The sequence below is a fragment of the Eupeodes corollae genome, chromosome 2 (genome assembly GCF_945859685.1).
Source record: "Eupeodes corollae chromosome 2, idEupCoro1.1, whole genome shotgun sequence".
In the NCBI taxonomy this organism is placed as follows: Eukaryota; Metazoa; Arthropoda; class Insecta; order Diptera; family Syrphidae; genus Eupeodes; species Eupeodes corollae.
The window spans coordinates 73,929,768-74,062,736 of NC_079148.1; the positions used below are offsets into that span (position 1 = coordinate 73,929,768).

Below are 132,969 nucleotides of genomic sequence, written 5' to 3' on the forward strand. Positions count from 1 at the left end.
CAGATCTCATCAAAACATCTAAAAATGGGCAGTTTTAATTTTTTAATTTTAAGATCAGCGCTTTGTATTTATCAAAAACGTCACTCTTCCAAGTTAACAGTACGTAATTGGGGCTGGGCGAAATTTCTCAGGTTCATCTTTGAATTCATATTTGCAAAAATGTAGTAACAATATTTTTTTCTTTTTTAACAAAATAAATTCAAGAGTAAAGTTTACGCTAAATTTTATAGGATTTAAAAACAAAAGACTAAAAGTGAATCAGCTAATTGTTTACTATTTGAACATCTTATAATCTCTTGACAATTTTCTAAAGTTAAAATCACGGAATCAATGACAATTTTTTAAAGTTAAAATCACGACATCGTTACTTTAACTTTTAGCAATTTACTAAATCCATATAACATCTGTCCAATTATTCTTATAAGGGCATTGGATCGAATGGTCTAGTTTACAGATGAAAAATTCAATTAGTAGGTCCGTTGTGTATTTCATTTGTTAATTTTCACGAACTGTCACTTTTTAGACATGTTTAGGTGTTCGTTTTTTAATAAATGGCAATTAGCAATTTACTAGTTAGCAAAGTTTTAAAATGCTAAATATTTAGTTAATTGCTATTTATTTCCATTTTGTATATTGAATCTGAATAAAATAAGAACTGCAGACAAAGGGTTTGTTCGTTAGTTATGGTCTAAGTATAATGGTTCTTTACGTGCAACAGATGGGGTTATCGCTAATAAACTATTTTTACAATAAACAACAACTATATTTTTAACTTCCCATACGAAGTTATGTAATCGTTTCGATTTGTCGAAATGAAAATGTTGACAGTTCTCGATGTTTATCGCTGTAACACAAACATGCTTCAGGAATTTAATGCATGCTATCACAATAAAGATTTGACCTTACGTTTTTTTTGACAATCGTAAGGAAAAGAACGTAATGTGACTCCAAACAGAAGCTCTAGTTCAAATTTGCTGAACATTTGCTTTGTCTGACAGCTCCACAGCTGTAAAAAAAAAAGTCAACAAACAAAATACATTTACTTTTGGACGGATTCCCAATGGTTATTATAGAAATGTCATTCAAAGCAATCTCGATGCAGACCCGTCCTAACGCAGACGAAGATTTCAGTTTTTTGATGTTTTTTGTCAGTTTTCGTGTTTCGTAAAAAAAAATTGTGAGTTGAATTTGAATCTAAAAGAATTCACTTAAGGTTAGCAACAATATTTTGCATGTGATAACATAAGTTTTTTCAATGTTTGTTTTTGTTTCTGAGATTTTTTGTTGAAAAGAAAATTAATTTTTGACAATTTTAGTAGAATTCTTTAAAGTTTTTGTTAAAAAAAATAAAATCATTTTGAAGTCAATACCTTCATCTTTTCTCGAAATATTCGAATCGAACATTTCGATATTTTTTGTAGATTTGTAGATTTTAATAAGTTTAAAAATAATATTTTGTATAAGGTGAAAGGGGAGCTCATTTAGCGCTGGTAGTTCCAGCACTTGTTAGCAACCCACAACCACAGGAAGTATAGGCAGTGCTATTCATAGCTCATGAGCATAAAGCCAAGCGGACAGGACCTGATCCGCGGTCTTCAGAGGCAAAATCCGCTAGTCCCCATGCACGATTGGGCTGTAGTTAAGGCAGAAGAACCGCAGAAGACCAACGCCTCTTAATTTCTGAGGATTAGTGAGGAGAGTCTAGGGGCTCTCGAAAAGGCCGAATACAAACTCAGTTTTGGCATAAGGAATGCCAAGATTAAAATTCTGCAGAGTCGGGGAACAGACACCGACAAAGCTGATAACAACGTCGAGGTTGAATATGTTATAAGCGGAGTCGGCATACCCTTTAAGGAAGTTCTGTGATCAACGAACGAGGTGAGTCACTTTTTGATTTTATTATTGAAAAAAATATAACCATTTGTAACAGAGGCAATACTCCCACGTTCGTCTTTCCGAGCTCGGAAAATTTTGATAGATGGGAGGATGTACTTCATGTTACTTTAGTATAAACAACCGCAATTTATTAGTGGAGAATTGGAGAGTTTCCCCTTTGAATTCGTTTTCGGATCACAAGTGGATTCTTTTTCAAATTAATTTCGATTTGAAAAACCCTCCGCCTTACAGAAATCCCAAAAGAACTGACTGGACAAAATTCAATCAAATTGCGAATTCCAAACTAAGCAACTTACCGAATCCCACTGGATCGATAGGATAACTTGAATCAAAGGTGAAAACCTTTGAAACTTCTATAAATAAAGTTTTTAGAGTCTCTTGCCCAGTCAAATATAGCCGTAAAACCCTTCCTTCTTGGTGGAATGAAGAACTGTCCAGTCCTAGGAAAAATTACGAGGACAATTTTCAATATCTGCCACAAACATAAGTTGTCATCAGCCAAAAGACAAGGCTCGAGAGAATACTGTCAATCAATCGAAGACATAAAGGACTCCGCAAGGCTCAGCAAAGTTTTATCGAAGGAACATTGTAATCCTTCATTTCTAAAAAAGCCTGATGGAACCTGGACAGCCTCTCCAGCCGAATCTCTTTAGCTACTGATGAAGCCGCACTTTCCGGGTTGCGAGAGTGATAACCTCGAACCGCTTAAAACCACAGAGCTAAACGTAGCTCATGTGGAGCAAGCCAATTCCGTTATTACCAGAGAAAATATTTTGTAGGCCATCAATACTTTTTCTCCATATGAATCCCCAGGCATGGTTGGCATACTGCCAGTTATTCTTTAAAAGTTGCATGATGTGGCAGCTCCATGGAAGGTGTTTTTAACAATGTCCTTACCGAATCCATAGAAGATTCGCTCGTTAAGTTCGGTGTAGAAGACTTCATTCGAAAATGGATTATTTCCATGCTCAGTGGTAGGAAGATTTGAGCCACTCTAGGCAATACAATCGCAACAAAACACATGAGTAGGGGAACACCCCAGGGTAGCGTCCTTTCGCCTCTTCTATGGCTTCTGGTCATGGATACAATTCTCGTTAAATAAGAGAGATATGGAGTGAAGGCGGTAGCCTATGCGGATGATTTGGTGCGCTATTGTTGTCAGGAAAGTACACCTCTGTGATAAGTGAAATCACGGAGTCAGCTTTGAAGAAAGTTAGCAACTGGGCCAAGAGTTGTGGACTAGGAGTTAACGAAAGTAAAACTGAACTGTTGCTCTTTACCACCAAAACTAAAGTACCGCCCTTCACGCTACCTCGACTCAACGGTCAAATCCTATCATTGTCTTCCAGTGCAAAATATTTGGGAATTATACTCGACCCTAAACTAAACTGGAAACTAAATATTGAAGTACGGGTTAAGAAGGCCTGTGTTGCCTTTTACGCCTGCAGCAAAACTTTCGGCAAAAAGTGGGGACTTCAGTCGAAGATGGTTTTATGGACGTACACAGCCGTAGTACGTCCAATCTTAACATATGGTTCGATTGTGTGGTGGCCTGCTCTAAGCAAAGCCTATAATATTGATAAGCTAAAGAAGGTTCAGAGAACAGCTTGCGTGGACACCACAGTTGCCATGCGTACTTGCCCAACGGACGCCTTAAACGTTATTTTGGATCTTCTACCAATCGACCTGCAGCGCTATTAGGCTGAAGGAATCAAACAGCTGCTTGTCAAAACCTTATGGTCACAGCAACACAACGAAATTGATTCCCCCAGATATTATCTCCGTAGACACTGACTACTGCACTCCTACTTTGAGCCTTAGTAAGGGTTTTAAGGTTATTTTCCTATCCAGAGAAGATTGGGATGATGACATCGTGTCGATAGGTTTCGACACAACCATCTTTACTGACGGTTCAAAGATGGAGTGCGTAGTTGATTCTGGGATCTTTTCTGAGTCCCTAAATGTAGCTAAATCCTTTAGGCTTCCTGGCTTTGCTAGCGTGTTTCAGGATGAACTGCTAGCAATAAGGGAGGCATGTAAGATACTTAAACAAAACCCAAACCAAAACCGAAATGCGGCTATCTTTACAGACAGTCAGGCAGCTGTCAAAGCCATTAACTCGGCCATATCCTCATCTTAATTGGTCCAGCAATGCCGCGATGAGCTTACGAGCCTGAATATTAACTTCGGTGTCACCCTGATCTGGGTTCCGGGCCATAGTGGTATCGTAGGAAATGAACGGGCTGACGAGCTAGCCAGGCAAGGATCGGCCCTGCATAGCTCACTTGCGGAAATGGTTAACATTCCTCTTGGTGCTATGAAGGGTAAAATCTTTTCTATCTACCAAACTGAATCAAACCGAAGGTGGAGCAATTTACCCAACTGCGTTACTCGTATATCTAGGAAGATATGGCCCACCTATAATAAAACAGGTAAAACGAGTTTATGGTATCAAAACGGCGCACTACAGCGCTAGTTGGATCTCAGGCTAGGTTGCCTTGAGATCGCCATTTCTACCTACCATAAGGTGAAATTAATTTGAAGCCCATATGTTTAATTTTTGAAAAGATGTCGGGTCAAAAATCAATTTTTACCAACTTATGTTATTTAATGTTTATTTTTGTGAATAATAAACTGTTCGAAAACGTTAAAGCACACCCACTCAATATTTTTAAAGGTCCTTTCTGAATATTTTTGTGTCATTATCAGTAAAACAACATTTTTTGACAACATTACTGGTTCTTGTGATATGGACGATAAAAGGCGATATCCCGAACGTACGGTCGAATGAACGTAAAACGTACTCCCTAATAGTCTTTCATTTAGATTCTAGGGACCATAGACATATTGAATATAGACTACTAATTGATTCATATCCCCATAGCAAATCCTCCTTAAAAGTGATTCCACCTCTTTAGCTATGTTTAACCTTTTGTAGACATATCTTTTTCAGTTGTGTCAATTATACGGCTAGTACCCGTGTCGTGATGGTTAGTGTGTTGGGCTTACAATGGTCTTCAACAGGGAGCGGTGAATTCGCCGATTCTCTTCAGTATTTACACCAGCGATCTGATAGTAAGTCTTACAAAGGCAATTGCGTACGCCGACGAACTCATTGCGTACAGAACTGCCCAAAAGATTGAGGTTATTAGTATTCTCCTGCAGCGTGATTTCGACTAGATTCACCGATATTGCGATGACTGGAAACTGAAAATAAATGTTTAGAAGTCGGACACAATTCTGTTCCTGACTCTATTGGTTAGTTCCACGAGTGTAAGAATTGGCGCAAGATGGTCATCGTTGATCTTCACTGGCAGCGATTAACGAGCGAAAGTGTAGTGAAGTACCTTAGTATCTAGTTAGATCAGTATTTATATTTCGACAGCCATATAAATGCTGCTCTGACCAGGGCCAGAGGAGCCTTCGCTCTAATGAACCGGCTGTTTTACAGCAGTCGGCTTGACCCCAGAGTGAACGTAATTTGCTACATGGCCCTCATCCGGCCGATGATCGTTTATGGTTGTCCTGTGTGGTTCAACGTTGCCTCTCCCAGATGGAGAAGTTTCGGGTGTTCGAGCGGTAGTGTTTACGACTTATATCGAACAGCCGAGTCTTCTTATGTGCATTATTTTTCAACAGAAAAATAATCAAATCAAATCAACAGAATTGACAATTTCGTGATAAAACTCGTTCGAGGTCACATTGCAAGAGCTATGTCTTCGACCAACAATTTAATTTTCGGGGCGTTCTATCCGAACGACGAGTATTTTGAAAGTGCACACTTGAGCGGCTTTATTCCACCAGAGGCATTCCTCTTTTTAGACAAATGATACAGGATAGATTGGCAGTCCCGTTAATCTACCACGTCAGACGAAGAACCGTGAATAGGCGACTCCCGTACAATCGGGACGTCATGGTACAAGGTGGAGCGGAGCTCCTTCGGTTCAGTAGGGCTGTGTCCGAACGGGACCGAGCTGATAGGGTGAGGCAGGAGAACCAGTTCTGGTGGCTTCAATCGGCACTTGATAGTAGGTAGTCGGGATAGGGTTCTAAGCCTTGGCCGGCTTACATACTTGTTTTACAGTTTAAGGGTTTAGTTCGAAGTAGAATAGCCATGGTGACAAAAAAATATACAAAAAAATGTAATTTGAAAAAAAATGTAAATTGAAAATATAATAAAAAAAAACATGGAATAAGAAAAAAAAAGACAACAAAATATGAAAATCAAAAAATGTTGGATAATTAGATTTGCTGCTGTGGTTGTTCTAGTTTTAAGTAGTTTATATGTAGAATAAGAAGCTTAAGTTAGTTTTAAGTTTTATTTTAAGGACCTAGTTTTAAGTAGTTTTTTAAGTAAAAATAAAAAAGAATTTAGTTTTTTTTTAATTTTCTAATAAACAAAAAATAAATAAAATGAATTACAGTAAAATAGATCTTAGGGACGAAAGGCATTAGAATTAAGTATTGTTGTTTAACTTATTGTGTCCGTATGAGACCAGTAAGTTACTTGTAAGTTACGGATAATTAGGCTAGTTTTATGAATGCATTAGAGTGGAAAGTTTTTTTCTTCACGAATACTACCTCTTGACAGGAATTGACAAATGTTTCGAATTCCATTAGTAATTCTTGTCGTTAAAAGTGATTTCTCAAATTAAACGTTCGGATTCGGACTAAAACTATAGGTCCTCTCCATCCCTGAGATCATTACTCGCACTCACGAGTGATTGAGAGTTGTTAGTCACTTGGCTCTATTTCTCAACTGACTGTTGTGCCACTTAATTTATTTTGTATATAAAGTGTAACAAAATAAACAAAACACAAAATTCAAGTTCAAAGTGTCTCCGTATTTCATTTCCTACATTTTGGAAGTGTACCCAATCTTCTCTTAAATACTGTATTCTTTCTGGCTTACACTAGCGCCCTCTTCTGTTGAATAGCATATGCCGACAATTGTCAAATCAAATAATTTTAAACTTCAAAATTTGCATTTGTTTTTTTGATTACGTTATAAATTATTGTGCATTCCATGTCCATCTGCTCTGCTTCTATATTTGCATGTAAACAATTTAATAATTTGTGTCCAATCAAAATCAAAATGTTCCTCATTTTGTTTAATTTAAATACAAAATAATTTAAGCATTTATTTAAGATATAAACAGAAACATTCAAAAGTGTAAAGTGTTTTATTTCTAAGCAGCAAAGATGGAACAAAGAGCTAACTTTCTTGCCCTTTGTTTATTAGATGCAATGGAAGATGAGGACCCAAAGTAAAAACAAGACTTATACTTTATTGTCTTTCTGCTTAAGTAAATTTATACCTACTTATTTTCTCTTAGAATGATTGAAGATGTCTTAAGCAAATACGATGTCAATCCGAATATTATCATACAAGACAGAGGAATCTCTCCGATACATTATTCTTGTGGCATGCCCAACATCCAATTAGCTGAAAAGACCACAGCAATGCTTTTAGAAAGAGGAGGTAATTTAATGTTCCGTTCAATTCATTTAGTATAATGATTTTATGGTTTTTAGCTGATCCCAACGTTTGTTCCGAAGACAATATGACTCCAGTGCATGTAGCAGCAATTCATGGAAGAGCTAACATCATTAAAATGCTTTTGGTAAGGTCATAGGTGTCTTGAAATCAATTACTGAGAATTTTATCACTGTCTTTATTTATTGTTTGACATCAATACCCAAGTTTCTGATACTACTTTGCTTAAGAGTTAAAAGTTTTTCAGGTAAATGTAATCCAATATTGAATTCAAGATTGGAATTGATAAAAAGGTTTTCTAACAGCAATTTTAATTTTCTGAATATTTTGGCTCAAAATCCAAGATTTCTTCTGTTTGTCAGACATAAATTAAAAAGAACTATCTTGAAGTCTGGGCTCATTCCTATCAAGTCAAGATTCTTTACCTATAGGAATAAAGGTTTCTTCCAATATTTTTGTAAATTCATCCTAGTTGGTTGCTTCGGATATCGAAATAGCAAAAGTAAAATAATTTAATATTAAGAAAAAGACCCCCTTTAGCAAACTTTAACTAACTTCTGCTGAATTTTTTGTTTATAGAAAAAGGGCGGAAAGCTTGACGTCCTCGATGTTGACCGAAAAACTCCTATCCTCTATGCCATCCACGAGTGCCACTTTGATGTGGTGAAAGTAATGCAAGATTTTATATTCGAGCAGAAGTATCAAAAGAAAACCCAAGAACTAAGCAAACCCGACACCCCAAGACCTTTAAAAAACAATCACCTTTCTATCAGTCAAATGGAAAACAAGAAATTTACTCCCAACCGCATAAATTACAATTACGATGTGACAAGCCCTTATTACATCAACATAACCCATCGCCGTAAAAAGGATCCTTGTTCATGTTGTACGCCAACAAACGATAATAATGATGACGAAGACACTTTAGACTATAACAAAACCTCCAAAGATTCCCCGCAAAACATCTTCGCTTTGACCAAAGAAAATATTCAAGAACTTTCAAAAGATCTTTCAACAGAACCCAATACATCGCCAGTCTCATTGATTCAAGCATGGCGTGAAAAAGTCCAACGGGCCAAGAGCAAACTATCGATAATCGAAAAATTTAATGACATCGACTCTCTGCTCAGTGGGATAATGGACAATGAAGAGTTGGATTTCACAAACACCCTCCTCAATCTCAATCAAGAAGAGGAAGTTGACGAGGAGCAGACTTTGCAACAAAAACCAAAGTCATTCAATAATACAAGTTTTGGTCGGATTGTAAAGACAATAGAAGATGTACCAACAGAGATCGAAGATAGCTTCCATACAGTTCCTGATTCGTTAAATCCCCAAGCACAATCTACTCAATTAAATGATACAAACTTCATACGCTCGCCCAGAAATTCAGAATATATTGTTCAAATGACAGAAGCTTATGTTCATACGGACGATGAGAACGGATTGGTATTCTACGAGACAAAGCTACTGAATAATCAAATTAAAAGGGATTCGCCAAAGAAGTAAAAATAGATCATTGGAAATAATTTCTCGTTTTACTAAAGTTCATTTTTTAACAGGGACATTGGAAATGGAAAAATTCATGATGAGTCTGTAACAAGTGTGTCGACGAATCTAACCGTGCCCTTAGACTATGAAACAGAAGCACTCAGAGCGGAATTAACACAATTTGGTGACCCTCCTGGTAAGTTTTTCATATAATGAATTTGAAATTGATTGTGGGTAAAGTAAGTAATAGCAGTTTGCTAATACAAAACTTAAATACTTGAGATCAACATAAAAACTAACGATAAACAAGCGTATTATCCAATTTAGCTAATTTAATAATCTGTCCGACTTCAATTCTACAAGGCTTCTTTCTGGCTAGGCAACACCCCAAAGAAGGTATATTTAAGACTTTGGCGAATTGAATTGCTTGTCGACGAGTCAACTCGAATTCCTGACGTTGCAGGTCAATCCGCTAACACCTTAGACTTGTTTCTTACCTGTTACCTTGATAAATACCTGATTAGTGTACTACCTTCTTAAGACTTACTTAAGGATGCGCTACAGTCCGGGCGGACCTGGGCCTCAACCAACATGCGTCTCCAGCCAGCTTGGTCCCTAGCTAGCTGTCTCCAGTTTCGCACGCCAAGTTGGTTGAGGTCCTCTCCCACCAGGGTGCGCCACCTGAGTCGCGGTCTTCCTCTACTGCGCCGTCCCTCGGGATTGGATTCGAAGACCTTCCGGGCTTGAGCGTTGATGTCCAACCGCTCTACATGACCTAGCCATCTAAGCCGTTGGACTTTAATTCTGCTAACTAGGTCAGTGTCGCTGTACAGCCCTTACAGTTCGTCGTTATATCTTCTCCTCCATTCTCCATCTATGCGTACGGGACCAAATATCACCCAAAGAATTTTTCTCTCGAAGCATCCTAAGACGCTCTCATCTTTCTTTGACAGGAGGGTCCATGCCTCAGCGCCATAAATAAGAACCGGGATGATGAATGTCTTATAGATGGTGATTTTAGATGCTCGAGAGAGGACTTTACTTCTGAATTGCCTTCTAAGTCCAAAGAAGCAGCGATTTGCAAGAGTTATTCTTCGTTTGATTTCAGCGCTGGTGTCGTCGTCTGTGTTAATAGCGGAGCCTAGGTAGACAAAGTCCTTAACTACCTCAAAGTTATAGTTGTCCATGGTGACGTTTTGTCCAAGACGTCGTTGTTCAGTGTATTTTTTTAATGACAGCATATATGTACTTGGTCTTGCCCTCATTGACCACTAAACCCATCTTCTTCGCTTCCGTCGGAATGCTCAAAAACGCTTCACTGACATCACGCTTTGATCTTCCAATTATGTCAATATCATCTGCATATCCGAGTAATTGGATGGACCTTTGGAAGATTGTGCCTCTAGTGTTGTAAGTTGAGTTTTGCACAATTCTTTCCAGAACGATGTTGAAGAAGTCGCATGACAGTGCATCGCCCTGTCTAAAACCTCTTTTGACATCAAATGCATCGGTAAGATTTTTTCTGACCTTGATAGAGCAGCGTGCATTCTCCATCGTCATTCTGCACAAACGGATAAGTTTGACAGGGATGCCAAAACTAGACATTGCTCGGTAGAGCTCTTCCCTATAGATGCTGTCATACGCGGCTTTAAAATCGATAAAGAGATGGTGGGTATCGATTTGAAGCTCCTGGGTTTTTTCCAAGATCTGCCGTAGTGTGAATATTTGGTCGATAGTGGACTTTCCTGGCCTGAAGCCACACTGATCAGGTTGTTGACGAATGGCTTCAGACGTTCACATAATACGGCAGAGAGGATCTTTCTTAAGACACATCAGACAAATATATCATATCTGCAAATTTCTCACGAGAACCGTTTAGCTATATTAGAACCCGAACTGGGACGATTTCAACGACTTCTTCCGTAACTTTTACTGCTTACGATGCTTCCTCGATGTTGACGAGAATTTCAGCAGAGATATGGTTACGAATTTAATTCTTTGTGGAATGAGACTATTATTCCGAATAGGGTAGGTTAGGTTAGGTTAAGGTGGCTGTCCAAGATGGAAACGGTCACTCTAAAGCCAGTTTAATGGCCCATTGTGATACCACATAAATCTTGAGGCTTCCTCCTAAGCTCAATGGAACCAGTTTGAGTCCCTTACTTTAGATCTCCTAGGTAATTCTTGTGTTTTCGAGCCAGAGCAGGACATGTACAGAGAAGATGAAGAACTGTTTTCTCCTCTTCCTCGTTCATACAGCTTCTGCAAAAGTCATTTGAGAATACGCCTAGTCTCGTGGCGTGCTTTCCTATTAGACAGTGTCCGGTTTTGATACCTATTATCGAGCTTATATGCGATCTTCTTAGAACCTTGAACGTTGTAAATCCATTGTTGGCCAAATGTTTTTTTGCGACCTGACACGTGTTGATCAGATCAGATGTTGATATCACATTTTCTTTTAAGCCAGGACAAGACTTCCTTCATTGCCAAAAGTTCCGCCTGGAACACGCTTCAATGATTGGGAAGGCGGAATGAGAGACTTAATTTCAGTCGTTCAGAGTACACACCTTCACCAACCCCTTCTTTTGTTTTTGACCCAACTGTATAAAAATGAATTGACTCATCCTCCAAGAATGTCGTATCCTACTAAAACGATCTGGGAGGGAATTGATTCTAAATACCTAAGAATTACGGAGTGGCCAATGTTGGTTGTTGTTAGTCCACTGCGACGAAGCTTTGAGGCGAATAGCAGAGCTTGCAGCTATTTGTTTGCTAAATATGTCAAGAGGTGTTAGGTAGAGTAAAGTGCCCAGTGCCGCAGATGGGGTCATGCGAAGCGATCCGCTTATACATAGGCAAGCTGAAAGTTGGACTTTATTTAACTTATCCCTGTTTATAACTTTATCTAAAGCAGTCCACCATACTGCCACACCGTACATTAAAATCGGTCTGATAACCGATGTGTATAGCCAATGTGTGATTCTGGGTTGTAAGCCCCATTTATTACCAATAGCTTTTTTGCAAGAAAAGAGAGCTTCAGCAGCTTTTTTGACCCTTTCTTGTACGTTGCGTTTCCAATTTAGTTTTTATCTAAGACAAGACCCAGTGATTTAGCTTCGTCTGAGAATTATAATTGGATTCCTTAAATATGTGGAGGGTTGACAATTGGAATTTTGTATCTCCTCGAAAATAAGACCAAATCGGTTTTGTGTGGGTTAACACTCAGTCCACACCGATCAGCCCAAAGTATTAGTCTGTCCAAGGCATTTTGTAAGAGTTCTTTTAGGGTGCTAAGATGCTTTCATGAAACTGCTATAGCAACGTCTTCTGGATTTCATTCACCACTAGGTTCCAGAGGAGAGGGGATTGAGTTAATTATTCTGCTAGTAAGCATTAAATGAATTAACACCCGAAGCGAACTCTCTACATTTAGAGATGTTAGTGCAGATGTGTCCACATTGTTAAAGGCACCTTCGATGTCAAGGAAAGCAACCATAGTGAACTCTTTATGACGGAGCGAATATTCGATGGTGCGTACTAAAGTGTGTAACTCTGTTTCCACCGATTTACCTTTACAGTAGGCATGTTGAGACGAAGACAGAAATCTTGTATCGATACTTGCCCTTAAATGGATATCAATCAATCTTTCCAAGGTCTTGAGAAGGAATTATGATAGACTTATAGGTCGTAGATCATTAGGATTGACTTGCGAGCATTTACCTGCTTTGGGTATAAACACAACTTTAACTTCTCTCCATGCCGAGGGAACATGGACCAGGTCTCAAGGATTGGTGCAATTATGTTAGAAGTCTTTTGTAGCTCGGCTGGTATTATTCCATCTGGTCCTGCAGATTTAAATGGTTTGAAGCTGTTGAGAGCCCATGGTAGCTTGCCCCTTGTGATCAGACCTTGTGGATATGATGTTTTTGAACTTGAACGTATATAATTTTTGCAAGTTTCGGTAAGAGAACTACCAGGAAAATAAGTATCCAATAGTAAAATCAGCGATTCATTACTTAAATTTGTCCAGGAACCGTCTGCGTTTTTCAAGCAGCTTGGCATCGCTGGACTAGTTGAAAGAATTTTCCGTAACTTAGAGGCTTCAGAAGTTTCTTCTATCGTGCCACAAAAGGATTGCCAAGAAGATCGCTTAGACTTCCTTAGTGCCTTCTTGTAAATTCTTAGGGATTCTTTGTAAGAGTCTCAGTGAGATGCTAATCTTGCGGCTTTGGCCGGTTGAAAAGTTTCCTGCATTCTTTCCTGAGCGAGTCAAGCTCTGAGGCCCACCATTGTGGTTTCCTCTTATGTGTATAAGTGGACAAGCAATTTCTAGCGATCTGTTCATAGCTGAGGTAAGGTCATTGACTTTGTTGTCAAAATCATTAGCGTTAGAGGAAGGACTAGATAGTCCAGGTTCTAGTAAACTCTGTAATGAGTTCCTGTATGAAGCCCAGTCAGTTTTCCGATAGTTTCGAAAATCAATGGACTCGGGTTATCATCCACATTGATATTCAACTGGATATATCTATGATCAGAGAACGAGTGTTCTTTGAATGCTTTGCAGTCCAAGTTCATATGGTGTATAGTATCTAAAACAAGAGTTATGTCTAAGACTTTTTGTCGAGGTTTAGTTATGAAGCTTGGTTCATTTCCAACATTATTTACTAAGAGGTTAGTACCAAGAATATAATCAAAAAGAGACTCACCTCTGTCGTTGATATTCGTACTTCCCTATACCGCTCCCAATAATAAGCGACGATTCTCTCAATGGTTTTTCCATGGAGAGGGTCAAGGTGGTCATGGCCAAGATACACCGACACTAGCCAGAAACTTCCTTTGGTTGTTTCCAGCCTAACTACGTTGGTATCTTTGACACTGAAATGACAGAGTAAAAATAAATTAATGCTACATTTCACTAGTATGCAAGATCTAGGTTCACCTTTATCTGTCACACACAGTGTGTAGTACCCAGGAGTCCTGAGTGCTCGAACAACGGATCCCACAATCCATGGCTCTTGTAGACCCCGAATAGGATAAAGTCTATCCAACCCAATGAAAACTCATAGTTTGATCCGAACTATAAAGAGGTTACTAGGATCAGAGATGTAAGTTTCCGTTGTTATAAAGCCAATCCCACTGGGGAAATCCGGAATAAGTTCAAACAAGCTAGAAAGTCCTGTAACGATCATATTCGTCGAACCAAATTTTTGTATGACTAGAAATTACGGCAAAGACTAGAAATTACGGTTCCAAAGATAGTACAAAATTCTGATAATTTGTAAAAAAAACGAACGAAATACCATCATCCTAGGTTCCAATGTTTGTTCTGAATGACACTCCCCATGTAAGCTCGATCAATAAAGCAAATTTGCTTGCAGCACAGTTTGCTGTTAATTTGATGCTAGCGGAAAGTGTATTTAGTCATCCTATACTTGAGAGCGTAAAGGATTTTATAGGAAGAATCTTCTTTCGCACTCGTGCAGTTGCAGAGTACTGAAAGACCTTGACATACAGAAATCCGTAGGCTCGGGTAGTATCCATCTTATTTTTCTGCAGAGGTGTTTTAAATCGTTCTAATTTGCATTACCATATGGTACGTGCAGGATTTGTTTTTGTGCTGCATTTTGCACTTATTCATGAAGTAGACCGTTCTGGCTTTCCGTCCGTAATTCGATCGGAACTGATGGCTTGTCGCGTTTTATGGAGACAGGTGCTGGGCAGGAAGGCCCATTACTATTGAGGGAACGTCTGGAAATTGAATTTCTATTCGCCTTTGCTGTTAATAGTATCATTTCGTAAACAGTTTTGCGGGAGTCTTTTGTATTTAGTAAATCTAATTCTGGGCGATGTTCCTTTCGGAGTTCTTTGTAAAGAAAAAGGCATTTGGGACTGCGCAATCCAAAAAGCGGAAAAAAATTCGATGCCACCATTTGTGGGACTTCCTGTCGATGGCATATGTGCTCTTTAGTTGGTCAAATTTATCCACATAGCTCATACAATCGCAATTATTATATTATTGCGTCACGGGCGTCTGTACAAGTCACTTCAGTCATGCCCCCATTGCGTTCTCTACGACATACAACACCTTTTTTTGTCGGGTCTAAACAGTTCGTTAGAATTAAAACGGATCTTTTATCTCTCCATTTTATAGCTGCGACATTCGTATCGCTTACCTTATAATCAAACTGGACTCGTGTCAAATTTTTGTCTTCTTTCAATTTTGGTAGATATTTCCGATTAGAATTCGCAGTTCCATACGCTAATATATTGTCTTTCAGTAAGTCTACCTGTAGGACGTAGCTGTTAAAATAATTATCAAAGAATATTCTATGATTGTACGACTTTAAATTTTCGCAAAATTTTCGAACCACCTTGCCGCCGAGATCAGTCTGAACTATGTTTCCTATTTTTCCGGTGTATATTTTAAAATCTAAACAATATCCAGACTCCGCACACTTTATCCAAACCTTATATCCTCGCTTAATTGGCTTTTTTGGCATATACTGCTTTAGAACGTTGCGACCTTTGAATTTGATCATACTTTCATCAATTGCGATATTTTTTTGAGGAGTAAAAGTTTTGATCAAAATTTCGTTTTAAAATGCCTTACTTTATAGAGTCTGTCAAAACTAGCATTACTTCTATTGTTGTCATTCAAATGCAAGTTCTTTAGAAACCAGCCAAAGGCATAAACGATGATATATAGGGGTCATGCAAATCATGAGCAGAAGACCAGTAATCCTTATAACTAGGCATTTTTTTTATACCCATGACCAAATTTAAACCAATATTCCTACTTTTTCAGGTGTGGCAGGTAAAAAATGCATTCCTTGCTGCGTAGCGTATACATTTGTTTGAAAACAAGTTAGTTCAACAAGATTATCTGACCAAAACAAACGAAAAGACTGTGTAGTTGTAACACTCCCCATACCTGATATATTATCTGGTATACCTCCATCTCCAGAAAATTCACTTAGTTCCACCATTTTTAAGTTTTTTTCCACTTCGGTTCCACGAAAATATTTTTTGAGCCTAAAAATCTTGAAGTTTTATGACGACCTAAACTGCTAACTAAATTAGACAATGGTTCATCATCTTCCGAAGAAAAATTATCTACAAGCTCTCAATGAAGGTTGATAGGTAGGTCACCAAGCACCGTCATAGCTGGAGGCCTATCATTGTGATCGTCGTCCAGGTCTAAACTGCAAATACTTTCATCGTCTGATGGAAAGTCTTCTAGAACAAATTTTGGCATCAGCTCTCTTATCGAAAATGCGTGCTTTTGGTATTGATGAATCTCTTATTCATTGGATTAGAACTCCTTTAAAGTCTGAAATTCACAAAAAAATGCTGGTGTGCCTCAGGGCTCAGTTTTGTCACCGGAATTCTTTTTTTTGAAACGATCTCTTGTCGGCCACTTGTAGTCCATTAAACTGTTTCGCTAACGACATTACCCTCAGCTTTTCATATTCGTTTCTAGGTTCATATTATTGTCCTTCGGATGTGGAACTTCAACGACAACGTATGATAAACTTATTAAATTCCGATCTCGACTGCATTGTCCAATGGAGAATTTTGAACCTTGTAGAACTTAATGTTTCACAAAATCAATGCTGTCTTTTGTCGTTAAAGCGTAACCCACCCCCGATGCCACTATCCATGAGTGGCACTTGCTTAGAGAAAACTTATCAACTTTCAGTACTCAGTATGTGTATGACAGATCACATATTCGACATTCCCAAAAATGCTGCAAGATGCAGCGATGCAAGAAATTTGTCACCCCCTATGATCTGGCTGGAATTTATAAAGCTTACATTCGTCCAAAATTTGAATGTATCTCGCTAATATGGGCAGGTGCCCCTAAAACAGTTTTAAAAGGGATCCAAAAAAAAACTTTGAAAATGATACCTGATTACATAACTTAAACACCGCCGCAAGGTTTCATGCATTTCGTTGTTTTACATATATTTGTACAAACAATATTCTTTAAATTAAATTAGGTAGGTAGGTAAGTAGAAATGGCGATCTCAAGGCAACCTAGCCTGAGATCCAATTAGCGCTGTAGTGTGCCGTTTTGATACCAAAAACTCGTTTGACCTGTGATTGAAAGGGATAGATGTATAGAGAAGCTTCATAGCGATTATGTTAGAGCCATTTTGTCGCATTGAGAAAAAAGATTAGGTCTCTAATCTTTGTCTCAGATAGCTCATCAAGTTCGTGAAAGAATGCTTTTCCAAAGTATTTCATTTTAGTGTTTGACAAAGCAGGACATTTGCAGATCAGGGTGACACCGAGGTTAATATTCATCGCGACATTGCTGGACCAATTAAGATGAGGATATGGCCGAGTTAATGGCTTTGACAGCTGCCTGACTGTCTGTAAAGATAGCCGCATTTCAGTTTTGGTTTGGGTTTTGTTTAAGTATCTTACATGCCTCCCTTATTGCCAGCAGTTCAGCCTGAAAAACGCTAGCAAAGTCAGGAAGCCTAAAGGATTTGGCTACATTTAGGGACTCAGAAAAGATCCCAGAACCAACTCCGCACTGCATCTTTGAGCCGTCAGTAAAGATGGTTGTGTCGACACCTATCGACACGATGTCATCCTCCCAATCTTCTCTCGATGGGAAAATAACCTTAAAACCCTTACTAAGGCTCAAAGTAGGAGTGCAGTAGTCAGTGTCTACCGAGATAATATCTGAAGGAATCAATTTCGTTGTGTTGCTGTGACCATAAGGTTTTGACAACCAGCTGTAGCGCTGCAGGAAACTATGTATTTAATAAAAAGGTCGATTGGTAGAAGATCCAAAATAACGTTTAAGGCGTCCGTTGGGCAAGTATACATGGCCCCTGTGGTGCCCACGCAAGCTGTTCTCTGAACCATCCTCTTTCTTTAAAATTAGTCTGTTCTATTTGTCGCACTTCCAGGAATGCTCTACCCATGATTTAACCTTGAACTCAATTTCGGACGTCTAGAAAAGAGAGTTTTTCTAAACCGCACATCGATAATGTGGAATGCTTCACGCAACTCAGTTTTACCCTCTCATTTTGATAATCATAACAGTAAGACCAATGTGCACCGATATTTCTTCTTTAATCCTTCCCTATTTTCAACCTCGCACTGTTGATGTGCCTGTTGATTATAAAAAAAATCGAATGTTTATCTTTCCCTCGTCCAACTTTTGATTTCGAAGAGTATACTCAATAATCAAAACATCAATAAAATGTAGACTATGTAAATATTTACTAAATAACCCACAACACTCTCTCAAAACAAACCCATTTTTAGTAATGTAAAATTAAATGTCCTTTCAGGACCTATAACAAAAAGTACAAAAAAACTCTACATAAAGCGCCTCACCAAGTACAAAAGAAACACTGCCCAGATGAAAGCACAATTTAACACCAACGAAGAGAACAAAACAAGTAAGTACTCACCTCAGACTCAGAAATTACTCACCCTTGAACCCTTCCTACCTGTCCCAACATCTTATAGAAAAAGTATATAGCAAGACTTGTCATATCATCACCAAAGTAGTAATATAATTTAAGATCATTTCTATTCAAAATGTTTGTTTTGTTTTCTAAATTCCAAAATCACGCCAAATTAATCTTATCTCGATGTATTTCAACAAAAGGTGTGTTGAAAGATGAACAAATATTTATAAACAATTCTTTTTTTTCAATTTTATTCCGATTTAGAATTTTCTGTAGAGCTTGATCGAACTGTTCGCCGAGAAGAAATCTTTGAACGTATTTCAGAATATCGAACTTACGAACAGGAACTAGTTACATATTTTCAAAATAATCCCAATACTAAACGCCTTCGTGAAGGTCACTTAAAGCAGAGTTTTATTTATATGCTAATTGATCCGAGAATATCCAATAATTTACCTGGCGAAAGTACAGTAAGTAAAGAAGAATCAATGACGTAAAAATAAAGCAGTTTGTTCTAAATTAATTGGAATATTTCAGTTCTTGACAAAATTTGAAGTTTGGAAAAGATTCTTGAGGTCAATCTTTTACGTCGGCAAAGGTAAGACATCGAGACCATATTCACATTTGTATGAAGCTATGAAAAAGTTTTCTCGACTTCATGGCACGGGTCAAACTAAAGGAAATGGTTGTAAGTTTTTTTTAGTTTTGTTTTTGTTTCCACATTTTTATTCAATAAACATTTGTATTCTTTTGAAGTAAAATCCATTCCAATCGAATCATTCAAATCGCCAACAAAACAATCGTATGATAGCAAGAAACTCGACAGGATTCTTGACATATGGTCAAATGGAAAAGGCGTTGTTTGTTTACATGTCTTTCATAATATTCTACCTGCAGAGGCTTATACCCGGGAAGCGGCAATTATTGATGCGTTAAGCTTACAACATCTAACAAATATGAAACGTGGTGACTATTATGGTCCAGCGCAATCATGGACAATGAGAGCTAAAAAATGCATGGGAGTAGCATTGCTGAATAAGGCAATGCAAATTTATGTAGCCGAGGGAGAATCTCAACTCTCACCAAGTGATCTAATTTAATGAGACGATATTAATTATTATTGTTAATTTTAAAGACTATCTAATGTACAAATATTTTTATTTTAATCAATGCTTGTGTGATATACTATATTTCAAAAAAATCAAAAAAGTTTTAAATATAACGTGATTTTTCGATAACTGTGTTTGATTTTGTTCATAAATGACAAGGAGCATATCCAATCTAACAATGACTGCCACTAATAGTTAATTTTTAATGGATTCAATGTTTTTGAATATATTCTCTAATCAAGGAAGAATGATTTTAAAGATGTCTAGGTAGCTATTAGATTTAATGAGAACTCTGTTGTCCAGCAAGGTATAGTAGAACCATCAATATCGGATCCAAGGGGGGGGTGTGTCCTAGGGTTCATAAATAGTGAACATTGAAGTGACTTTTACTTGCGACATATAAGAACTATATGGTATGTTTTGCATTAATAAACAACTTCGAACTAGAGCTTTTAATCAAATATGACATTACGACGGTAGAGAAGTCGAAAAAAGTGGGGACCCCGATTACTTCCGTCTGTATGTTTTTCCTGGCTCCAACAGTCCAAACAATTGTGTTGATTGAAATTAAGGTTTTAAGCCGATTAGCGTAAGGCTTTTTTTTTATTTTATAAATAAGAAACATAAACATTTTTTGGTTAAAAGATGTGATTTTTTTAAAACTTTCTCTAAATTTTGTGATCTTAACTTGGCTTCTTTCTACAAGAAAAACATATTTTAGTTTTGCTTCAGAAGGGTACCCCTCAAAAATCTGTATTTCTATCTTTATATATTTGTTTTCTCAAGAACTAATTTATTTATTTATTTATTTAGCTTAATACAAGCTATCATAACTTAACTTAACTTAACACTAGCTTAACATTTTTTTTTTTGCAGTTCTTGTTATCAGTTTTCAACATTAATTCATGTGGGCCCTAAGGCCCACATAAAAGCTCTTTAATGTACAAGAACTAACAATTTTGATTTTATTTAACTTAAAATTACAAGGGACGGGGAAATTCGGACTCAAAAAGGGAAAAAGTAAAAGGTATCTTTCAGATGGGATTTGGAAATGTTGAAATCGAAAACTACCATAGCAGCGTTGCAGTGACGAAGAATTCTGGACATTGGTTCAAAGTGCCCGTAATTAGTGCGGTGATGAGGGATATAGAAAAGGGAAACAGATCGCAGATTTCGAGGGTTGGTGTTAAGATGAATATCACTCAGGAGTGCCGGGGAATCTATATTGCCCATTAACAATTGGTGAGCAAATAATATAATATAATATATAAGGGCTGCAAACCTATCAGTTTTAGTCGATCGATATAAGGAGGCAAGTTGGATGTATCTTCCCAGGGGAGGCCACGTAAGGCAAATCGAACGAAACGTCTTTGAACATTTTCAATTCTGAGTGAATGGTTTTTATAAAAGGGAGACCATACTTGGCATGCATATTCAAGATGAGGACGGACTAGGGAAATATAAAGCGCTTTAGTTACATAGGGGTTGGAAAATTCTTTTGACCATCTAAAACCGAGAGATCTATTAGTTTTATTAATAATTAGGTCAAAATGGGAATGGAAATTCAGGTGTTTGTCACACATAATACCAAGATCTCTAATAGAATCGACTACGTTGACGGCGTCATTAAGGAAGTAGTATACTCTATGAGATGGGATTTGTTTGCGCGAAAAGGTCATTTGTTTACATTTACCTACATTTAACTCTAGGAAATTATGCAAGCATCAAACAAAAAAGATATTAAGATCATTTTGTAAAAGTAAAAATTCTGATGGAGTTGGGATAATCTTGAAAATTTTCTTATCATCCGCAAACATTAGGATATCTGAGTTTTTTAATTTAAGACAGACATCGTTAACAGATAAGACGAAGAGAAGGGGACCAAGGTGAAGGTGGAGTCCCTTGTGGGACTCCAGAAGTTGCATGTATAGGACTGGAGACTGAGTTTCGGAAAAGGACTCTATAAGTTCTATTCGCAAGATAGGAGCTTATCCAGTTTATAAATATAGATGGAAATCCTAGAGCTCTTAGTTTGAGATAAATTATGTTATGGGATATTTTATCAAAGGCTTTGCTGTAATCAGTGTATACGACATCAACTTCTTTGCCATTCTCAAGGGCTGACAAAACTTTGGATATAAATTCAATTTAATTAGTCGTAGTGGATCTACCTTTAAGAAAACCATGTTGAGCGGGGGAGAATAAAGGCTTGCAATGGAAATAAACGGAATCATAAACTAAGCTTTCAAAAAGTTTTGGAATGCATGAAAGTTTAGCAATAGGTCTATAATTGTTAATTTCAGTTTTATTGCCTTGTTTATGAATGGGAAATATAAATGAATCTTTCCATATAGCAGGAAACACACCTTGGGAAAGAGAGAGTTCAAAGAGTGCAGTTAGAGGCTTTGACAGAGAATGCATACATTTTTTTAGAACAACTGATGGGACGCCATCAGGACCAGGGCTAAAGTTTTCTTTGAGGCTTACGATTTTTGCAAGCACCATTTCTCCAGTTATTGTAAACGATGAAAGGGAGGTTTGAGTGCAACCATCTAAATAACTAAAGTAGTGTGGATCAGGATCATGCAGATGTTCAGTATACGATTTGCTAAAGTAATTAGCAAATAGATTTGATATGGTTGTTGGATCAGAGGAGATTATGTTGGAGAAACTCATTGAAGGTGGAAACCCATCAGATTTTCGTTTGACATTTATAAACTTGAAAGATTTCCTTGCATCAGAAAGAAGGTTATTTTCCATTTGGTTAAGGTATTGGTTATAAAGGGATTCCCTTAATTCAGAGAAAGAATTATAGGCGAAAAGATAGTTGTTGTGATCAGTATCAGATTTGGACTGTAAAAATATCTTCCAAAGCTTGTTACGGGTATTTCTTAGGCTACGGAGCTCTCTGTTGTACCAAGGGGGAGCAGAGGTGAAATCTTTTCTACGACAAAACGGTACTGATTCTTCAATACAGTACGAAAGAATCAAATAAAACCAATTTGTAAGGGACTCAATTGTTAAGTGGAGGGATCATTATTCAAAGTCGGCTGAGATAGGGAGATTGTTAAGTTTGGAGAAATCAGCCCTACGAAAATCATAACAGTAATTCTCCATTTCAAAAAAGTTGTTTTCTAATTCAATGGGGAAGGAGAGATTAAGGGGTGGATGATAGCGATCTAAGGTTGAGAGAAGGTGAGGGCTCGGGGAGACAACACATTTATCGCAATCAGATGAGAATATGAGATCAAGGTGTCTCCCCATAAAGTTTGCTACTTCATTTAGTTGAAAAAGACCACAATCAGATAGACGATCAATGAACAGCGATTCAGATTCAGAAGAGATGTTATTTGGAAAGAAGGATGTCTGATCATCTGAGGACCAATTGAGATGGGGAAGATTAAAGTCTCCAAGAAGGATGATTAAATCATTAGGTTGCACTAGTTCAAGCAGATAATCAATGGCATTAACAGCGGCTTGGTATGCTTTAATTTGTCGGACTGGTCGAGTATAACAACAAAGGACAAAAAAACAAAACTTAGGGAGTGTAACCTTAGCTGATACACTTTCAAATTCGATTGAAGTGGGAATACGGAGTAATGAACTTTTAAATTACTAGTGATAGCTAAAAGCACACCACGACCGTGTGTATTACTCGCATATTCCACGACATCCATTCGATAGATGGAATAGTCGTTAGTAAAGAGTTCAGTACTAAGGATATCAGGTGTGAGGTTGGTTTCGGTAAGGGCAAAGATGTCATAAGGAAGGTTTTGGGAGTTATTAAAAACGGCAGAAGTTTTAGACCTTAACCCTCTTACATTTTGATAGTAAAGGCTAAGACATTTAGGTTTAGTGGTCTTAAGGTTAGGAGCGATAGTATTTCTTCATATCCGCACGGGATTTTTGGATATGAGATAGTCGTTTTGAAGAGATAAAAGACGCAAAAGAGGTTAGGTCTTCTCTCACTTTTTGAGGAGAAATTTCAAGGCCATCATGAAATTTCAAGAAAATTTCCATAAGTGCATCACGTTTGGTAGGGAGGCCTTCTTGGGAGATTAAAACCTTAATGTTTGTATTTGTTTTACCTTCAAAGCAAACAGAATCTGGTTTGTCGTGCAGGAAAGCTAGGTAAAGACGAACATTATTGTAGATTTTGTGGTCTCTAAGACGGGACATAACCTACCGATCATTAGTATTGGCCTGAGATAAATGTTTAGTTAACTTAACATTTGGAGGGATCATTGGGTTAAGGAATCCTTCAGGTTCTTGGGAAACTGATGAAGAAGAAATAGGATTAATGGTGTGAGAATGGATGCAATTTGTATAAGCGGGTGTTTTAGCAGGAGTATCAACCATCGGAGAGCAAAAACCAAGACCCGGATGAGAAGTTTTAAAAGAAACTCGTTTGGATGGAGGCTTCACAGATGTACGAGAAGTTTTCCGTTTAAGGGACGAAAGTTGGTTGGAGAGAGAAAAGTTTGGAAAGATTTGTGTTTTAAGATTTAAGGGTCTAATTTAATGAGACGATATTAATTATTGTTATAATTTTTAAAGACTATCTAATGTACAAATATTTTTATTTTAATCAATGCTTGTGTGATATACTATACTTCAAAAAAAGTCTTAAATATAACGTGATTTTTCAATAACTGTGTTTGATTTTGTTCATATTCATTTTTAAAGGATTCAAGGTTTTTGAATATATTCTATAATAAAGGATGTTATAGACCTAGTGTAAATCCAGGTAGTTATTAGATTTGATGATAACTCTGTTGTTCAGAAAGGTGTGGTCTAACCATTTAATTTGGACGACTCCCACCCAACATATGAAAGCATTCCAAGATTAGAGTTTAGAGGTGTTTGTGTAACTTTCTTCTAAAGGAATCAGTCGTAGTAGTTGAAACGTTGCTTTTTCCAAGAATAATGTAACATGTTACCATTTCTGTGAATAGGAAAAAGCTTCAAAAATGTATATGCGAAAAGTTTGCCAGAAAAATGTGATATTTTTTCTGAAGAAAATAAAAGAATGCATTATTATTAACGTATCATAAGCAATCTAAAAAGGCGGCTTAGGTTGTGTTTGGTTTTTGTCATTGTAAATTTCGCATAGAAAGTATAACCTAACAACACACGGACAGGTCCCCTCGGATGTAATTACAATTTTTGTTGAAGTCTGCTGTTGTTGCGCCTCCCCTTCTTCTGGGTTTTCATTAAAGTGCTATTCCGGTTCAAGACAATTCAAGTAAAAGCAGAACAACAAATCTGCTCTCTGATAGGCATCCTCAACCTCTGCACGGCGTATTAAAAAACCATAAAATGAAAACCAAACTTATTTAAATCCCCTGTACACAAAGCATTTAATTAATTTATTAATATGTTTTCAAGAACTTGGAACAAAATCATTAGCTGACATAAAAACGAATTTGCATTTTGGAAATAATTAATAAAGAGACCTCTCGACCATTAATAGATTCATTTCTTTTGCTTCTTCTTCTCAGCCTCTTCTTCTTTTTCCTTTTCGATGATCGCTACGTACTTTTCAATGGACTGAACATCGAGCATTTTTAGTGGTTTGTCTTTTTCCATGACAGCAATTTCAAGATTCTTCTGTCCAGACTGCGCCACCTCTAGAAGAGCTTTGATAGCCAATTTAACGGCACCGTTTTCATCGGCCACTTCATTGTCTTTGTAATGTTTCTCGAGGAATTCACGAACAGTCTTGGCCGAGCGACCAGTCGCATTGGCTTTCCATTCATAATAAATGCCAGACGGTTCGGTCTGATACAAATGTGGGGTTCCATCGAAATCGAAACCACCGATGAGACACGAGATACCAAAAGGACGGCGACCGTTGCTCTGTGTGTATTTTTGTTTTAACTGGGCAATAAATCTAAACGTGAACAGAAGAAGAGCATTTACTCAAATTTATTCACAAATTCTAGTCTGCATTAATATTTACCTAGTGATGTACTCCAGTGTGACCGGATCTTCTACGTTGAGTTTGTGACTCTGACACTCTACTTGTGCACGATTTATGAGAATTCTGGCGTCGGCGGTAAGGCCGGCAAAAGCCATCACCACATGAGAATCGAGGGCGCAGATCTTTCGTACTGTGCGCTCTTCTTGAAGTTTTGCAACTGATTTCTTTTCCACGCCCAGGACAACACAATTAGCACCGCGAACACCAACCTTTTGAATTTTAATTTAAACAAAAAAAAATAATGAGAATCTAAGAAATGACCAGACAAAAATTTGAGTTTTCTTTTCCTGTATTTAAGGTTATGGTTTGCTTTGTTTGGAGTTGAACTTACTGCAGTTGAACCTTTTCGTACGGCTTCTTGGGCATATTCTACTTGAAGCAAATGGCCATCGGGTGAGAAAATTGTAACGGCACGATCATATCTGGCAGACATTTTTATTAAATTTTATTAGAAAAGTAGAAAACTTATTTAAAAAACTCGATTTTAATTTGCAAAAATCTCAAGCTACGATGACAATGACAAGATGTGAGTTGTGTAGCGAAAACGAACGAAAGATGAAAACTGTTTGTCAGCCTAAATGACAGAAACAGATAATGGAACTGCCAGAGTAGAATTTATGAATTCGCAAATTATAGTATTACCATTCAAAATAAAGAGAATATTGGGCGTGTTTAGTAGTTAGTTTTTGAAACAAGATAAATTTAAGAAAGATTTTTTTTATTTTTGTGTGGAAAACAGTTTTTGCAAAGTTTTTCCACAATTTTGGTTTTGTATACAGTATGTCATGAAAAAGTTAGTGAAATAGCAACCTGAAGGTCAATTACCACTCAAAGTAAGACAGAGTTATTTCTTCTTTTCAAATAAATCTTCCTTGGATACATTTTGTCTGCAAATTAAGACTTGAAGTTACCAAATTCGTAAACCATTGACGTACTATAGATGGACTTCTATTTGAATAAAAATGGTTCCACTTCAAATAAGCTACACTAGCCCTTCCAGGCACAGTGGCAAAAAAAGTTATGAAATATTTAGCGACATCTGTTTGTATTTAGTTGAAATATGCTTTTTCTGACATAGAAAGTATTGACATCTAGTATAATTTGTTGAAGACAAACGATGCCATGTTTTTTTTTTGTTTGTATGTTATTGAAAAATGTTGACGTGCAAAATGAAGCAGAAGCATGCTGTTCGCTGTGCCTGTGAGTCTTATATGTAAACGTTACACAATGTTTCCACATAGCCCTCTTTGTGCTAGTATTTTGTCCGTTAAAAGTGGAACCATCGTGAAGTTGGCAACTAGCAGTCTATGTATAGTATGTCAATGTCGTAAACAAAAGTATTCAATTAATATTTCTGGATTATTTTGTGAGAAATATTTTGACAGAAAGCCGAACAATCACGATCAACCGTTTACCGTCATGTTATCACTGTACACATTGGCTGCGTTTAATCATAGCTTGTATCGTGATGGTGAGTTCGTAGGATTATTCAATACTTATTTTATTCTCATACAAACCACCCTTTAAAAGTGATTCCACCTCTTAGGATATGCTTTCCTCTTTGTAGGTTTGGCGGAAAAAATCATAAGTAATTTTAAAACGTTATCTGTCATTATAAAGTTTGCAAAATAAACAAATACGAAACTCAAGGTTTAAAAGCTTGTTCATATTTCCGCAGATCTAACAGAAAGCAGAGCAGCGTTAAGAAATAGATGACACCAACTAAAAGTTGGCTACATCGTACGTAGTAAATAATGTTAGCCCATATATTTGAATATAATTTTATACTTTCAGGTTTTATCAAAGCTTATTAAGTTCCCCCTATTAAACTGTAGCTGTCTGCTTCAAAGCCTTTTAAGCTTTTCAAGCACTCTAAATTAATAGTGAAATAGCTTCGTTAGAACCTTATGGAAGTATCGCTACTGTGGAGTTACAATATTGGTGTTGAGAGTACATATGTATCTAAGAGATCAATAATATGAAAAGGTTGTGGGTGGTTGAACACATTTTTTTCAGTCAATTTTGTTTAATTTGGATTGAGCAGTTAAATTTTGAAAAAATAAATTGAATAGTGCTACATCAAGGAAAGAAATAAAGCCCAGTAAATTATAAGTCTCAACCGTTCTTGTTTGCGAGTTATGTCAGAGATGGACTGCAACTATAGTTTATACACCAATACTCATTCAAATAAGCGCTTTTCATGACAAGAATAAACCTTAACAAACAATCCCTTCAAAAGGCAGTACAAACTTTAATGCTTGTTCTGACAATTTGCATCGAACGTAGTATTTATTTATCCTTGTTAATATAGCGACACTCTCTGCTACTCCTCCAACTAATAAAACAGCGTTTAAAAAATACTCCACTAGAATGAAGCCAATTGCTTATATTTGCTTTTTCTGTTTTCAATTGAGTTCTTTTCAAAACATTTGTATAGAATATCCAAAATAATGATGAAAACAACTGTTTAAAGTTAATTTGAAACACACATGGGCTCTGAGATGACTTTGAGAGCTACAAAAAGAGCAAAAATATACGTTTTCAAGGATTTAGGACACTAATGTGAAATAGCAATAGAGACTTTAAAGAAGCAAGAAAATTGTAAGGTAAAGCGACAAAATTAAGGGTCAAAAGCTGAGTATCAGCCAGAATTACAATGGTTCAATTGTGTAGGGAGCTATTACTTACTTTGACACAATCGATATTTAGTTGTTGTCCACAATACTGAACGGTAACAACTATAAATGTTTGATGGAGCGGTTACTTCCAAATATGAAAAGCAGTTTTGGACCTCTGTCTTAAATTTTAGAAAAAGGCAATGCCCCAAATCACACTTCGAGGTTTGTTAGAAGTTGAATTCAATCTGCAGAGGTGGAACTTTTGCCAATTCCCCTTTATTTCAACATTTACTTCAACTTTATTAAAAACATTTGGGCATAGCATTTTCATTAAGCTTATTAAGTTTTCGGACAATTTGAAGACAAATTAAAGCTTTTCGTGATTACTGGTTCCATATTTCCTGTGATTATTAAAACAAAAATAATGCTTCTATTCCAAACTGTCTTCTAGAGATTATATCCGAAAATGTAAATATTTTATTAATGTTGTTGTTTTTTTTTCTGAAATTTTGCATATGGCTTCATCTTAATGGAGAATTTTTGTATAAGCAGTGGTTCAGTATTTGATATTTTGAATTCCAACGCTCGTTTCCAATTTTTCCTTTAATTTTATAAATTTGTAATGAAAAAAAATTCGTACCTTTTCACAGTAGTAACATTTTTCGGGTACAACACTTCCACTAGCAATAAAAAAGTGAAACTCGATTCCAAAATGTGTCGCCTCATCCTAGTAGTTGGTATATGTTACTTCATTTAGTAATAAATAAATATTCAAACTCATTGGGGCGTAGTCATACAGAATTACTAAAGTCGTGATTTCTTGATTTATACATTAAGGTTTATTGGTTATATAAACCAGCTCTTATTCATAGTCAGTTTCCTAGCTGTGTTTAGTAAAATCCTAGGTTAAGGCTGTGCCCTACTACAATTATACTTCAAATAGCAAAAAATACCGTTATATTTCCAAACTTGTTATATTGTGCTGTCATTTCTCAAATTGAGTGTCAAAAAAGTAAGTAAAACAAAACTATTTAATAAAAAATAAAAAAGTATCTAACAACGTTTTATAATCAACAGCAAAGAAAATATAAAACGCAGACGACAGAAAAGCAGGTCGCAGTCAGAGAAGCGATTCGTGGCACATTAACATTGTCCACGGTATGGATATGATGTTATACGATGATAATAAAAAAAAGGATGTTCGTTCGATATGAGGACTGCTGTCTATAATAGATGCTATTAAAACCTGGAGATTTCCAGAAACGTGTTATCCTCTTTTACTTCGTAGTTATCCAATATTCAGTAAATTGTTAATAAATGTGACTGTTTCTATTTATAAACGATATCTTTTGCAGAAATCCTTACAGATCACGACATACTTCAAACTCCTCTAAGACATCTATACATTCTTTAATTACGGTATCAATCGACATTTTTTTGGACAGTAAGTTTACGTTACATTTATTTGTTATGATTTACTTTTGAAGTTTTGCAATTTACAAACAAAGATCAAATATGACATTTGGCTGTGATAATAACTACTTAAACACAGCATTTCCTATGTTTATAGTTAGACTTTAGATTAAGCCCTAAGCTTATTGGCTGAACTGAAGCTGTAGCTGTAGCTGTAGCTGTAGCTGTAGCTGTAGCTGTAGCTGTAGCTGTAGCTGTAGCTGTAGCTGTAGCTGTAGCTGTAGCTGTAGCTGTAGCTGTAGCTGTAGCTGTAGCTGTAGCTGTAGCTGTAGCTGTAGCTGTAGCTGTAGCTGTAGCTGTAGCTGTAGCTGTAGCTGTAGCTGTAGCTGTAGCTGTAGCTGTAGCTGTAGCTGTAGCTGTAGCTGTAGCTGTAGTTGTAGCTGTAGCTGTAGCTGTAGCTGTAGCTGTAGCTGTAGATGTAGCTGTAGCTGTAGCTGTAGCTGTAGATGTAGCTGTAGCTGTAGCTGTAGCTGTAGCTGTAGCTGTAGCTGTAGCTGTAGCTGTAGCTGTAAGGATACAAAAAAAATAGTTTCGGAAACAAGAATACAAATGCATGTATTTAGGTATAAACATTTTGGTTTTGAAAATTTGTTTACAAATTTGTGTTTTCGTTCTCGAAACTATAATTTTTTTGTAATCAGATAGGTTTAAGAATTAAAAAAAAAAATATTTGCTCCGCTTAATATGGCTGTGGAATCCTAAGGACCAAATATATAGCCACACATACATATGTACCTTAAAGTGCTTTATATGTAGTTAAAATTAAATAATAATTTATGTAAGGCTGATGTGAATCAAAAACCTGGTGCCAAGTGCAAATAAATAAAAAAAAAACATTTTGTTACGAAAACAGTTTGTGTTTATTTAACAAAACATAGCTATGCATGCATATCTTCAATATACATGTACATAAAAGAGGTATGTCGTTAATGTTATTATCAAATAAACCTTTGTAGTTGATGAACTTAGAACCAAAGTTTAGCGGACGTTTGATAGCAACGTGCTTTCCATCGATGCTACCGACGCAGTGGGGCATATGCCATCGTCTGTCGAACTCGTTGCTGAAGTCTTTCCAATCTCCCATGTTGCAATTTGGCATATAAACCGGAGATAGTACGTCCCAAAATACTTCACAGACTTCAATGATGATTTGTCTAACCGTGGATGCTCCCATCCTGAAAGACCAAGTAGTTTGGTGAAACTCCTTGCGCCAAGTACCTGAATAGAGTGGATATTTAATAAATACTTTCGATTTTGAAATATGACTTACAATAATGTTACCATCATCCTACACTCTAGACTTATTGCAGTTCTAATGAATTTTTTTTGTAGGCTTGAATTTATAAGAGACAAAAACAAATCATATTGCGTCCTGGTTAGCCGAGTAGTGGCCTTAAAAAATAGTTCTTCGTCATTGTTTTTGATAAACTGAAAGGTTTTATGATAATTTAAGCAAGACCATTAAACATTTTACCCCACCTGAAAAGTTGTTTCAAAGAAACCTTTCGTAGGTCTTTCTTGGTACAAAGGACGTACCCACCACCTTCGTTTTCTCTTCGTTTGAAAATAAATTGCCCAAAAATTACAATAGTCACAAAACTAAACACAAATGTATAAATGTCAACAAAAATGACAGCTGACGTTCTTCCTGCGCTACACTATTGTGGGCGACCTCTGCTACATTAGTGAGCGATTTTTTAGCTACAGCTGCATCTCATTCTGTTCAAGGGTTTAAATTTATTTATAAATAGCTTAAACTTTGGACTTGCTTCAAAACAAGTTACAAAGAGTTTCGCAAACATCTATGAATATGCGCCATTCAAATCAGGTAAAAATAATTCGAGGCGATAACTTGCTTTTCAAATACTCATCAAAACAAGCCAACTTACTTACTTGCTTAAGGTGGCGCTACAGTCCTGCCTCACCAACAAACTTCTCCATCTAGCTCGCCAACCCCAACCTTTTTAAAAACTCCTTACCACCTTGGTCGACCTCTATCTTTCAAATAACACACCTTTCTAAATATATCTTTCTGGCAACATTGTCATTTAAAAATCAATAAAAAAAACCATCTCATAAAAAAAACATGAAAAACTTTGTTTTTTTTTTTTAATTTTCTCATTTTGGAAATGTCAGTTAATTGTTCATTTTCTTTTGATCTTGTCTTTATCGGCTCGGCGTTTTGCCAAAAAAGCCGTTTTTTACATATTCTCTTTGTCTCAATTTTCCCTTTTGCTTTTTGTGATTCTTCCTCTTCTACATCGTTTTCACGGGGTCTTTCTTATTCTCAATTTCAGTTTTCTTTCAGATGTTTTTGACAATACCAAGAGAAAAGATTAATTTGTTTTACATTTCACTTTATTTGTTATTTGTTGTTCCTTGTTTTTATCTTTCTAATTTCAAGTTCTTTTAACAATTTACAAAAATTTATTCAAAAATCTAAAGTGTTTCCTAAATAAAATCACAATAACACCAAATTAGCTAGCGGTCTGCTGCTTTGCTCTTTGGCTCTGTCTTAGACGAAGTCGTTTTCGTTGTCATCGTCGTCGTTGTCGTTGTCGTTGTCGTCGTCGTCGTCGTAGTTGTCTCAGTTGTCTTGTCTTGTCTCGAACTCGAAGAAAGACAAATAAATTTAAAAAAGAATTATTGTGAACAAATTGCAAAACGAAGACACAAAAAAGAATAAGAAATTCTAAAATTCTCCACATTGACGCGATTTAAAATAAAAGATTCCAAGCTATCAAGTTATGGCATTACCGCGGAAATTAACAAAAAAGATATGTAAGTCTCTCGTGTTGGTCAACAATAATTACCTACTCGCTACTCTGCGCCCACAACTCGGCTGCGTGCGGGCGCAGCGATTCGATTGGAATTCTATCCATTTATAGCTCTCTCAGCTGTACTGCTTCTCTAGGAAGGTTATGCAAAAATCAATCCCCGAGGAAGCAGCCAGCTTGAGAATTAAGTGGGAAATGACATTCTAATTGGCAAGTTCTCTTCCAGATGAGATAAAAGCTCACAGCGGAAAGGTGACCAGTCTAGACCTTGGCGAGACAGGCCGGGTTTTAGTAACAGGTGGACAAGACCGCAATGTAAATCTCTGGGCAATTGGTGAAGAAAAATGTTTTATGGTAAGCTCCCCCCCCCCTTAAACGAACAATACAAACAACTTTACTCGTCAACTTGGTCAAATAAGAAAATTAAAAATCTACTTCCACTTCCGTTTCTTGGTTATTCTTTAAAGTCACTTACTGGACACAATGGATCCATCGACTGTGTTAAGTTTGCGTACAATGATGATTTTGTCTACTCGGCCGACGACATTGGCATCATCCGGCGCTGGGACCTCAACGCTCAAACGATATGTTCCACTCTCAATGGACATATGGAAAGCGTACGAACGTTGGACTTTAATCCGTCGGGGGAGTATGTGATCTCCGGCAGCAATGACACCACAGTAAGGTAAGTAAGATTTAAAACTCTAACTCTAACCGGTGCAATCAAAACAACACCAAAAAAGTCCAAAGAATTCCCGGGTTGGGTCATAAATCTTCGATGTTAGAATCTCGCATGAAATGGGAAATAGAAACAATGAAACGAACGGGTGGCTGTTAAGGTCACGTACGGCAATGGCTACGAGTGGCTTAAGTCAGCAGTAAAGCAATCGAATCGTTATTCTCTCTGTGTCGGTCACTGTCGATTGTTTTGTCGGTTAAAATTCTTACAACGCAACGATTGGATTTTGTTGTTGGGTTTCTTATAATTGTGGAAATTCAATAGGCTCGTCGATGAGACTTTTCTCAGATTCATTTGTCAATCATAGTTTTTGTTTAGTTTGATGTTTCTGATTTTCATTTTATAACGATTTTTTCTTGTTCTTACTTCAAAAGTACAGCTATGCAGTTTATATTCTGTCCTTGGGTTGTACTGGGGTGTTCTTCTAAGCTATAACTCGACTCGATATCGTGGCCAGGTATTCGAATATGTTTGCATATCTCAGGGAAAATCTAAAGCAACTTTAGCTGTGATTGATATGTGGGTGGGGTTAAGTATGATAGGTTTGTTATTATGTTTTTGTGTTGTGTATTTTGTGGTAGCCAACTTATTTGGGATATTGATATGATTTTACAACTACTAACGCGATTGATGCAGAAATTGAATATTGTGTGTCATATTTATTTTACAACCTATGACGATTAACTCGAATTAATATTTAAATTTGTTGCCGTAGGTTTGCTTTGTGTGGTTTGAGTAAAATTTGGTTATTTTTGTTTTTTTTTTTTTAGGAAAAAGTTCGTTTTCTTTAACTCATTACTCAATTAAGTGCAGCATTTTTGAAAATTTCAGTTTGATGTTTTTCAAAAACTAAGTTTTGATTTAAATATTTTTTGAATGAAAAGCAAGCATGTACAGATATGGACATTAAAATAGACACAGAGACAGTTGCTTAGAGTAAAACTAAATAAAAACAACAACATGCATTAGAAGTAGTTCTAACCTTTATCAAACAAAATTTACGAATCTCTTATGCAAAATAACGTGGGTTTTATTTTTTGTTTTGCTTGTTGATTGTTTGGAGATAAACCGTTCCTTAAGTAAGACCTTAATACTTAACTTCATTTTATAAAAGAATTAGTTCACTTTAGGAATTAAATTTAAATTATTTTAATACTATTACAATTAATTCTAAGTTCTAATTTGGTTCATAGTTACCATTGTTCCCTATAAGAGAAAGCTGTTATTTTAGTTTTACGAAGTGAAGTGAATAGTTAGAATAATGAGCAGATCTCTCAAATTGATTGCAAAAGCAATTTGAGCGCAATTTTGCCAAAAAACAGCAGGGAAATCGAAGCAAAACAACGAGGAGAGAAGAGTGAACGATCATTTGTGCTTAAAAACAGATCTTTACAAGTCTTCTACAAATAAAAAAACACACTACAGCTTCCAATAACTTCCCGAACTATTTATAGAAGACTTGTTGAAGCTAACTTGCTAAGAAGGATCGCAAGAATGGTGCCCTTTCTAAGGAAAAAAACATAACAACACGGTTTGAATTCGCCTGCAATCATTTTCATTGGAGTGGGCCAAAAGAAGGCAAATGGTGGAGGAATGTTTTGTGGATGGACGAAACAAAGATAAATTTGTTCGGAAGTGATGGCAGACAAACCGTTAGAAGCTTTCCTTTGAAAGAACTAAATCCCGAATTCATCCAGAAAACGGTCAAGAATGGTGGCGGCAGTATCATACTTTGGGGATAATTTTTTTGACATGGCTTTGGACCAATACATTTGAATGGGTAAAACGATCAAAATATGAAGATGAATATCATGAAGGGTACGATGCTGCCTTATGCGGGTGAACAAATGAGTTCTACAGCAGGACAACGACCCTGAGCATACATCCAAATCTGCTCAAAAGTATTTTTAAGCCCAAACAATCAACGTGGCCATCCCAATCGCCTGACTTAAATTCTATAGAACATTTTGGGGTATATTTAAAATGCACGGTTAGGAAACATTTAACAAAAAATAAACCCGAACTGTAAAGCATGGTTCAAGAGGAGTGATACAATATTTCAATTGACAGATGCCGCCGATTATGTGGCTCAATGTGCAACAGATTTTACATTGTAAATAAAGCTAAGGGCCATGCTACCATATATTAAAATAATTTTTAAATCAAAAGCATTTAATTTAATTTTTTTAAATCTGTGTATCTATTTTAATGTCCATGAAATTTGTTCTTTTTTTACATTTGTGAATTTAAAATATTTTAAGTTATAGTTTTACTATAAATAATTGGTAATTTTAGTTTGGAAGAAAAAAATAAGAAAATGAAGGACAAATTTGAACAAAACAAATCTTTAAATCTAATCAATAAAAAATTGAAGTTTTGGTGTTTCTATTTTAATGTCCATATCTGTACAACTGTTTTATCCTTGGAAATAATTTCTTTGAGGTCAAAACCTATTTTCAAGTTGTTTGGTTACCTTTCGTGTCGTGCATTTTTTTTCAAGCAGTTTTGTGTCCTTGCGAAAGTAAAGAGTTTATTAAATTTTGAACTATTGACCAACTATTATGTTCATTAGGTTATTTATCAAAAGAAAATACTGGAAAAAGATATCATAAAAAGTATCGCTTCTTGTTCGTGGTAAGTCGTATACAAAAGTGATGTAGTCGATTGAGTGCACTGGCCAAAACGGTGTTAATTGTTTTCTTGCTGGATTTGTAGATAAATGGCTTTTACAACAGTTAATTGTAAGAGTTTTTATTGAAAGCGCTATTCAAATCTATACATGGCTGTTGATGATATCCCAGATGATGGAAATGGAGTAGATGTAGAGGATATATGTGAGAATGACTTGCTTGATCCCCTTCCCATATACCTGTTGATATCCCAGGAGAGTAGAGGTTGAAATCAATGATGGATTTGAAAGCGAAGACGGTATCCCACTTTCTAATCCGAGGGACGAAAGCTCACAAAGAGGTGGGCCTCAAAATACTACTCCAAAAAGCTCCAATCTTGTGGTTTATTCCACTGAAATGGCTGACACATTTAAACATTTGGAAAGTCTTACCAAAGTAAAAGAACAATTGGAATTGGAAGATGATGTTCAAATCTTTGATGATATAATGAATTTGATTGTGGGTTAAAGTGGGGTATAGGCACTGGACCAAAATTGTCAATTATTCTTAATTACAAAAGAATATCTAAGAAAGTTTGTTGGCATTATGCTTTTTTCGAATATCACACTTCACCCCAAGAATCATTATATTGGTGCTTAGACGAAGATACTAGAATTCCGTTGGTAGCTAACGCCATGTCCTGCAATCGGTTCAAGAAAATTAAGCGCTTTATTCATTTGGCCAACAATTCACATATTGAAAAGGCGGATAAAATGGCAAAGATTCGGCTTTTGATGAAAATGACTTGCCAGAATTATCAAAAATGGTGTTTCCTTCTTGATAAACTTTCAATTGACTAAACAATGGTAAAGTACTTTGGTCATTATTCCGCAAAGCAATTTATTCGTGGAAAGCCTGTTCGTTTTGGATATAAGGAGTTTATGCTTTGTAGAAGCGATAGATATTGCCACAATTTTGACGTGTATTGTGGTGCTAAAAATGTGAGTTAAATAAATAAGTGCTTACCCCTTGGATCACGCGTGGTGCTTGATTTACTTGAAGTAAATAACTACACCCAGTGACCACAGCTTTTTTTTCGATAACTATTTTACCAGCCATGACTTTATGGCCACTTTACGAAGAAAGGTATTTCGTGCTACAATTACAGTTAGTGACAATAGGACAAAAAAAAATTACACTCAAATCATTGAAGACGGTAATGAAGGCAAATCGAGGGTACTTCCATTAAAAATTTGACAAAAACAACAACATCCTTTTAGCACATTGGAAAGATAATGCTGTTGTAACCGTTGCAACTATTTACGATCTTAACCTTTAGGAAAAGTCAAAAGATGTTCAACAACAGAGAAACAAAAGGTTATCCTTCCTCAGCCAAAACCATTAGTGTCATACAACAAGGATATGGCCAATTTGTCAACAATTACCGAATCAAAGTAAAAGGTCAAAAATGGTGAATGCTTAACCTTTGTACAAACCATAACGAGAACTTATTTACGTACAGGGCAATGAAAGCTCCAAATAAGCCAAATGTTCCGAAAACCGTGATTCGCTGAGAAGGAGGACACACATATCAACTACGATGTAGGTTTTTCAATTAACAGGTAACTTTTTTTGTTTTAAGCACCTTGGGGCTGTTATATAATAGCTGAACAAGATATGTGCTTTAGATAGTTTTCCTGTTAGAAGAAGAAATTGTTTTGTATTCCGAGCTTACTGACACTAGACCCTGGTTGGGTTCTGGTTAATGTGGCTGACCGTGATGGAGTAGAACACACTTAGGCCACTTGTGATAGCACATGGATCTTGAGTTTTTCTTCTAAGCTCAATAAAACCAGCTTCGAGTCCCTTACGCAACGTGACAGACTAGTTATGTTAATATGATTGAGATTGTTTAGATCGTTAAAGAAGAATTCTACTTGGTAATTCTTGCGTGAAGGTGAAGAATTGTTTCCTCCTCTTCCTTACCCATACAACTTCCGCAAAAGTAATTTGAGAATACGACAGGCTGTGTGGCGTGTTTGCATTCCTTTTAGACAGTGCCGATTATCGAGCTTAAGTGCGATCTGCTTAAAGGTAGCTAGCAACTTGAGTGCTTTAAATCTAGTGCAGGCCAGGTGTTTTCTTTGTGACCTGACCTGATGTTTGTCTTTTTCATAGCGTCTTCCATTAGCAATAGTTTAAATGCAGCGATTGGTATGTTAAAAATGGTATAATATTTTGTACTGTAGCATTTCTTCGAGGTAATTTGGCTTAAAATTTCCTGGAATGTCTCCTCGAGTGAACAAAACCTGCGTACGTAAGAACCAGATTCCAGAGAGTTTCAATGCAACTCGCCCTAGACGAAGAGAAATCATAAAGGTAATGGAAGACTTCAATGCTAGGCATAGAGTTGGCAGTTGCAACGACAATGGTGAAAGGTTTGCGGAATTTTGGTAGGATTGGTGGCCCTATGTTTGGAGACAAGACATGCCAATAAATAAGCTGGATGTTGACAGATAGACAAGCTTTTTTTAACCAATTGTCAACTTAGAGATAAATTAACGATTCAGAAGCAGTATCTTGGATGTCAGAAATAAAAGAGGTGGAGACTTGGGTCATGGCTTTCCGAGAAAACTTGGACAAAGTTCAACGAAAAGAGCCAACTAAAAGCTCATTTAGCAGCAGCTGATTCCAGGTGAAGAATAACAAGGCTTTTGGGAAAAAGATTCCAACAAATAGATAGATGATGCGTTTTGCTTCATCCGCCAACAAAGTAGCGATGATTGTTTTAGGGCGTAAACGGGAACTACTCGAAGCAACATAATGTCACTGAACAAGCAAAGTTCGCACTGAATCAGCTCAGTTTATCAATTTTAATAAGGCACTCGTACAATTGCTAGAGCTCTCGATATTCACAAATCCGCTTGCCCGGATAGTATCCTTGCTATTTTTCTGAAGAAGTGATCTTTAACACTGGCACAACCCATGCGAAAGTTTTTCCAACTGTGGAATGGATGTAAAACAACATTTGTCCAGTTTGTCATTTAACTATATGACTGTTGTAGCAATAGGTCAACTGATGATCTCATGGTTTATCTCACCGACCATTAAAACAAATCCTTAGTAGTTTTGGAGAAAACAAGATTATTATACGGCATTTGATAGAATTCGGCATCAAGCTCTTTTATCGAAAATGCGTGCTTTCAATATTGATGAATCTGTTGTTAATTATATTATAAACTGCTTTTCCAAGCGTTTAATACAAGTTTAATTGGATAATTTCAAATCTGAGACTCATAAAATAAAAGCTGGTGTCCCCCAGGGTTCTGTTTTTCTCCGACTCTCTTCCTTATATTCATAAACGAACTTTTGTCTGTCACTTCTAATCCATTAAATTGCTCCTCTGATGACAGTACTCTCAGCTTTTTCATATTCATTTCTAAACGTAAACATGTTAAAGGTATTAATAACCCTAATGTAAAAAAGACGTCGGGATGCAACCCACGCTGATAACTTCCCATCTCGTCTGTCGATTTGTCTTACTTAAAAGTTTATATCTGTTCGTGTTTTGTTAAAAAAGTTGTCTGTTGAATTATTCTTAAAAAAAATTAAAATTACTAACAACATTTTGCATATAATGAAATGGTTTGATTTTAAAATCTATTTTCGTTTAAGAGATTCTTAGTCGAAAACCAATTTTTACCAATTTTAGTAGCATATCTTAAAAGCTTTTATTTCTTATTAAACAAATACAATTTGGAATTATGAAATGAATTTGAAGTCGATACCTTCTATTGTTCAGGAGATATCGAGAACAAAACATTATTTTTTACCAAATTTCCGAACTATTTTTTTCAGATTTTATTTTTTATGAAGAAACTGACTGTTGAATTTTTATAAAAAATACACTGAATATCGAAAAAAATATTTTCTGTAAGATAAAATCAGTTTGAAGCCAATATTAATTTTTGAGTTAAAAGTAAAATGCTACCAACTTTTAGTAATGTTTTTGTTTGCGCGAACGTACGAACGCGTACATATACGTACACACGCACACTTCACAAACCTCTACTTCAAGTTCATAGTACAAAAACTACCAAAAACGTTATTGTCTACAAAACACTCCTCAGGCACTCCTCAGATTTTTCTTGACTAACTTTCCCTTAAAGTTGCCTCAATTGGAAGGTAATTTTTTGGCAGCTGGCCAATCAGATACTTGAAACTTGCCTAAATTTCAAGTCCCTTATGTCGTCTGAACCTGCCCAATAACTTCACATGAGAAGTTAAAAAAAAAACTCTAATGCTCAATTCAAGACGGGTTAAAATCAAATATTTACAAAATCATTTTGTCTGCGACACTCTTCAAAAATTTTGTACATGATCAACAAAACATTGGAATTATTTAGAATGAAATAGCCCCATAGTTGTGACAATAAATGCTCACTTCTGTTTGTAAGTATATTGCAATGCCAAAGCCAAGGTTTTTTAGAAACTTAACTCAAACCCAGTAAGTTATACATTCTCATTGTTTTTTTGATCATTTTGTTTTGTTAACTTCTTTTCGTCTTTTTCAGTACATTATTGCTTTTGAAATATAATTTTTGATGTAATTTAAAAAAGAATACCCTGCAAATTTACTGTCAGAAAGAAAATACTTAAGGTTTCTTATCCTACCTTACACATTGTTTGTGTTTATGTCAATTGTATGTAATAGTTTATTGTGAAATTTGTGGAAATCATAAGTTAAGATACAAATCACAACCACTTTACTGATTGTATTTATTTCTTACGTCATTAGAAAATAATTTATTTTACATATATTAGATTGAATTCCGGAAAGTATAACATTTTATCGCCTACAAACGCCCACAAAAATAAAATGAATATTTCAAAAGTACGAGTATATTCACATTGACATTTCGATGAATTTCTTGAAGCAATCATTTCAGTCCCTTGCAAAACGGTTTCTTTGCGTCTTATCTTGTAATTGCCGACACAAATTAAAATACCTATTTCAAGTGATTAAAAGAATGTTAATGTTATTTGTTAAACGATCGCTTTTAAAGTCGCCTCACTATAACCGGAAATGAAGACATACAAATGTAACCCTGCCCTGATGAAACAAAAACTCTATCTTCATTCGATCGGTTATAAAGAACTCACATAAAAATTACTTCAGCTTATTGTGTGTCATTGTTTTCTTTAACTTTGTACTCATTAACTCTATTTTTTGTTTTTATTAGTATTTCTTACCTGGTTTAATTTATCTAGAGCTTAGTCACTGTGTGGTTCGCAGGTATAATCAAACCCCTACCTACACTCATCATGGCTATAGCCATTGTTGTTACAACGATGCTCATAGTAATTATTCTCTCTTGACAACCTCGCCTTGCATCTCCCTTACTTTATCATTTAATGTCCAACATCCAACTGAAGAAACTAGTTATTGTGCTCCAGAAACGCAGATGAACCGGAGACAGATCAAGAACCTCTCAGTCATTATTATTTATCCCGTTCAAATGCAAGAATAAAAACTACTAATGATGTCTTTGTTTTCTTAGGGAAACTATTCTTGTTTTTATTTTTGGTTTTGGATTGGTAATTGGTGGCAAGTAGACTTTTGAATGTTGGGAAAGATCTGTTTGGATTTAGAAATTGACTGTTTGGGGTTTTTCAATATGTTAGGGAATCTCACATTCGCATAGTTCCTTCCTACTTCGTAGTCTTCTGTGGTTTAAATTAGTTTTTTTTTTTTTAATTTGATATCAATAAATAATTGCTTTAACATTTTAATATTCGTCTGCTGATATTTCATTTAATGGGAGTTTTATGAGCAAAAAAACGTCGTATAACGTTCATAGCTGGATATGGTGTGCGGCTTAAAATTTGCACATGTGTTCCCCATGTTGACGTGATCTTTAGTAGAAAGCCAAAAGAAACTAATGTAATGTATAAAATATACGAAGGAGGTTTTCATTTCAATTGAAATTTAATGGAGTTATGAACTTGTTTCTTCATCATCAGAGAGACACACTTTTCGTAATTTAATAGGCAAGAGCATTAGACATTTTGTTTTCGTTTGCTTGTTTCATAAAAGGTTTACTGGTTTTGGGCGTCTGGTGTCTAATGTCTGGTGAATGACTCTTCAAACTGAAATGGTGAAAGCATTTTTTGAGTGTACATTTAGCTCGTCACGATTTTGATTCATTTCATAAATGCACGACCTTCAATTTAAGGTCTAACACTAATCGATTTTTAGTTTTTTTTTTTCGGATATATCATTTTGTTTGTAGTTTTAATTGATTCATTCTCATCAGAGGTTAAGGTCATGACTTAAAAGTTTTATATAGTTTTTCCTTTTGTGAGAAACTACATCTTAAAACTTTCTGTTTTTATTGACAATTAATATTAGGCATTATATCTAGTTCTAATTGTTATGCTAGGAGCATGTGCTTACTTACTTACTTAAGGTGTCGCTACAGTCCTGTGTGAACTAGGGCCTCACCCAACAAACTTCTCAATCTAGTTCGGTCCCTAGCTAGATGTCTCCAGTTTTGCGCTCCAAGTTGGGTGAGGTCACCTTCCACTTGTGCGCGCCACCTGATCCACGCTGTCCTGTGGGTGCGGATTCGAAGACTTTCCGGGCCGGAGCATTGGTTTCCATGCGCTCTACGTGACCCAGCCATCTTAGTCGTTGGACTTTTACCCTTCTGGCTAAGTCTACGTCGCTGTACATCCCGTACAGCTCATCGTTCCATCTTCTCCTCCACTCCCCTTCGATGCATACGGGACCGTAGATCACACCAAGAACTTTTCTCTCGAAGCGACCCAAGGTGCTTTCATCCGCTTTTGTCATGGTCCATGCTTCTGCACCGTATAGCAGGACGGGGATGATAAGGGTCTTATATAGCAACACTTTGGTCCCTTGATAGAGGGACAGCGCTGGTGTTGTTTTCTGCGTTTACAGCGGAGCCTAGGTAGACGAAGTCCTTGACTACCTCAAAGTTACGTCTGTCGATTGTGACGTTTTGACCAAAACGACGGTGTTGTATGTCCTTTCTTGACGACAGCATGTACTTTGTTTGCCCTCATTAACCGTTAAACCCATTTTTGCCGCCTCTGCCTCAATACTCACAAAAGCCCCATTGACATCACGCTGAGTTCTTCCGATTATGTCAATGTCATCAGCATATGCCAGTAGTTGGACAGACTTTTGAAAGATAGTGCCTCTAGTGTTGACGTGTGAGCTCTGCACTATTCTTTCATGCACGATGTTAAAAAAATCACATGACAGCGCATCTAAAACCTTTTTTTACATCGAAAGATTCTGTTAAGTTGTTTCCAACCTTTATGGAGCAGCGTGAATTCTCCATGGTCATCGTGTACAAACGGACAAACTAGACATGGCTCTATACAGCTCGTCCCTGTATATGCAGTCATATGCGGCCTTGAAATCGATGAAAAGATGATGTGTGTCGATTTGGTGCTCTTGGGTTTTTTCCAGGATCTGCCGTAATGTGAATATTTGATCAGCTGTGGACAATCCTGGTCTAAAACCACACTGATAAGGACCTATCAGGTTGTTGACGATGGGCTTTAGACGTTCACATATTACGGCAGAAAAGATTTTACAGACGATGTTAAGTAGACTGATTCCTCTATAGTTGGTGCAGTTTAGAGGGTCCCTTTTTTCAGGGTCGGGCAAACAATACTGAGGTTCGATTCATCGGGCATGCTTTCTTCCGGCCATATATTACAGATAAGTTGGTGCATGCATCCAACCAACTAATCTCCAGCTGCTTTAAAGAGCTCGGCACTCAAGCCATCCGCTCCAGCGGCTTTATTAGACTTCAACTTAAATATGGTAATCTTTACTTCGTCTAAGTCGGGAGGACGGGATTGTAGGCTTTCGTCGTCTATATTGAATGGATCATCCTGCCTGACAGCGGAATTCAGTTCTTCGTCGCCGTTATACAGTCTGCAGAAGTGGTCCTTCCATATCCTCAGCATTGACTGCGGTTCCATTATGATGTTTCCACTGGGATCATGACGAAATCTAGAATGCCAAAAATCTCGAATGCCGAAAATCTCGAAAATAAAAAAAAATTATCTAGAACGCAAAAATCCCGAATCCGTAAAAATCCAGAATTAACAAAAATCTCGAAAGACTCTATCTAGAAAAAAATCTAGAAAAAAATAAAAATTCGAGATAGAAAAAAATCTCGAAAAAAAATAAAAATTCCAAATTTTTTTTGTTACAGTTAAAACTCAATAAAAAACAAATACATCAGTTTCAAAAATCAAATGGGGTGGCGCAACAGTCCGTTGTGAACCAGGGCCTAGTGATTTACAACTCATGTGTGCGAGTAGTGTTGTCAGGAATGGAAGGGACCTACAATTAATGGCCGAATCCGAACGGCTAGTTTGAGAAAGCACTTTTTCATGACAAGAATTACTCTTGAAGGATTTGTCAATTTCTCGCAAAAGGCAGTACCCGCGAAAATATTTTTTTTTTAAATTAAGGTGGCACAGGCAGGGATTGAACCCAGATCCCTTGGATGACAGTCCAACGCACTAACCATCATGCCACGGGTACTACCCACCACGGGTTTACCCAATATTTTATTTTCTGAGCAAGAAAAATAGTTGCAAACAATAAGAAAGGTGCATGTATAGCAATGTGTAATTGTATGATTGATAACTTTACTTGTCAACTTTAAGTTTGTTAAGGAGAAGTAAGTTATCCAGAATGCGTGTTTGAATTTTTGAGGCAATGTTTAAAATTCGCGCGAATTTTGAACATTGCCTAAAAAATTCAAACACACATTCTGGATTTTTGCATTCGAGATTTTATTTTTCTAGATTTTGACATTTCGAGATTTTATTTTCTAGATTTTTGTTTTCGAGATTTTTTCCATTCTAGATTTTTGTTTTCGAGATTTTCATATTCGATATTTTTACTTTCTAGATAATTAATTTCTAGATATCGTGGTAGACCCGTTTCCACTTTCGTCTTTGCAGCCTTCGGTTCTAGGTTTATGTACCTGTGAATTTCGTTTCACCTGTTCATAAAACTTTACCTCGTTCCTGCTTTTGAGCAGGAACATGTGCGCAGAAAACTTCGCAATCTAGCTAGATGTCGCGCACTTCGAGTTGAGTGAGATCACTTTCCACTTTTTTTTTATAATAAACACGCACTCAAGGGGATATTGCTACCCTTATTATGCAGAGGCACATTGTGAGCACTGGGAAGAGGAGAGAGGGTTTAAAAGGAGATGTCGGTGCACATTGGTTTTGAATTCCTGAATATTTCAATGACTAAGAAACACAGAGTGTGGTAAGGCATTCCACATTCGCGTAGTACGGCTAAATAACGAATCTCTGTATTTGTATTAGTACGGCCGAAGTTGGGCTCGAGGGTATACTGATGAGCATTCCTAGAAGTGCGAGTATTACGGTTGAACTGTCTAAAGGGAGGAATGCAACTGGCTATTTTACTAGAACATAAGCTGTTAAAATAACGGTAAAAAAGGGTCAGACAAGAGACCTTACGACGATGTTCAAGCGGAATCAATAAACTTATGATGATATTATCATCTATCAATTTAAATTCTCTACGTTCAATACTATCCAAGAGGCTTAAGTAAGTTCTAGGAGGACCAGCCCAGAGATGGGAGTTATACACAAGCTTTGGACGTATGTAAGTCTTGTAGATAACAGATTGATCAGAAGGGGTGAAATGTTTCTTGCATTGCCTAAGGAAACCCAAATACCTTGCGGCATTTTTGGCGACATCGCGTATGTGATCATTCCACAAGAGGTGGTTGGTGACACACATACCGAGAATATCGAGGTGTTCAGTCTCATTGATGCAAGTGCCATCCATGCATAATGGCAAAGGGGGTATATCTCGCTTTAACGATACAAGACAGCATTGGGTTTTCGAAACATTAAATTCCACGCGGTTTTTTAATCCCCATTGAACAATGTTGTTTAGGTCGGAATTTAATGAGCTTATCACATTTTATCGTTGCAGTTCCACATCCGAAGAAGAGGGTTGTGAGTCTGAAAACGAATATGAAAAGCTAAGAGTACTATCGTCAGTGAAAAAATGTATTGGATTAGATGTAGCAGACAGGAGATCATTAATAAAAATAAGAAAGAGTGTTGGAGATAAAACAGAGCCCTGGGGTACACCAGCATTTATTTTATGGTTTTCAGACTTGTACGTGCCAATTAATCCGCGTAGATTTTACAACTATCCGGGCCATATCATTAGTTTACATGCGCTCTACGTAACGCAGTCATCCCAGGCGTTGGACTTTAATCCTTTTGGCTAAGTCTGCCTCGCTGTATAGCTCGTCGTCCTTATAGAAGCTGTCATATGCGAGCTTGAAACCGATGAAAAGATGTTGATGTTTTTTTTTGTAATGTAAATGTTTCATTGGTTGTGGACTTTCATGGTCCAAAAAGCTCTGATTAGAACTTATAAGGTTGTTGACGATGGGCTTTACACGTTCACATATTACGGAAAAGAAAACGTTCACGAGATGTTCAAATGTCATTTCTGAACCTCTCAAAATCTTCCATAGCACACTTCTCATGCTCTCCATTTTTCCTTCTTAGAAGTTGGTGTTTCTCTCTGCTCTTCTGTTCATAGAGCTCGTGAGCAGGGCCAGTCTTCTATGCTGCGTCGCTTTTTGTTCCCGTTGTTTCGCTGCATTTGCCTGCCGACATTCCTCATCAAACCAGGGGTTTCTTGTTGGTGACTGCTGGAAACCCATCACCCAGAAGATATTTGATATCCTTTTTAGCTAGTTCACTGGGATTATCAAAAATGAAGTTTGAGTCTTAGTGAAAGAGCAGGGCAAGTGCAGAGAAGGTGAGAGATTGTTTATTCTTCTTCTTCGTCCATACAGCTCCTGCAGAAGTCATTTGACGCTACACCAAGTCGTATTGCGTGCCTGCCTATAAGACAGTGTGCCTTAAGGAAACCTATTAGGGAGATAACAAGTATTTAGAACGCTTTAGGTCGAGTGAAGGCCATATGACTTTTGTTGCTGCGAATGTTGGTAAATTGTGCCCCCTAGAGTTTGCTATCGCCAAAGCTGTTTCTTTTAGCATCAGTTTACATATAGCTATCGGTATACCTATCTCCTCACTTTTAGGTGAAATAGGCATGACGGTCCCTTTTTTAGCGAGTTCATCGGCTCTACAATTTTTCGTGATGTCTCTGTGGCCCGGCACCCAACATAGTTGAATGTTAAATTGCTGCGCCATCTCCATTAGAGACGATCCGCAATCAAGGGCCGTTTGAGATTTGGGTGAGACACCGTCAAGGGATTTGATAGCAGCCTGACTTTTAGAGATGATGCGGATATCAGGAGTTGTTATTAAGTTTTCTCTTAGCCAGGAAGAACCTCTTTGATCGCTAAAATTTCCGCTTGGAAGACACTACAATGATAAGGGAGGCGGAATGTGTTGCTTAGATTAAGCTTTTCTGAGTACACACCACAACCAACACCCTCATTTGTCTTGGATCCATCTGGATAAAAATGAATACTTTTGTTTTTGGATGGAATGGATACCTGGAAGTTTTTTTCCAAATAGGGGTTTAGGAAAAGTGTAGTCTATGTACTTTGGTATAGAAACAAAGAGGTTCAAAATTAAGGAGTGCCCCACATTGTTATGGTTCATTGAGATGAGGCGTCGAGTCTTATCGCTGTACTCGCTTCCACTTGTTTACTGAAGATATCGAGGGGTGTCAGATGGAGAACAGTGTCTAACGCTGCTGAGGGTGTGGTTCTCAATGCCCCGCTTATACAGAGACATGCAGTGCGTTGGACTCTGCTGAGTTAGTCGTAGTATGTGAATTTCTCGATTGCAGTCCACCATACTGCAACCCCGTACATAAGTATTGGTCGGTGCGAGGTTGAAAACTGCAATTTGCTTCCTATGGCTTTCTTGCAAAGAAAAAGAGCTGCTGTAGCTTTTTTAACTCTTTCGTGAACATGTTTTGTAGAAGTTTCATAAGGTATTCCCTAAGTATTTCAACCTAACTAAAACCGTGGACGCCACCATTGGTTCCATCACGGTAATTCCTCCGCTGCCGTCTACATAAAAGGAGAGATGCCTAAGTGGAAATACCCATCTCCCCTCTCTCGTTTGCTGCATGCAACAACTTTCCACTGGGGTTGGAAATACTAGACACCCGATGTTCACCGCGAGGAGGAGAGTAATTTGATGCATTATTTAATCTCCCCATTAACCGCTAGTTCACCTTCGGTTGTTTTCGGAGGCCCGCTTTCCGCGTTAACCTCATCTTTTTTATAAATTCGAATATTAATGGATTCGAAGCCATAGTTTATGGAGCCCTCGTTTAGGGCTAGAGGAGCCAAGGATTTTTTATTGAGTACCACAATGGCGCTCCTGTAAAGACCCTTCACTTCCTCTAGCTTGGCTATCTTCCAGTTATGCGTCGGAAGCGACGGGTTGCAAACTTTGACCATCTCGAGAATGTCCTCTGTACCAGCAGGTTCGATCGGTATCCAAATGCGGGCTCTAGGTCTGCTAGGAATGTCTTCCACAGCGACAACCTCGAGCTTCGCACCTGGACAAACTTCACCTAACCGGCTGACAGCAAGCTTGTAAAGGTCACAAGATCTCTGGTCGCCACAAACCATGAGTTTGACATGGCCTTGATGCCAACCCCCATCGCTTATGGAAGCAAGTGGTCCTGGAAGCTCTCTCAAAATGCTCAAAAAGCCACCCGAGAGCTAAACCTTGACTGCCTACTGCCAACGATCAGCCGATATTGTGCCATCATCATCGCTCCTGTCAATGACCGCAACCACGACTTTGCCCTTCGCGACGTCACTGAAACTGGATTGTTTCCTGATGGGATTGAGGGGGGTGCTGGTGTTATGCACCCGAGGCCGTTTTGGTGTCGGTGCGGCCCCCTCAAGAGACCTTTCTCTTTTGGACGTAGAGTCCTTATTGGACCTTGTTGAAGCAAGTATGCTTTTAGCCCATTCGACGCTAGCGGTTTGCTGCGGTGTCCTTTCAGCCCCCGATGATGCACCAGAGGCCTTAAGGATTTTCGCCGCTTGCCGCCTTTGTCTATAAAGGCTTTTTGAGAGTTTTCCATTTCTCAGTAGTAGTGGTAGGGCCATTTTTCACAACCCTGCCATTACTGAAATTAGGCATCGCTACCTTTATATTCTCGTTGCTACCAACAGCAGAGGAGGGTCCATGTATAGCCACTACTCCCTTCTCTGTGTTGGCCGCAAGAGATACGGCAGCAGGCTTTGACGCCAATCTGCCGCCCGGTCCTGAAGAGATACCGGTCTCATTTGTTTCTTTATTTTTGTTGTTGGTTTTGTTCATTTTGGTCCCACGAGATGCGAAGAAAAAAGGTCCATCTCCACAGAGATTCGCATGTACAGATAAAGCTAGTTAATCCGGAGGTCGCCAGGTTATTTTTGAATTGGGCCCCCAGTCAGGCTGATCATGGGCACGGGTCGTTTAATACCTTAGATCCAGCCCAATAAAGATAAGAGGTGGTGGGGGAGAAAGAGAAAGGGTGAGGAGTCAGTTGATGTTAATTCGTCATTCTGATGTGTAAGGAAAAGATTAGGATTCGGTAACAGCAATTCAGCTAGGTTATCTAGAGTGAGAAGTAGCATAGGAGATAGGACCGCTGCTAGCTTTTTCGCCATTACAACGTGGGAGGTGGGATGGGAGTTGGTGACATAAACGTAGGCTGGTATGCCTTGTTTATGTGGGGATGGATGATGATTTTGGGAAGGTAGAAGAATAAGAAGGTCCTTTAGTTTCAGGACTCATCTGAAGAAAATTCTCGAGAATCATTGACCTTACCCATCTTCTACAACTCGACAAGTTCGACGTTCAGAGGAGGGTAGTAATTTGATGCATTATTTAAACTTCTGATCTCATATGAATTTGATTTGCATTTAATTTTGCCTGCAAGCTTTGAACTAATAATAAATTATTGCATTATTTTATTGCAAACGTTTTACCTTTTAAAGTTAATTATTTTAGAAGTATTGTACTTCTCCTCTTAAAGAATTGTATTTGTATGAACTACAGGGTGGCGCACCAATTGTGCTACAATAAGAAATTCAAATAACTTTTTTTTTAATCGATGTATTTCATTTTTTTTTATTGGTTAGAAAATTAAATTTTATTTTAAATAGTTAGTTGTTTTTAAAGATCATAGACCGCAAATGACCTCCACGCTCTCCCACGCATATGCGGCATCTGGTCAAACAATTATTCATTGCGGCCTGAAGAGTTGAAGTTGGGATCGCCTCAATTATTGTCGTTATGGACTGCTTTAATTCAGTTATACTTCATTTTATACACCTCTTGCTTGAGATAACCCCATAAAAAGAAGTCTGGTGCAGTCAGGTCAGGTGACCTTGGGGGCCAGTGAAGAGTGGAGTTCCTAGAAATTAATTTGTTTGCGAATTTTTTGTTTAGCTCCGCCATAACTTGTCTGGCTAAATGTTCAATTGCTCCATCTTGCTGAAACCAAACGCTGTTGAATGGTATACGTTTTGGGCGCAGTTCTGGGTAAAAAAATTCCTCAACATTTTTAAATAACGGTCCCCATTGACAGTAACGGTTACACCGTTTTCTTCAAAGAGGTACGGCCCGACAATACACCTTGATGAAACTGCGCACCACACAGTGACTCGTTCTGGGTGCAGTTCCGTCTCATGGAGCATTTCTGGATTAGACTCATTCCATATACGGCAATTTTGCTTGTTTACATTGCCATTAAGATCAAAATGGGCTTCATTAGACATGAACAAACAATTGATCAATGTGTTGTCTTCTTCGGCCATTGATATAATTTTTTGGCAAAATTCCAGGCGAAGAGGCAAATCCTGAGGGTTTAACTTGCTAGTAATTTGGACTTTGTACGGAAACAAGTTTAAATCGTCATGAAGTATCCGTTGTAATGACCGTCTACTAACTCCAATTTGCCCCTATAAGTTTCGGTTCGAAACGCTCGGATTGGCCTGTATTGCAGATGCTACTGCTGGATTGTATCCTGAACCCGAACTTTGGCATCTCGATGGTACGGCCTTCGTGGGATGCTTCCAGATTCGGCAAACATGTTTACAAACCTCATAATGGTCCATCTACTCTGGGGATTACCGCCAAACTCCCGCCTAGATTCCCTTTGGACGGAAATGAAGGACTGCAAAGCATGGTACCGTTATCCAAATTCTTTTCTCCGTATCCCAAGCATCCATTTTATAAATCTAAACAGTAACCTACAAAATAAAAAAATAAGCCGATTACTAACACAGAAAAAAAGTTATTACGTTTTATTTTTGTGGCATGATTCGTGCGCCACCCTGTATAATGGCCCTCATTAACTTAAATACGTACGAAAACAAGAGGTTCAAGCTATGTGTTTGTGTAATTTACTAGATAAATGTACAAATGAGACGTTCTTGGATTACTTAACAAATAGAAATTTTAAAAACACTATGTGGACGCTTATTCGGTCACTAATATTATAAATTTTCGACGTAATATTTCAATTTAATTCCCATAATTAAGATGTATATTTTATAACTTAACTATTATCATCATACAAATTATATACTTCTTCCGACCCATTTTCTCCATAATAAAAAATTTCAATTAAATTTAAAAACAGCACACAGCAAGTTGGTTTTAATTATACATATAAAACTCTTTCCTTTATTAATCGTTGCATTTAGGTGTATCAAAAGTATTTCACCTTATACCTATGCCTACCTAATGAATCATCCCATGAATAATTAAGTAAGGAAAAGCAATAACAAAAGTCAGTTTTTCACTTTCTTGCTTGAAATCAACAACTTTTTATGGTCTTTTCTATTTCAATGCCAACAAATATGGTTGTTAAGTTTCATTTGTATGCATATTATTTTAAATTTGCATATTTAATTGATTTGGAAGAATTCACATTCGTATAAAGACATACCTACATATATGTACAATGAATTCAACTAACTCTTGACCCTTATTATTAATATTATGGGTATAAATATTTTCTAGCTCATCAAGACTTTTTTTTCCTAAATTTATATAAAAAGGAATATATTCATAGTTATGGGTTCAAGTCGAATGAAGTTTGTGATGCCAAGGTAGATATTACCCCACTGCGCAAAATAAAAACATTAAATGGTAGCCCGCCATGGTTTGATTCGCATTTATGATTTTTCAAAAATTGAAGAAATAATGCCTGGTTGAAGTTCAATCTGTGGTAGAGTGGTTAGGCTCTTAGAGTTTACCAAGAATTTCAATCCGACTTTGTGACTTATTCCCACTTTTTATACTCTCAATTCATATCCACTACTTACAAGACTAAGTGTGATCTTAAAAAAATTAACCCCCATATGTTTTTGAGATACCTCAATAGTATACGTAAATTTGACTGATATGCAGCTTTTGACCATTTAAAATTCTTCAAGCTGTAAAAAAATGTTGTTACTACTTATCGTCATACAACAAAATTGTGTGCTATTCCTAAATTGTTTGAATCCCTTGTTTTGGATATTAAAGGGTGATTTTTTTGAGGTTAGGATTTTCATGCATTAGTATTTGACAGATCTCGCGGGATTTCAGACATGGTGTCAAAGAGAAAGATGCTCAATATGCTTTGACATTTCATCATGAATAGACTTACTAACGAGCAACGCTTGCAAATCATTGAATTTTATTACCAAAATCAGTGTTCGGTTCGAAATGTGTTTCGCGCTTTACGTCCGATTTATGGTCTACATAATCGACCAAGTGAGCAAACAATTAATGCGATTGTGACCAAGTTTCGCACTCAGTTTACTTTATTGGACATTAAACCAACCACACGAATGCGTACAGTGCGTACAGAAGAGAATATTGCATCTGTTTCTGAGAGTGTTGCTGAAGACCGTGAAATGTCGATTCGTCGCCGTTCGCAGCAATTGGGTTTGTGTTATTCGACCACATGGAAGATTTTACGCAAAGATCTTGGTGTAAAACCGTATAAAATACAGCTCGTGCAAGAACTGAAGCCGAACAATCTGCCACAACGTCGAATTTTCAGTGAATGGGCCCTAGAAAAGTTGGCAGAAAATCCGCTTTTTTATCGACAAATTTTGTTCAGCGATGAGGCTCATTTCTGTTTGAATGGCTACGTAAATAAGCAAAATTGCCGCATTTGGAGTGAAGAGCAACCAGAAGCCGTTCAAGAACTGCCCATGCATCCCGAAAAATGCACTGTTTGGTGTGGTTTGTACGCTGGTGGAATCATTGGACCGTATTTTTTCAAAGATGCTGTTGGACGCAACGTTACGGTGAATGGCGATCGCTATCGTTCAATGCTAGCAAACTTTTTGTTGCCAAAAATGGAAGAACTGAATATGGTTGACATGTGGTTTCAACAAGATGGCGCTACATGCCACACAGCTCGCGATTCTATGGTCATTTTGAGGGAAAACTTCGGAGAACAATTCATCTCAAGGAATGGACCGGTAAGTTGGCCACCAAGATCATGCGATTTGACGCCTTTAGACTATTTTTTGTGGGGCTACGTCAAGTCTAAAGTCTACACAAATAAGCCAGCAACTATTCCAGCTTTGGAAGACAACATTTCCGAAGAAATTCGGGCTATTCCGGCCGAATTGCTCGAAAAAGTTACCCAAAATTGGACTTTCCGAATGGACCACCTAAGACGCAGCCGCGGTCAACATTTAAATGAAATTATCTTCAAAAAGTAAATGTCATGGACCAATCTAACGTTTCAAATAAAGAATCGATGAGATTTTGCAAATTTTATGCGTTTTTTTTTAAAAAAGTTGTCAAGCTCTTAAAAAATCACCGTTTATATAAAAATCTAACAGTCCGTTTTTTCATTAAAAAGAATCTACAAAAAATAGTACGCAAATTTGGTAAAAATTGGTAGGAGTACATATAGACAAACTTTGAAGCAAGACAAATCGACAGACGGGATGGGAAGTTATCAGTGTGGGTCGCATCCCAGCCTCTTTTTTTATTTTTTATATATGAAAACAACATTTACATTTTATTTCCTTAAACTTTGTTGCTAAAAGTACTACTTTTGATTGAAGATTGGACCAAGAACATAATATGAATCGTATATTCAGCCTTATTCCAAAAAACAGCACAAATTCATCAACTTTTGACCAATATACGATCCAGGGGTTCACATGAGCCAAAAAGCTTATAACAGTTAAGTTGTATAAGTAAAGACTGCATTAAAAGATTTATTAGTAATTTAACGACATTCACCAAAAAGTGGTTTGCTTTCAAAAACAATTCAAATTTTAATTTTCGCTCAATTTAGAATTTGAATAAAATTTAATCATGCTCTAAATTATTTTCATAAAAATTGTTCCTAAGAAAAAGAGCAAATATTCAGGTTCTTAAGAAGAAACCTTGAATAAGAGATCATGAATTTTATATTAAGTTGCCTTTCAATTCCTTAAACTCGCCTTCAATTTTATTATTACATTTTTTTGACAAACATAAATAGTGATTATTGAAGTGATTTTTAATGCCACTTATAGGAACTATATAGCAAGTTTTGCATAAGTAAACAATTTCAAATTTTAAATATGACATTACGACGGTAGAGAAGCCGAAAAAAGTGGGTACCCCGATTCCTTTCGTCTGTCTGTCTTTCCTAGGCCCTACAGTCCAAACAATTGCCGATTAGTGTAAGGCGTTTTTATTTTTGATTTTATTAATACGAAAAATATCAGGAACCAAATTTTTTGGTTCAAGATGTGATTTTCTAAAACTTTCTCTAAATTTTGTGCTCTTAATTTGGCTTCTTTCTACAAGAAAAACGTATTTTTTTTTTTATTTTTAATAAAATACTAATTTTTTTTACAAACTCGATATTTTAGAAAGGGGACAACATTTTTTGACGAAATTTTAATGTAAATTTTTTTATATATTTATAAGCTCTTTATTTAGTGCTTATACCAAAAATATTTTAAGACAAAATTTAAAATGATTTTCGAAAAAATAAAAATAGGTTAATCTAGATTTTTTGACAAATAAAAAGGCATTTAAATTTTTGGTAAAACTTATTTTGCAGGTACATTTTTCAATCTTAAAATATAGGAAATATTTTTGAACAGGCTTTTTGGAAGAAATTATCGAGTTCTAGCGACCCAGTCGTGCGTTTCATTTCTTTCAAAATAAGTTTTCTGTTGAATACAAAAGATTTTAAAAAATTAAATAAATCTGCTTTTAAAGTGAATTTGCTTTGGATGCTCTAGAACTGAGATTCTAACACGAATTTCAATAATACAAATGTCCTAAAAAAATCAAGTGACACTTTTGTTAAATTAATGGCTAAGTTAAAAATATTATAAACGTTTCATATCTATTGATATAAAAGCTTTGAAACGTGTTATTTTGTGAGTAATACAAAACTTTTCTTCCCAACTTATTTGTTTACTTACTTAACTTTGTTTTAACCTTTTTTTTAGAGAAATTATGTACTTAAATGCAGCTATTTCCTTGAATTCAAGAATCAAACCTTTTTGTCCCTTAAGATCAAAATAAAAGTAAGCAGACTGATAACGAGAGTAATAAGAGACTCCCGGAAATTGTTTTCGAAAAAACTACATCAAAAAAATGCCGACATTATATATTTTGCAGCGTTTTTTGCATTAATAGAAATGAAAACAAGAAAAGTGTGTTTTGTTTTTGGAAAAAAGCAACGTTTCAAAACAATTTCCTAAATTTCTGCATGAAATGCACCAAAAACCCTCAAAGCTATCTCATTTTAGCTCTTAAATATGGCATATTTAAAAAACTTTTGGAATCTTGGAATGCTTTCATATGAGTCATCCAAATTAAATAGTAAGACCATACCTTGCTGGACAGCAGTGTTCCAAATAATTTCATAACTAAAGATGGCATTTTAGCAATTATTAAATTTTGTTAGCATCCTTTACAAAACATTAAAGAACATTTTTAAGCGGTGAGTAAAAACTCATCTTAGTGTGTGAATCCCCCCCTGATGAAAAGTCTGGATCCGCCCTTGGAACTATTATGGGTTCAAGTCGAATGAAGTTTGTGATGCCAAGATAGATACTATCCCACTGCGCGAAATAAAAATATGAAATAGTAGCCCGCCATGGTTTGATTCGCATTTATAATTTTTCAAAAATTAAAGAAATAATGCCTGGTTGAGTTTCAATCTGTGGTACACATTTAGTTACCACTCATCGTCATACAGCGAAATTGTCTGCTATTCCTAAACTGTTTGAATCCTATGTCTGTGATATATTTACTTTTAATTGCTCTTCTCTTTTTTGTGAACATAGATTTTTTGAAAAAATTTCTTCAATTACTGATTTATTACAATTCTCTCCTTTTTGTTTGGATGCATTCGAAAAAGAAGCGATTGCATCATTACAGACTTTAACAAGGCATTTGTCAAATTAAGTCATGAAATTGTTCTAAATAAGTTAAGTAAAATTGGACTAAACGATCGTTTAGTTATTTCTTTAAGATAGATGTTATAGCGTCATGTATAGGATTAACCCTTCTGTCCATTTAAAGTCAATTCTGGTCTCCACAAGCGAGGTTATCACGTTATCCCATGGCTGCTTATTAACTTCCCATAGGAAATTATTGTAATGGGTCCGATTTGTCAAATTGAAAATTTTGACATGTCGCGACGTTTCAACGTTTCGTTTAGTTATTTCTTTAAGATAGATGTTATAGCGTCATGTATAGGATTAACCCTTCTGTCCATTTAAAGTCAATTCTGGTCTCCACAAGCGAGGTTATCACGTTATCCCATGGCTGCTTATTAACTTCCCATAGGAAATTATTGTAATGGGTCCGATTTGTCAAATTGAAAATTTTGACATGTCGCGACGTTTCAAGGTCCCTAGAGTCGAAATAAAAGATTTTTAGAAAGATGTCTGTGCGTGCGTGTGTACGTACGTTTGTACGTCCGTACGTTCGCGACGTTTTTTTCGTCGTCTATAGCTCAAGAACCAGAAGAGATATCGATTTCAAATAAATTTTGTTATACAGATAATAAGGCAGAAAGATGCAGAAAGGGCTCTCAAGAAAATTGCGTGGGTGTCTTTTTTTACCATAGCAGTTTAAAAAAAATGTGAAAATTTTGGTTAATCCTAAATATCTTACGAACCAAAAACGCTAGAGACTTGAATTAAATTTTATATAATATATTGTAAGAAGTATATATTTTGAAAAAAAAATCCATTTAACGGTTTTTTTACAATCAAAAAAACTGTAAGAAAAATTTTTCACCTCCAAAATTTTACGACTAAAATATGATTTCATCTCCAAAACAATTTCCTGCACCGAATAATAATGTTTTTGACATCTGATAAAATTTTGAGAAAAATCGAATTGACAGTTTTTTTTATAAAAAATAAAAATCTAAAAAAAACATTACTCAAAGTTGGTAAAAATTGAATATCGATTCAATAATATCTTTTCAGAAACTTAAAAGTTAGGCTTCATGCTTATTTTATCTTATAAGGAATATTGTTTTCAACATTCTGAAAAATGTTGAGAAAAATCGAATTGACAGTTTTTTTACAAAAAATAAAAACCTAAACAAAAATTAATAAAAGTTAGTAAAAATTGATTTTCGACTCAAATATCTTTTCAAAACTTTGAGATATTGGCTTTAATTTACTTTTATCTTTCAAAAAATATTACTGTCAACATTCAATAAAATTTTGAGAAAAAATTGAATTGACTGTTTTTTTACAAAAAATAAAACTCTAAAAAAACAATACTAAAACTTGGTAAAAAATGATTTTCAACTCAAATAGCTTTTCAAAAATTGTAAATATTGGCTTGAAACTTATTTTATTTCACAGAAAATATTGTTTTCGATATTCAATAATTTTTATATAAAAATCCAACAGTCCGTTTTTTCATAAAAAATGCACCAATACTCTTAGATTTTTAAGATTTTTTCTTCTATTTGTTTCCCTAATCTGATAGACTTTTATTACATTCGTACACTCAAGCCTGCCCTTGATAAATCTCTTGCAGTTCTGGGCCCTACAATATAACTCGATTTTACAATGAAATTGCTCGCATTCGTAAAATTGGTACTATGTACCTATTTGACTAGAGAATCGAATAGTTCTAGTAGTGCCAACTATATCCTTATAAACTTTCGAATAAACGAGGAACTACCTAACTAGAAAGTAGAATTCAAAAAAGGCAAAATCGATAATAAATCACTCTACATCAAATATGTTTGCGAGCGAAGTTTTTTTGTCAAAGTGTAAGTAAAATGTTAAATATGAGTTCCATCTTCCACCCCAATTACACCGGGAATTCGTGATTTTGCCAAAAATAGCGTTTGGACTTTCGTTTCTCTTCCTCATTAATTTCAAAATTCATCATCAGAGGTCACATGACTCTTTCGATTGAAGTCTAAACTTCGGCAAGTGTTTTTGACATGGTTTGCAGTGTAATGCAAGCGTTCTTGTCACCAACGATTTGCTGTAAATTCCTGTTGCCAAAAAATTCAATGCTGCTGATCACTTAATGATAATGGGAACAGCATTTTGTCTTGTGCGAGTAGTCATGTCGGATGACATGGTGTTAAGTAAGAACATAAATCCGTCTTCAGAAAGACGATAGCTCTTAACAAAACTAAAACAAAAGTATATTTTTCATTAAGAATGGAATGCGTTCAAATATTCTATCGTATATATGTACACATCACACACATGTCCCTGGTCATATTATTAGACGCACTTTAGATTTTATGCAAAATTATAATTTCCAGCTATTTTAATCAGGTTTTCGAATATTGTAATGCATTTAAATTATTTTGTATGCAGAATATAAACTACTTAAAAAAAGCAACAAATTTAAAGAATTTTTTTTAAATTAATATTTTCTGTTTTTTGTTGTTATTTGTTAATTTTTTTTCAATATTTTGTTGAACCTCCTTTTGCTTTAATAAGAGCCTCAATTCTTCGCGGCATACTGTCAATGCATGATTTGACTGTTTCTATAATCAGTTAATTTTAACAAAATCTCTTCGAACTCTACAAATGACAATATCAAATCTGCAAGCTTAAAATTTGATTTTTTTTATAAGTAGTTGAAGTTATACTAGTTTAAAGTTAAGATTTAAGTAATTATTATAAACTTAACGTCATCATTTAACGTATTTAATATATCTCATACATAACATGCTTTCTCCATATTCAAATCAAATCAAATCAAATGGGGTGGCGCAACAGTCCGTTGTGAACCAGGGCCTAGTGACTTACAACTCTCAACCATTCCTGTGTGCGAGTACTGTTGTCAGGAATGGAAGGGACCTACAATTTTGGGCCGAATCCGAACGGCTAGTTTGAGAAAGCACTTTTTCATGACAAGAATTACTCTTGAAGGATTTGTCAATTCCTCGCAAGAGGCAGTACCCGCGAAAATTATTTTTTTAAATTAAGGTGGCACAGGCAGGGATTGAACCCAGACCCTTTGCATGACAGTCCAACGCACTAACCATCATGCTACGGGTACTACTTTCTCCATATTCCGAAGTGTAAAAACGGCCTTACACTGCGTGGTGAGAACTAAAAAATATTCCATTTTAAGGAGTATACACTGATTGCGTTCGTAGAGATTGAATGGGCTTTCAATAACGTACAAAAACAGTGCAGTCAAAAAAGACCTTGCAGATCTGGAAATAGAACAAACCCTAATAACATGGATCATGTGTTTGTTGAAACATAGACAGATCAGAAGCTAGGTAGGTGGTACAAATTTAAAAGTATCATCACCAAGAGGAACGTCTCAAGCTGGTTTACTTTTCCCTATCCTCTAGATCCTGTTGTTTCTAATCACTAGTAGCGAACAATTAAACCAATTGATTTGCATTTAAGCAAAAAATTGAGGCTTGGTTATTAACCCCATTAAAGCAGACCTAGTACTCTTTACAAATAGGATGAAAAATACAAAATTATACAATCCCTAGCATAGTGGACACCCCACTGAAATTATAAGATCAAGCTAAATAAGCGAGGAATTGACAATTCCTTCAAGAGTAACTCTTGTCATGAAAAAGTGCTTTCTCAAATTAGCCGTTCGGAATCGGCCTTAAATTGTAGGTCCCTTCCATTCCTGACAACAGTATTCGCACACAGGAATGGTTGCGAGTTGTAAGTCACTAGGCCCTGGTTCATAACGGACTGTTGCGCCACCCAATTTATTTATTTTAAGCTAAATAAGTTCAGATAGTTTTTACTAATCAGAAACTGATTAGTACACTTCATTCGTGGTGGAATGCTTTAGAGAAAGTTAAAAACCAGGAACATAGAGGACCACTCCTACAGAAATGAAAGCAATATTCAATCTTTTAACCCTCGAACTATTTGTAAAGGAAACAACTGCAAACTGTGTCTTATGGTTCAGCCATAACAGTTCCTGGAGGACCAGCCACGTTGGATACACGCACTATCTACCGAAATTCATATTGACTAATGTAAACACCCACTACATAATAACTTGTCTATACTTTAGTAAAACAGGAACGTATGGGTGAACAATGTTTTACACATAAATAAGTCCTCAATATTCATATATACTGACAGCTCGAAAACAGATACCGGAGTAGGGGCAGTTGTCTTCTCTGAGACACTCAATCTTGCCACCTCCTTTAAACTTCCCGATCTATGCACCGTCTTTCAAGATGAAGTATTGGCAGCGACATCACCATATTTATTGATAGCCAAGAAGCATTAAATCCGATATCAGCCTCAACAATCAATTCAAAGCTTGTAAATTACTGTCTCCAGGAACTTACGGTTCTTAGCTCACAGCTGGAAATCAGGAGAGCGAATGAGCTGGCTGTGATAGGTATAAAATTGAATCAATCTTCTATATGCTTAACAATAGACACTGAATACTATAAAATAAAACAAGTCATTGATAACTTATCTTGCCATACAAAAAAATGCGGCTTACTACCGATGACATGTGCAAAAGATGTAGTGGTTAGGAAGAACAGGAAGATACTGTCCACTTATTATGCCACTGCCCAGTTATATGCCTCACTAGAAACAAATTTTAAGGCAGACTTAGAGTCCTGTGTGAACTAGGGTCTCACCCAACAAACTTCTCCATCTAGCTCGGTCCCTAGCTAGATGGTGACAGTTGCGCACTCCCAGTTGGGTGAGGTCACTTCCCACTTGTGCGTGACATCTCATCCGCGGTTTTCCTCCTACTGCGCTGTCCTGTGGGCGTGGATACGAAGACTTTCCGGGTCGGATCAGTGGTTTATTTGCACTCTATGTGAACCAGATATCTCAGTCGTTGGACTTTTATTCTTCTGGCTAAGTCTACTTCGCCGTACAGCCGTGAAGATCATAGTTCCATCTTCTCCTCCAATCACCTTCTATGCATACGGGTCTGTAGATCACCCGAAGAACTTTTCTCTCGAAACGACTCAAGGTGCTTTCATCCACTTTTGTCAAATTCCATGCTTTTGCACCGTATAGCAGCAGGACGGTGATGATAAGGGTCTTATATAGGGACACTTTATTCGCTCGAAAAAGGGCTTTAGTACTCAGTTGCTTTCTTAGCCTTAAGAAACAGAGATTAGCAAAAGTAATTTTTAGTTTGATCTCAGTGCTGGTGTTGTTTTCTGTGTTCATAGCAGAGTCTAGGTAGACGAAGTCCTTAACTACTTCAACGTTACGCCTGTTGTCGGTGACGTTTTGACCGAGACGTGGGTGTTGTAGGTTGATGACAGCATGTTCTCTGTTTTTCCCTCATTAACCGTTAGACCTATTTTTTCCGCTTATGACACAATGCTGCAAAAACCAGACATTTTTCAAAAATCTTGAAGAACTGGAAGTTATTCTAGAAAGCAGGCTATAATGTTTTATCAAAGCCTCTAAATGGCTCCATCAATGTCTCTAAATGGCTCCAACAAGTAATCCCATAAATATCATAGTTTATTCACCTATTTTAAGACAAGTTCAATCCTTCAGGTAATCACAATAGATCTCCATTGATCTATGTAAGTTTAGTGTCTAGATAACGTCATCATCAATCGCCAGCCCATCAACCTTACCTAACCTTTGTGTTGTTTGTTATATTATTCATAAGAAAATACTAACCCGGCATAGTTTCCCAATTCATGTGTTCACAAAATATTTGACGAATACTTTTTATAAACAAAGTATAATTCATGGCTAATGAATGTACAAATAAAAATAAAACACAAGTATAAAAGAATATAAACAAAAAATATTATTTATTATGCGATAAGAAAATAAAAACAAAATAAGAAATGCATTAACCAAAATCTATCCCAAAAATACCATTGTTACATGAAAAAAGATGGATTTAAAAATTATAGCTTGGAGCCAGCTCCTTTAAGATCCACATATGCTCCAGTTATGACCTCCTTTCCAGTCTCCATAACTAATGTACGGAAATATACACGTGTACCTTCCTTCCACATTTCTACCTTCAAAGTTTGTCCAGGCAAAACTGGGCTTGTAAATCTCACTTTTACGGCCTTGAACATAGACGAATTGTTATTGGCATATTTAGCCAAAACAGCTCGAACCGAATAACCAAACGAACAGAGCCCGTGCAAGATGGGAGTTGTAAATCCAGCAATGGCAGAGAAGTTTGGGTCGATATGAAGTGGATTAAGATCACCTGACAAACGGTACAAAGCAGCCTGATCCTCACTAGTCTTGTATTGAACCGATGAATCTGGATTGCGTTTGGGCGCAGGAATAGTCGGAATAACCCCTTCAGTAGGGTGCTTCTTGCCACCGAATTTTCCTGCTCCTACAATGAATATTGCACTTTGGTTCTTTACCAAAAGATTACCGTCCTCCGTGTACGAATCACAATTGGTAATGACCACAGCTCCAGATCCCTTGTCCATTACATCAAATACCTTGCCATAAGTTGAAAGCTTTCCAGATGTCGGAAGTTCATCAAGAATCTCAATGTACTGCTCCCCATGCAAAATATTAGTAAGATCAACCTGACTATTGGGAAGGGCCGACGAAACAAGGTTCGTTGTCATGCTCAAGAGCAATCCAGGCATAACAAAGAACGAAGGCAATGGACTAAACTCTGGATGGTTCTCGTAAAGGAATTTCAAATCATCGCTGTTTTTCACAGAAGCTCCCACTCCGAGAGCGTATAGAACCAAATCTTTTGATCCAAAATTAAATGTGTCTTCATGTCCCACTCGACCTTCTTGGACATTTTCCAGAATTTTCATCAGTGAAAGACTTGCTTCTTGTATCGAAGGGCAGTGTTTTGCCTCAGACATGTCAGTAACGTTGTTCCAAACACTCTTAACATACTCTGGTGTAATTACCTTTGTATCTAATGACGTCCGAAGAAGAGCACCTTTGCCGCGAACTGTCTGGACCTTCGTGGCCCATCCAGCTGCACTCTCGATGATTGCTCCATTCTCCTCACATGATTCATGACATAGATAAGCCACCACAGGAGCGATTAATTGTGGCTTCAGCTCTTGGAATAAGAGTTCGGGCAGTACATCTTCCGTCATCCTCGATGCGGCTGTTGGAACTATGACATTGCAGAAAATATTGTTTTTGTTACCTTCGATTGCAATTGTATTGGCTAAACCGACTAGGCCCAATTTAGCGGCACTGTAGTTGGCCTGACCAAAGTTACCATATATCCCAGAGTTACTGGAAGTCATGATAATGCGTCCGTAGCCTTGTTTCTTGAAGTGCGGCCAAGCTGCTCGGGTTGTCATAAACGATCCCTTCAAGTGAACGTCATGCACCAGATTCCAATCCAGATCGGACGTTTTTGCTATGCTCTTGTCGCGAAGAATTCCCGCATTGTTCACCAAGATATCGATTCTTCCAAACTTATCGATAGCTGTTTGGATAACCTTTTCACCTTCGACCACAGAATTATAATCCGCAACCGCAGTACCTCCTAAGGCACGGATCTCATCAACGACAACATCTGCAGCTCGCTTCGAAGCTCCCTCTCCATGAAAACTTCCACCCAAATCATTTACAACGACGTTAGCTCCGCGAGAGCCAAACAACAAAGCATATTCACGCCCCAAACCAGCACCAGCTCCGGTGACAACAGCAACTCTTCCGTCGTACCGCAGTTCTGTGGGCATTGACATTATTGAAACTTTCTATGGGCAAACAACAACTGAAAGTAGACGAAATTACTTCAAGTAGCTATTATACAACACAAAACGAGTACAATGAAGTGCTTTAAATTGCAAAACCATAATGCTTCTGATTAGCTCCAACACAAACATGAAATCGGCATTTTTAATGCGTTTTTCATTTTAATCTTTTGAACTTTGTACGGTACATTTCTTTTATTTTATTTATTACTGGAGACAAAAGGTTTAAGTTGATGTTACAGTTTTTGTCATAATATTCGATAATTGTGTTGGATAATAATCAAATCATTTTTGTTTGCACTTTGTTATTTTAATAATTATTATATATATGTAAATATTGAAATAATTATATTTTGAAGACAAAAATACCAACCAGAGACGAAACGAAACGAAATGTTCTCCTTGTTAAACCACTTTACTTTTCGATAGCTGTCTGATTGACGTTTAATGTGTTAGAACAGCTGTTGAGCAGCAGCGGCGGTGGTGGGATGGACTAACAGCACTGGTTGCCAAACTGTTGTGTTGTTATTTGTCTTACTGCGTTACGTTTACGTTACGTAGAAAAGCTGTTTCATTTAAATGTTTAAATTGCAACTTTATATAAAACCTTTAATATTATTATGGAGTAATTTGATTTACATATGTTCGATGTGGCTTTGGAGGTTTTAAATATAAAGGTTAAGTTAATAAAGCCTGCATGAGCTCATATCGCCACAGAAACTAGATGCCGTGATTCCTCCGTCGCAGTACTAGGCAACCGAACGAGCTTGCTCGTTTTAAAAATTTGTAACTTTTATGGTAATTCGCCAAATTAAATATACAACGTACTATTTTGAATATATTTTGAGTATAAGTTTTTGAAATTCACAAATTTTATTAGTATACAAACAAAAGTATAATAAAGGGTGATTTTTTAGCTATTATTTTGCAAGAGCTACCAATACATCCAGAAAAAGTCACAGTTTGGTTCGGTTTATGAGCTGGTGGCATCATTAGACCGTACTTCTTCAAAGATGTGAATTTTGAACACTACCGTGAGATGATATTCAACTTTGTTTGCCCAAAATGCAAGAGCTTGACTTGCATGGCAATATGTTTTAACAAGACGGTGCCACATGCCACACAGCACGCGCAACAATGGACTTATTGTTCAAGTTCAAAATAAAAAGTTTTGTTCTTGATTTGGTTTTACTGGTGGCGTGAAATTTCGTCACGAAGGTGGCGCTAAATAAAGTTAGCAGTTGGGCCAGAACCAAAACTAAAATACCTGCCTTACCCTACCCCGACAGACATGCCGTTATCCTCCAGTGCGAATATCTAGGAGTCATTCTAGATTCCAAACTAATCTGAAAAGTAAACATTAAATAACGGTTTAAGAAGTTTTGCATTGCTCTTTTACGGATTTGGAAAAACTTTTGGCAAAAAGTAATGCCTTCAATCGAGGATGATTTTTTGGACGTACACAGCCGTTGTGCTTTCTATTTTTTTTATGGATCGATTGTTTGGTGGCCTGCGCTTAACAAGAAAGACAATATCAATAAACTGAGGAAGGTTCAAAGAATAGCTATAGTGTCGGCAATACAGTGGTACTTCGATCCTGCCCAACAGATGCCTTAAATGTTATTCTGCACCTCCTACCAGTAGACCTACACACATGCATAAATATTTAGTACCTCGGAGTTCACTTAATGAAAAATTTAACTATGAGAATTCATCTAAGAGAGAAACCAGTCAAGGCTAAAGGTGAATAAGTGAATAGAGGTTTTCATAGCTTAAGTGCACTTACTTACTTAAGGTGGCGCTACAGTCTGGGGCGGACTTATGCTTCACCCACCTGCGTAAGCCAACTAAGTCGCGATCTTCCTCTACTGCGCCGTCCCTCGGGATTGGATTCGAAGACCTTCCGGGCTGAAGCGTTGATGTCCATTCGCTCTATATGACCTAGCCATCTAAGTTGTTGGACTTTAATTCTGTTAACTAGGCTAGTGTCGCTGTACAGCTCGTACAGTTCGTCGTTATATCTCCTCCTCCATTCTCCATTTATGCGTACGGGACCAAAACTTACCCGAAGAATTTTTCTCTCAAAGCATCCTAAGACAAGCAAGTGCAAGATATTTGAATATTTACGTGGCACAAACTTGGTGAACCAAGCAGTACAAAACAGTTGATAAATTAAGAGAATTTTTCTTCTGCATTCAAACTATGTTATTATGCTGGAATCAGGACTATTACCTCTATTCAAACGAACCCTAAAAATGCAAATTGACTTTAACTGAAACTGCATTCCTTGAACGTACATTTCGACCAAGGCATCTAATTAGTTTTCTATTGTCATACATTTTAAACTTAGAACTTTACTTCACTAACTTCTACCTTCTTCCACTCATCTTTCCAATAAAATTGTCTTTAATTGTAAGCAATTTTGTTTAGCATTTGGCCTATCAGATACTAGAAACTTGCCTTACTTTCGAGTCCCTTTTGTGGTCTGAACCTGCCCATTGCTCTGTAAAGTTCTTCTCTATACATACTGTCATACGCGGTCTTAAAATCGATTAATGGTTGCAGGTAATTGATTTGAAGTGCGTGGTGTTCTTCCAAGGTCTATCGTAATGCGAATATTTGCTCAATGGTGGACTTTCCTAACCTATCCCGAACTACAGAAAGTATCTTATAGACGATGTCCAGGAAACTGATAACCGATTAGTTGGCGCAGTTCTGAGGGTCTCTTTTCTTGAGTGCTGGGCAAACTATGCTGCAGATGAGTTGATGCCTATTCCTGATCAAGTCATCGCCAATTCTTATAAAAGAGCTATTTTAAGGGAAGCATTGAAATCTCATGGTTTAGAGAAAATATTATATTTAGTAATAGAAAAACTTTTAGTAAACTTATATTTTAGATTGTAAAGCATTTTGTGAATGCTATCTGTCTTTGTAAGCCTTTAGAAACAATAAGAATTTTGTTTAATCATTAACGGGAAATACCTATTGTATAAATCTATATTTTCTCATTTCAGATTATGGGACGTTCGAAATCAAAATAAATGCATAAAAGTCTACCGTGGTCACATAGCTCATGTGAATTCAGTTAAATTTTCTCCAGACGGTTTATGGATAGCATCTGCTGGCACAGAAGGATCCGTAATTCTCTGGGACATCCGCAAGAGTAAACTTATTATGGATTTTACAGAAAAAGAGCCATCGGTCACATGCATTCAATTTCATCCCTTCGAATTCCTACTGGCCGTAGGTCGAATCGATGGTACCATAAGCATATATGATTTGGAAAGCCAGATTAGAATTTCAAAAACCGATACAACAACTCCGTTCAGTGGTTATCCGATCAAATGTATTACATTTAGGTAAATAAATAAAAATGCCTTTAATTTTTATTTTATGCAATATTTTGTTTGTTATTATACTTACAGTGAAAATGGGGAATGTCTTTTTGTGGGTACATCAGTAGGAATTTCAGTCATTGGCTGGGAACCAGACAGAGAGTTTGACAATATAGAATCTATGTGGCATGCGATGGGCGATATGAAAATTGTTAACAGAAAACTTGTAAGTTAAATCAATTAAAAAAATAAGTATAAAAACATTAATAACAAATAAAATTAAATATTGTAGCTTTGTGGATCCTATGAACAAGATTATGTAGCTATTCATGCTCTTACTATCGATCGAGTTATACCATTTTACAATCCGTCCAATTCACCTTTTAGTCATAATCAAACAACACGAAAAAGTTTTTCCAGAGGCCATCAAAAACTACGTCTATCTATAGGGGGTCCCAAACAAACTCGTCTCGTTGAAGAAAACGAAGAACGAAGTCCCAGCTTAGACGGACAATCTTCACCAAATTTGAGCTTAGAGCTAGTTGATGATATGGAAGATACACCGAGTGCTCCGAACTCAAACGGAGTTAGTGTACATTTTGACCTATATGGACCTGGTCAAAAGGTAAACCCTTACATTTTTCCATCGATTTCATCAGAAACAACAAGCTACAGCAGTGGTGGTTATGAAGGACCAAGTTCGTTAAAAATGCCAGGTGAACGGGATGTCTACAAGTTTAATCGGATTGTCGACATGCACGCCAATGAGATTGAATATAACCTTAACGACAGCAATCCGCCCATCATCTCAAATTACAATGGTAGTGAATTGGTCGAAGACTTCCCCGTAAACAGTGCCCAGAATTATTCAAACAATGTTCAGAAAACAGCAAAATCCAAGACAACATCGCATGTTCAGAAACGGACCAGTCAGATAGCAATATCTAACAAAAGTTCCAACTTTCAAAGTCGGAGTAAATTGTCTAATGTTTCATCGGTTAGTACAACAGATTTGCACAAAATTGACGACAATGTGGTGATGAAAAAGTCTTCATCTTCGACGATATCAGCAAAAGTGAAACGTGAGGCGGATTTTAACAAGGAAAATGCAAAAAATAAAAATATAGCTGCGCGAAAAGCTCCAACGAGATCAAAGACATCGCTGGATCTCCGACCACAACCTATTCCTTCGCAAACCCATTCACAAAAGATTTCATCGAATGCAACCACAGAAATGAATAACTCACAATCTATCAGTATTTATACGAATAATGTAAGTATAAATTTTGTTTTTGTAATTTAAAAATTGGAGAATTTAGGTAAATTATGAACTTTGAATTCTCTAAAAAGTAGTATAATTCTTTTACTAACTGCCCTATCGTCGTTCGTTAACATTGTGCATAGAGAAATACCGAAATAAGTCAATATCTTCAGGTACGCACCATTGAATATTCCCTCCATCATAAAGAGTTCAGTATTGTTGCTTTCCTTGATATTTTAGGTGCCTTTAACAACGTGCATTCACATCTGCCCTATCATCCCTAAACGTAGAGAGTTTACTTGGCGAGTTAATTCATTTAATGCTAACTAGCAGAATAATTAACTCAAAACAACTCTTCTGGCAGACTATTCGTTAGTAGAGCGTGTTCTATCCCCTCTCCTCTGGAACCTAGTGATGAATGAAATCCTTACTAGTCTGGTTGCGGAAAGTTTTAGGGTGATCGCCTATGCTGACGACATTCCAGGTAACTGTAAGGCAGATGAACTCGCTAAGAACGGTACAGTGCAGCCCATCCTACCACGTTTGGCAAATACGAGCATAACAATCGCTGGTTGTTAACTGTTGCTAATGCAAGACGCTATGAAGAAGGCAAACACCAGGTGAAATAACATCACCACGTGTCAGGTCACAAAAAAACATCTGTCCAACAATAGATTTAAAACGTTTAATTTGCTAAGCAGATCGCATATAAGCTCGATAATAGGTGTCATAACCTGACACTGTCTGATAGAAAAGCAGGCGTATTCTCAAATGACTTTTGAAGAAGCTGTGTGGACGAGGAAGAGCAGGAAACAGTTCTTCATCTTCTCTGTACATGCCCTGCTCTAACTCGAAAACACAAGAATTACCTAGGAGAATTCTTTTTTAACGATCTACATAAATCTTATCAGCATAATCAGCCTCTTACGTTTCGTAAGGGACTCAAACTGGTTCCATTGAGCTTAGGAGGAAGCCTCAAGATCTATGTGGTATCTCGATTGCCCATTAATCTGGACAGCCACTTTTACCTATCCTAACCTCAGGTACTCCCGAAATAGCGTACACTATAAAAAAAATAAATTTCCTACATTAAATGAAATGACTGGCGCAAAGGAATTGTTGAGAGTTGTTAATCACTAGGTCCTAGTTCTCTACGGACTGTTGCGGTAACAATCTTATTTCTTTTATGAAAATTAACTTATTTGGGTCTGACAAAGGCGAATTGTTAGGAGAAAACCGAATATGCAATTCGATTTCAATTCTTCATGTTTTCAACATTCAGGCCAGACAACACCCGATGGAGTGTGTGCAGACATTTTCGCTGAGTTGAACCACCTAACTCAGCTAGTCAACGAGCCCACCTGAATATCGTACGTTGAAGGTCGATCAGAAAACACTCTTGACTTGTTTCTTACCTCTGACCCTGATAAGTACACTGTTAGTGTTCTATCTCCTCTAGGCACATCTGACCATTGTGTTATATCAGCAAATTTCTCGTGTCAAAACTGTTCAGTTAAAGAAAGAGCTCCTAAGACAACCGTTTGGCAATACGAGAAAGCCAACTGGGACAGGCTCAATAATTACTTCAGGATCTTTAACTGGTCACTATGCTTCGTCGATAGTGACGTTGACGCCAGCGCTGATATGATCACAAGTTTATTTCTCCTGGGAATGAGAACTTTTATACCGAATAGGGTTAAAAGTATCAGACCCAAGGAAAACGCATGGTTCGATGCGAGCTGTAACGAGGTTATTAGGGCCAAAGAGGTAGTTTCCGTTGCTATAAGGCCAACCGTACTGAGGAAAGCCGGAAAAAGTTTAAACAAGCCAGGAAGGCCTGCAATGGCGGACTAAATTTTTACATGACCAAAAGTTACGGCAAAAAATACTGCAATGTCCCAAAGGCAGTAAAAATTTTTAGTCATTTGTAAAAAACATGAAGAATTCGTCCTCTTCTTCGGTTCCTATACTCGTTGTCAATTACACTCCTTTTGTTAGCTCTTTAAAGAAAGCTAATCTCTTTGGTAGGCAATTCGCCGCCAATTCTACGCTGCCAGTGAGTGTCATGACTCCACCTGTACTTGAGCGAATAAGTGATTCTACGGGACCAATCTTTTTTCGCACTCGTACTGTGGCCAGAGTCCTAAGAGATCTAAACACACATAAATCCGCTGGTCCGGATGGTATCCCCGCTATTGTTCTGAAGAGGTGTTCTTCAACGCTGGCAAAACCACTGCGTAAGCTTTTTCATCTGTCCTACTTCTTCGGTCTCGTCCCGATCGGAAACGCTGATTAATTATCAGATCAAGAAATATCTCGAAGATCGAAAACTTCTTAATGACCGACAATATGGCTTTCGTAGCAATAGGTCCACTGGTGATCTCATGGTTCATCTCACCGAAGAGTGGAAAAAAATCTTAACATAGTTTTGGAGAAAGTAAGATTATTGCACTCGATATTTCAAAAGCATTTGGTAGGGTTTGGTATCAGGCTCTCTTATCGAAAATGCGTGCTTTCGGTTTTCATGAATCCCTGCTTCATTGGATTAGTAATTACTTTTGTATCATTCAATACAAGTTGTATTGGATGGATTCAAGTCTGAAAACCATAAAATAAATGCTGGTGTGCCCCAGGGCTCTGTTTTATCTCCAACACTCTTTCTCGTTTTTATTAATGATCTCCTGTCTGCAACATCTAATCCCATACATTGTTTCGCTGACGATAGTACTCTTAGCTTTTCATATTTGTTTTCAGACTCATATCCCTCTTCTTCGGATGTGGAACTGCAACATCAAAATGTGATAAGCTCATTAAATTCCGACCTAAACAACATTGTTCAATGGGGATTAAAAAACCGCGTGGAATTTAATGCTTCGAAAACCCAATGCTGTCTTGTATCGTTAAAGCGTGATATAGCCCTTTGCCATTATCCATGGATGGCACTTGCTTCAATGAGACTGAACACCTCGATATTCTCGGTATGTGTGTCACCAACCACCTCTTGTGGAATGATCACATACGTGATGTTGCCAAAAATGCCGCAAGGTGTTTGGGTTTCCTTAGGTGATGCAAGAAATATTTCACACCTTCTGATCTAGCTGTTATCAACAAGACTTACATACGTCCAAAGCCCATCTCTGGGCTGGTGCTCCTGCAACTTACTTAAGCCTCTTGGATAGTATTGAACGTAGAGCATTTAAATTGATAGATGATAATATTATCATAAGTTCATTTAGTTCGCTTGAACATCGTCGTAAGGTCTCTTGTCTGACCCTTTTTTACCCTTATTTTAACGGCTTATGTGCTAGTAAAATAGCCAGTTGCATTCCTTCCCTTAAACAGTTCAACCGTAATACTCGAGCTTCTAGGAATGCTCATCACTCTGTCTTTCCTAGTCATTGCAATATTCAGGAATTCAAAACCAATGTGCACCGACATCTCCTTTTAAACCCTCTCTCCTGTGCCTCTGCATAATAAGGGTAGTAATATCCCCTTGAGGATGTTTATTATAAAAAAAAATTAATTAAGTGACTGGCACAAAAGAGTTGTTGAAAGTTGTTAATCACTAGACACTGGTTTTCTACGGACGGTTGCGCTACCAAATTTATTTGTTTTATGTAAATTAACTTACTTGGGAGAAACCCCAATTTGCAATTCAAAAAAGAGAATTTTTGTTACATTTTGAAACATGAACGAGGTAATGTCATGTTATGGCGTCTATAGCTCCAAGTAGAACTATAACCTTTGAATTTATAATTGTGCTATAGGGACAAATAGAAGCGTAAAAACTTGATTAAACCATCAGCATTATACTTCCAACAGGATAACGATCCTAAACACACGAATGGAATGTTTGATTTATAATGCTAAAAACCATTTCAAGACACCACCTCAGTCACCGGACATCTAATCGAGCATTTTTAGGAATAAATCAAGTGAAAGTTCTAGAACTACAACGCAAGGTACAAAAGTCAATTAAAGATAAAGGTTACCGATATTTGGGAGAATAAACCCCCGACTTTTACAAAAAATCATGTCGAATCGATTCTACGTTGATTACAAATTGTGATGAAGGTTAAAGATAGCCGCACAAACTATTAATCTGCAAATTTTGTGCCATGTATTTGAAGAAATTTGAGTTTTTTATTTGAATTGTTTATAAAAACATTGCATTTTAAACAGGAAAACAGTTTTTTGAGAGTAACTGCATTAAAATATATCTTTTTCATTTGCAAGGTACAACGAATGCACAACAACCGAATAGATGACAGTTTGGAAATCCAAATGTTAGCCTCATCCCATGAGGAAGTATACCAAGAACTGAACAACCGCCATGCGACCTTACAACTAATCAGAAATTCAACAAGGTAATTAGTCCCTATTTTTTAAATGTGCATCTCTATTTAAGGCTTTATTTACTTATTTTAAAAAATAGATCGCATGATATAGTGGGTGCACTTAAACAAGCGATAAAGATGAACGGCCGAACAGTTTTTGTTGACCTGCTTGGCGCCATTCTAGAAAAAACGTAAGATCAATTGTTTGTTTTTTTTAATGTGAGTTGTTTTTTACTTTTAAAGTTTCTTAATGTTTAGATCGTCTTGGAATCTAGATCTATGTTTGTTACTCCTGCCAGAAATCTATGAACTCCTACAGAGTCAACACAAGTTGTAAGTTCAGAAAATCAACTCTTAATGTTTTTTTTATTTTATTATACTGTTTTGATATTTCAGTCATTATACCCGCGCATGTGACACTCTTCGAGTGATTCTGTCTAATTTCTTGCCAATAATTCAAGATAATATCGATCCATGGTCGGCAAGTGGACTAGGAGTCGATGTTACCCGAGAAGAACGAACACGTAAATGCATTGAGTGTCAACATTGGCTTCAACGAATACGTAACATCTCGGAACCTCCTCAGCACATTGGTTCCACATTATCACAGCTTCAAAATATGATTGTGAATATCTAGAGAAAAAATTAACTTGCTAGCCCCTGAGGTTATTTATTGTATGTCCGCATGAGCGTGTTCCATCATTTTGTTTGACCATTTATATTTATAATTATTTTTGATGTGATGTCCTGAGGTGTGATTAAATGAAATATAGTAATTAAAATAATTCAGAATAATATTAGACACACAACAACAAAAATAACAAAATTAAAAAAGAAAATAACTAACAAATTCGGGCAGAAAAGTAAATAAGAAAGAGTGATGCGAACTCACTTTAAAATAATATAGATTTATTTTAATTTAAATTTGAAGCCAGCACGTATGATGTATGATTGTTTATCGAAAAAGTTTACAAAAGTTTAAAAAGCCAATGGATTTTTTATCATATTTATAAGATCCTCATTAAAATGCGTGTTAGGCTTAAATAAGGAAAGTAGACACTAATAAAATATTCGTCTAAGTAAAACAAAGATCTAATTCGACATAATTCTGTTGTAAAATATTTGTTCGAATAATATTGGTAGGGATGTTGCAATGTACCCAATTATTGGATAATATGATGATAGATTTAATCTATGTACATTAAAACTTGTCAAACAATTATATGCCTTGAGAACCTTTAAAATTCTAAAGTTATTAAATTATAATGAGAATTCCAATGAAAGTTGGACTTTTCTGGTTCACTAGCATACATCGAGCATCTTAAATTAAAGCATGAGAATGTGAACAACCTGAACCACAACAAATGACTTTGCTTCTAAAGGACAAACATGATGTTTTTATGTAATGAGGGTAACTCTATTTAACTTGCATTTTGTGATCTAGAACCAATAAGATTCTAAGCTCAATCGTAGTGGAACACATTTTGTTTCTATTGCATTCAATATTTGTATCGGTTATGCTTGCATGATAGTGATGTTTTTTTTTATACTAACATAACGAGGTCTTAGAAACTGCTGACGATACAATTTTTTTGACGTATTTAAAAAGGTTTAGAACGGCTTGTGTTATCCATACTCAATTTAGAACGGCTTTGTGTTATCGATGCTAAATTGTTTGTACATCGTTACAGTAAATGATAATTTTGAAAATCAGGCTAAATCGATGCCTGCCACCATCGGCAAAACAAATGTCTTCTTTAAATTATGTTTGCATAAGAAAATATCTTATCACATCCAGAATCAATGTTTTAGTTATGATAGTCTAACATTTCATATCTAATCATCGAAATATAAATATTATGTTCGCTATTGTGTTTTGTATGGATGTACCCTTATGTATTTAATAACAGACCCTACTGCCTTCGAATAAACTACTCTTATCCAACCGGCTCCCAATTGATATTAAAAACACCGATTTTATACATTCCCTTATATCTCTTATAAAAAAAAGTAATGTGAATTGTTTCGCTACCCTTTTATATTTATTCTAATTTATAATGAATAACCATTTGAAAAACAAAAAAACAACAAATTAGTCACAAGAAACCACCATCAATAATATTTAGTTAAGTATAAATAGTAACAAACAAAAAATATAATTTTCATTTATGTGTAAGAAAGTGCCTTTACAACATAACGTATAAATATTAACGAATAATACTAGAAACAAAAAAGAGAAGATAACCATGTGAAAAATCGAGAATATAAATGAGTGAAGTAAATTTTGATACTACTTTTAACAAATATAATACATATTTATGTATTTACTTTATCCGAAATACTAACACAACTCCTTACTTTAGTAATTACATAAAAAAATAAAGAAAACAAACGAAGAAATCGACTTTTTAAATGTATGAAGTTAAAAATATGTTTGCTGAATAATAATAAAAACAAAAAACTAAATTACATTTACTTAATTCGAAATCCAAATGTTAATTTTTATATTTTTATTTCAATTTCAATTTAAAAAAAAAAAACAACCTAAATAAATAAAATAAAACAAGTCTAGATAATAAAAGAAAGCAATGTAAATTTATTTTTGTACTTCAAGCGTAAAAAAAGACAACTTCCTAATTGTATAAAATTATTTAATAACAAATATAACCACCACTTTTGTACGAATTAAATTATGATCTCTTTTAACGAGTCAATTTAAATTTAAATATTTTGTATTAAAAACAAGAATAATTCATAGACTATTAAGAAACATTTTGTAAAACAATTTTCTCTTCATATTATTACTCACATAAATTTCAAAAGTTTAATTCAAAAGGCTTGAACTATTACTATTTTCACAAATAGTTCGTTGACAGAAGACAGTACTAGTAAGTTTTGTAATGTTAATAATAATTACTTATTCAACTTGATGTTGATAAAGTGATTAAAATGTGACCAAGTTTTTGTTATGAACATCCTAGAATGAAGTCAGTTTAGGATTGCCATACATAAAGTAACTGAAATACTATCTACATAGGTATACTGCTTATAATACATTGAACTACTTTCCAAATTTCTAAGCACATTTTTTAAAAAACTAAAACAATGAAAAGAACAAAACTTGCTATAACAAAAACACATATCAGAATGAAAATATTACTTATAATATTTTCTTAAAAGAATGCGATGTCAATTTAAATTTAAAAGCAAATTGAAATTATTAACTTATCAACTGAAATTTCATAAATTAAGTCAGTTCATATATTTTGTAATCTCTCTCAGCAGGCTTTGTACTTAACTGCAATATGCTTACATCTAAAATCTTAAACTAAATCTAGCCCGTACATTAATATCAAAGTCGGAACTTGTTTAATTTAATTATGTAGATAGCGTTATATAAAAACAAAACTAAAATAACTGGTATTTTAAATTATAAATTCAAAAAGAAAATATAAAACGGAAACAAAAGAACAATTAATTTTCATTTGATTTTCATTTGCTGTTAAATCAGTCGTTTTGTTGTTAATAATAAAAGTTGGTGATTAATTTATATTTATTTTTAAGGAACAACTAATTTGTAAGTTAAAGAATTTTTAGTTAATTATATTAATGAGTTTATTTTATGATTTAAAACTAATATATATATTAATAAAATTTATAAAACATAACTTAGAAGTCATTTAAATTACAAAAAAAACTTGATTGATATTAAGAGGCTGCGAATCGACTGGGACGCGCGAACAAAAGACCCTGTTTACAAATAGTACCTATTTGTGTTTTTAAATTTTGTTTATCTTCAATAATTTTAATGCAATTTAATTAATAAAAAAACCTTGATCTATTAAATTCTTTTTCGAAAATCGTTAGAGCGGTTTTTTAAATTAATTTTGTATTAATTAAATTTTAGTAAACTTCAAGGATTTTGTTATTCTCAGTGAATTTTTATACTGAGTTTTGGTCGTTTATTAACTTGAAAAGAAGGTCTGTTAAAATCGTTAATTCTATGCTCTTTAAAGGGATCGAATCCTTGGACAGAAATAACTCAGTCGAATTGTTTGCTGACTTTTTTTAATCAGTCTACTCTTCTTTTGCATTTAAAAGTAATTCTTTGTACAGAACTTAGTAAAAAAGATTGATCTTTGTTCATTCTTAATAAGTAGTGATGAAATTTTATCTGCGATGAACTCTCTAACGTCAAATGTTATTTCCGGTCAAGATGGCACACCCGCCTTAATTCTGAAAAAGTGTTGTAATTCGCTTTATTGTCAGTTACTTTCTATCTTCACAAAATCTCTTTCGGAGGGTTACATCTTAAATGAATGGAATATTTCGTAACTTCATAAGTCGGGTGCTAAAAATGATATTGAAAATTATAGTGACTTTTTAAGCATTTTGAGAGAGCTTCCAGGACCACTTCCTTCCATAAGCGAGGCGGGTTGGCATCAGGGTCATGTCAAACTCATGGTTTGTGGCGATCAGAGGTCTTGTGACTTATACAAGCTTGCTGTCAGCCGGTTAGGTGAAGTTTGGCCAGGTGCGAAAATGGAGGTCGTCGCTAAGGAAGATATTCCTAGCAGACCTAGACCTAGACCCGCATTGGCTGGTATTGAGGACATTCTTAAAATGATCAAGGTTTGTAATCCATCCCTGCCGACGCATAACTGGAACATCGCCAAGCTAGAGAAAGTGCCATTGTGGTACTCAAAAAAGAATCCTTGGCTCCTTTAGCCGTGACCAATTGCTCTATAAATGATGGTTTCGAATCCATCAAAATTCGAAATATAAAAAAGACGAGGCTATCGCGGATAACAGGCCTCTAACAACAATCGAAAGTGAAATCGCGGTTGATGGACCTGGGACGTCGTCTTCTCTCCCACAAGAGGGTGACTCCAGTCACGACTCTACGCTCTAAATAAGTCGACAACAGTCCATCCTTAATGGCGACTGAGGACGACTTTAACATGATTCTTCTGAGCGAGGACGAACTTCCGGGTTCATCCTCAGGCTCAGAGGATAAGAACAAAACCGTGGTGGAGGTTGATCTGCCTAATGCTGTAGTTAGTACAGATTAATCTCCAACACTCCATAAAGGTCTCGGCCTCACTTCTTCTCCGTCTGACAAGAAACGGGGAAGACATTCTCCTGATCCAAGAGCCATTTATTGTGAGATCCTTTGTTCGAGGACTCAAGACTGCTGAGTACTACGCACTGTATGAGACAGATAAAAGTGAACCTAGAAGTTGCATACTAGTGAATCGTAGCATTAATGTATTTTTACTCCATTATTTCATTGACAATGAAACCACCGTAGCTAGGCTAGAAACAACCAAAGGAAGTTTCTGGCTAGTGTCGGTGTATTTTGGCCATTACCCACCATCACGACAGAGGTGAGTCTCTTTTTGATTATATTCTTGTTACTAACCTCTTAGTAAGTAATGTTGGAAATGAACCAACCTTCATCACTAAAACTCGACAAGAAGTCCTAGACATAGCTCTTGTCTCCGAAATTATACATCATATGATCTTGGACTGGAAAGTATCCAAGGACACTCGTTTTCGATAATAGATATATCCAGTTCAATATTGACTTTTCGAAATTATCGAAAAACTGACTGGGTTTCATACAGGAACTTTTTACAAAGTTTACTAAAACTTGGACCATCTAGTCCTTTCTCTAACGCTAACGAACTTGACAACAAAGTCAATGACCTCACCTTAGCTATTAACAGATCGCTAGAAATTACTTGTCTACTTATACTTACAATGGGCCATTAAACTGGTCTATGTGTGTCCGATTCCATCATGGATAGCCACTTTAACCTAACCTAGAGGTATATGTAAACTCTCAAGTTATTAGAAAGCTTAATGAAAAAGAAACTAGATTTTTTAACGTGTGAGTATTTGGCTGCATAGCTTTGTCACTGGTAGTTCTACGGTGACAAATTTAACTTATTTCACATCATATGTTATTAATACCATGGAAGAAAGATCTCAAATCGAGGCCGTTTATACGGATTTCAGTAAGGTTTTGATTCAGTGAACCTTTTAACAATATTAAAAAAAAGGCTTGAAATATTTCGATTTCATTCAAAAATGCTTCGTTGATTATCTCCATATCTCACTGGCAGAACTCAACAAGTTCACATAAATAACTTATGCTCTAAGGCACGTCATAAAAGCCATCTTGGTCCACTCTTTTCATTGTTTTTATTGTTGATATTCTTTTAGTGATGCGATTGTCTGATGTATGCAGATGACTTCAAAATGTTTTTAAAAGTAAAAAGTTTTAAAGATTGCCAGAAAGTTAAATCTGACCTAATAGTTTATCCTATTGGTGTCATGTCAATAATCTTAAATTTAATATTAAAAATGTAATATGATTTATTTCTCAAGGAAAACTTGTTACGGTAAAATTTACCACAACAATGACTAGCCTTCGATTCCATGACTTCCCTATTCTACTTTCTTTGCTGCTGCAAAATATTGGTGAGGTTGAGGGCAACAATGGTTCCATCAGCCAGTAGTGTACTTAGCCAATATGTTGCAAAAGCAATAAAACAGGTGTCCCAGCGATCATGATGACCAAATGGAACGGGTGATTCCAAAATTGATATGCGGACGGGCGGCCTCGCGTTCCAGCATCTTTTATTCCGGCGGACGAGCCGAAAAGTTATAAATGTTCTTTATTTTTGTGTGATTAACTTAAAGTAGTATATAATTTTTTTATTTAAATTTACTTAAATTATGAATTGTACAAAATGGGTTTTGCTGCCGGTAAATTTTAATAGTAAGAATAAGTTTTGACATTTTGAAAAAATTGTATTTTTTTTATAACACTCCTTTCTACATATCCGAACCTATTTTAATTGAATTGCCACTTCGAATTCCGCGTTAATAATACATTATTAGGAAAAAGCCTAATTAAGGCTCCTTCTCGATTTGATTCTCTTTTTTCAATTTTTCTGAACTCGAAATTACGTTTCGGAAACACATCTAACACCTTGTCGAAACCATGCTTGTATGTGTGAGAGTAAAGTTTCGATGAGAATCTACAACGGTTGCTTTCTCGGTTAGCATCAAGCTTCCAGGAAGCCGTAATCCCGTGACCGACGATCTCGAAAGCGATTGGTTGAGTTGTATGTATGTGTGAATGATTGGAATGGATGAGGGAGGACGGATAGTTAGAAACAAAAACACTCTAGTAAAGATATAAATCCTTCGTACGTATCACCCTCCAAAACCCATTTGTTTACATTGTTGTATTTGTAATGTGAACGAATTCAACGAGAAAAAATTGACGTGTTTTCACGCATACATAGACACACTTACTGAGTTTTTTGGGGAAATTTAATAAATTGGAGGAGAAATTACACGCACACTATGAAAAAGTTTCTGAGGCTGATTTCCGGTTTAGCTTGTAGGCAAACCAAGATGTCTACCGGGGATTTATATCTTTATATAGAGCGTTTTTGGTTAGAAAGTTTCGCTTGGAAGGCACTCTGAGGAGAACCATGAAAGCGAAAAGTAGAGTTGTAAAAAAGATAGAGGAATTTTGGAGGAAAAGAAAATATAAATTAAGAAGAATATAATTTCATTAGCTTAGATCAAAAGGAGGAAATTTAACTAATCTAAACAGGATTCGAGGTGGGAAAGAAAAAGGAAAAAAATAGGGATAGCAGAAAGAAGGAATACCAAAAAAAGCTAAGTAGTTGTATTTAATTTCAAATAGAAATATATATATGCATATACTCATACGAAATATACATATATATTTTTTTATCGTAGTGCGTTTTCATTTTGTTCGGTTATTGCGTTAAGACCCATTTTTTTTTTTAACTTTTTCACTTTTTTTGTTCAAACAATCGGCACCGTTCACCGCCTGTTGTCAGCTGGCTTGGCTTGAGTTGTTGTCTGAGCTGGTCTTTATATGGATGTAAATGCAAAATTCCTGAGAACAGGCTCTACAATATCTGTAACCCATCCAGTTTCTCTAAATTTCTTCACAATTTTGCCTATTGCTTGCGTAGTTGGACGATTATGTAAAACAAACTCTCCTCTTAGAACACGATATGTGGCTGTGGCAGAATCACCATTTCTTAGTAGGTTTAAACAATGGTCGCATTCACAAAGCTAATAGCTACTCAGTCAAAGGATTCTGATTGCCTAAATCTAACTACAAAAGTAGTTGAAATTCCCCCTCCGACGTACTGTACACTGGTTTTGACGTTTCACAATCAGAGGGCCGATTCCAGAAAGCGCGGCGGATCGCTTTTAATGGCGGATTTGTGTTTTTATATTCTCAAAAGCGATTCGCTTTCCATTTGGAAAGCGAAAGTTTTTTCCAACAAAATGTCATTCTTCTAGTGAATTTTGAAAGCGACAGGCGTAATAGTGGCGGATTTCAACAAAATGTAAACAAAAATAAGTTTTATTTGTGTTTTTTTTAAATATATTAAATTCAAGATATCCATTACCTATTTTTGTTGAATATTTAACGAAATAATTTTTTTTTTTGATTAAGGAGTAACAAACATACCTCCACGAAGCAATTTGCGACCCTCGTAGAATTCCTAAAAGAGAATAGCGGAATAGCAAAGGGAATTCTAAATGCTCCCAAATATAAGGCCAAAACCAGGGAGCTTTGGGATGAAATTACTGTTGTCCTTAATAGTCTTGGACCTCCAGTAAAAACGTCGGATGGTTGGAAGAAGGTAGGTCGAAGCTTTCTCTCAGTTTCGTGTTCATAATGAATACAAATTCTATTTGCATTGAAGGTATGGAAAGATTTTAAGTATCACATAAAGGATAAATTGCGAGAAAACAAAAAATCCATGCTTGGGACAGGAGGTGGACCGAACAAACAGCATGTGTTCTCAGTCTTAGAAGAAGACATTATTGCTTTGCTGGTCTGTGGTCTCAAAGTAAGGAAATTTGGAACAGCAGATGCTTTGCCAACCAGAGAACCTTTAAAAGAAAAAATCGAACAAATACGTCAAAATCTTTCACCAGAAACCTGTCAACTATTTGAGGAATCTGAAATTTTACTGTCAGGAGAGATAAATGAACAACCGGAAGAAGGAGAATTCGACAAAGAAATGGAAGAGCATGCACAAAAGACACCAACTCGCCACACTAGAACTTCCGCGGCAACATCAAAAAAATTGTTGGAGCTCCAAGTGAACCAACAAAAGATATACCAGGAAAAATCGTTAAATCTCCTAGAAGAGCAGAATAAGTTATTGGAAAGAAAAAATAAAGAACTTAAATTGCAAACGGAAGAGATGAAAAAAATTCGAAGACTAAAGGAACAAAAACTAAAGATTTTAAAAAGAAAAAACGAAATTATGGAAAACGAAAGCAAGGAAAACACAAAACTAAAACTAAGAGAGTTGGAAAGAGTTTGAACTGAAAATGAAAACGTAGAAGACATATCTTCGAAATAACTGAAAGAAGTTAACCTGAAATATTAAGTTCCTGTGAAATGAAGTGCTATTTTTTTTAAACGTTTAGATATATGTAAGTTATTATTTATGATGCGTAATGAAGTGCTATTTTTTTTATAGGTATAGATACATAATTATTTAATTTATTTATAAAATAATAATAAAAAACAAAACATTGAATACTATTTAAAAAGAATCTTTTATACTATCTCGTATTTGCTTTGCAATGTTTTTGAAGTTGCCAGAATTTTGAAGAGCTGCAATTACGACATCATCATCACTATCTTCAGGAGCTAAAAGCTGATGGTCCAAAATCTACTTTGCACTTAATACATACATTGTGTTTTTTTGCTGCTATCTCCTTCCTTGAACTTTTTTTCCATAAAAGCTCTTTCGGAACTGATGGTCCATACAGCAGAGTCAAGGGAGCTCCCACCATAGCTTAGCATTAACGCAAGTAATCCTAAGGGTATGGTCACAAGCCTGTTGTATTTATATCTTATATCTTCTATTTGGTTTTATTGAATTTAAAAAGAAAAAAAAACTATTTAAAGTTCTGAAACCACAATTTTTTCTTATTTTATATATTTGTATTTGTCATTAATATGACAGTTCCGGATTGACTAGATTTGTAGTGCAACTTTGCATTCACAAAGCTATAGTTGAATTTTGAATACGTAGTTTCTAGCTTTGTGAATGCGCCCAATTTGTATGCGTTGTGCGATAGTTAAGCAGTCCATTTTCTCAAATGTCAGACTCTCAACTCTAAAAATATTAGTTTAACTACTTAGTTCGACAAATATCGAATTCAAGCCCTATACTTTTAAAGCACGAAACGGATAACCCGATAAAATATACCGCTTGAAGGTAATCAAATCATGAAAAATTTTAAAAAGATGGAAATGAATGAAATAAAATGCTTGTATTTAATTGTTTTCATTTAAAAATACATATATCTTACAATATACCTTCCAAATATACAGCGATAAGGCATAAAAGATAAGTTATCACTTTTTTCAACTATTCACTAAATAAAAGTTTATTTTTGTGCATTTGGATAGCGGTAGCGCTTACCTACATTAATATTAATTTAAATCTAAACAAAGATAAGATTACATTCGACCAACCAGAGATTTTTGGGAATCCACATCTCATATCAAATGATTAGAAACATGTGTAGTTTTTGTTAAATCATTTTTTCAGCGATAGCCGTGTTTTTTAAAGAATTTCAAGTCGTTTCCGAAAGTTTCGGTTTGAGTCATTCAGGCAGAAATGTGACCGTCGAATTCACTTATTTAAAGTAAGAGCATCTCTGTTTAAAACATGCATTAATGCTAAATCAGGATCTAAATAATAAAATACCCTCTCCATTTTGAAAGTTTCAGAAAAAGAAACAAGGAACCTATTCAAATGAAGCTGAGTGTAATGGACTTACATAATTATTAATTCATAAATAATTTATATTCTCCATCCATGAAAATACACCCTCAAAGTTTATGTTTTTGGGATCTCATTATTTAATATTTAAATACCTTGGAATATTTCCACTTTAAAGACTGCTGCAGCACAAGTTAATGCAACCTTCATATACCTATGCCTTGATTATATAAATACCTACTAGTATCAACCTTAACAAGTTTATGACTTGAGATACACATTTTAGATTCTAATACTCTTTGGAGAAAGTACTGGGGGTTTTTATCTTGCACTAATTTAAAAATAAACTACAATTCCGCGTACATTGGGCTTCTATTAGTTTACCTAGAGCAACTGAGAATAGTGTAATATTGAATCTTTGAGAGTTTGGATCGTAGGCTAGTGTTTTTAAGTTAAAGCTCTATAAACAAAAGTCAAAATATGTCTGGCGATAATTACGTAGTTTTTGATTGTGACGTTGGAACAGATGATGCCTGGGCGTTATTGATGCTTATCAAAGCTGAAAAGGAGTTAAAAAAATTCAAGATTCTCGGAGTGACTTGTGTTTTTGGTAATGCCGATGCCACAAACGTGACCAAAAATACCATTCGTGTGTTGGATAGCCTCGATAGGCAAGATGTATGTGTGTCGAAAAATTTCAACATTCATTTATAATAATTTATTATATCCCGGTAAAGATTCCAATCTACAAAGGGTGTTCGGGTTCTATTTTACGTCCAAATAGTGTCTGTAAAGAACACTTTCACGGTAAGGATGGATTTGGGGATTTAAAACATAGCTACGAAGTGAATATTAATCGCATCGAAAAGACTCATGCCGTGAATGCAATGTATGAATTTGCATGCAAGGTACGTTTTCGAACATGTCTCTGTTTTTTGTTAACTTATAGATAGATGGGTATGTGATGTTTCTATTCAAATCTAGTGGGAATATCTCTTTTATTTGTATATGGATTTTATTAATTTGCATTTATTTTATTTCCGATAATATAGTATCCAAAAAAAGTAAGTTTTATTTTACTGGGGCCATTGACGAACTTCGCTACATGTATAAATATGTATGATGATTTCTTGGATAAAGTGAAGGACGTATGGATTATGGGAGGTAATATTAAAGGTGAGTTAGTAAACAATTAAGTACACAAGTATATGTGGTGGCTGCAATCTTTTTGATTAAATAATTTCAATCATAAAATTTGTATGGCACCGTAAAAGTTTAATGTTATTTTTCAAGCGGGTAATGTTGTCAATCTTAACTTAACTTAAGAATTTGATGTACTAAATAAGTTTATAAAGGGTCTGCCAAATAACTCTAGCTTCGGCTCTGTGGCACGTAGCGCCGTCCGTCCTTTTGAAACCAAATGTTGCCATTATCCTCCTATTCAATTTTTGTGAATAAAGATTCGTTCAACAAGGCCCGATAACTCCTTGCTCATTTTCAAAGAAAAATGGTTGAATTATGCCTCTGAACCAAATTCCGTACCAAATAGTGACTCGTTTTGGGTGTATCGGCTTTTCAATGTATACTTACTTACTTACTTACTTAAGGTGGCGCTACAGTCCTGTGTGAACTAGGGCCTCACCCAGCAAACTTCTCCATCTAGATGTTTCCAGTTTCGCGCTCCAAGTTGGGTGAGGTCACCTTCCACGTGATCCGCGGTCTTCCTCTAATGCGCTGTCCTGTAGGTGCAGCTCGTCGTTCCATCTTCTCCTCCACTCTCCTTCGATACATACGAGAACGTAGATCACACGAAGAATTTTTTTCTCGAAGCGACCCAGGTGCTTTCATCCGCTTTTGTCATAGTCCATCCTTGTGCACCGTATAGCAGGGATGATAAGGGTCTTATATAGTAACGCTTTGGTCCCTCGAGAGAGGACTTTACAACTCAATTGCTTTCTTAGTCCAAACAAACAGCGGTTACCAAGAGTTATTCTGCGTTTGATCTCAGCGCTGATCACAGCGGAGCCTAGGTAGACGAAGTCCTTGACTACCTCAAAGTTACGTCTGTCGATGGTGACGTTTTGACCAAGACGTCGGTGTTGTATGTCCTTTCTTGACTACTTTGTTTTGCCCTCATTAACCGTTAAACCCATTTTTACCGCCTCTGCCTCAATACTCACAAAAGCCCCATTGACATCACGCTGAGTTCTTCCGATTATGTCAATTTCATCAATATATGCTAGTAATTGGAAAGACTTTTGAAAGATAGTGCCTATAGTGTTGACGTGTGAGCTCTGCACTATTCTTTCAAGCACGATGTTAAAAACATCGCATGATAGCGCATCACCTTGTCTAAAACCTTTTTTGTTCTGTTAAGTTGTTTCCAACCTTTATGGAGCAGCGTGAATTCTCCATGGTCATCCTGCACAAACAGACGAGTTTGGCAGGGATGCCAAAACTAGACATGGCTCTATACAGCTCGTCCCTATAGATGCTGTCATATGCAGCCTTGAAATCGATGAACAGATGGTGGGTGTCGATTTGGTGTTCTTGGGTTTTTTTCCAGGATCTGCCCAAATGTGAATATTTGATCAACTGTGAACTTTCCTGGTCTTAAAACATACTGATAAACACCTATAAGGTTGTTGACGATGGGCTTTGGACGTTCACATATTACGGCAGAGAAGATTTTATAGGCGATGTTAAGTAGTTAAGTAGACTGATTCCTCTATAGTTGGTGCAGTTTAGAGGGTCTCCTTTTTTCAGGATCGGGTTCCATTCATCGGGTATGCTTTCTTCCGACCATATCTTACAGATAAGTTGGTGCATGCTCCTAACCAACAGACCACGGCCGCACGTGGTCTGTTAAGGGACCTAACATTCCACGTGCATATCCGAAGTTCGTTGTCCTTTATTCGTTTGCGTTGGTTGTCAACAGTAAATCCGTCCGTATCCGAGGCTTGTTGGTTGACGGCATAACCCCAAACCTGTAGGGCCAGGTCCTAAGTATAACTCCAAGGATGGGGAGCCGAATAAGTCGAAGAAGCCCTATAAGGTGTTCACTAAGTACGTCAACCTTACTGGAACTGTAGACGCCACGGTTGATTCCTCCGCTGCCGTCTGGATAAGGAGAGGTGCCTTAGTGAAAACACCTCTCCCCACATCTCTTATTTGCTGCCCCCAACAACTTTCCACTGGGGTTGGAACCCAATCTCCAGTTGAGGTACTAAGCACCCGATGTTCACCACGGGGAGGAGAGATTATGAGTTGATAGACAGAGGTGGTTTTTGTGAGAAATCTGTGGACGCTTGTGTCCTCTTGAATGCACATGTCTACCATTTGAACATCATACATTTTCAATGTATGCGTGCGGGTTTTCTGTGCCCCAAATGCGACAAATTTTTTTTGATTACATACCCGTCAAGATCAAAATGAGCTTCATCTGAAAAGATGATTCTTTAGCAAAATCAGCATTTTCTCCCAGCGTCGTTCAAGCGTATACACAACCATATTCGTTCAGCGGAAGGATACAAATAATTATCTTGCCCATGTTCTGCATTTCACTTATTTCAAATCACATTTCTATTTCTGTGAATTGATCTTTGATAGCTTCCTTTTGCTAGGAATCGGAGAGTTTTTGAATTGAAGGAATCGATGAAGGTATTAGAAAAGGTTCTATTTTCCTGAAGTTTTAAAAAAGCGTCTTTGCTTAATCTTTGATTACAATAAAAGCTTAAACGAGAAAATCAAGAATTTACGTTATTTATCAGAAAAATTCTTAACACACTTATATTGTGTTAGGTATATCCAATATATCTTCTTATTTTTTCTCTTGAATTCTGCTTCCTTTTTTCACTTAAAATTGCCAATAATATTGCATCCATCTTTAAAACAGCAACGTTTTTACTTTAGAAACAAAATAAAAATGGATGATTCTTTAGTTCTGACAGTTCGAAGTAATTTCGAGGTTTTCGAAAGCGATCGAATTGAAGAACATGCAATTTTATTTCACGTGAAATTGAAAAGTGATTTGAATTCACTTTCGATCGAAATTCGGAACATGGGTGTCTGTCAAATCAGACATTAGCTAGTTGTTACCATTCACGAAATAAGCACTAGTTAAAGAAAACCTTAGATGGCGGACTCTTTATATAGTGATTATAAATATTTTTGGAATTTTGTTAAAAATAAGACGAGTGACCATTTGACGATCTTCAACATGTTCTATAATTTGTTTCAGTCGGGTTTTTCTTTATATTATTTTCCAAATAAAATTTGGTACCAAAAATATGTAGTACAGGGTCCGGCAAAAAGATCTCCTATATTATGAAAGGCAATGACAAATAAATAAACAATTTAACAGAAAAATTGTATTGAATTTATTAAATTAAATACTATGCCATTTTATTTTAAATATTAAATACTTAGTTTTAAACATTACCATTTTTCTATAAATAGCTTTAAATATAAATGTCTAAAAATACGGGAATTTTTTTTTGCTGGACCCTGTACTGGTATACTGATTTTCCAGGCGTTTGATACGTTTAATCACTGTCTTGATTAAGTAACTTCTCGCTTTTAGTTTTCACTCAATATATTGAGATGGTTTGATACTTATACAGGGTGCGTTGTGGCACATACAAGTTTCTAAATAGGATTATTTCAAAAAGTAATAAATGGTGCGCAGGTTAATGGTGTCAATGGATACAGTGATCGTAGGGTTTTAAGAGTAACGATTCGTACGTAACTGTGCGTCGAATAAGCAATGGACCGAGGGAGCTTTTGCTCAACTGCTTCGGTCGATCTTCAAGGACTCCCAAAACATCGAAGTGGTTGAAGAGAGTTTACTTGAAAATTCACAACTTACGATACGGAAAGGGACACTGGGACTTCCAAGAGCGATTCATAAAATTGTAAAAAAAGGTTTAAAGTTCCATACATTCAAAATTCAAATCGTTCAAAAACTTAAAGAAAGTGATTTTGTTTGACGCAAACATTTCTGTGAGACGATGTTGGAGCGTTTTCGTACAAGAATATATTTTTTGGAGCGATGAAGCTCATTTTCACGGGCACTTTAATAAACAAAACAACCGTTACTGGGCTCCAAGAACCCATAAGTCTCGACCGAAACACTAAAAGCCATTGTATTGCCCCCGGGTAACTGTTTAGTGCACCTTATCCACACATGGGTTAGTTGGACCTTTTTTCAAGAATGCTCTGGGCCAGGCGACAAATGTCAATAGTGACAATTACCGATGCATGATAGCGGATTTCTTTATGCTAAACCTGGAATCTCATCTATCATTCTCATGGAACACGTGGTTCCAACAGGATGGTGCGACCACACACACTTCTAGAGATTCAATCAATTTGCTTCAATTTACTTTTCAGTCGCTTTGGAGACATCCCGTGGCCACCGAGGTCCCCCGACTTAACCCCAATGAATTTTTGTTTGTATCGGATAACTTAAAAGAGAGAGTTTACTGCAACAATCCCCGAATTTTAGTGAACCTAAAAGAAAACATTAGTCAAGAAATCGGCGCAACTAAATCAAGTTTATTGCACCACTCGCTGTATAACTAGACGTTCCGTTTTGAACAATGCGCGCAACTCGACAGGAGAAATTAAGATGACATAATGTTCAAAAATTAAATCTGTCGTTTAATATTTCAAATAAGACAATACACCAAACAAATTTTGTTTTACGTAATTTTGAAAATATACCCAATACATGCATACTAATAACATACAATCTGATAAAATAGTTATGACATTTGAGTACCTCAAAGAAGTCATTTAGGTCCACTTCTTTTTCTACTTCTTATTACTGTATTCCTGATTGTATTAGATCTTCTCATCGGCTTATGTTTGCCGATGATTTAAAAATATTACGATACAGTAAACAAGTCAATGGCTGTCTTATCCATCAGAGTGAGCTTAAAATGTAGCCATTTGGTGTTACTCAAATCAGCTATTTCTAAATGTTGCCAAATCTTTTTGCCGAAATGTTTAACCTTTAAACTATGTTTATAACATTACCCGTGTTTTGTTGGAAAATCTATCCATAGTATAGTTGGATTTTACACGAATAACAAAAACAATATCCATAGTATGAATACTACCGATAAAAGTTAGAGTAGAATCTTATTAAGGATAGGTTTTTGTGATTTCGTTGTCAGATGTTGGTACGATTGAGATTGCATTCGTATCTCGTTGGCTGTGTTCGTTGAGTAGTTTTGCATTTGAAATCATGTGTTTTCCATAGGGGAAAACAATCAATCTGTTACTGTTGATGTTATTTAGTGTTGTTAATGAAAATAGACTAACTGGGCTTATTTTGCAACAATAGAAAATATAATTAAGTTTTGCTATGTTTTCACTAAAGGTTTATCTCAGTTTAGATTTAATGAATATTTTTGGTGTTTCCACCACACAAGAAGATTTAAAAATGATTAAGTTTGCCAGCACTTTCCAAAATGCAAATGGTGTTTCGATGTTTCTTATGAAGTGCAAATAAGATAGTTTGATTCGTGTTAAACAATGAAGAACTGAATAGTTCAGAAACATATAAGAATACGCTTCCTTAATTACTCCATTTGTAATTTTGTTTTTTAATTTGATTAAAACAAAACTATATTTTTTGTACACATACATGCAAATAAACAGACTATTATATATTATCTGTAAAACCAACTCCTCCACACACGTTATTCTTCAAACATTTTTAATCGATTCCGATCCCCGGCCGGAGTCAAATCAAATGAATTGAGACGAGTTTCAAGCTCGCTTTAATACCACATGTTAATGTAGTAGCCTACGAACAAACCCCCTTCCTGAAGTTTTTATGTCAAAACTGCATATCTTCTATTTGTGTGTTTTTTTTTAATTATTATTCTGACAGATCTTCTTTCAGTTGTACCAATTTTTAAATACAAAAATCTGGCTACTGCAGATCGTTTTGTTGGCAATTTCTCACTGTACTATATATGCAATACCAAAAAAACGCACTTATTGATGATATTCCATAGCAAAAGGTTTTGGACAAAAGAAAAGGTTATATTTGACCCTAAGTTAGTTAGTTAACTTTAGAAACTCATAGGTAATAATTTTAAAATGTAATTTAATTTAAATTGTCTTACTTTTGTCTATTATATTTATAAGAATATATGTTTCAAGAAAAGGTATTCGAGTACGTGGTATATTTTTTGAATCTTTTCATAGGGATAATTATTGTTAAATGAGCTAACGACAAGGGGACTTAGAGAAGCTTGTGTAGACTAATAGTGACAGGCTTGTGTGCCCAGATTTGATTTTTTGTAACAAAAATAATTTTTTTTTTTTATACATAAAGGTTTTATAATAATATGCATCATTCAGTATTAAGTGACTTCATTATGCTTTGGGACATACAAATGTCTAAATACAATCATTTCTGGATTATGATTATTCATGTCTCTTTATAGTGGATATAATTTAACGAATCTTATCAATTTTATTTATAATTTTATAAATCTCTTTTTTTTTGATTGAAAGTGCTAAAATAGAGTTCTTTCTGCGATCTTAGCTGATGAGACGTTGTTTTCCGAGTATAAGACTTGTGAAAATAAAACGTATTTTAAATAATATATCTATATGTCCTTTTTTCTAGGCAAAGGTAATGCAACACATTCCGCTGAATTTAACTTTTTCTCCGACCCTGAAGCTGCTCAAATAGTCCTTGAAAAAGCCAAAACACCAATAACAATTCTTCCTTGGGAAACCTGCATCGATGGAGATTTTGGTATAACTTGGGTAAGATTCGAAGTACAAATATGTATTCAATAAAAATGGAACTTCTTTTCAAGGATTGGCGTATCAATACTCTGGGATCGGTTAAAAGTAAAACAATTGAACTATTGAATTATGTTGAAAAATCCATTTTAGAACCAAAAGGTTTTACTAAATGGATTGTTTGTGATGCGATTCTTTGTGCTGCTTTCCTTTATCCTGAAAAACTAATTGTCAAGGGTCGACAATACCACGCAACAACGGAATTGAATGGAAAATATACTCGGGGTCAAATGGTTTTGGATCACTCACGACAAAAACAATCCAACGTTCGTATTATTGAAGAAATTCATAAAGAAAACTATAGAAAAATTATTTCATGGGCTGCTGGGTTGCCAGGTGTTGAAATTGATTGGAATTGTGATATGTAGTTGATTGTGTATGTCTCAATTGTTCCTTAATATTGAAATATTTTGATATATTTTTAAAACAAAGCTTGTAACAAAATATTTGTATGTCTTTGATATTTTTTTAAAATTTGTTCAAGTAAATAAAAATTTCATTCCAAATCGAGAATTTTGAAACAGTCTGATTTTAAAGACATTCCACTTGAAAGAGACCATCGAGAAATAAATTAAAGACTTTGTTCAAGTAAATAAAAATTTCATTCCAAATCGAGAATTTTGAAACAGTCTGATTTTAAAGACATTCCACTTGAAAGACACAATCGAGAAATAAATAAAGACATAGGTAAATGAATAAAAGATTTGTCAAATTTTGAATACCTCACAGAATTTTTGTACATTTCTGAATATTAAAATGTAGTAAGGCTTAAATCAAGAGTCAATTGAGGATCAGAGGCTCATCATAAATGCAAATGATAGTGGTAAGTTATCCTTGCCATAGTTAGTTCTATGGAAGTTGACATGTAGAAATTCAAATGCATGTATGTAATGAGACCCGCCTCGATAATTCAAATGAATACACGGTGCAACAATTTTACCATTAATAAGTTGATAAAGAAATATTAAGCCATTATTTACACGCCTTTGATGAAGAGATTGCATTTGAAGAAGCAGAATACGATGTTCATAGGGAGGCAGATCATAAGGAACATCCCGAGTAGAAATTATGTTGAATTAATTTAATACTTTTTCTATGAATTTCGTAATAGGGAGTCCATGACAATTGTTCAAAGAAAGAGTAACATACGGTTCATTGAACTCCTTTGCCCAGCGTTTTATAAAACAAAGCATAGAAATTGCTTTATTAACAAATAAATTGATGTGATGTGTAAATTCTAATTTGGAACAGAAATGAACACCTAAATCTTTAAATGTGGAGACGCGACTGAGTTTTTGCTGTGATATACAATAATCAAATACACTACCGATTAGTTTTTTAATAAAAGCTATCGTCTGGCATTTTAAAGGGTTGAGGGCAAGACTATTTTTCCCATACCAAAATGTGAAGCTATCAATGTCGGCTTGTAAAATAATATAATTATGGGTGGCCTTATTAACTTCCCATAGGAAGTTATTGTAATGGGTCAGATTTGTCAAATTGAAAATTTTGACATTTCTCGACGTTTCAAGGTCCATAAAAGATTTTTAGAAAGATGTCTGTGCGTGCGTGGGTACGTACATACGTTCGCGACGTTTTTTTCGTCTTCCATAGCTAAAGAACCAGATTTCAAATAAATTTTGTTATATCTACATATAATAAGCCAGAAAGATGCAGAAAGGGCTCTCAAGAAGATTGCGTTGGTGTTTTTTTTTACCATAGCAGTTTGAAAAAAGGTGTAAATTTGGTTAACCCTAAATATCTTACGAACCAAAAACGCTAGAGACTTGAATTAAATTTTATATAATATATTGTAACGTGATATCAAAGAAGTATATTTTTTTGAAAAAAAAAATCCATTTAACGGTTTTTTTTGTAAATCAAAAAAACTGAAAAAAAAATTTGTCACCTCCAAAATTTTACGACTAAAATATGATTTCATTTTCAAAATAATTTTGTGCAACGAAGAATAATGTTTTTGACATCTGATAAAATTTTGAGAAAAATCGAATTGACAGTTTTTTTTTTACAAAAAATAAAAACCGGAAAAAATTAACAAAAGTTGGTAAAAAATGATTTTCGACTCAAATATATTTTTAAAAATTTGACATAATAGCTTCTGATGTTCAAATGGTAGACATGTGCATTCAAGAGGACACAAGCGTCCACAGGTTTTTCTCAAAACCCACCTCTGTCTATCAACTCCTACTCTCACCTCCCCGCGGTGAACATCAGGTGCCTAGTACCTCAACTGGAGATTGGGTTCCAACCCCAGTGGAAAGTTGTTGGGGGCAGCAAACGAGAGAGGGGGGGAGAGGTGTTTCCACTAAGGCACCTCTCCTTATCCAGGCGGCAGCGGACGAATTCTCGAGATAGAATCAACGGTGGCGTCTACAGTTCCAGTAAGGTCGAACTACTTAGTGAACACCTTATAGGGCTTCTTCGACATATTCGGAGCCCAGGCCTATAAGGAGCGGTTCATCCGGCTCCCCTTCCTTGGAGTTATACTAAGGATCTGGCCCTCCAGGTTGGGGGTTGTGCCGTCGGGGTGACTTCCTGGCCACGTAAAAACATCATAGTTTCGAAGCAACAACAAGCCTCGGATACGGACGGATTCACTGTTGACAACCCACGCAAACGAAATAAGGACAACGAACTTCGGATATGTACGTGGAATGTTAGGTCCCTTAACAGACCACGTGCAGCCGAACAATTAGCGGAAGCCCTAAACTGCTGCAATCTCCTGATCAATCAACCATCAACCAGATTGACCACATTGCGATCCACGCACGACACTTCTCTAGTATACTGGATATCCGAACATTCCGAGAGGCCAACATTGACTCGGACCACTACCTCGTTGTAGCCAAGGTACGGCTACGGATATCCCGATCCAAGCCAAAACAAGGAAGTACTGTGAGAAGATTCGACGTTAGACGGCTACAATCGCAAGAGACTGCCATGTCCTTTTCCGATCGAGTCTCTAGTAACCTCCTAAGGAGTCCTATGCTTCCTGCATTAAGCATTGAAAACCAGTGGCAACATTGCCTTGCAGCCATCAGAGATGCCGCCTCTGAAGTGCTAGGTTTCACACGGCCACCATAGCGAAACCCCTGGTTTGACGACGAATGCCGGCAAGCGCACGCAGCGAAACAAGAGGCATACAAAACGGCGCTGCACAAAAGGACTAGAGCTGCTCGCGAGCTCTACGAGCAGAAGAGGAGAGAGGAACACCGGCTTCTTAGACGGAAAAAAAGAGAGCATGAGAAGCGCGCGATCGAGGAGATAGAGGGATGTCACAACAGGAATGAGGTTCGTAAATTTTACCAAAAGGTAAAAAAAACCTCCCAAGGGTACCAGCCACGAACCGAAGCCTGTAAAGACGATCAAGGAAACATCGTAGTAGAACCACAGTCGATGCTGAGAATATGGAAAGATCACTTCTCCAAATTATATAACGGCGATGACGAACCGAACTCCGCTGTAAGGGAGATAGAACCACTCAACCTCGGCGACGCAGATCAACAATTCCGCCTACCCGACCTTGACGAAGTGAAGATAGCTATATCTAAACTTAAGTCAAACAAAGCTGCTGGAGCTGACGGCATCGCTGCCGAACTATTCAAAGCAGCAGGCGATGACTTGGTACGGAGCATGCACTCATCTGCAAAATATGGTCGGAAGGAAGCATGCCCGATGAGTGGAATCTCAGCATAGTATGCCCGATACATAAGAAAGGAGACCCTCTAAACTGCGCCAACTACAGAGGCATCAGTCTCCTTAACATTGCGTATAAGATCCTCTCTGCCGTATTATGTGAACGTCTGAAGCCATTCGTCAACAACCTGATTAGTCCTTATCAGTGTGGCTTCAGACCAGGAAAGTCCACTATCGACCAAATATTCACACTACGGCAGATCTTGGAAAAAACCCAGGAGCTTCAAATCGATACTCACCATCTCTTTATCGATTTTAAAGCCGCGTATGACAGCATCTATAGGGAAGAGCTCTACCGAGCAATGTCTAGTTTTGGCATCCCTGTCAAACTTATTCGTTTGTGCAGAATGACGATGGAGAATGCACGCTGCTCTATCAAGGTCGGAAAAGATCTTACCGATGCATTTGATGTCAAAAAAGGTTTTAGACAAGGCGATGCACTGTCATGCGACTTCTTCAACATCGTTCTGGAAAGAATTGTGCAAAACTCAACCGTAAACACTAGAGGCACAATCTTCCAAAGATCCATCCAATTACTCGGATACGCAGATGATATTGACATAATTGGAAGATCAAAGCGTGATGTCAGTGGAGCGTTTTTGAGCATTGCGAAGGAAGCGAAGAAGATGGGTTTAGTGGTCAATGAGGGCAAGACCAAGTACATGCTGTCATCAAAAAAGGACACTGAACGACGACGTCTTGGACAAAACGTCACCATGGACAGCTATAACTTTGAGGTAGTTAAGGACTTTGTCTACCTAGGCACCGCTATTAATGCAGACAACGACACCAGCGCTGAAATCAAACGAAGAATAACTCTTGCAAATCGCTGCTTCTTTGGACTTAGAAGGCAATTGAGAAGTAAAGTCCTCTCTCGAGCATGTAAAATCACCATCTATAAGACACTCATCATCCTGTCAAAGAAAGATGAGAGCGTCTTAGGATGCTTCGAGAGAAAAATTCTTCGGCCGATTTTTGGTCCCGTACGCATAGATGGAGAATGGAATAGAAGATATAACGACGAGCTGTACGGGCTGTACAGCGACACTGACCTAGTTAGCAGAATCAAAGTCCAACGGCTTAGATGGCTAGGTCATGTACAGCGGATGGACATCAACGCTCCAGCCCGGAAGGTCTTCGAATCCAATCCCGAGGGACGGCGCAGTAGAGGAAGACCGCGACTCAGGTGGCGCACCCAGGTGGGAGAGGACCTCAACCAACTTGGCGTGCGAAACTGGAGACAGCTAGCTAGGGACCGAGCTGGCTGGAGACGCTTGTTGGTTGAGGCCCAGGTCCGCCCCGGACTGTAGCGCCACCTTAAGTAAGTAAGTTAGCTTCTAACTAATTTTTACTTATGAGAAATATTGTTTTCAACATTAGGAAAATTTTGAGAAAAATCGAATTGACAGTTTTTTTACAAAAAATAAAAACCTAAAATAAATGTATAAAAGTTGGGAAAAATTGATTTTCGACTTAAATATCTTTTCAAAAATTTGAAATATTGGCTTCAAACTAATTTTATCTTTCAAAAAATATTGTTTTTAACATTCAGTAAAATTTTAAAAAAGATCGAATTGAATGTTTTTGCACAAAAAATTAAAAACCTAAAAAAATTTAACTTAAATTGGTAAAAATTTATTTTCGACTCAAATAGCTTTTCAAAAATTAAAAATATTGGCTTCAAACTTAGTTTATTTTACAGAAAATATTGTTTTCGATATTCAGTAATTTTTATATAAAAATCCAACAGTCCCTTTTTTCATAAAATATAAAATCTACAAAAAATAGTACACCAATTTGGTAAAAATTGATACGAGTACATATAGACAAACTTTTAAGCAAGACAAATCGACAGACTGGATGGGAAGTTATCAGTGTGGGACGCATCCCAGCTTCTTTTTTTAAAAATCTTGATGTCGTCAGCAAAAACGAGAACTTCACTTGAGCGTAGACATGACGATTGACGAGATCGTTAATAGACAGGATGAACAGAAAACGGCCAAGATGGCTTCCTTGGGGAACACCACATTGAGCAACAAAAGGTTCAGAATGACAATTTCTAAATTTTACCTCATAGGATCTGTTTTCAAGATATGTTTTAATCCAAGCTAAGAAAAATCGTGGAAAACCAGGTGCTTTAAGTTTAAATAAAATAATTCCGTGGCTAAGTTGGTCAAAAGCTTTAGAAAAATCAGTGTACAGTCAACTTCATAACCTTGTTCTAAAGGGTTTAGACATATGTTTCAGAATGTGAGGAGATTTGTAACCATAGACACACCATATAATCAAATTATAATTGTTTCAATTCATTGGAATATCTAAAGCCTTTTGGAGAAGTTTTTGAATTTTTCCTACAATCACAAACTATGGTGTACAAACCATCTGACAAATTTTTTGTTTAAATCCTGATGACCTAATTTTAAATTTCTGTTCTGTTCCTCAAGTAACGTGATGTTTTTTCTTTTTCCCTAATTTTTTCCTCAAGTTCCCTATTTCTTTGTTCTATAGCTATAATATTGCTCTGAGCAATTTTCAATTTGAGTCTTAAGACTCTTTTTTGGGAGTACCATTTCTTAAAAAATGTGGTGTCTCGGTGCATGCATCACTTACCCGCGAAATAAATATGCATTCTTCGGTTTACATATATTCTTCTTCTTCTTGTACTACTTTTTCTTCTTCTACATTTTCTTCTTACAATTCTTCTTTTCTTAGTTCTTCTTTTTCTTCTACTTCTTCATCTTCTTCTTCTTCTCCTACTTCTACTTCTTCTTCTTCTTCTACTACTTCTTCTTGCACTACCACATTTTCTTCAATCCCTATTTTATTTTCTTGGGATATAATACCTGCACCTACTTCTTCCAATCCAACCGTATTTTAAATTTGTACATACCTGGTGTTTGAATTTCAAGTTCCATTTCCGTGGCTTCTTGAAAATTCATTATGTCTGGAAGTGCAGTTCAAATCAGCCGATTTTTTTCGAATTTGAAAACATCACATTTGAAAAGTGATGATCGCAAACTCTATGCTCTTTCAACAACTCAAAGACACCCAGACATTTCCGCCATATTTCCCTGCTATTTATAAAAAGAAATGAAACAAATTATCAAATAAAAGAGAAATTTATGAAAAAATGCTTAAAAATGTTTGATAGGAAAATACGAACATTGGAACTCACTTGGTCGTGTTCTTATAAGTTTTTTTTTGATTTTTACAAAAAAGTGTGAACGCATTGTTCTTACTCACAATTCAACGATTCCAGGAAGGTATAAACCATTCCTGTAGGTACATTATTGAACCAAGGACACGACCGAAAGAGTTCCAATGTTTGCATTTTTAAACATTTTTGATAGGAAAATGCAAACATTATAATTCATTTAGTCGTGTCCTTGGAACAATAGTGTGCTTACAGGAATGGTTTATACCTTTCTGGAATCGTTGAAGTGTGAGTAAGAACAATGCATTCACACTTTTTTGTAAAAATCAAAAAAACTTATGAGAACACGTCCAAGTGAGTTCCAATGTGGTGCAGAAATTATTTTAAATCAGGATACCATATTGTGTCTACTTACTTTTCAATTGGAGCGCGGAACGTGTGGCTGAATGTAGAACTGCCCATAACACAGCGCGCGGAGCTTTTCTTATCCATATTTTAAAAATAAATTTTATCTGAAAAATAAATCACAACACAAAAGGCGCGAACACTCTTTTAGCCGATTTTGATTACAATATAATATTAATATTGCTTTGCGCAATAATCAACAAAGAAAGGAAATTAAAATGTTAGTAAATTATATAAATTATGTTTTCAAAAAAACAATTTTAAGATAAATGATATAAGTTTTTAAATAAAGAAATGTAAAAACGAATCTTGCTATTCAAGATATTTAAAAAATCAGAATTTTTGTTGACGTTTTCAAACTCACCTTGCCGAAATAAATAGAAATTTTGTGTGTGATGTTGAGGTGTTGTCACACTTTTATCATTTTTTTTTTAAATTGAAAAACATAAATTATAGTGAAATTTTTAAAACTAAGTCACTGTTTTGTAGTTATCAAAATACTTTTAGGAAATAGTCATCGTTTTTAAATTCGATAAAAAGAATTATTATAACATTCAAAAAAAGAACATTTTTAGGTATGTATAATTTTACATGAATCTTTGTATTACATTTAAATCTAAAAAAACAACAATGTCTTACATTTTTGCTAATATATTTCAAGTTTTCTTTAAATAGTACAACAAATGCCTTGTTCAGACAATTATAGCGTTTTATTGAATTAAAGAGTTTATTATACGTACTACACACTTTTGAATATAGTAAAGTTAAAAATTAACAATTTCTGGCCACTTTCAATCACAAAGTCTTCTAACCAAAGTTTGTTTTGTATTCAAATAAGCTAGATTTAAGAAAAAATAATTTATGCCGGGTATTTCTTAATCTATAATTGATTATTACAATCAAAATAAGACTACGTAAATACTCAAGCAAGGAAAAAATAATTTAATTAAAATATTTTTTTGGTAATATTTTCAAGAACTAGAAGACATAAAATCATCTACTTTTCAGTTTTTGATCCAAAAAAATATTAGCCATGAATTCTAAAAACAATAGTAAATAATCTTAAAGTTTTAAAAATCACACTTTAAACCTTTTTTTGCCAAAATTTTGAGTTTAAAGCAATTTTTTTTCAAAAACTATGCAATCAACACACGTCATTAGTAATTAGAAAATGTGACCCAAAATATAATAATAAGCAATAAGCACGATACTCTATTAAATATTATGTTACATTTCAATACAATGAGATAGGAACATGTTGTTTTCCTTATAAGTGACTAATGTCTTAGAAACTATAAGTTCTTTGTTTAACCATATTTGATGACAGCTTACAGCAAAAATGTTTTTCAATGTTAGTTAGTTGGCATCTGAGATGATCTGATAAATAAATATTTTTTTAAAAATATAATATCTCAACATACTATTTTAATTTGCATAGTTTTGACTTGATTTAAAAACAAGCTAATAGACAAAAGTGTTGGCTTTAACGAAATTTATAAATATTAGTTTTTTTTTTTTTTTTTTTTTTTTTTTTTTTTTTTGAAGTTGGGGAGCAGATTCATATTCATATTCATATTCATATATTTTATTGAACAGGTTATACTGTAAGATACATTATCTTTTAAAATAGTATAAACTTAATTATTATATTATGTGTTGTGTAAATTTGTTTGTGAGTTTTCAAAATGAAAATTAAATTAAATTGCATGTATGTATGTGAAAAGTTTAAAAAAAAGTTTAATATAAATTAATACAAAATAAAATAAAATAAAATAAAAATCAAAAAATAATACTTTATAACTAACAGAACAAAAAAAAATAAGGACTCAAATCATCACTACCTTAAGGTTTGCAAATATTCCTCAATTTTAATTCGAAAGAGCTTAGTACAGTTTATCATTCTTAAAGATCGAGGAAGACAGTTCCACAGACGAATCGCAGCTATGAAAAATTGGCGTTCTGATACTAAGAACGTGTAACGTATGGGTACAATATTTAATGTTCTAGTAGAATGTGAGTAACGTATCCTATCATAAAGGTAAGGTGGTTGGCGCGTTTGTATAACGTTATTTAGCATTATAAGTGATCTAAACTTGAAAAGGTTTTCAAGAGTAAGGCCATAGATAGACCTTGAGAAATTAGAAACTCTATCGTATCTTTTTAATCCAAAAATGTATCTGGCAATACTGTTGTAAGCAACATTAAGTTTGCGCTTATGCTCATAATCACAATTATGAAAGATTTCACAGCAGTAGAGCATTATAGGCACGAGCAATGTTTTAGCCAGTATCATACGAGTTTTGAGTGGTGTTATTTTATGATTTGTCCAAAGTAGACGAAGGCCTCCGTAAACACGACCTATTGTCAATCCTATGTGGTAATTACAAGAAAGCGTTTTTGTAAACATTAAACCTAAGTTTTTGGCTGAATCGACAAACTCAATTTGCTTATTATTTAAAATTATCACGGGAAAATAAGACGTGTCGACGGCTTTTCTTGAAATTACCAAACATTTTGATTTTACTGGATTGAGACAAAGTCCATTTTTCTCTGACCAAGAAAAAATACTGGCAAGGTCTTCGTTGACTTCAACGGCAGCATTTTCAACCAAACCTAAAGGAAAACTTTTACTTATTTGAACATCGTCAGCAATAACTGCCTGAGATCGTAAATGCAGATACGAATGAACTAGACTTGCTGAAGAAGTAGAAAAATTAAATTGATTTGTTAGTTTACTAAACAGTATTTTATGATTGACCGTATCAAATGCCTTTGAAAAATCAAGGAGAACTAAAAAGGTGACGTTGTCGCTGTCAACAGCTTGTCTCATGTTTTCAACAACGTTAATGAGAGTTGTGGTGCAGCTGTGCTTAGGACGAAAGCCAGATTGGTTAACACAAAGCAGATTGTTCTCAGTTAGGTAATTCCTTATCTGACCATTCATAATTCTCTCTAAAACCTTGGAAAGAAAAGGTAAAATCGCAATTGGTCGAAACTCACGTTCGTTTTTTGGAATTGGAATAATTTTTGCTTGTTTCCAAGCTGATGGAAAAACATTCGACATTAATATTGTATTGTAAAGATGTGTTAAGTATCTTAGAATGTAGGGTAGTATCGCTTTAACAAAGACTGGATGAATTTCATCTATTCCAATAGAGTTTGATTTTATATTAATGCAACTCTCTAAGACGTCAGCTTCAGTTACCTGCGAGAAAGTAAAACAAGGAAATGAAAAAGACGCATTCTCAAATGAAGCAAAAGATGTTTCTTCATTTAATTCAGAGTTTGGAAGCAACAAAGTTGAAAGTATTACAATTATTTTTTTTCATTAAGAGTACATATTTTTTTTAAATAAAATATAATAAATAAATATAATCCGTCATCAAACTTTTATCGCCTGAGTTATCGTACTCTTCCCAAAAAATGCAATACCTAATGTCGCCGTAGCCACTAGGTGCCACCCTAAAGAATTTCTCATCACTATTCCTTATTTTCATGGTGAATTGACTTTAGAGGGTGGTGATGGTGAATTGATGTTAGACCTAAAGGTGCGTGTATGTTGACGTTTCAGCTTGTAGGCAAACCAGAATGACAGATTTGTTTCCGGTCTTTATATGGTGCGTCTATGTTTGTAACGGTTGATCTTTTTCTCACAAAACCATGTTGCTGTTCGCAAATGAGATTTTTACTAAAAAATGCTTCACTTTCACAAAAAACTTGTTCAAACAATTTAGGAATACAAGAAAACTTTGCAATGGTCCTGTAGTTTGTTATATCCACTCCACCCTGTTACCTTTCTTGAAAATTGGTGTTAGAAATGACTTCTTCCATACACTGGGAAATTTACCAATTTTTAGAGAAAGTTATGTGGTATTTTAAAGGATTATAAGGAAAAGCCTATTTTCTGACAATAAATTGTAATAATTTTATTATTTTAAAAATCTCCATGTAATCAGCAAAAATGAGAATTGAGAAAATGAGAGTTACTTCGTTATTTGGCAGGATGAGCTGAAAAGTCTCAATATGATTTCCCTGTGAAACACTAGATTGAGCAACAAAAGGTTTTGAAAGGCTCACCTGTTCAATGCTATTATCATGACTGGAGTTTTCCCTTTTACCTGGAATAGTCAATTCCTAAAAATCAGACTGAATTTAGACCAATGTGCTTGAAAAAACTAGGCTGGTTTTCGCTCTTAAGACAGTTGCACAACTGCTCTTATAAATTTGAAGACCTGAGACAATCAATATATAACGACAATATAAGCTTCCTTGTTTTATTATAGACTTCTTCAAGGTATTTGGCACTGTAAACTATAATATTCTGTGTAAAAAAAACTCAAAAGTAAGTTTTTTTTCAACCTCCTTATTTCTCCGTACCTTAACTTACTTAGGAATCAAGTAGTAGTCACAAATAATTTTGTGTTGGAGTTCCTTTCACTTACCGGACTTGTGGGAAAGGTTCAATATTGATTCCCTTGACCTCCCTCAAGTATTTTAAACTGCTTGGTATTTAAACACAGACTGTTCTCAAGTTCGAAAAATGTTTCCCATAAGTCTCATGAAAAATGTGGCATTTGACGTCAATGAAGATTTAAATAGAATTTTGAGCTGGTCGCTAACTAATTGCTTATGTTTAAATCGAACTAAATCAAAGAGTATGCATCTACTTATATGTAAGATATGGTCGGAAGCAAGCATGGCCGTTGAAAAGATCCTAAGTATGTTTTGTCCTATACTGGAAAAATAAGACGCTTTAAACTGCACCACTATAGAGGCATCAGTCTATTTAACATTGCTTACAAAATCTTCTCTGTGAACGTTTAAAGCACATCCATCAACAACCTGATAAGTCCTCATCAGTGTGAAAGTCCACAGGCTATCAAATATTCACATTACGGCAGATACTGGAAAAAAACACCTAAAAACACCAACCATCCCTTCATCGATTTCAAGGCTGCATATGACAGCATCTACAGGGACGAACTGTATAGATCCATGCCTTGTTTTGGCATTCCTGCCAAACTCGTCCGTTGGTGCAGGAGAGTTTATGGAGTTCCATAAAGGTTGAAAACAACTTCGATTTCAAAAGAAGCTTTAGACAAGGTGATGCGCTGTCATGTGATGTCTTTAATATCTTCCTTGGAAGAATAGTGCAAAGCTCCCACGTTAACACTAGAGGCACTAGTTCAGTCATTCAAAAGTCTGTCCAATTACTTGCATATACTGATGACAATGACATAATTGGAAGACCTACAACACCGACGACGGACGTCTTGGCTAAAACTTCAACATTGACAGACGTAACTTTAAGGTACTTAAGGACTTTGTCTACGTAGGCTCCGCACCAACAACACCAGCACTGAGATCAAACAAAGAATTACTCTTGCTTACCACTGCTTCCTTGGGCTAAGAAAGCAATTGAGCAGTAAAACCCTCTCTCGAGCGACGAAATTGTTGCTATATAAGGCCCTCAACATCCCCAAAAGCAAATGTAAGTATCTTCGGTCGTTTCGAGAGAAAAATCTACGGTCCATTATTCGTAGAAGGTGAGTGGTGGAGAAGATGGAACGACGAACGACGAGCTGTACGGGCTATACAGCAACGTAAACTTAGCTAGAAGCATAAAAGTCCAGCGATTGAGATGGAAGGGTTTAATAGAGTGCATGGAAATCAATGCTCCAACAGGGAAAGTAAGCGGAACAGTGCAGTAGAGAAAGACCGCTGATCATTTGGCGTGAACAAATAGAGAGTGACCTCAACCAACTTGAAGTGTGCAACTGGAGACATCTAGCAAGGTACCCAGCTAGATGAAAAATTTTGTTGGATAAGGCCCTAATTTGCACCGTAAATCCGTATTGCTGGTTGCAATGAGATTTGAAATTAAAAAAATTGTATACTTAATTTGGCATTCCTATGTTTAAAATATGAAAAATTAGAATATAAAATGTGGTGAACAATTAAAGATACTTGTGAATCGGCGCTACCATTTTATTTTGGAAAATCAAGTAAATATAAAAATATTAAATTAATCTAGACACTTTATTTGTATAGGTCTTTTGTTATAGCCATTTTTTGAACTTGATAGAGTACCAAGAAAGCAAAACCGACAATATTCTAAATTCTTGGTTATGTTTGTTTATATTTCACATAAAAAGTATTTTATTTTGTTTAAGGTTATGGTTTTTTAGTTAATTTAACAAATAATATAACATTGGTACGTTTAGATTTAACATGTAACAAATAATTTATGATATGTTTTTTAGACTCCATTGCAATCATCAATAGCTCCAGCTGCCCAAAGTGAGACCAATTTAAAATATTCACTATTAAGTTGTTCGATGAGGTCAACATTTTGTGGATTATCTGGATTCTGTAGGTGATCCAATACCATTTGTCCTCGGGTTTGTTCCCCACACACCTCAACAGTTGCATGCCAATTTGATTGTTTTTTAATCATTCCTTTGGGAAATAAATATGCAGCTACCAACAATGCATCACACGGACACCAGCTATTGAATCCTTGTGGAATATATTGAGCTTCTTCAATTCGTGTCAGCATTTTAACAACAGGACAACTACTTTGACTTGCTAGTTCATTTATTCGCCAATCCTAATTTAATATTAATAACAATTTAAAGAAAAGCATTAAATAAATATTTATTTTGCAAAATAAAATTATTCTTTACCTACCATCGATATACCGAAGTTTTCTTCCATACACGGTTCCCATGGAAGTATTGTTATACGGCACTTGGTTTTCTCAAGTACAATTTTTGCTGCTTCTGGATCTTTATAAAAATTAAATTCTGCACTTCTGGTTGCATTTCCAACTCCTTTAACAAAATATTTGTTTTTAAAATAATTTTTGTTATTAAGTAAATTTATTGACAATTATTGAGTTTGCTTGCAAATTTAAAATACTAGTACCACTACTTGTACTTAAATTTCTCCTAAATACTTAAAAATGTAGTATTAATACTTACTTTGACCAAATACTCTCAATTAAGTTTGTTCTTCAATTCTCAATTCTTCAAACACTCCTAACTGGAAGCAATTAACCTCGAATTCATTTTATCAAATACCGATCTTTTCCTTGATACAATTATTGAAATTTAAAGTACTTGAATAATTGAAGTACACACTGAAGAGGTTTTTATTGATCAAAGGAAGTGAGAAATTGTTTGATAAGTATATTTAATGGAATTTAAGTACAAATGACTAAAAGTTCTGGGACTGGTGTTAAAAATGTTGTAGTACTAGGACTCAAATAAAGTATTTACCTTTGAAGTTTCCTCCCATAATAAATACGTCTTTAACATTTTCCGCAAAATCTTCATACATACTGAGACACAAAGCAAAATTTGTCAGTGGCCCCACCAAAATAAATGTCACTTCTTTAGGATACTATTTTTGAGAAACAATAAAATAATTAATCAAGTCTTCATTACAAAAAAAATACACTAACAAAATTTCTTTACCTTTTTTGAATATTCGTACATTGCTTCTACAGCATGTTTTTGATGCACAAGTTCTTTATGTTCAAAGGGTTCAAAATCCAAATCCGAAAAACCATCAGTTCCATGGAAAGTACAGAATTGGTTTCCAGGCTTAGGAGGAATAAGTGGACCGAATGCACCTTTGTGAACTGGAATCTTGATAAAAAAAAAAATAGAAAATATGATATTTTTTTTGTAAATTTTTTTTATGAAAGGGTTTGAAATTTATAGACATAGTTCCAGCAAATGAGGATGGAACTAGAAATATTTTTAATATCTGAAGCAATTAGGCGAGGGTAGGCATTCCAAATTCGTGGAGTGCAGCTAAATAATAATATCCGTACTTGAGAGTATGTCCGAAATCGGCCTCAATATTAGTCTGGTGTAATGATTTACCACAAATGTTATGCTATACATTAAAATATTCCAAAGATTTTTACAGTTTAAATGATATGCAACATAAAATCTTGGAGTTTTATATAATTTGAAACATAATTTTTAAATTACAAATTTTAAATTATGGAATAATATGTGATAAGGATAACTCAGAAGCTATTACGATTGGTCATGGCGTGATTGCAAAAACTGAACATACTTAATCAACCCCGAGGTTCAGACGACATAAGTGATTTAAAAGTAAGATACATTTTTAGTATCTGGATAGCCAGCTGCCAAAATAAAAATACTTATTACATACATATGTATGTTTTTAGTAGTTTTTGCACGGTGAACTGAAAGTATAGGTTAGTGAAGCAGAGTTCCGAATGATTGACACTTCACCAATTAACTAGCCTTGGTCAAAATGTACTTTCAAAAAAAGCAGAGGTAAAACGTATCCATGTTGCGGTTTTAAAAGTATAGGGCTTTCAAACTAAGTTGTTGGAGCAATTTTTGTTTTCAGTTGAAAATCTGACATTTACGAAAATTCATTCATTCAAATTGAACAACAGTGAACGGCTGAGATATCGCTCAATATTTGTCAAAAAGTAGTCGAAAATAACCTCAAAAGAATCGATGCTTGCAAAAATTCACGTGGTGGCCATTTAAATAATGAAGTATTTCACACGTAATGTCAACGTTTAAAATTTATAATAAAAAAGAAATAACATGACAAAAACAAATTAAATGTGTTGAAGGTCGAGCAGAAAACACTCTTGACTTGTTTCTTACCTCTGACCCTGATAAGTACACTGTTAGTGTTCTATCTCCTCTAGGCACATCTGACCATTGTGTTATATCAGCAAATTTCTCGTGTCAAAACTGTTCAGTTAAAGAAAGAGCTCCTATGAGAACCGTTTGGCAATACGAGAAAGCCAACTGGGACGGCCTCAATAATTACTTCAGGATCTTTAACTGGTCACTATGCTTCCTCGATAGTGACGTTGACGCCAGCGCTGATATGATCACAAGTTTAATTCTCCTGGGAATGAGAACTTTTATACCAAACAGTGTTAAAAGTATCAGACCCAAGGGAAACGCTTGGTTTGATGCGAGCTGTAAAGAGGTTATTAGGGCCAAAGAGGTTAGTTTCCGTTGCTATAAAGCCAACCGTACTGAGGAAAGCCGGAAAAAGTTCAAACAAGCCAGGAAGGCCTGCAACGCCCATATTCGACGGACCAAATTTTTACATGACCAAAAGTTACGGCAAAAAATACTGCAATGTCCCAAAGGCAGTAAATATTTTTGGTCATTTGTAAAAAACATGAGGAATTCTTCCTCTTCTTCGGTTCCTACGCTCGTTGATAATGACACTCCTTTTGTTAGCTCTTTAGAGAAAGTTAATCTCTTTGCTAGGCAGTTCGCCGCCAATTCTACGCTGCCAGTGAGTGTTATGACTCCGCCTGTACTTGAGCGACTTAGTGATTCTATGGGACCAATCTTTTTTCGCACTCGTACTGTGGCAAGAGTCCTAAGAGATCTAAACACACATAAATCCGCTGGTCCGGATGGTATCCCCGCTATTGTTCTGAAGAGGTGTTCTTCAACGCTGGCAAAACCACTGCGTAAGCTTTTTCATCTGTCCTACTCCTCAGGTCTCGTTCCGAGCGGATGGAAAACGGCATTTGTCCAGCCTATTCCCAAAAAAGGCGAATCTTCCTCACCCTCTAACTACCGACCGATTGCACTTACGTCCCTTCTTTCCAAGGTCATGGAAACGCTGATTAATTATCAGCTCAAGAAATATCTTGAAGATCGAAAGCTTCTTAATGACCGGCAATACGGCTTTCGTAGCAATTGGTCCACTGGTGATCTCATGGTTCATCTCACCGAACAGTGGAGCAAATCTTTACATCGTTTTGGAGAAAGTAAGATTATTGCACTTGATATTTCAAAAGCATTTGATAGGGTTTGGTATCAGGCTCTCTTATCGAAAATGCGTGCATTCGGTTTTCATGAATCCCTGCTTCATTGCATTAGTAATTACCTTTCGGATCGTTCAATACAAGTTGTATTGATGGATTCAAGTCTGAAAACCATAAAATAAATGCTGGTGTGCCCCAGGGCTCTGTTTTATCTCCAACACTCTTTCTCATTTTTATTAATGATCTTCTGTCTGTAACATCTAATCCAATACATTGTTTCGCTGACGATAGTACTCTTAGCTTTTCATATTCGTTTTCAGACTCACATCCCTCTTCTTCGGATGTGGAACTGCAACGACAAAATATGATAAGCTCATTAAATTCCGATCTAAACAGCATTGTTCAATGGGGATTAAAAAACCGCGTGGAATTTAATGCTTCGAAAACCCAATGCTGTCTTGTATCGTTAAAGCGAGATATACCCCCATTGCCATTATCCATGGGTGGCACTTGCATCAATGAGACTGAACACCTCGATATTCTCGGTATGTGTGTCACCAACCACCTCTTATGGAATGATCACATACGCGATGTCGCCAAAAATGCCGCAAGGTGTTTGGGTTTTCTTAGGCGATGCAAGAAATATTTCACCCCTTCTGATCTGGCTGTTATCTACAAGACTTACATACGTCCAAAGCTTGAGTATAACTCCCATCTCTGGGCTGGTGCTCCTGCAACTTACTTAAGCCTCTTGGATAGTATTGAACGTAGAGCATTTAAATTGATAGGTGATAATATCATCATAAGTTCATTTACTTCGCTTGAACATCGTCGTAAGGTCTCCTGACTGACCCTTTTTTACCGTTATTTTAACGGCTTATGCTCTAGTGAAATAGCCAGTTGCATTCCTCCCCTTAAACAGTTCAACCATAATACTCGCGCTTCTAGGAATGCTCATCAGTATACCCTCGAGCCCAACTTCGGTCGTACTGTCAAATACAGAGATTCGTTCTTTAGCCGTACTACGCGAATGTGGAATGCCTTACCACACTCTGTCTTTCCTAGTCATTGAAATATTCAGGAATTCAAAACCAATGTGCACCGACATCTCCTTTTAAACCCTCTCTCCTCTTCCTAGTGCTCACACTGTGCATCTGCATAATAAGGGTAGTAATATCCCCTTGAGTGTGTGTTTATTATAAAAAAAAAAAAAAAAATGTAAGTTATTTATTGTAAAATAGGACAGCCATCTGCCATAAAATGGAAGATATTTTCAGGTTCTCTTCTGTTGTATAGATTAAAGGTTTGCTGATGATCTGCTCTGTGAGGTACACAATTCACATTTAATAACTCGACAAGACCACGAACCTTGCTTTAATGGTGCTTAACACTATTTGTTAATATTGAAATAAATTTCTCTAGTAGGCAATTGATGGTTGAGGATTTGTAGAATAATCTCCAGGGACTAATAATGATGCTCTAGTTAAGTGCTATTTTGTTGTCCTCTTAAGCTATGAGGATTGAAAATATGTCCTGTTTCATAACAATAACGATAGTGTGATGTCATGCTATAAAGCCAGTTGGTTCAATTCCCTTAATAGAAAAAGCATTGGGTCTCATTGATCTAAAAGTGTTTGATCTATGAATACTATTTGTATTTCTTTTTTATCACTCTTATTTTTTTTTATAATAAGCGCACACTCAAAGGGTTATACTACCCTCTTACCCTTATTATGTAGACACAATGTAAGCACTAGAAAAGAGAGAGAGGGGTTAAAGGAGATGTCGGTGCACATTGGTTTTGAATCCCTGAATATTGCAATAGCTGGGAAAGACAGAGTGTGGCAAGGCATTCCACATTCGCATAGTATGGCTAAAGAACGAATCTCTGTACTTGACAGTACGACCAAAGTTGGACTCGAGGGTATAATGATATAATGATGAGCATTCCTAGAAGCGCGAGTATTACGATTGAACTGTTTAATGGGAGGAATGCAGCTGGCTAGAGCATAAACCATTAAAATAACGGTAAAAGAGGGTGAGACAAGAAACATTTCGACGATGTTCAAGTGACGTAAATGATCTTATGATGGTAATATCACCAATCAATCTAAATACTCTACGTTCAATACTATCCAAGAGGCTTAAGTATTAAATATTCTGACTGCTCTTTTAGGACTTGCAGATAAATGGGAGGTAATGAGGTAATAATACATGTAGAATAGTTTGGAGTAGAATTTGGTAAATCGAAAAGATTTCGCCTTAACTCTTTATTATCACGAAAGTACATATTTTAAAAAGCAATGGCGTTTGTGGACCTGAATAGTTTCAAGGATTTGAAAAAATGTTTTCTAAGGATGTTAAACAGTATATAAGAAGTTTAAGATACAAAATTATTTCTGGAAAGAGAATCCACAAGCGTTTTTTTTTTGCGAATTTAATAAGAAAGACTTACGCCAAACGTCGTCAAATCGTTTTGATATATCAATAGCAATAATTTCAATTTCTCCAAAACATAATTTTCGTCAACTGATTTATTTATTGTTTATGCACAAAATATTTTCAAGCGGATATTTTAGAACAAACAAAAATACGCCTCTGTATACAGTGGCTGACAAAAGTTTACGTAAGACAAAAGCGTTTTATATTATAATAATGATGCAATATTTGTGTTAAATTTTTTCAATACTGACAAAATTCCTACGATGCAATGTTTTTAGAAAGTTTAACTAAATAAGATAAAAAACGCACTGATAAAAGTCTGCATACGATAAGCATGCATTTTTTTCTTGATGAACATTGACAGGCCTTTTTTTAATGTTCTTTTTCTTTTTAAAACAGTTTTAAGTTTAAATTTGTTAATGAATTGCAATTGAATGAAAATCTTTTGGTGAAATAGCAAAGCTTCTGAATTTTAGCAAGTCTGCAGTTTAAATCATCTTTATTAACTTCGAAAACGATGGCTTAGATGAAAACAAGAAGCTTAGTGGCCGTCCAAAGAAGCTTAAGGTTAGAGATGTCAGCTATATTTTAAAATAAGTAAGCAAAGATCCTAAAATTAATGCAACAAAATGCAATCGTATTGCGTTAATGGATATGACTCTAAACTTTGTTACTAAAAAAAGCTAGTTAAAACTGAGGACTGGACCAAGAATCGGAAATCCAGCACAAATTCAATAATTGTTGACTAATAAACGACCCAGGGGAAGTCAAATTAACCATAAAGCTTATACAGTTTAGTTGTATAAGTAAAGATTTCGTTTAAAGATTTTTTAGTCATTTAACAATATTCACCAAAAAGCAGTTTACTGTTAAAAATAACTAAAATCTTTGTTTTCACACAATTTATAATACAAAAAATCTCCAGTAAATGCTTTAAATTATCTTCATAAGAACTTTATTATTGTAAAATAATGAACATTTCATATCTATAAATTTGATATAAAAGCTTTGAATCTCTCGAGAACTGAAGTGAAAAGAGATTCTGCAACTATTAGTTTGTTTGGCACACTAAAGCTTCTTCCCAACTTATTTCTTTACCTTCATATGTTTTTATTTAATTTGTATATAAACTATGTACTTTGTCATCCAAATTAAATAGTTAGACTATATCTTGCTGGACAACAGTGTTCTAAAATAATCTAATAACTAAACTTGTCTCTTTACCCCTTAAAATATGTAGGAATTTGAGGTTAAGCTACACATTATGTTACTTACAAATAAGACCCCCCCTTTGTTTTGATCCGCCCTTGGATGATGGGGGCAGCGTAATAGTTTGAGATGCTGTGGCAGCTTTTGAAGTTGGTAAGTTTGTGTTTATTGAGGGTATTATAGATCGTTATCAATATATATCCATTTTGGAACGTAATTTAAAATCAACAGTTAATGATCCAAAATATACGGCTGATATTGCCAAAGATTGTCTCCTTTACTATGCTCCACGACAGTTGTACTCATTAACCGAAAACCCGGAGCAAATACGGAAGATTTTGCAACGAAAAATGCTAAGAAGAAAGCTAGAAGAAGAATGGCAGAATGCTGATGGGCAGAGCTGGAACATCTAGTTTTTTCGATCTCTAGGCAGTTTTAGAAGCCCGTTGGGATTTTACGAAATATTAATCTATAACGAAATTTGATTTCTTATGACTATGCACATTTCAAATGTTGGAGTTTGTCAGTATTTTTGTTAAGATCTTGTGTTAAAAATAAGTTGAAGTTCCTTATTAATAATATTTTTCTTTTTTTTAGATCAATACAATAGATGTTTGAAGTATAATTGCTTCATTCGTTTTTTTTTTTCTTGATTTTTTCAAAGTCTTCAAAATAAAGAAAAGTTTTCGTACGTAGACTTTTGTCGGCCACTGTAAATGTATGATAATTCAAAACTATGTAAGTATTTTTCCGCGGATTACAGATATTTATAAACTCATTTTTTAAAATTCCTCTGTATTAAAATGTTATATGTGTGTTTAATGCTTATTATTACATTTTTGAAGAAAACAATCCTGAATATGTATAAAATGAGGAACAGTTCAAAGCACATATAACTTATAAGTGCATTACATACATATGTACAGTATGTAGCATAAAAGTTGCAGAAAATGACAATTTCAGCTAATTTAATTCAATAACGCTGATTGTAGGCAGTCAAATTTAAAACATTTTTAATGTGACAGTGACACGCGTTGTTATTATTATTATTTTTCTTTTCATGGTCATGATTCATTATTTACTAACAGGTCCGTAGTCAAACTTCTCTTTTATTAAATACTGTGGTTTTAGCTAAAGTACGTTCTTATTTAATGGGGCTTTATATTTAATCTAAAATATTGATAAATAAAGGAAATGTTATAAAAAAAACAATAACTAGTTTTATTTACTGATTCCTCGTTATCACTTAAATAAATTAAATTATTTTACTACACTCATGCTTTCTTTAATTAAAAAATAAAACATTGGTTATCATTATAATGGGTACAAAGGTACAACTTACTAATTTCAGAAAAACCTCTTCAACAAATTTAGATTTGAACGAAATAAAAATTTATAGATTTATTTTGAAATCCGTACGAAAAAATCAAGAACCAGTGGGATTCAGTTATTAATCTCGAGCTAGCAAGATTTTATATGCATACATATTTATTAAAAATGTCATTTGACAGATATAGCTATCATTGAAATCAATGATTGGAATTAGAATTATTTGGACAATATAGTTTCTGCGAAAATGTATTGAAAAGAGATGTACATATTGAAAAAACAGTATAATATTGAAACACAGATCAGATCTTTGGAACGATTCGATAGATTTTTTAACGTAAGCTGTGCAATTAAACTTTTTTTCTCTTAAATAAATGGAGCACAATTTTAAATGATTTAGGAATATGTTAAAGCCATTTTTAGTAATTTACTAAGCTTAAAAAATAATTTATCTAATTTTAAACGATTTTAACATCTTACTATCTTTTAGCAATTAGCTTAAAGTTAGAATTACGTAAAACTTTAACTTTTAGCAATTTTTTAGATCCGTATGACATCTGTACAATTATTCTTAGAAGAGCAGTGGATAGAATGGTCCACAATGGTCCACAATTTGGAATTCCAATTAATAGGTCCGTTTAAACTTGTTTGCTTTGTTTATATCACGGAATGTCACTTTTTAGACATGTTTGGATTTGGATGCCTGTTTTTTTTTTTAAATAAAAAAAGCAATTTACTAGTTAGCAAAATGAAAGGAAATGTTAAAATTTTAAAGCCCCTTGGTAAATTGCTAAATATTTAGCAAATTGCTAACAAGTAAAGTGTTAAACCATTAGCAATAAGTTTTAAGAAAAATGCGTCAAAAGTTTTGAACTTCCCATAGGAAATTATTGTATTCGATCTGATTTGTTAAACAGAAAATTTTGACACTTCTCGAGGTTTCAAGGTTTAAAAAAATGTTAATCAAAGATTTAAAGAGGAATGTCTGTGTGTGTGCGCAGGTACAAAAGTTCGTACGTTCGGAAAACTTTTTTTTTCACTTTTACATACCTACACATACATATATCAAGAACCATTAGAAATATCGACTTCAAATACATTTAGTTACTCACATAATATCATAGAAAGATGTAGAAAAAAAAAAACTTTTCAAAAAATTGAGTGTGTGATTTTCTTACTACAGTAATTTTAAGACACAGTGAAAATTTTGGTTGACCCGAAAATTAAATTTACTGTTTTTATATAACTAAAAGAAACAGAAAGAAATATTTGTCACCTCAACTCTTTTACGAAGAAGAACTTATATTTTATGATTTTATATTACATTGTATATTTTATTTTATTTTTGACATCTGGTAAAATTTTCAGAAAAATATAAATAACGGTTTAAAAAAAAACATTACTAAAAGTTGGTAAAATGGAATTTGGACTCAAATTTTTTAAGCAAAAAGATATTGGTTTCAAACTAATACAACAAATATTATCACTCATAGATCTTATAATTCTCATGCTCAAAAGCAGGACAATCATTTCTAACATGAGAAGTTTTACTACCACCAGATCGGTGAATCGAGGCCCCAAGGTGGAGTCCTTTCGCCTCTTTTATGGAACATGGTAGTAAACAACCTACCTACAGCATTGGAAGCAGAGGGTTTCAAGGTGATTGCCTATGCTGACGACGTTGCGATATCCATATCTGGGAATCACCCCAAGTTCTCTCGGAACTCCTACAAAATGCCCTAAACAGGCTAACTAAATGGGCTAAGCAAAGTGGATTGGACGTCAACCCACACAAAACAGAATCAATACTCTTTTCGAGAAGATATAAAATTCCTCAGATTAGCCCACCCAAGATTAGAGGAATACCATTAAGCTTTTCCGACCAAGCTAAATATTTGGGCCTCGTTTTAGACAAAAAACTAAATTGGAAGGCAAATATTGATGAAAAAGGCTACTGTAGTGCTTTTTACTTGTAAAAAGGCCATAGGATCAAAATGGGGCTTCTCCCCAAAAATAACCCACTGGCTATACACTTCGGTAATCAGACCGATACTCATTTATGGAGCTATCGTATGGTGGACCGCACTGGACAAGATGGTAAATCTAAATAAGCTCATCAAAGTCCAGCGGTCAGCAGGTATGTGCATCACATGAGCAGTTCACCACTTGACATCTTCTCCAAAAAGGTGGACCAGTAACAATACTGGTTATAATACTATTCTAGACAGTTTCAGATTTATTCCAGATCGCTTAGACTACACCACCCCAAAAATGGTATTCGGTAAAAGCTTCCATGTGTCCATCCCTTCAAGATCCTCCTGGGAAGAATAGACACCCCTGGAAGACGATGCGGTACACTTCAATACTGACGGTTCAAAGACCGATCACGGAGTTGGAAGTGCTATCTTTATACAGAACAACTGAATCCTATAGACTTCTTAATCAATGTAGTGTATTCCAGGCCGTAGTAATGGCGATTAAAGAAGCACTATCCTGGCTCAAAGAAAACGTTATATCTTGTAAGGATATACGAATCTTCTCAGACAGCCAAGCCGCTCTTAAATCTCTCGGCTTGATATCACTGAGCAGACAAAGTATAAGCTCTACATTTGGAGTAATAACGGGACACTGCCTCATAGGAAGACTTGCTCTGAGGCTAGGGGTCTACACAAATGACTTCTGTAGAAGCTGCATGGACGAGGAGGAAGAGGAAACAGTCCAACACCTTCTATGTACATGTCCAGCACTCTCCATTAGAAGGAATAACTTCATCGGTAATCCCTTTTTCGATAACACCAGTGAACTGGCAACGATTGATACAAAACGTCTCTCTAACTTTATTAAAAGTACAAAATGGTTTTTTTAAATTCATTACTCTCCCATGAGTAACCTCATTAGTGGTATCACAATGGACCCTTGAGGTCTACGTGCGTCAATGACATCTGGACATCCACTCCAACCTAACCTAACCTACAAAAAATATTGTTTTCAACATTTTATAAAAAATCCTACCGTCATTCGTTTAAGAAAAATCTCGTTAATAAAAAAGATTTCAAAATTAAACTTATTTTATCATTTATAAAATAATACTGCTAGGTACTTTGAGTTATTTTTTTTATTAAATTGACAACTTTTATTTTATAAAACACATAAACTTACAAAAATAAAAAAAGCTGTTAAAAAATGGTTTTCGACGCAAATATTAGAAGAACAAAGAAAGATTATTGACTTAAAATTTCCTTATCTCACACAAAATGTTGTTATTAATATTTTGTTAAACTTCTAAACAAATCGACAGAAGGGCACGGATGTTAAAATATCATTGTAGGGCGCATCCCAGCCTGATTTTTTTTTTAAATTTCCAATCATTACAATTTTCCGGAATGATAGCAGTAACTAGCCCTTAATCAGAGAGTCTGAAAATTCTATGGTTTGTGTACTTATAAGTCATTATAATTTGAAGACTTCGTAGTTTTCTTATTGGTAAATTGAAGGACTAAGTTCAAAGGAAACAATATTTTTTAATTGAATATTAAGCGTGACGTGACGCTTGGCAACGTGAAATGTTCATTAAATTTGGAACACTTGGATTTTCAATAATCTTTGGAAAAAATTGCAGTTGCAGGAAATGATTTTTTTACTACAACTCTAAGAAATAAATTAAAAAAATGAATTGAAATAGATCATGCTGTTTGTTTTCCGTTTGATCAAATTGGCACGTTTCGATAAATTAATGTCACCTATCTATCACTCAAACAAAATTTAAATTCACTTCTAATTCAGGTGCGGTACAACAAAATACATGTAACCATAACTTAAGTTTTTACTTGCTGCACAACGTACCTTGGTTGTTAATTTTTTATTAGAATTTTTCAAAATTATTATTCATCAGGTGTATACAAAGTTATGCAAAAAAAAAATACATCATTCTATTTTCTTACAGCTTCTATATGTACTTACATCTTCCCTCTTGGCTGCTTTCAATATCCTCAAGGAGTTTTTGCAAACATTGTCAACAGTCGTATTGCCACTGACACACGTTACACCCAGAATTTTTAACTTTTTCAAGGCCTCTGCACGTATTAGCATCAATAGTCCCCAAGCATCGTCACTTCCGACGTCACAGTCGTAGACACAATAGTCCATTATCTCAAGGTTTTGTATTTTGTTAAGATAACAGAATTTTCACAAATAAAACAAAAATATCTAATAACGCAAATATTAAACCTTTCCTGGACACACGCTCAAGCCAATCACTAGAACTGGACAAAAAATATAAAAAAAACAAACCAAATTCACTTCTGACAGCTAACACCGACTATCACCGAACCGACACTGACCTACAACTAATATGTTATCTACTGTTTGCCAATTTTCATGCTTAATGAGATCACATTTATAAATCTTCTTATATTATTTCATAGCTGATAATATAATAATAATAATTCTAGTTGTAGTCTTGACTATTGTGTGACTGCACTAGTCGATTAATCTCAATTCATAACTTGATGTGTGATTCTTTAGCAAGTTGTAAGCTGGCGGTTGTGCTCGTGATATGAATGATACTATTGTTAATAATTTTTAGAGTTAAGTCTAAGAGGGTTAAAGAGTGTATTTTGAAAAAGTATGCATTTCTATAATCGCTTTGTAAATTGTTACAATCACTGATAAATGATAAGCTACGGTAGGGGTACAAGTGTCCGGCCATTTAAGCATTTATTGTTGAACGATAGTTTGATTGATAATCCGGAAGGAGAATTATCAATAAAACACATTGGATTTTGAATTATTATTAAAGTCTAGATACCTTCGTATACATATGTAACTTTTATGGGATCAAGAAGTTTTCGGAATTATCAATCGAAAATGGCATAATAATCATTTCCGAATGGCAACGCATTGTATATTTGAAAATCTAAAAAAAATTTAGGAGTTTTTGATAAATCAAAATGAAGTTCTTCCAGACACTTTTAGAAATTAGATTTTGGTTTTGGAAACAATTTTCCAGATTATATTTATAAGTTCTCAGCTATTTCCGTATTCTCAGAACAAAATTTCTTGTATAAACTTCTCATTTATTCGATGTTCTGAAGAATTCTCTACCGCACAATTCAGAAGGGTTGAAAAGAAATGCAAAGTTAAAGGGAATAAGTGTCAATCCGTTTGAGAAATTTCTCTGAAGTTTTAGAAATATAATTTGAACAAATCAATTTTTTTTAATCAGTCATGTAGATAACGTCTAATTTAACAATTTTTAATGAAACATTTATTTTAAGATCTCTGTTTTCGGTTTGAAATAAGAGACTGATAAAGGAGGACGGAATTTTATAAACATACTCTATGAGCTTCCGATAATTGTTTACGTCTTGTCAGACGCAGACGCAGGTTTCTACATATGTTAAGAGATTAAGTCAAAGTGTTGGTGTTCTAAGAATATAGTTTTATAGTTTTCCTTATCGGAAAGTTATAGGGTGTTCTTAACGTAAAACCTATTATATTTAACAGTTTGAAATGCCAATCCAGATAGCGTTAGAAAAACAAGACTGTTTTAAATGAACATGCTACCCGTGTTTTTTTGGAAAATATATCTATTGTAAAGTAGGATTTTACACGAATAACAAAAACAATATCCGCAGTATGAATACTATTGATAAAAGTTAGAGAAGAATCTTACTATGGATGGGTTTTTGACATTTATACGAGTCTCGAATGATTTCGTTCTCAAATGTTGGTACGATTGATATTGCATTTGTATCTCGTTGGCTGTGTTCGTTGAGTAGTTGTGCATTTAGAATCATTTGTTTTCCTTTGGATAACAATTCTGTTGCTGTTAATATTATTTAATTTTCTTAATGAAGATGTACTTACTGGGATTATTTTGCAAGAGAAAATAATAGAAAAGATAATTAAGTTTTGCTATGTTTCCACCAAAGGCTTATCTCAGTTTAGATTAAATAAATCTTGTTGGTGTTTCCAACACACAAGAAAATTTAAAAATGATTAAGTTTGACAGCACTTTCTAAAATGTGTTGTGAAACCAACTCCTCCACACAGGTTTTTCTTCACAAAAATTCGATTCGACTTCAATCGCCTACCGGAATCGAGTCGAATTAAGCTCATTCCAACTCGATTCAGGTATATAAAGAATTGAGGTGAGCTTCAAGCTCGCTTTAATTCCACATTTTAATATAGTAGTCTACGAACAAACCCCTTCTTGGATTTTTTATTTTACGTCAACTTGTTTGGTTAAAACACTGAAATCGACTTTCACCTTACGCAGAGGTATTTTCTTGATTTTGATAGTCAACTCTAAAAAATCAGCTTACCCGATTTCACCCCTGCCCTGGTGTGAATTTCTCTATTTTTTTTGTAATTTTTTGATAAATTATTCTGGCAAATATTGAATTGTATCAATTTTCAAATATAAAAATTGGACTGCCGCGTATCGTTTTTTTTTTGGCAATTTCTCACTGTACACAGAAAACTCTTATGATTGGGGACCTTAGAAAATGAGACTCGAATAAAAAGCTACAAGTCTACAAGTCAAGAGCTACTTATTAATCTTAACATAGAATATTTCTGTAACACCCAAAAAAACTTTACTTTTGTAAAATATGAACATTTATTTATATTTGTAGTACAAGTAATGATTAAGTTCTAGGTCTATCTATCTTTTCTGAATTAGAACAAAGGAATCGTTTTGTTTATTAACTTCCCATAGGAAGTTATTGTAATGGGTCCGATTTGTCAAATTGAAAATTTTGACATTTCTCGACGTTTCAAGGTCCCTAGAGTCGAAATAAAAGATTTTTAGAAAGAAGAACGTCCGTACGTTCGCTACGTTTTTTCGTCCTCCACAGCTCAAGAACCAGAAGAGATATCTACTTCAAATAAATTTAGTTATACAGATAATAAGGCAGGAAGTTGCAGAAAGGGCTCTCAAGAAAATTGCGTGGGTGGTTTTTTCACCATAGCAGTTTGAAAAAAGGTGAACATTTTGGTTAACCCTAAATATCTTACGAACCAAAACGCCAGGGCCTTGAATTAAATTTTATATAATATACTGTAACATGATACCAAACATGTATATTTTTTGAAAAAAATCAATATAACGGTTTTTTTTATAAATCAATAAAACTGAAAAAAAAAAATTTGTCACCTCCAAAATCTTACGACTGAAATATGATTTCATCTCTAAAACAATTGTGTGCAACGAAGAATAATGTTTTTGACATCTGATAAAATTTTGAGAAAAATTGAATTGACAGTTTTTATTACAAAAAATAAAAACCTAAAAAAAAATGTATAAAAGTTGGTAAAAATTGATTTTCGACTCAAATATCTTTTCAAAACTTTGAGATTTTGGCTTAATTTTACTTTTATCTTTCAAAAAATCTTGTTGTCAACATTCAGTTAAAGTTTGAAAAAAATCGATTTGACAGTTTTTGTACAAAAATTTAAAAACCGAAAAAAAATAAACAAAAGTTCGTAAAAAATGATTTTCGACTCAAATATCTTTTGAAAAATTTGAGATAATAGGTTCTTACTAATTTTTTCTTATAAAAATATTGTTTTCAACATAAGGACAAATTTGGAGAAAAATCGAATTGACAGTTTTTTTACAAAAAATAAAAACCTAAAAAAAATGTATAAAAGTTGGTAAAAATTGATTTTCGACTCAAATATCTCTTCAAAAATTTTAAATATTGGCTTCAAACTAATTTTATCTTATAAGAAATATTGTTTGGAACATTTGGTAAAATTTTAAAAAATTCGAATTGACAGTTTTTTTTTACAAAAAATAAAACTCTAAAAAAAAACAATACTAAAACTTGATAAAAATTTACTTTCGGCTCAAATAGCTTTTCACAAATTAAAAATATTGGCTCCAAACTTATTTTATTTCACAGAAAATATTGTTTTCAATATTCAGGAATTAAAAAATAAAATCTACAAAAAATAGTGCGCAAATTTGGTAAAAAACATATAGACAAACTTTTAAGCAAGACAAATCGACAGACGGGATGGGAAGTTATCAGTGTGGGTCGCATCCCACCCTCTTCTTTTTTGAAGGTTTGTCCGCACCAAACAAACATTTCAAGAGACACTGTTTAAACATCGTCTCTAAAACGTTTCCCATTTGCTTAGAAAACGTTTCAGAAGCATTGCAGAAAAGTTTCTAATTAGATTTTTTTTATGTTGAAGCATTGAGAAATATTTCTGAAATGTTATTTTTTTATTTCCCATTTACGTTTCAATATTTGTGCGTTGAAATGGAGTGTTAAACAACTTTTTTTAGAAATTAGAGACAAATTATTGCTTTTTTAATTTCATTTTTAAAATTTGGAGTTTTTGTAAGTAACTTGTTTAATTGCGATGTAAGGGTGATTGATTTTAAAAGTGCAGATCTAATTGAGGTGTGTTGCAATATAGTAGGCGAAGTATTTACGCTTATATGTGTTTATAGATTGCATGCCCTTTCTTCAAACTCTTTTATTGAGGAACTTTCCAATTTTTTGTCCCACATTTCAACTAAAAATCTTGTTATTGTAGGCGATTTTAATATTGATATGTTGACTGATTGTTCAATATCTGATACATACAAAGTACTTATTGCTGAAAATGGTTTTACTTCATACGTTAATGATATTACAAGGCCAAGTTCTTATAGTTGTCTTGATCATGTTTTTTTGCGCGTTTCAAAAATATTCCTGCTGATTTTCCTTATGGGATCAATTTAGATCTGCATATAACCGATCACAATATGACAGGTTTATACTTAGAATGTTTAAAATACAGCAAACTTAGAATAGACTACAATGTTCAAAACCCGGTCTCCAAAATAAACTACCAAAGCTTAAATAACAAATTGCTTTTTGAGAACTGGGAATGTGTTTTGTCTGAAAATGATGCAACCAAAGCATATGACCTATTTCTACAAATTTTAACTGACCACATAAATTTATCTAGTGCAACAATTACTCAAAAGAAATCGGAAAAAAGTCTGAAGCCTTGGGTACAAAAATCTCTCATTAGAAAAATTAAAAATAATTTATGGAAAAAATGCGTCAAACATCAATCCAACTCAAATTTAAAAGTACGGTACGAGAGACTGTGTAAAAATATAAAAAAAGAAATAAAAGACGCTAAGCATAATTACTATCGTTCAAAAATAAGCACAGCGAAAGGTAATGTGAAAAAAGAATGGCAAGTAATAAATAGTATTTTAAACCGTAACAGTTCGAATAATATAAGTTCTATTGTGCTAAGTAATGGTAATGAAAAGATTTCAAATCCCATAGAAGTCGCGAACGAATTTAGTAAGTATTTTGAGTCGGTCGGACAGAATACTTTCTCCCAGAGTTCTAACGTCGTGAGTAACTTTTCTGAAAATCAAATTTCGCAAAGCTATAGTTTCTTCTTTGATCCAATTACGGGACTTGATGTTTTAAAAACTATTAATTCTCTTAATAACTCTTTTTCGCATGGCAGAGATAATTTATCAAATAAAGTTCTAAAACGAATCGGATTGAACATAGTTGATATACTTTCACATATTTTCAACCTTAGCATTAATACAGGTATATTTCCAGATGAACTTAAGGTTGGTATGGTTATTCCCCTTTTCAAGAAAAGAAACAAAGAAGATAAATCTAACTATAGACCAATTTCCTTGCTGTCTTCAATTTCCAAGGTTTTCGAAAAACTAATTAAAACTAGAATGCTTGCTTATCTTAATAGAATCAATTTTTTTAGTCTGATGCAATTCGGTTTTAGAACTGGACGATCTACGGAAGATGCTCTTCTGGATTTTTTTTTGTATTCTGCAAAGTGGTTTAGATCGTAAATATCACTGTACTGGACTTTTCGTGGACATAACTAAGGCATTTGATATGGTTAACCATAAAATCTTGCTAGACAAGCTTGATATGGCTGGCTTTCGTGGGTTTACCTTAAAATGGTTTGAGTCCTATCTTAAAAATAGAATGCAATTAGTGAAAATTCAAAACTGCTTCAGTGACCCTAAAACTGGTCACTTAGGAGTCCCTCAAGGTTCAGTACTCGGTCCAGTTTTATTTCTAATATACATAAATTCTCTTTTTTCGCTTCCAATAATTGGTAGAATCAAAGCCTTTGCAGATGACCTAGGAATTGCTTACTGTTCATCTAGTCCTTTAAATCAAATATGTGAAATAAATCATGATGTTCATCTGCTTAGATACTGGTTTGCGAGCTTATAGTCAGCAATAAAACTAAACTTATATATTTTAGTCTTACTCGTAAAATATCGCCTGATATTCCTATAGTTTTTCACTCACATGAATGTACTAATTATCAACTTTGCAATAAAAACTGTTTTACAATTGAAAGTGTAGAAGACTTCAAATACCTAGGTATTACTTTTGACCAAAATTTAAATTAGACCAAACACATATCGCTTTTAAAGAACTATCTGTTTTCAGCTAATCGGAATTTTTATCATTTGATGAAACACTGCTCCTTGGAAATGTTGAAGATGGTCTACTATGGAATTTTCCATTCAAAATTAGAATATGGCATTTGTTGCTGGGGTGGAGCATATGTGAATCATCTTAATCAGCTAACTGTCTTACAGAAATCTGCGATTCGAAATGTTTGCAAAACGCATCGAATAGTCCTACCTGTTCGTCATTTATTTTATTTTAAAGTCCTCAAAGTGTTTTTTAAAAGGTCAGGTTATCTGCAAAGTCCGATTTCGGACCTTAGAAATCTTCGCAGCAACTCTGCTTGCTTGGTCAATATTCCCTTTTTTCGCACCACTAGTTACAGAAACTCTTACCCAATTATTTCATGTAAACTTTTTAATACACTACCGGTTAACATTCGCAATATAATAATATAAAATATAATAATATAAAATATGAACGTCTTTTTGAAAAAAATAAAAATATGGCTTCTTGATTTGGATCATCATGCTATCGAAATGCTTTTCAATTTGCAATTTAACTAACCTTGTCTCTGAATTGTTTCTTTAATTCTGTTTATTTTTGTATTGAATTCTGTTGATGAATAATAATGTTAAATAATAATGTTTAATTGTAATAACCTTTAATTGTACACCCCACACAAACAATGTATTAATTAGATGTGCCATTTACAGTATTTTTTTCTTAAATAAACTATGGCACTAACTATTCTTATTTATATATAAGCTATTAAGGATTACCATGTAGTTTTTTTGTTAATAAGAATAAAGAAATTTGAAATTGAATTGAATTGAATTGAATCGAACATTTCCGTCATGACCTCAACATTTGTTTTATTTCATATATTTTTATTAATGATGGAATTTTTATTGCCCACCACTCTTTTAGCTAAATTTGTTTTTACAATTAATAATCACTGTCCATCTTTCTACCTCTGTATGGTAAATGCTTGGAAGACAAATAAAGTTTCCCATTCGGTATGGGAAACAGATAAAAATTTCACTAGCTTTTAGACCAAAGAAAACATTTCAGAAATGTGTCTTTGTTTCTGAAATGTTTCCTTAGTCTGCACACCCCTTTAGATTTTTTATTCGCTTGTTATTCATAATTTCATCACTTTTCCCAGGGGCGTATTTAAAGATTTTGCGCCCTGACCTTAAATATTTTACCGTCCTTTTAAACAATGAAGATAAAGTATGTAATACAAAATCATAAAATGCATAATATTTTTTTTCAATATTTTTGTGTATGTTGATCACAAGATTCATAAACAATAGATCTAAAATTAACCTCCCCTTCATCATTTCGATGTTTCCTCTTGAATTTTGTTTTGCTTTCTTACATCTTCAAAAACATTAAGGCATTCTTGTGCATTCAAGAACCTGGACACAGTTTTAGCATCAGTATCAACAACTTGAATTTTGTGTGATACAATATTCATAATCTTGAACATAACATCCCAAAATTGAGACAATATTTGACTTTCTTCTTTTTTAGTTCAGAGCAAAGCTCGAACTGTCAAAAAGAATGATTGTGTTTCTTTTTGAGCTCTGATCGTGTTTATTTTTAGTTCTGAACATGTTCAGAGCGCGCTCTGTGAGCTCAGAATAAAATAACTGATTAAACAGGGTAAAATGCTGAACACAAACAATTTTATATTTGACATTGACATACTATACATGGACTGCTAGTAGCCAACTTCACGATGGTTCCACTTTTAACGAACAAAACACTAGCGTAAAGAGGGCTATGCGGAAAAATTGTGTAACATTTAATATTCACATCCACTGCTGTCGTTTTTGCTACTGTAGTAGTATTTTACTATTTTCAAAGTCAACTGCTACTCTACCCACGGAAAAAAATAAACCCCCCAAAATAAAACGGAAAAGAAATTTGTGTTTGGTTTACAATAAAACCAAAATTTAAAATATAATGCCCCAATAATAGTGCAACAGCAGAAAGAAAATTTGCAGGTATAAGCCTTATAAAAGATAAAAAAAGAAATTCACTCAAGGTAGAGACGGTAAATGCCCTACTAACTGCTAAGGAACTCCTTCAAAACAATTTCACCGAAAAATTGGAGCCATCGAAAACTTTAATTGAGAATAACAAAACATTGTATAAGGCTCCAGTTATAGATATCATTGGTTTTCATCATTGAAAACAAACATTGGAGTTTTTTTGACAGGTCGTTTATAGCTATCCTTAAACATTTCTGTCATTGAAAAAATTTCCCGATTGAAATCCACCGACAAAATTTTACTGACAGAAATCTATCATTGGAATTGTGTGAAAGAACACAAATCAGTGGAAAGATTCGTTTCACCTTTGAACATAAAGTATCAGCTGTTCAGGAAAATGAATTTCCGTCCGTTGTAGAGAAAAATAAACGCGCAATTACACTTTTTTCTCAAAAAACAAATTCTTTGTGTGATTACCGATGGATGATTATATAATTTTCATTTCTAATCAAAGTGAAACACCGTCTTGATCGATTTCAATGGTAGCTATAATTGACCCCTTAATGATTGTAACTGAAAATATGAAACATCGAATTTACAATAATGACTTTAATTTATTCTTGAATAGTCAAACATGTACGTTGATGTAAAATATAATTTCAATTGTCAATTTCTTATTTAAAAAAAAAAGTTATGAATTGAAATTATTTATTTCAACTATATTATTTTAAAATGTTGGCCTTTAAGCAGTGAAAGCAAAAATTTGGTACGACATTATATCCTTCTATTTGTCTGTTTTCGGAACATTAACCTTCTCAATAGGCCAATTAACTTCGAATTTGGACATTTTTATTTTCAGTTTTTAATTTTGTTCATGGGCCAAGCATGTGTTTGTTGTTTTTTTGTTTCACTCCTCAATTTAAGAAAATGCTCCCCAAAATGATAGAAAAATACTACTCTCTAAATTTTCAAAACGACAGCACTGCTCACAGCAAAAAAACATGGCATCGTTTGTCTTCAAGAAATTATACTAGATGTCAGTACTTTCTATGTCAGAAAAAGCTTTTCTCAACTAAATACGAACAGATGTCGCTAAATATTACATACTTTTTTTTGCCACTGGGCCTGAAAGGGCTAGTGTAGCTAGTTTAAAGTGGAACCATTTTTATTAAAACTTTGTATGGAAAATTCACACCACTAGCAGTCCATGTATAGTATGTCTATGATATTTGAAGGCCGGGAAATTAAAAAAAAAAATCATTGTAAGAACAATAAAAACGGCGGAAGAGACTGGTCGCTTTTGTGCGGAATGTAAGATAATTTAGAAAAAACTAATTGCATATAGCATTTTGATGAATCCAATTTATTTCAGGCTTCAAATGGACCAACGCTATGACTGTTTTTTAAATCATGACAGCTTCGTCTTCAAGTTGTTTCATAATTAAATCAGAGAGGTCTGAACAGACTCTGCTCAGACCTCTACTCTCTTTACTCTGTTCGCTCAGACTCTGCTCAGTGCTCAGCTCTGAACTAAAAAGCATTAATAAACCTCTAGCATTAGTTTCCATGAAAGCTTTCTGATAGGCATAATGATCAATAGGGCATAGAGAGCCGATATAATTTGTTCCGGGTTGAGCAACAATTGAGTGCAAAATTTTTAAAGTGAAATTTTTGGAACCATTACAAATTGAATTAAGAAGATTTGCTAGCAATTTTCTATATCAACGTTTAATGACTTATTCATAATCGGCTCTATCGAGGTAACCGTCGGAGCGGTATTCTCTCCGATTTCCTCCGAATCGGAGACATTTTGCTGCAAGGTAGTTGTCCGATCAGCTGATCATTCTCTCCGACAAAATTCAAAGCATGCAATTTGCATGCGATGCTTTGCGATGAAGTAATTGTTTTGTTTGTAATTGTTTTTATTCTTGACAGATACAAACATACAATTTTCCGAAGTCCTCCGACAAGTTCTCGTTGAGGAAAGTGTTTTCTTTTTTTAAAAAACCAAAGACAAACACCATGAAGGCTTGTGATATTTTTGTTTTCAAATATATAAATTTATTTTTATAAATGTTTATGCATCAAAGTTGAGTTGGACTTTTTCATTTCGAATTGTAGCTGCTTGGCTTCGAAGCAAATTAGTCTGAATTTCATGAATTTCTTTTGCCGTATTTTTTAAATCTTCATGCTCGAAAATTTCATAACTTGAATCAAAATGTAAACATATGTTGTGTAAAGCGCAACAAACGTTAACGATTTGTGCAGATTACAAAGGTGCATGGTGCAACTGTCTTGCACCTAACAAGCAACGAAATCTGCTTTTCGATAATCCCATTGAACGTTCAACTATGTTACGAGCTCTTCTGTGACCTATATTAAAACGGCTCTCTGCGCTTTGCGGTGTAGGAGTCCTGAATGGTGTCATAAGCCAGGGCTCCAATGGATATCCTGAATCACCTACAAAAAGAAACAAATTCAGATGGTCTGTATTGTTGTAAAAAAAATGTTTACCTAGCAACCAGCTATTTCTTGTACTTAAATGATTTCTTTCGAAATATCTTCGTTCAGGACTCAAAGTCCAAATATGAGAGTCGTCGTTTGCTCCCTGGTTTGCTCTTATTCTCATTTTGTAGTCGCAAATCTAAAATAAAAATAATTTTAAAGCAGTACTTTATAGGCAAGTAGTACCCGTGGCATGATGGTTAGTGCGTTGGACTGTTAATGACCTTCCGAGTCTGAAACTCCAAAGAACCGAAGAAAACAGAGACGTACTCATGACAGGGCAAGCAGCTATTTCTTGTACAGCCATCTTCGACGATGACTTTTATATAATTGAAGATCCGAAGGAAAAAGTGGAGGCGGTGGGAGCTGCTTTCCAGCAAGTGTACAAGGTGAATGTTAGCATTCGCCCCAACCACGACCTGGAAAACAGAGCCCTACTTAATCACTTTTACCTTCGAAATGATATGACACAATGGCGATCTGAGAACCGCGGTTTCATGCGGTTCAATGACGATTCCTTGGCAAATGCCATAATCGCCGAGCAAACGGGACCAAGTCCCTTGTTAGTGACGAAGGTTGAGCTTCAGCTCATCTTCAACTCAATAAAAAACAAAAAGTCAGCAGGTGTCGATGGTATATCCAACGATGTACAAAGACATTTACCGATGGAAGCAATTGACATTTACACCACACTCTTCAACAATGCACTGAATAATGCATATTATCCAGTGCATTGGAAGACTGCTGTGGTTCATCCTCTCCCGAAAAAGGGAAATGACAACTCCAACCCGTCAAATCTTCGGTCGATAAGTATTCTTCCGAGCATCAGCAAAGTTTTCGAAAAAATCATTGATAGGGCTCTGACTAAGTGGGCTGCGGACAACAAAATAATTCCGGATAAACAGTTCGGGTTCAAGGCGGGTCATGACACAATTCATGCTGCGTCTAAACTCGTTTCTGATATCCAATGGAATAAATCAAAACAACAATGCACAGGTGCTGTTCTGGTTGATTTGGAAAAGGCCTTTGACACCGTATGGTTAGAGGGTCTTTACCTAAAACTGAGCAGGCTTGGCATAAGCAAGCCATTGTTGTCAAAAGTGGCAATGTAACTTCTACCACAACATTCTCAATTAAAAATGGTCTTCAACAGGGAGCGGTGAATTAGCCGATTCTCTTCAGCATTTACACCAGCGATCTGATAGGTAGTCTTACAAAGGCAATTGCGTACGCCGACGATCTGATTGCGTACAGAACGGCCCGAAAGGTTGAGGTTATTAGAATTCTCTTGCAGCGTGATCTCGACAAGATTCAACGATATCGCGAAGACTGGAAACTGAAAATAAATGTCCAGAAGTCAGAGACAATTCTGTTCCGGACTCCGTTGGCTAGGGCCACGAGGGATACGTGTAAGAATTGGCGCAAGATGGTCATCGTTGATCTTCACTGGCAGCCATTAGCGAGCAAAAGTGTTGTGAAGTACCTCGGTATCTGGTTAGATCAGTATTTATATTTCGACAGACAGAGGAGCCTTCGCTCTGACGAAACGGCTGTTTTTTAGCAGTCGGACCCCAGAGTGAAGGTAATTTCCTACATGGCTCTCATACGGCCAATGATGGTGTATGGTTGTCCTGTGTGGTTCAACGTTGCCCCTTCCCAGATGTAGAAGTTTCGGGTGTTCGAGCGGCAGTGTTAACGACGCTGTACCGGCTTATATCGAACAGCCGAATCTTCTTATGTGCATTACTATTCCAACGAGGTCCTATACAATGGGGCTCGAATCAACAGAATTGACAATTTCGTGATAAAACTCGTTCGAGGTCACATTGCAAGAGCTATGTCTTCGACCAACAATTTAATTTTCGGGGCGTTCTATCCGAACGACGAGTATTTTGAGAGTGCACGCTTGAACGGCTTCATTCCCCCAGAGGCATTAATCTTTTTAGATAGATGCGGTCTGATACAGGATAGATTGGCAGTTCCGTTAATCTACCACGTCAGACGAAGAACCGTGGATAGGCGACTCCTGTACAATCGGGACGTCATGGCACAAGGCGGAGCAGAGCTCCTTCGGTTCAGTAGGGCTGTGTCCGAACGGGACCGAACTGATAGGGTGAAGCAGGAGAACCAGTTTTGGTGGCTTCAATCGGCACTTGATAGTGGGTAGTCGGGAAGGAAAAAAAAGAAAAAAAAACTAAAAAAACATACAAAAAAAGACAATACAATACAAAAACAAAAAACGTTAGATTTGCTGCTGTGGTTGTTCTAGTTTTAAGTGGTTTTTAGGTAGAATAGGTAGTTTAAGTTAGTTTTAAGTTTTATATTAGGAACCTTGAACCCGAACTGTTTATCCGGAATTATTTTGTTGTCCGCAGCCGATTTAGTCAGAGCCCTTAGGAACCGAAGCTTTATCAGTGACTAGGCCGTTGCCTATAGAAATTCATTCGTGGATCTCTAATGTAATTCTAAGTCTAATATAATTTTTAGCTAAACTAAAAGCCCGTTTCACTGTTGATATTGAAAGTCTTTTACTGCTATTCACTTTTTTATGTATCTAAATATCAATGATTAAACCTAAAAAGTTACCAATAAGCTTAACTATACCAAACTAATATTTATTTCAAGATATATGTTAGGAGTTTTTGTTTTTGCTAAACTAAAAGCCTGAAACATCTGTTATTTTTAAATCAATTAAATCGTTCAATTTGGCATACTTAATCATTATCAGTATCTTAATCTTAAATTATTTTGTAAATTTTTAATTTTTATTTTATAATAGCTAAAAAATAACTTCTCTCTCAATCTTTAAAATTAAGATATAACCGGCAGACGGCTTAATAGCCATGCTATTGTGAAGAAAAAATAATGATAACAATAATAATAATAATAATAATATCTTTAGGAAAAAAAAATTAAACAATTCAAATTTTTTTTTTTTAATTATCGATCTAAATAAGACAAAAAGCGTTTCGAAACCCTTTTTCTAGTTTTTATATTCAAAGTTAAGAAAAAAAATTTCAACAAATGATCATCATAAAAAATCAACTTTGGCCTGCTCTATAACACACAATAATAACCCAAATTGAATAGTTTTTTCGATTACTGGAGCTTCAAATATTTGTGAATCCAGTGAACTAAAAAGTTTTGTATTATAGACCCACTCGAAAAATTAATATTGCAAGTAGTTTTGCATAAACGGCCCACTGTGCGTCTGTGCGTCAACAAAATGTTGAAAATTCCCAAGGAAACGCATCGGCAGTTGCCAGATTTTTGTATTTAAAAATTGGTACAAATGAAAGAAGATCTGCCAAAATAATGAAAAAACACACAAATAGAAGAAAGTTTTGTGAAAGTCAAAAGTTAAAATTAACTTATAAAAAAAACTAATTAAATGGACAATTTTCAGCTCGCCTCAATTGTTTATATACATGAATCGAGTTGAAATGAGCTTAATTCGACGGGGATAGGAATCGAGTCAAAATTTGTGAAGAAATACCTGTGTGGAGAAGTTGGTTTTACAGATAATAATTTATGGTTTGTTAATTTGAATGATTATGTGCAAAAAATATAGTATATATAATTGCTCATGGAGTATTAGAAAGTTCTGTCAAACTTAATCATTTTTAAATCTTCTTGTTCAGTGGAAACACCCAAGAGATTTATTTAGTATGAGCTGAGATGAGCCTTTGGTGGAAACATAGCAAAACTTAAATATCTTTTCTATTGTTTTCTCTTGCAAAATAAGCCCAGTTAGTCCATTTTCATTAACAAAACTAAATAATATCGTAACATATTGATTTTTCCCCCAATGGAAAACACATGGTTCCAAATGCACAACTACTCAACGAACACAGCCACCGAGATACAAATGCAATACCAATCGTACCAACATTTGAGAACGAAATCATAAAAGATCCATTTGAGACTTGTATAAAAGTCAAAAACCCATTCGTAGTAAGATTCTACTTTAACTTTTATCGGTAGTATTCATCCTGCGGATATTGTTTTTGTTATTCGTGTAAAATCCTACTATATTATTAATAGATTTTCCAACAAAAGACGGGTTATTACATCAAAAGATGCAGAAAGAATTCAAAGGCAAATTGGTTTAAACAGCTGACGCACGTTTCGTGTTTTGTTTCACTGTCGAAGATGTTTGTCTATAATTTAACCGTGTATCGTCTTACAAACGAACAACGCTTGCAAATTATTGAATTTATTATCAAAATTCAAGCTCTGTTAAGAAAATTCATCGCCCACTTCTTCCATTTTTTACCGAAAAATGTATTCAGCGACGGAGCTGATTTTTGGCTCAATGGTACGTAAATAAGCAGAATTGTCGATTTTGGAGTGTATATCAGCCAGAAGCATTGTAAGAGCTACCAATGCATCCAAAAAAGGTTACAGGTCGGTGCGGTTTATGGGCTGGTGGCATGATTGGACCATACTTCTTCAAAGATGATGCGAATCGTAGCGTAACTGTGAATGGTGAACGCTTCTGTGAGATGATGCCCAACTTTTTTTTCCCCAAAATGCAAGAGCTTGACTTGTATG

The 132,969-nt window shown here is 35.4% G+C and overlaps 7 protein-coding genes across 7 annotated transcripts; 4 read left to right on the top strand and 3 right to left on the bottom strand.

Annotated features, from left to right (window-relative positions):
* The first annotated feature begins 6,920 nt into the window (after window positions 1-6,920).
* On the top strand, window positions 6,921-19,550 carry LOC129948018 (ankyrin repeat and LEM domain-containing protein 1). The gene is made up of 9 exons (XM_056058827.1): window positions 6,921-7,163; window positions 7,233-7,378; window positions 7,432-7,520; window positions 7,973-8,898; window positions 8,956-9,080; window positions 18,196-18,306; window positions 18,583-18,788; window positions 18,856-19,006; window positions 19,075-19,550. The coding sequence occupies exons 1-9, from the start codon at window positions 7,099-7,101 to the stop codon at window positions 19,416-19,418; spliced, it is 2,163 nt and encodes a 720-aa protein (XP_055914802.1). The 5' UTR covers window positions 6,921-7,098; the 3' UTR covers window positions 19,419-19,550.
* Window positions 19,551-24,759: 5,209 nt separating this feature from the next.
* LOC129945350 (proteasome subunit alpha type-7-1) lies at window positions 24,760-25,973 on the bottom strand. The gene is made up of 3 exons (XM_056055032.1): window positions 25,742-25,973; window positions 25,390-25,619; window positions 24,760-25,320 (listed from the first exon to the last, which is right to left on the bottom strand). Exons 1-3 carry the CDS (start codon window positions 25,841-25,843, stop codon window positions 24,903-24,905), a joined length of 750 nt encoding a protein of 249 aa, XP_055911007.1. The 5' UTR covers window positions 25,844-25,973; the 3' UTR covers window positions 24,760-24,902.
* A 5,753-nt stretch (window positions 25,974-31,726) lies between these two features.
* Window positions 31,727-74,121, top strand: LOC129948595 (katanin p80 WD40 repeat-containing subunit B1). The gene is made up of 10 exons (XM_056059729.1): window positions 31,727-32,282; window positions 32,505-32,632; window positions 32,746-32,963; window positions 66,860-67,204; window positions 67,271-67,406; window positions 67,473-68,453; window positions 72,678-72,808; window positions 72,877-72,969; window positions 73,037-73,111; window positions 73,175-74,121. The coding sequence occupies exons 1-10, from the start codon at window positions 32,249-32,251 to the stop codon at window positions 73,413-73,415; spliced, it is 2,382 nt and encodes a 793-aa protein (XP_055915704.1). The 5' UTR covers window positions 31,727-32,248; the 3' UTR covers window positions 73,416-74,121.
* On the bottom strand, window positions 61,920-64,360 carry LOC129948596 (peroxisomal multifunctional enzyme type 2). Its single transcript, XM_056059730.1, has 2 exons — window positions 64,219-64,360; window positions 61,920-63,865 (listed from the first exon to the last, which is right to left on the bottom strand). The coding sequence occupies exon 2, from the start codon at window positions 63,834-63,836 to the stop codon at window positions 62,046-62,048; it is 1,791 nt and encodes a 596-aa protein (XP_055915705.1). The 5' UTR covers window positions 63,837-63,865; window positions 64,219-64,360; the 3' UTR covers window positions 61,920-62,045.
* A 6,894-nt stretch (window positions 74,122-81,015) lies between the features above and the next one.
* LOC129945048 (uncharacterized) lies at window positions 81,016-82,182 on the top strand. The gene is made up of 3 exons (XM_056054710.1): window positions 81,016-81,189; window positions 81,300-81,489; window positions 81,553-82,182. Coding segments are annotated over exons 1-3 (822 nt in total). The 5' UTR covers window positions 81,016-81,187.
* A 1,809-nt stretch (window positions 82,183-83,991) lies between these two features.
* Window positions 83,992-92,159, top strand: LOC129945982 (nucleoside hydrolase-like). Its single transcript, XM_056055980.1, has 5 exons — window positions 83,992-84,276; window positions 84,336-84,506; window positions 84,651-84,774; window positions 91,247-91,389; window positions 91,443-92,159. Exons 1-5 carry the CDS (start codon window positions 84,079-84,081, stop codon window positions 91,794-91,796), a joined length of 990 nt encoding a protein of 329 aa, XP_055911955.1. The 5' UTR covers window positions 83,992-84,078; the 3' UTR covers window positions 91,797-92,159.
* Window positions 92,160-104,668: 12,509 nt separating this feature from the next.
* LOC129947986 (nucleoside hydrolase-like) lies at window positions 104,669-118,023 on the bottom strand. The gene is made up of 5 exons (XM_056058786.1): window positions 117,444-118,023; window positions 106,183-106,356; window positions 105,985-106,108; window positions 105,395-105,537; window positions 104,669-105,314 (listed from the first exon to the last, which is right to left on the bottom strand). Exons 1-5 carry the CDS (start codon window positions 117,627-117,629, stop codon window positions 104,964-104,966), a joined length of 978 nt encoding a protein of 325 aa, XP_055914761.1. The 5' UTR covers window positions 117,630-118,023; the 3' UTR covers window positions 104,669-104,963.
* Between the last annotated feature and the right edge of the window lie 14,946 nt (window positions 118,024-132,969).

Coding starts and splice junctions, on each gene's coding strand:
- LOC129945982 (XM_056055980.1), top strand. CDS start 84,079: ATGTCTGGCGATAATTACGTAGTTTTTGATTGTGACGTTGGAACAGAT. Junction 84,775..91,246: donor TATGGGAGGTAATATTAAAG/GTGAGTTAGTAA, acceptor CCTTTTTTCTAG/GCAAAGGTAATGCAACACAT. Junction 91,390..91,442: donor GAGATTTTGGTATAACTTGG/GTAAGATTCGAA, acceptor CTTCTTTTCAAG/GATTGGCGTATCAATACTCT.
- LOC129947986 (XM_056058786.1), bottom strand. CDS start 117,629: ATGGACTATTGTGTCTACGACTGTGACGTCGGAAGTGACGATGCTTGG. Junction 106,357..117,443: donor AAGCAGCCAAGAGGGAAGAT/GTAAGTACATAT, acceptor TTTTTTATCAAG/ATTCCAGTTCACAAAGGTGC. Junction 105,315..105,394: donor AAAACTTCGGTATATCGATG/GTAGGTAAAGAA, acceptor ATATTAAATTAG/GATTGGCGAATAAATGAACT.
- LOC129948595 (XM_056059729.1), top strand. CDS start 32,249: ATGGCATTACCGCGGAAATTAACAAAAAAGATAT. Junction 32,283..32,504: donor GAAATTAACAAAAAAGATAT/GTAAGTCTCTCG, acceptor GTTCTCTTCCAG/ATGAGATAAAAGCTCACAGC. Junction 32,633..32,745: donor GTGAAGAAAAATGTTTTATG/GTAAGCTCCCCC, acceptor TATTCTTTAAAG/TCACTTACTGGACACAATGG.
- LOC129945350 (XM_056055032.1), bottom strand. CDS start 25,843: ATGTCTGCCAGATATGATCGTGCCGTTACAATTTTCTCACCCGATGGC. Junction 25,620..25,741: donor TACGAAAAGGTTCAACTGCA/GTAAGTTCAACT, acceptor AAAATTCAAAAG/GTTGGTGTTCGCGGTGCTAA. Junction 25,321..25,389: donor ACACTGGAGTACATCACTAG/GTAAATATTAAT, acceptor GTTCACGTTTAG/ATTTATTGCCCAGTTAAAAC.
- LOC129948596 (XM_056059730.1), bottom strand. CDS start 63,836: ATGTCAATGCCCACAGAACTGCGGTACGACGGAAGAGTTGCTGTTGTC.
- LOC129948018 (XM_056058827.1), top strand. CDS start 7,099: ATGGAACAAAGAGCTAACTTTCTTGCCCTTTGTTTATTAGATGCAATG. Junction 8,899..8,955: donor AAAAGGGATTCGCCAAAGAA/GTAAAAATAGAT, acceptor ATTTTTTAACAG/GGACATTGGAAATGGAAAAA. Junction 19,007..19,074: donor TCAAACTAAAGGAAATGGTT/GTAAGTTTTTTT, acceptor ATTCTTTTGAAG/TAAAATCCATTCCAATCGAA.
- LOC129945048 (XM_056054710.1), top strand. Junction 81,490..81,552: donor CGTCGGATGGTTGGAAGAAG/GTAGGTCGAAGC, acceptor TTTGCATTGAAG/GTATGGAAAGATTTTAAGTA.